This window comes from Rhopalosiphum padi, chromosome 3, assembly GCF_020882245.1.
Source record: "Rhopalosiphum padi isolate XX-2018 chromosome 3, ASM2088224v1, whole genome shotgun sequence".
Classification (NCBI taxonomy): domain Eukaryota; kingdom Metazoa; phylum Arthropoda; class Insecta; order Hemiptera; family Aphididae; genus Rhopalosiphum; species Rhopalosiphum padi.
The window spans coordinates 74,604,935-74,749,113 of NC_083599.1; the positions used below are offsets into that span (position 1 = coordinate 74,604,935).

At 30.6% G+C, this 144,179-nt stretch overlaps 7 protein-coding genes across 9 annotated transcripts; 3 read left to right on the top strand and 4 right to left on the bottom strand.

The window, feature by feature from the left end:
• Positions 1-14,307: 14,307 nt before the first annotated feature.
• LOC132925660 (SCAN domain-containing protein 3-like) lies at positions 14,308-14,658 on the bottom strand. The gene has a single exon (XM_060990034.1). It carries the CDS (start codon positions 14,656-14,658, stop codon positions 14,308-14,310), a length of 351 nt encoding a protein of 116 aa, XP_060846017.1.
• A 1,902-nt stretch (positions 14,659-16,560) lies between these two features.
• On the bottom strand, positions 16,561-85,961 carry LOC132926378 (paired box protein Pax-6-like). The gene is made up of 4 exons (XM_060990730.1): positions 85,184-85,961; positions 33,434-34,178; positions 31,932-31,977; positions 16,561-21,303 (listed from the first exon to the last, which is right to left on the bottom strand). The coding sequence occupies exons 1-4, from the start codon at positions 85,425-85,427 to the stop codon at positions 19,990-19,992; spliced, it is 2,349 nt and encodes a 782-aa protein (XP_060846713.1). The 5' UTR covers positions 85,428-85,961; the 3' UTR covers positions 16,561-19,989.
• A 20,427-nt stretch (positions 85,962-106,388) lies between these two features.
• Positions 106,389-110,649, bottom strand: LOC132926819 (uncharacterized). Of its 2 annotated transcripts, none has more exons than XR_009661539.1 (3): positions 110,445-110,641; positions 107,738-107,795; positions 106,389-107,606 (listed from the first exon to the last, which is right to left on the bottom strand). XR_009661539.1 is itself a non-coding variant. In XM_060991222.1 (3 exons), exons 1-3 carry the CDS (start codon positions 110,576-110,578, stop codon positions 107,150-107,152), a joined length of 576 nt encoding a protein of 191 aa, XP_060847205.1. In that variant the 5' UTR covers positions 110,579-110,649; the 3' UTR covers positions 106,389-107,149. The 2 variants fall into 2 exon arrangements, 1 of the variants encoding a protein (XP_060847205.1); XM_060991222.1 differs by having other exon boundaries at positions 110,518-110,649.
• A 255-nt stretch (positions 110,650-110,904) lies between these two features.
• LOC132927379 (uncharacterized) lies at positions 110,905-111,532 on the top strand. The gene is made up of 2 exons (XM_060991896.1): positions 110,905-111,216; positions 111,350-111,532. Exons 1-2 carry the CDS (start codon positions 111,003-111,005, stop codon positions 111,475-111,477), a joined length of 342 nt encoding a protein of 113 aa, XP_060847879.1. The 5' UTR covers positions 110,905-111,002; the 3' UTR covers positions 111,478-111,532.
• Positions 111,533-112,109: 577 nt separating this feature from the next.
• LOC132928028 (E3 SUMO-protein ligase ZBED1-like) lies at positions 112,110-114,816 on the top strand. The gene is made up of 4 exons (XM_060992585.1): positions 112,110-112,340; positions 112,523-113,349; positions 113,432-113,686; positions 114,003-114,816. The coding sequence occupies exons 1-4, from the start codon at positions 112,261-112,263 to the stop codon at positions 114,362-114,364; spliced, it is 1,524 nt and encodes a 507-aa protein (XP_060848568.1). The 5' UTR covers positions 112,110-112,260; the 3' UTR covers positions 114,365-114,816.
• Positions 114,817-130,136: 15,320 nt separating this feature from the next.
• Positions 130,137-131,911, top strand: LOC132927832 (uncharacterized). 2 transcript variants are annotated; one of them, XM_060992421.1, is made up of 3 exons: positions 130,137-130,718; positions 130,780-131,542; positions 131,623-131,911. In XM_060992421.1, exons 2-3 carry the CDS (start codon positions 131,300-131,302, stop codon positions 131,866-131,868), a joined length of 489 nt encoding a protein of 162 aa, XP_060848404.1. In that variant the 5' UTR covers positions 130,137-130,718; positions 130,780-131,299; the 3' UTR covers positions 131,869-131,911. Both variants share the same exon structure in this region; 1 of them encodes a protein (XP_060848404.1).
• A 219-nt stretch (positions 131,912-132,130) lies between these two features.
• On the bottom strand, positions 132,131-133,375 carry LOC132925662 (uncharacterized). Its single transcript, XM_060990035.1, has one exon. The coding sequence runs from the start codon at positions 133,373-133,375 to the stop codon at positions 132,131-132,133; it is 1,245 nt and encodes a 414-aa protein (XP_060846018.1).
• Between the last annotated feature and the right edge of the window lie 10,804 nt (positions 133,376-144,179).

A 144,179-nucleotide genomic window follows, 5' to 3' on the forward strand; every position in this document is an offset into this window, starting at 1 on the left:
ATTCGCATTTTTTTTATGAATGTTCAGTTAAATCTAGGTTTAATTATAAGAAACTAAAATATGTTCTCTGAATCAGAAATCATAAGACAGCTAAGATTTAATAATTTAAATACATACTTAAAATATATTACGTACATGTTTATTGTTTATAATTAAGATTAATGAACACAATTTTGTATATAATTTAATAAAGCGAGTATAGGCACCCATTGAAAACATAAAATATACTAGTCACCTGTTGGCTATTTATCTAATTAATAAATTTCAAAGATTTATTTGTGTTATAACTTGTAATACTGTAATAGAGTTAAACTATCTAGAGTTCAGACAATCTAAACTGTTTAATGTTAATACTTAATATATAATATCCGGGATCGTGAACTCACCTGTCAAGTATCATATATAAAATATTAAAAAATAAATATTATTTAAAAGTATAATATCACTGACCTGTACAGTATAACTTTTTTATTTCGTTTGCGAGAGCAGTTAATTGCAAAAATGTAAACACGTTTTAACTTTTCTTTATAGGTATGTGATTTTAGTTTTAATTCAATTATATAAGTACCTGTACAAATGTAAAATATATAAAACCATCATATGCAACTGAGACGCGATGTATTTTCATTGCCGTATAGTATACACAATATAATAATGATAAATGTTAATATTTACTAATTATCGATTAGAAAATATTATGCTAGTCGTGATATTACACGTAATCTACATTATATTTTCAAAAAAGAAATCATTGAACAACATTTGACGTGGCTATCGTTTAAATTAAAAACAAGAAAAAGTATTATGAGTAATTAGTAAAAACATCATATAATATTGATGAGAGTATTAAGCCTCCTTAGGACCTGTAAATGCTCTAAGGAATAAGTCCCTAGGCCTTATATACTATCATCGTCCATCTGGTGACCGATCTTATCAATATCGCCAAACTACATAACGGCATAACGTATTTTTCTATTACTTTTATTTAGCACCACTGTATTGTTGCCAATAACCTAGAAGTGGTCATCATATATGTTTTTATATGAATATAATAGGTACTTTATTATTTATTACCTAAATAACATTTGAAAGCATATTCTAGCGATTTCAAGAAATCTTCTGAAGCGAGCAACATTCTCATATCGTAAAATGTTAATAGTTGTGCCATAAATAATTAAATCGAAGGACTTCCTACATCGACACATTTTTGCTTCTTTTGATCCACCACTTAATGTCTCTGCCGCGCGTATCCGTCCAGCCGAAACTCAGTATACCAGAACAGACAGGTCTTGATATAGTGTTCGGGCGTACGGCCAAAATTAGTCTAATCTACAATCTACCAACTTACCAGACTTAGTCAAGTTGTTGGGCCGTCCCCTAATTTTACCGCTTGTTATTTGCAGAGTTATTTCACTCGTCTGTTCATAAATTGTACAAGTATTTCGATCTGATGTCACTACATTGGTAACGGTAAGCATTGCCTATAAAAAAAAAATCAGTAAAAGCATTTAATCATAAATTAATTATGAATCAGAAAAACGTATGTAATTAAATTAAATCGATGACAATAACACATGCGTAGATTGTAAGCAATTTAATGGTTAGTTAGTCAATACTGTATATTTTATATAGATATAGCATGTAATACTACAGTATGTACGTATATCTATTATAATATATAGCAAGGTAATGCCACTAAGTATTATCATTTCATTTTCATTAGTAGGACTATTTATATGGTAATATTACTAATATTATAATTTATAATCACATGCAATCAGTGGTCCGATTAAGGCGTTTAGGTAGATATATAGGAAGGTATACCTATTAATTATTAGGTATTTGAATTTATTTACCTAACTAAAATAACTAATTAAGAAGTATATCAAGTTAATACGTTTATGTATAGGTACTTACTTAAATGGAACAACTATTAACATCAATGTAATTAACGATTAAACTACGCCTACATTTTCTTTAAAAATAATCAGCCATTTTCTAATTTATTAACATTAAAAATAAACCTACACATTGTGATTACATTTACTGATCAATGTGATATTAAAAAAATACAAGTTATAAAAGACTTCGACTTTCATTAACTCTAGCAGCAACAATGAATGACTCATATGTGTAATACTATATCCGATGATCCACATTAAACCATAAATATGCACATTTCGATCTATTTTAAATGTTGTAATATTATTTCCTGGACTATACCTTTGTACTATTAGCATTTTTAAAATTTTTAAATGTATGTTTAAGTTAGCAAACCGTAGAACAGTCTATAATTATGCAACACGTGTGCATTTATTTTAGTAAAATACTCGTACCTATATTTTCATAATAATTCAAAAAAGCACATTAAAGTATAAATCATACGGTAACAAAAAATATTGTTGTTAATATGTATGCATTTTATATGCATTTCCATTTAAAGCAAAAATAAACTACAATTAATAATTATGATAATCAACTGTGTAATAAATAATAATATTATAAATAAAACTGCAGCTATGCATTTGAAATTCCATAAAACTAAAAAAGTTATAATAAGGGCTAACAGGTGACCTATATACACCTTCATAGTTCACGGATACGTGTTTCAGATCACTGAAATAAACATATTATTATACCTTTACCGTCATGATAAATCATTAAAATAATACATTTTTATGTACAAAACATGTTGAATTTTAAAGATTTGTTGTACACAATGTATATATAGAATAATATCATAATATATTTGTTAATATAATTATAGTGGTTATATAGTAGGTATTACAAGCAATTATAATAAAGTGCGCATTGTTTTTCAGGGCATAAATGGATGTGTACACGAGTATCAACGGCAATCTGATAATATACTATACACACTGCGATATTAAAACGACGAAGGACGGGAAAAATGATCGATTTAAATTTTTTTCTTAAATCCATTGTGTAGTCGAGTCATCGCAACGCGCAAGTTTATGACGCGGGGAGAGGAGTGGTGCGGGCAATATCGTAGTACAGTATTATACATACCTATCCGAGAATACGGAATATACATATATGGGTAGTCCTGCAACAATATACGCTCGGCGGAGGAAGTACAGTGATGATGTGGGTGGGAGAAACAAAGACGAACAATGACGTCAACGAGACGTGATAGATATAATGTAATTAATTTAAATTCTAGATGGTAATTAATTTAATTTAAAAAAAAAAAAATGTTTAATTTTGCTGGTATCATTATTATTGTAATATAGCGTGCAAACTGTATTCCTGCAGTACGCTCGCGCGTTTGTGTGTGTGCACTCGGTTAGGGAAATTATCCGACGAAGGCGAGGCGAGGCGACGCATCGCGGCGTCATTGTGGAGCGCTCAAGGCCGCCGCCGAAACGTCGTCGGGTATTTTTTTTTCATCACTATATATACATTATATTCTCCGGTCGGACGAAAATCGTAATTAATTAATTGACTAATTACTATCCGACTGTACGGAACTGCCGACGACGACGACGACGACGACGACAGCGAAGACGACGGTCAATATTGTTACAGCGATCGTATACGATTTTCAAGGATTCCCGTCCTGCGTGCATCCAATACCTATATATCGTGCCGGAAGTCCGTCAGATTTGGAACAGTTTTTCCGACTGGACGCGTCGAACAAGGTCGATTACTTAGATGTATAATGTACTACATTATACTGCTGTTGTATTGCTGTATCACAACATTTTACCGACCGACCGGGCGATATTTCCCCGCCGTCGAGCAGCAGAGTACATATATAGTACGCCGGCCAGAATCTCGTGATGGTAAATCGTTTCTGATGAATAGAAAATTAATCAAGTATACACAGACAGAGCACACGCGTACGCTTATCCATATAAGATGGACTTAATCGAGGTACCTATTTATCTAACCTATAAAAGGCACCGCCGCACGTGTGTGATGCACAAGTCTGTGTATAAGTGTAGGTAGGTACTGTGTACACACAAGAAATTAATCGAGTGTTATAATATCTCTTGTACGATATAAAATATTAATAGTGAATTATGTCCATCCGACCATCTGTGGTGTATACCTATATTATATTGAATTTATATATAAATTAAATATTATCGTTGTACATTTTTAACGAGCTCCAAAGGTCTGGCGCAATCCCCAGTGACTGGCCAGTGTATAGACATATAAATATTCTCAATCTTGTATTCAACTAATAACACGAAAATAATCATTATACAACAGTTTACTACAAAATTAAAATAAATTTGAAGTAATATTACAGAGTTTATTACCTAATCGGCTTAATCTTTATTATAATATTTTCTAACATATTTATTATCTGATTGACAGGCGGCTAAATCGCCAAGATCATTATTAATTATTTATAAATAATATAATAAAATTGATAACTTTTTGTCATATTACGTTCTTACAGTGTTATTATTTTATTAATATTCTTAATGCGTATGTATTATTGAAATATATATATATATATATCGTATGACAAGTTATAGAGCAACACGCCAACACAACAGATTACAGAGAATAAAATTAAACGTGAAATAAATATTAATAAGAAATTAAACAAAATTAAATAACACAAAATAAAATGTATTGAATGAACATTAGAAAAATTAAGTAAGTAGACAATGAGGATAATATTTTAAGACTAAGCATGATCTATATATGGTAATTATTACAGTTCGGAGATAATTGGAACTATAAATTAATGCCCCGCAGGTTTTTTATCTAAATAAACCCGTCGTAGCACAAGCCACAACCCGAAAATCAAAATATGAGTATTATATAGCTCAGGGGAGTGTGGATCTTCAGTCCTATAACGTGTTGCACTGCGTATATAAAATATGTTCACAAACAATAATCATCGTTATGAAAACACACTAGAGTCCTCGCCGGTACATTTTAATGATACTCATATATATTTTTTAGATTTGTAATTGAAAAACCAAATAGTCGTACAACGAAAACCATATTATATCTACCGTATGTCCGTAAGAGTAAAAAGAAACAAAAATCAAGTATCTTAAACCGTACAATAATAGTTCAACTCGTATACGAGTTGGGATAACATTTCGCGTGGTCGACAAATTCACCCTGTACAATAAAAGTAGTGTATAATATAACGAAATAACGATATATAGGTATATTTTTATTATTCGAAAAATGAGAAACGAACTGGAGTAGCGGATGAGTGCGCCGCAACTACCGGCGGCGTAGTCGGTCGGATGTGCAGTGCACTGGCAGACGTGTACCTAACGCGTACCTACACGTAACGCGGAGAAAAATAATAATAATAATAATAATAATAATAATAATATTAATAATAAAAATAAAAAATAATTATAATTATATTAAAATACGCGATAATAACACGGTAAATTTAATTAAAACAACCCGACCGACGACGGCGCGCGGCGTGCGCACATAATCTCATCGGGCCCGTCGTATTCTAACGATATTGCCTACGTGTACATATATTATAAAAAAAAAATATTTAATACACAGGCAGGCAAGTAGGTAGGGTATATCGCAGCAGTGTCCGTGGTACGGGCACAGCGATTATTACAATATTATGGTAAATTTAATTAAACTATATTATAAGTTATAACCCGCGTGCGCCCGGCGTAATCTCTCACGCCAACGCCGATGATTTTTTATTTTTATTTTTAATTGACTTTATCTCGTCGTCGTATACGCGTACACACACACACACACAATATGGGTATATATATATATATTATATATTTATATACATACAAACTTAGTCATATCTCTTCGTATCGTCGTAACGATATTATTATTATTATTATTTTAATAACGTGTTCGACGCGTACGGAAATAACGTTTTTACATATTTCTATATCATATACAATTAATATATATTACGTATAATACCTACACATAGATATGTATATTATATATATAATATTACATCTACGGACTGTGCGGCAATAGTGTTATTATATCATATGGCGGAGGGGGCGCCTCGTCATCGTCCACATACTCGCCCCGCGTTTTTACATCATCCCGCGTTGACTACGGGTTAAAATAATAATATAATTTACGTTACCCCTTACCCGTAATATTAATATTATTATGCGCGTATGTATGATATGGTCTGAGGTCTCGGACACCCATCGTATATAGACGGTATACGCACCCAATTAACGACCGGCGAAGGCGCATTTTTTAACGTTTTGTCTGCGAATCTCCCCCAACGGGCGGAAACTATACGCGCTACATATTATATATACATTTATATTATTATTAATCGTTATTAAAATTATTTACGGACAGGACTGATGAGAGCCAGCTGTCTTGCGCACGTAACACTCGACGCGTTGTGTATACGTCGTGTAAACTTCAACGACGACCGGTACCGATATATATAGGTTATAATATTATAGACGCATCGATACGTATATCCGGCTGACCATTAACGATTATAATATTATATACGGTATACACCTAGCTAATAATACGACGACGATATACAATAATTAGTAGGCGTACATTTCGTGTCACGAAAATTGTGAAAATATAAATTGAACGAATAGACAGAATAAAAAAAAAAATAGATTTTTTTTCTCACTTTACTTTGTAAATAATATTGTCAATTGTGGAATTTTTCTTTTTACAAAATAACAAAACGAGGTAGGTATAGTGTACTTATTTATTAATGAATGATTTCTTCATCACGACACTCGGAGCATTAACGTATTATTTATATTATATGCTATGTATATATATATATCTAATATAAAAAAAGATGTAGTGATAGTGATTTTTTCAAATTATATAAAACTAAAATAATACGACACATGAGAGGAGTATACGGTATGACTCATGTTATAAAATACGCATACAATATGCCAGATCGTTCTACCATTCATAAATAGTTATAACGATAATCATACCCGACACCCGCTATGGCCGTTATTGACACGAGATAGTTGTTCTTGCTAATCAGAAAAGGTGTGTCTGCACTTTGCATAAATATGCATATAATATTATTATAGTGTGTATATAAACTTGGTTAATAAGAACTGATCTACCGACACAAGCTTTAGGTAATAGAGGGCACTGCAACATTGATTACTATATTTATGTATATTTATTTGAAAAATGTATTGATATTTTTATTTTTGCAATAAAATTATAATAATACGAGTAATTATACTATAACAAAAAAAGAAAGAAAAATATATATGCCTGTATTATTAATAAATAAATAAATTGATGTGCTTTTTAAATCCACGCCAAAAAACTCAGTACATAGATTAAATAATTTAATATCAAATTAATGTTCATACTTCATTAAAATAATAATATATACTACCGGCAAATTAAATATGAATAAATATATACTGCATACTATGGCACGATATCTCCATACAATGTGGTTAGACTTCAGTACTATATACATTGAGGTCCTTCAGTTTGGCACTTTAAATAGAAAATTTCAACTTCAAACCGTGTATTGGAAAATTAAATTATAGTAATTGATTTGTAATAATTTGTAACAGTATAACTAAAATTTGTAACCTAAGTCTAACACCATAAGTGATATTCTTATCCAGAGATGAATAAGGTGACTGACATCGGTCTGAGTCAATCCGATATCGCATCTTATCGTACGCGATCGAAATTTAACGATTTAACTCATTTAAGTTTATTATATAATTAAAACGACGTTTCTTTCTCCGACCTCCAATTTGTATTGCAATAAAAATGTAAATCATAGCAAATTTACATTCAAAAAGCCTTATTTAGGTTTGTTAGTTTTAATATATTATGGAAGTATATTTACCTATATTATAGAACTCATTATATCAGCATATTCTATGTTTTGTTGGCACTTGGTATTGTTTTTTCGATGTTTTAATTTTGAAGCACCTTATGGACATTTATAAAGTGTAATATTGTTTACGCTTTAATCATGTACTCCTTCAATCATCGAAATTTTACTAATAATAATATTTCAACATATTATGAATTATCTAAATAAGATATAATATATTATATTGGGTTAGAATATATTTTACATTTTAAATAATTCGCACGACTTACACCTATCGTAAATTCGTAATTGACAGATTATAGATTGATACAATATATTGATTAGCGATGTCGATTTACTATAATGAAATCCATTAAACCTAGATGAAAGTTTTTAGACATAGACGTTCTAATTATCAAATATGTATTAGATCAAAATTATTTTTGGTTATTAATTCAAGATATAATAATAATGACAATAATAATATTGATTTATTTGCCGATAATCTCATTTTGTACATAAGTAATGTATACTATAATTTATAGTACATAAACAGATATAGTAAAAAGAATATACCTAATATTAAGTATATAATAGAAAATTATTATATATGTACAGATAGAAAAATAAGTAATTAAGTACCTAATTATAATATTTGCAACCCTCCTAATATAAGATATAGTAGATATACTACGGAAAACCCATGAAAATGTAAAAAATCTAATATTTAACCAATATAATATATTGTATTATATAGTGATGGGACGTAAATACATAATTAATTTATATCTAGTTTAGGGGGCGCGATGAGGTTCCCCGACTAGAAAAACACTTATTCAGCCATTTCAGACTGAAGGACCTCATTATTGCTAGTGTCATAAAGTATCTGATAATTTCTGCAGAATAATATTCTATATAGGCGTGCGCACGGGGGCAGCAGAGGCAGCACATGCTGCCCCTGGTCTTTCTTTGGGGCTACCGGGACCGGCAAATATTAAATAATGGGTCTCGGCAAAATTATTTACCTGTACTATTGGCTTAGTACCTTACTGTACAAATTTTTATCCAAAAAACAAATAACCAATACAATTTTAATTTTGATACCCAAACCCAATACTCAATAGTAAAAAAAAGTACAACTTAGGGCCGGTTTTAATGGTGAATTTGAAGAACTAATCTCTTGCTGCCCCTGAAACCGAAGACTGCGCACGCCTATTATGCTGCAGATTGTAATATACGTATATAATATAGTGTATGTATATTATACGCAGTGATAAATGATAATTGCAGATATCGTCAAAATGTATTTTATCAATTATTATATCATATAGGTAATATTATTATGTGACGGCCGTCCCGAAATTTTACCAATCCGAGACGCTCCGGGACAAATTCTCCCTTTGCGCTTCTCCCCTATATCTTATACACTATCTTTTTAACACGGCTTTTAGCCTGCAGCAGTCGCACACAAATTTTAAATTACATATTGGATATTTGCCTCCATCACGGACACCTTCTCAGGTCTTTTCAGCATAATATATATGATAATATTATCTGCCGGTTCAATCCAGGCCCGGGTTCCCGCAGGTGTAAAAAGTGTGTACAATAATAATAATAATAATAATATATCTATCGCAGTTCCGCCGCACCGGAAAAATAAATTGAAACAGCAGACAAACTCGCAAACGAAGCTACACTTCACCACAATACTCCAAAACTAAACCTAACCACCTCCTCAGAGTCACTCAACATCATTAACCTCAAAATATTAGAGACATGGCAGAAAAACTGGTCCAACGTTTCCCCCATCAAATAAGTCAAGGAACATCAAGCCCCACATTAAAAAATGGAATTTTTCCGGTATCCTAAAAAGAAGAGACGAGGTCATTATTACCCGATCCAGAATAGGCCACACACACCTCACCCACTGATTCCTCATCACCAAGGAACCTGCTCCAATATGCACTGCATGTAACGTGATTCTATCGATCGAACGCATTGTAATAAGATGCCCAAAATACACCGAAGCACGGAAAACTCCCAAAACCCATCATCCCTCCGACTCACCCTCAGTGAAGAAAACACCGAAGCAATCTACACATTTTTTTATTATATCCATCTTGCAGACCATAAATTGTAAATATCTGTAAATATTATCTAGCCTTTATCTTAAATAAAAAAAGTAATAATAATTATTATTATTATTTACGCCAATTACCTAACCTTATACCGTTGTTGTTATTATGGTCTCTGTCCTAAACAGCCAGACGCGGCGGCGCGGCGGTGGCGACCCGTGTCCGCAACACCGACCCAGTCCGAGGCAGGGCGGGCGCATATATTATTATTATTATATCGGACGATGATGACGAAATTAAAAAATACGTTCGCGGACGTCGTCTGTTCTCGGAATCGCCGCGCGCCGTTCAAATAAAATTCCCTTCGCGGAACCGTTCGTTTTGCGGTTTGTTTATTTATTTTTTATTTTTATTTTTTACGAGCCCGAACGTCGCTGTCCCCGAGGTAGGCACAGTCCCGGGCACAGCAATAATAACAATATTATAATAATATAATATAATATTTATTATAATAATACCCATCATAACTCCGAATCGGTTTTTTCGCCGGAATACAATATAATTATTAATAATAATATATCATGCGCAGCGGACAGCGGACAACGGATGCGACGGCGGCGGCGGACCGGGTCGCCCGCCCGCCAGCCCGCCGACAGATTTATGTGGCCGACGACGATGGCGATGAGGAGACGAGGCGGCGGGACCTCGTCTCCGCCGGCCGCCGATGTTTGTTTTTACACAAATACAATTATAAGAATAGTAATAATATTTACACACACACCCGCCGCGCGCGTCGAACAAACACAATTATAATAAATATTATAAAAATATATTATTCATAAACGCTGCGGCGGCGGCGGCGGTGGTTACACCGCGTAGGTATATATACTATACACACCCGCAGCGCTCGTAATATTATTATACGTACAGTACCTATATATGTAGTATAATATAATATGCACACGAGAATACAATAATTATTATTATAACCCACGTCGCGGTCGTCTCTCTACAAACGACTCGGTCGGCCGCCGAATATTTATTACAATAATTTACTGCGCGCGAGTCCAACTCGAAGCTCACCCCCACCCCCGCAACCGACCAAACACCTGTTCGTCTAATAACAATGTTATAATAATATAACAAATATTACAATATCATTATATTTTTAGACATTACGCGAGTAGTGCGCGTCATGTGAGACGGTAATATAATAATAATTTATTATTGTATCGAATATCGACCAACGCGCGACCACCGGCATAGGATCTAGTTTCATTTTTTTTTAATTTTTTTTATTGAAAGGTAGTCTGAAAGTGTTTTAATCGTAAAAAAATTCACATGTCCACTCTACTAGGTTTTTTTTAAAGATTTCCATTACTAGAGTTAAACTCCAAAAGGCAAAAATAAACCAACTTATTTATAAAAAATAACAAATCTTTCTGATATTACAAACTAATTTAAAATAATATTCGTCAAACATGAACATTTTTTTTTTTTGTATAGCGGTTGCGACCCCTAATGGGGAAATATGATTAATATGATAAGAAATTCTGAACATTTTTTTTATGTTATTTGAATTCATTAGTTGTTAGTAAATACCTAATCGAGTTTCCAATAAATTTCCGTAGTGTCTATATCAGGGGTGTGCTACCTTTTTATGGAGTGGGCTTCGTATTATTTTTTTTTAAATCTTACATTCATTCGTAGTAAATCATGCATTTTATATTTTTATACAAAAAAAAAAAAAATAGAAAAGATACATGCTAAATTCCAAATGTGATCGCGGTCATTATGACAAGGAGAGCTGTGGATTGAAGACCCTGCATATACTAATATACATATACTCTTTTGCGCATGAATTTTAAATATTTGTAAGTAATTAACACTTATACTTGTTCAAAATTTTCGATTTACAGTGTTCTCAACAATATTCTGCTCGAGAGTATAATATGAAATAATAAACGTATGTCGTCGTGTAAACAAAAAAATAAAAAGAATAACGACAAAGATAAAATGCATATAGCTAATTCTGCTCGCGTTTTTCAAAAGTCTCGCTCGCCAAATCGTATGTAATATCGTATATAGACTCGAAATAATGTAAAAAGGACATTTTTAAATCGTCGACGCTTTTACGAGTGTCTACTGTTATTGACAACGGTCGTCGTCGTCCAGCACACCTATTGCCCGTCACAATGCAATATTATAATGGGCACCGATTCACACGGGTGGTGCGCGGCGAGGACTTTTCCGTGAGCCCGGCGCTGCCAATTAAACCGCACCGCGAGAGCTGCGGAGACGCGCGGCCGCGCCGACAAAAAAACCGATACGATGCCGCGCGGGCTCGCTCATAAAACACACACACACACACACACACACACACACACACACACTGATATTGCCGATGTAATTTATCGTCTCGGTATATTACCTGTGCACATTGTTACGTACGTAAACATTATCGTTACGTTGTAATAATACGATAATAACATTACCGGTAAAACGCGTCATAATATTATTATAATATAATATTATTACGCCACGCGGGGGGGCGGTCAGCGGCGGCGGCGGGCCGAGAAAGCCAATTAGCCGCGCGCCGTACGACAAAACAAACGGACGGACAGACGGACGGGCAATAAATTAAAAATTAATCCCACATTTACATATATATATATATATATACCATTATATATATGTGAGTGCGCGCACGACGTATCGAAAAAAGAAATGTATTTTTGTTTTAATTTATCGGAATGAGGAAAACGACGATGAGACGAGCGAGGTAAACGCAATAAATAAAAATCCGAAACCGCGGCCAGCCGACGACGACGACGACGACGATAATTTTATTATTATAACGACGACGACTGCGCACGGATTGCTGCGACGACTTTTTGAGACGCACTCGGCGGTGGCGCCCGCTTTCCGCTTTGTACGCCGCCCGACGACTGGAAAACGCACGCGCGCCGCGGCTGCTGCTGCCGCCGGCGATTCCGTTCGGCCGACGACGATACGACTCCATCAGACGACTCGTCGTCGTGCAGATGACGTGACGTTGTACAACAACGATAATATAATATATTTCAGTCTGTCCGCTCCGCCGCCGCCGTGTGGGAAAAACGCGTTTGGACGTTTGTGATGTTCTTTTTTTTTCTCATTTCGTTATTATTGATACGGGTGAGTCGTAATGCCGATGACGTTGGGTGGGCCGCGCGCGATGATGTCGTTCGTTCGTTCGTGCGATCCGGTCCAGACGCCGTTCGATCGCGCGCGTTTCTTCGCCGCGTTTACTTTATACCGTTTCTCGCGCGATCACCTCTCTATCCCGCGACCACACATATTATACCTATATGACCAATGTAGTGTGTAATGACCAGGGCTCAGGGCTTATAGCACTTAAAACCATTAAAAAAAGCGGTTAAAAACATCATTATAACCACTCAAATAAGCATTTAAAAAACTTAAATTTGAGCAAAAATATTTAATCAAAAAAAAAACTTTTTTGTTTTACACGATAAAGTAGGTATTCTAAAGACATAATTTGTAACTGTGCTAAAAATAATATAATTAAATATTACAAAAAATATTGAAACAAAATGATAAGAAAAAGTTTCTAACTAAAAAATCAAAAAAAAATCTTTATAATATAAAAAAAATCAAACTTCACTTTCACAATATTTTGCCTTATTGTTTATAGATTTTCTGAAAAAACTATAAAAAGTAACAAAAAACCGGTCAAAAAGTAAAAATAATCAGAAAAACTGGAAATAAGCATCTTTTTAAAAAATCGTTGAAAAAAGTAAAAAAAGCACTTTCAAATTTCATAATTTTAAGTCAATCCATATAAAAATATAGGCAAATGCTTTAAGTCGAGCCCTGGTAATAACTATAGGGGCTATAGGCGTCTGTGCTCTCGAGTCTCGACTGAAAATCTCAATGAACGTTGTTGTGATGACTACTGACTAGTTATCTATTTGAGATTTGACTGCTATGGTTTGAAAGTAATTTTTACTAATTACGTATATCATTAATTGTAGTATTATATTTATTTATTTTTCAATAAATAACAAAATATTTATTAAGCCCGTCAACAATTATGTCAAATAAGTAGGTATAAGAATTATAACTTAGACAAGTTTTATCACACGTTCGTTCTGTATCTGCAGTAGCGTAGCCGGGGGGTGGCTGATGGGGCTGCAGCCCCACCTGAAATTTTAAGAAAATTTAAAAATTATTTAAATTTTTTAATGGTCTATACCAGGGTGGTCCAACCTTTTGTAGTTGGCGGGCCAATTTACACTTTCATAAAAACACCGGGGGCCGCCAGATGAAAAAAATTATATTATTACCTATTTATATTTTATTTTATATAATACACAAATAATTAATTATTATTAAAAAATTACAATAATACATTACAAAAAAAATAAACTATTAATGTGATGATTGGCATTGTTTTTCAGTAGCCAATTTATCAATTTCAATTGAACACCCTGTGGTGGCTAATCTGATGCACGATTCTAAAGACGAATCGTGAATACGGTTTCTTGATTTTGACTTTATTAAATTCATTGTAGAAAATGCCGATTCACAAATATACGTACTGCTTAATAATGACAAAATTTCAAGAGAAAAATTCCGTAATGTTGGGAATTTTTCTTGTGAACACAGTTTCCAAAACTCTTCAGGAGGCAGATTTACTTTTGATTGAAGAAAACAGTCTGATTGTAAATCACATAACTCCATTTGAAAATCGGGAGGTTGTACTGAGATATCAACTGTCATTGGGTTGTTAAATAATTCAAATTTAGGTTTCAATATATAAAAATCTTTAAATCTTTAAATAACGATTGTCGATTACTGATTAGATTTAGTTTAGAGAAATATTTAATGCTCGCAATTGTGCGATTGTGAATAGTATTCACGTCGTCCATCACGTTTTATCGCGATATGACCGACTCCCGGGAACTCCCGCCGTATAACAATTCGTAAATAATTCGTATAAATTCGCAATAAGATCGTATAAATTTTATACCTTTTTATTACGATTTTTTTATAATATTATTGTGATTTAAAATCTAAATTTTAAATTGTCGGAGGGGCCACAAAAAAAAGCTTCGCGGGCCGCGGGTTGGACCACCCTGGTCTATACAAATCGCAATAAAAATCTTAAGTTGTATTTTACAAAAATTGATCAAGGTCCCCCTGAAAAAGATATATCTTAATTATTCGTGTTGCTAATGATACAATTTAAGGTACTTATTATATAGTAAATAATTTCTCAAATTCATGTTACATTTTAGATATGAATTTAACCTCGACATTGATGTCAATTCAACTACAAGACAGCCTTAGCTCAAAATCGACGTTCGAATGTGTATAACATTGACAATCGTTGTAGTTAAAACAACTCCAAATTTCTATGCGTGAAATTATACTTAAAAAACGGGTGTATATTTTGTATCGATGAAATTCTTCATGAGCCTATATAGTCTATACCATAATACTACCATCATTTCTCAGCTGCAGTTGCGATGACTGTATTCTTTCATGTATATAAAATAAAATTGATTTTAAATAAATTCATCGCAAAAATAGGCAATACTATGTATTATTAATTAGTCTACATATTACATATAAATAAATATTGTATCAATCGAAATAACCGACACCATAAATTACTATGGATGTTGGTACAATTATTATATTAGTTTACAAATTTAATACATTTAAATACACATATTAATTTCTAAAGCATTGGGCAACCCATAGTTAAATATTTATATTTATATATATGTTATAGTTAAATATTTTGGTGCCGCAACTGTTAATTACATATACATCCATTTTTTAGTTATAAATTATAACTTATAACTTATGATAATACAGTAAAATTCCATTACATCGAACTCCAGGGGACAGAATTTTTTTTTCGTTATAACGGAAATTTTGTTGTAACGAAAATTCGAATAAGCTCTTTATAAGCCCTGCTTTTCGACAGGGGACTTCTATATATGACTTTCGTTGTAACGGGAATTTACTGTATATATTATTCATAATACGCAGTTATTACGCACACGCTGTATTTAATCTTATATTATAATATATATATATAGTTATACTTGTTTTGATTAAAGACGTACTTTTGTCAACGAAAGACGGCGGTGCAGTAGCTGCAGTATCTATAGCTAGGGCACATGATGGCTGTCGATTTGCGTATTTTTGACCTCAAGTCACTGTATATATAACTATTGCTGTACTTATGTAGAGTAGCTATATATTGCAGGAATCCCTTGAGGCTACAATTATTATGCGTATATACACTATCCACGATTAATATAAATATAATATTTACGCCATGGTATATTATATATTAATATGCATCAGTGTTATACCACTGCACTGTTATATAGTGTATACAAACAAATTTAAAAATCGATATAGTATATATTCACCATCGTTGCCCATGTTGGGTTTAAATTGAGATTTGTTCTTGTAGATTTTTTACTGCAACAGTGTAATGACTATTGAGTATAACGACGCTGATATTTACCTATTATTAAAGGCACATGGTAATATCATGTGTATCATGTCATCTGTGTCACACACCGACACCCGCGCTGTTGTTATGTAGCATGATGGTTGTCGTGGAAAGGAAAAAAGATAGAAATAAATAAAAACATAATATTCACAGTAAAAATATATGCGTCGTTTACAACGCGCGCACCTTATGTATATTATTATTGTTGTTTTTTTAAAACCAAAAAAAAAAAATATATATATATACACAAAATAATAGGTATGATGATGATAATAATAATAATAATAATAATAATAATAATAAAAATATTATAATATTTGGCGAGCACGCAAAACAATCGTGCGCACCTGCCGTAAACAATCATACACGTCGTTAAAGTCGCCAGCTTGTTGCAAGGCATAGATTATATATATAATGCTATAATATAGTATTATATAGTAAATATACATTATACGCTTGTTTATTGAATGTTAATAATTAACACATTTACGCAAAATTGTTCACGCGGCTCTGTTATAATATTTGTATATACATTCATGTATATATAGGTATGTTTGAAATGTACAATTTATATGATATAAAAAAATATAATAAAGTATAAAATGTAAATATATGAATTCGATTAATACAATCATCATAATCGTAACAAGATTTACAATGTAATAATTATTACAAAATGTTTTTATCGTATAATTACACTGTTGTTCACTTATACATAAAACGTGTATTATATATTATATTCACGCGTAACAATAAATAGGATTAAGTATACATATAAGATATATAAAATAAAATAATACGAATTAACAATACACTTAACTTACAATAAACTTATGCTCGTACCGCATAAGAAACGTATACATTCGTCGTGGGCGTAATATTGTACGCAGGTACGTCGTTTACAATAATGCACGTACAATATTCGCGAAGACGACTACCGCGGAGCTTTGGCAAGTCATATTCGAAACGTACCGCGGTCATGATGTTATGTGCCTATATAATAATAATATGTACAACTAACAGTTTGAGAAACAAAACGAATAGTATTTTATGCGAGCACACGCGATTGATTACACGTGTCATATTTTGTGCTCGAGACGACGATAATTGGATCACTGGGCTCGCCTAAATATAATATAATATATGCATATTTTCCCCTTAACCCATAATACCATATATATTATCATACATTACACGTTTACAGCAGATACGACGTGCACGTGTGCAGCGTTATACATCGTCCCCGCGTATAATAGCTGTAATATAGCGATGTATATAATATTATACCTACATACAGTCATACTATTATTACCACGGCCGCGGCGCGTATCCGTGAAAACATATAGTATATATATATATATATATATATATATATAGCTGCGGCAACTACTTGATTTGTACAATTTTTTATTTAATTTCGCGTTGCACAAACATACCGTGTATATACGGACTACAGTAAAATGTATAATTATATTACAGGTATATACATATTAATCGCGAAAATACGATAGTAAGATAATTACATTACGATTATTACTATACTATACTATACACTATATATATATACGACTACTACCTACTAGTTACAGACCCTATACGTATAAACACGATAATATGATGGTCGCCGTCGTCGTCGTCGTCGTCGTCGCCGTCGGTTTACCGTGTAATTACAAGAAGTTTCGATTAGCGCGAGCTAACCTAATAGCTGCAGAGATACCACTGCTTACTAGGTATAATAATTTTCGAAAAAAAAAAAAAAATTGAAAACGTATATAATATACGATTCGTACGCACAACCGTCGAATTTTACCGACTTTCGCTGTTAAGCGGCGCTCACGTCGCACCACGTTGCCTATAATAGTCCGGTGTCCTGTGAATTCGTATAGAGATATCCGCGAGGGTGTCGGTGACGGTTTGACTTTAAACAGTGCGTATACAACTATGACATTAGCATTATATAATACACTGTTTTATAATAATTGCGTTAGGTCACTCGATAACCGACGCGTAATGTCGGAAAATCATTGCGTGGTATATGTGTGTGTACGATAATGTACGCGTTAGGTCACGATAAGAAGTCGACCCAGATATTACGTCGTTCTGTTTTCACGCGTCATCGTTTTCCGCGTGTAAATTAATATTGATAACAAAAATGTTTCTTTTAATTAGTTACGCGCGCGCACACACACACACACATGCACATGTATTATATAATATATACGCACTGTGCCCATGTAAATACGATATTATAATATTATATTATATGTTCGGTACGCACGCGGCCCATGTGCACCCGCTCGAAATGTATTTCTCTGTGCGTTATTTTTCGAAATTTCCATCACGACGTTTTTGATGGCAAAACGACGATCGCGATACTGCAACGATACAGATTTCCTACGACAGCGTGCCCTACAATGTATAATACGGTTTACTCGACCGCCGACGTCACACGGCAGCTTGTACACACATAGTGGATTCGTGTGGGCGGTGATGGTTTTTTTTAAAGCAGATGGGATTCGTTTATGGTTTTTAATTCGATTTCGTTTTCGATTCGTTTTGCGCCGCCGCGCGTCGCGCTCGCTTTTGAGCAACGTCACGTTCGGTTCGTTAAAATACCAATTACCTGTCTCGTCGTCATTACATTATATTATTATGTTTCGGGAAAACGCGCGTTGTTATTAGTATATATCATCATCATCGTGTATCCCGTGCGTGTACACCCGGGTATATTATATATTATTATTATTATATCGCGTAGACCGCCGTCGTCGTCGCGGTCTTCACCGAGTGGTTTTATTATCGATCTGTCGACGACGACGACTACTGCGTACGGCAGAAACCTTCCGTCGGCGGCCCGTCGTACGGATTGTGCCACCGTTGTGACCGGCGCGGTCGGGGAGGGGAGGCGTGAAAATCTGACTTTACACGACTGCGGCGGGAGGCGCAGCGGACGGGGCCGATTTCTCCGCCTCCCGATTCATCGTCGTATAACACGGAACGAAAGAAATGAAAAACCGACCTAATCGTTATTAGATTTAATTATTTTATACGGGAGCGATTCGTGTATGATACTCTCCGTACGCGGGTAATAATAATATTATCAACGCATCATACGACCGCGTATATACCTATTATTACATCGCCGTGTTATTGGCTGATGATGGCCACCGCCGGCGGCCCGCACCAGAACGGTATAAAAATTATATTGTAATAGAAATATGATGAAAATACGTCGACGGCCCGCAGTAGCACATACCTACTTATACACAGTCGCTACAAATTATATGGCCGCGTACTTGCGCACAGCACACACACACACACTTTTAAACAGAAATATTTAACGCGTAACACTTATTTACAACAATAATATATATGTCCGCGGATTTGAACATTAAACATCATCACCGTCGGCGACAGACACTTGTAGGATTGAATATAATATATTAATATTATACATTTTTTTTTCATTTTTATTATTTATATAATGACATGATATTATGTGTGTACCGCGGAGAGTACATCGGATACGCTCGGGTGACGGCCGACGGGGAGGTTTTTTTGGGGAGGGGGAGCGATTACGACGAGGTGGACGACGAAAGCGACGACGACGAAGAACAACGGCCGCCGTTGGCGGTCGCCGCGTCGTCGCCGGCGTTGCTACCGCCGCGCAAGCGGATCTCGTCCCGGTGACGTCTGGCCTTCATGCGGAGCGCCGCGATGCTGGACGACCGGCGGTTCAGTTCGGCGGCCGCGGCTGCGGCCAGCGGGTCCGCCGGGGACGCGTCGCCGTCCGACCCGGCCGGGCTGCTCCTGTCGCTGCAGCTCCGACTGCCGCCTCCGCGGACCACAGCGGCCGCCGGCGGCGACGTGGTCGACGTGTCGGATCGCGCGGGCGGCGGCGGTACGGCGAGCAGACCGGGTGGCGGCGGCGGGGGTGGCGGGTGCAGTACGGCCGACGGCGTCGGCTGCGTCAGCGAAAGCGGTGGCGACCGAGCGCCGCCGCCGCCGACACCGGCGGACGGTCGCATGGCGGCCGCGGCCATGGCCATGTTGGCCAGCAGGCTGTTGAAGTGTTGTTGCTGCTGTTGCTGTTGGTGGTGATGTTGGTATCCCTGGCCGCCGACGCCACCGCGGAGGTGTTGATGATAAGCGGCGGCGTAGGGGTGGTGGTGGTGCAGATGGTGCGGAGACGGCACGGCCGGCGGCGCGGCCTGCACCGGCGCCGGGTGGTAGAGCGTCGGCTGCAGCGGAATTGTGGGCGGCGGCGGCGACGAGTTGCTGTTCGGTGCCGGCGGAGTGGTCGGGGCGCTGTCGTTGCCGGGCGGCGATCTCTGCTGCTGCAGCTGAGACGGATAACCGCGGAAGGTGGCTGCAGCCGCTGCGACAGCGGCCGCGGCCGCGGCGGCCCCGTTGCTCCGTTGGTGCTGTTGCTGTTGCTGGAGTTGCAGTTCCATGGCGGCCGCGGCGACGGTCGACAGGGCTTGCGAAGTCGGCGGCAGTGGCGACGACCTGCCCGCCGCGCCGTTGCCCGAGTGATGGTGCTGGTGGTGGTGGCCGCGCAGCGCGGCGGCCATGGCAGCCGCGGCCTGCAGTTGCTGCTGGTGATGGTGATGATGGTGGTGGCCGGCGTGCAGTAAATGGTGACTGCCCAGACCGATGTTGCCCATTCCCAACGGGCCACCGCCGCCCAAGCCCATGCCGCCGGTCATCATGAACGGCGGGTTGGCCGGCAGCGGGCTAAGCGCGGCCCCGGACGGGCTGTGGCGGCCGGCCGACATGGAATTCGGCACGCCCAAGTACGGATTGCCGCCGCCGCCGCTGTACGGGTGAGCCTGCGGACCGACTTTCTCCTGTTTGCGCCATTTCGCCCGTCGGTTTTGGAACCATACCTGCAACACGGCGTGGAAAATAAAATTTAGATAACCGTATATAGAAATATATATCGCGTTAAACTACTATACTCGTTTGCTTAAAAAAATATGTACATTTTTAAAATAATTTCTGACTGATACGCATCACACTGCATGTATATATGATTCATACGAGAAGTTATAATTCGTATGCCCTTCATAGAAATTGTATACTTTATATACAGAGGTTCTTAATTGAAAAATGAGTTTGTTTTGCAAGTATATATTTGAAAATATTTATGTCGCTAAACTATTAACAATATACCACAATTTTATTAGTTAATGCATTATAAGAGGATAGAGTAAGGGATGCTGTTGTTTGCTGTTTAATCGTCTTGTATAATATATTATGATATAAATAAATAACAAAAATAACTCGCATCTCCAAGAAAAATGAACGCGTTCCGCGTTACACGGTTGTTCGCTCTCTCAGTGTCACGCAGTATCAGGGGCGTATTTAAAGGAGGGGCGTAAACCGTAAAAGCTCTTGATCCGCCATTTGTTATATTTGTATATGTATAACTACAATAAATCCACGAGTTATTCTATTTCGCCTTACCACTAATACCAAAACTATTTATTTTGAGATAAACTTTTTTTGTAGCTATATATATAAATTGATATTTTGTAATTGATGATTGTGACTAAAATATTAATATTCTGTTATAGTGTCCTCCTCCATCCTCCATTAAGTATTTTTAATTCAACCTCTACACAGGCATCAGTATAATAAATAATAAGCGTCTACATATTTAACTCACTTTAACCCATGCGCAACATATAAATAGATCGAATTTTTTGTCGTTATTGCTATCACGCATAATAATATAAATATTAACCTGCTATTATATCAAACTTGAGGTAAGAATATTGTCCAGTGCAAATCATGTAAATATGTAGTCACTTTATTGCAGATATTTTAATTTTAAAACGCGTTTTAAAACTTTAATATTTTACATAGTTGCATACTTGCATATAAAAAACTTATAAATTACAAGATATCAATAAAATCCTAAAAAATAATACTGTTTTCTAGGCGATTACATTCTTATCACATAAAGTCATAACATATAGCTTAAAAGTCGATTAATTCTTTTATATATCGAATGGCAACAATACAAAAACAAAATTGGATCTGTTGAACGCGAATTCACAGTCATGTTATAGTGCGCGGGTCAGAGAGAGAGAAAACAATAAAATGGTGCGCTGACATCCTCTCTATATGCAGTCTATAATATATATAGACATACACACTACACAGATACCTATAATATAATAACGCGCATTATTGTCGTCGCCACGTTGTTAATTAAACCGGCGCGTGGAAATCTCACGCTTATTAACAACGCGCGTACCTAATAATGACGATAATAATAATAATATTAAATATATAATATTTAATATATCATAGGCGTATTACTACAGGTTGGGTATAATAATGCGTAACACAGAAAATCGTCGCATCATCGCCTGTTATGTAATATAACGGTGGTGGTACACAGCAGCAGCAGCACGGCAATACACCACGTCTAATCTAATCTAATCTAATATAGGAACACGTAAGGTTAGACGATGCGTATATATATATTATGATATAAATTTTGTATTGTCTCGGCGGAAAAAAATGTGCGCGTACACCACTCATGCACACAGGAGCGCTGTTGACTACAACACACATAAACTTGTTATAATATATATATATTGATATCATCGTTACGCCGGGTTAACCGCGGCGATATTTAATAACAATAATAATATAATAAATAACATTAATACAAAATATCGGCCGGCGCGGTGTGAGAATGTAGAAAAAAAAAATTAAAAAAATAGATAAAAACGCCCAGTCATCGGTAACCAATTTAAACGAGGCCTCTCCAGCGCGGTGCAGTAGGTATATAATATAATAATAATACCTAACATTATAATAACGTAATATATATTATAAATCGTATTAACGTATCGCAATGACGACGACGACGACGACGACGACGACTACGACCGACGACGATAATACATTATGAAATGCGCGTGCGTGTGTTAAAAACCGTGGAAAGATTTATAATAATAATATAATACATACACGATACACACATACATACACACACACACACTAGCGATATGTGTCGAGTACTATATTACATTATAACAATATAACACGGTATATTAAAAAATATAAAAAAATTTAATGCGGTGTGTTAAAAAAAAAAATAATAATAATAATAATAATACGAGGTGTACGATATTTATAATATGACGTATAGGCGGTACGCGTTATTATTATTATTTATTATAATATAATATCGTGATGTGTCGTCAATGGACAATGGACTGCGGCGGCCATATTATATTATATTATATTATATTATTATATTGTAAGACTCACGTGTGTGAGATGAATTCGCGAACGAGTACCGTTTAACGCGCGTTATACATACACGTATACGCGATAATAAAATGCCAACACAATATTATAATATATCTACGGTTGTTTAGGCGCGACGACGCGGTTTTTGTGCTGCCGTTCGCGTTAGTATACTATAGTATGATGATGATGATGATGATAATAATAATAATAATATATTGGCCGAATAATAGAGCATAATGCGTTATGACGATAATGTGTATATAACATGTGTGAAAATTTTCACACTCACACACACACACACATCACGCGCGCGTCAATAAATATTTCGTCCGTATAATTAAATAGATGACCGCGATGTTTTTTGATATATACAATTTGTATGCCAAATTGAGAGAGAGAGAGAGTACGCTGAAGGAGGCTCGACGACGGATAACATTATAACATTATACAGTGATATTTGTACGTGTTATAACGAATTTATTGAATTTAGATGATAAACAAATTGTATATACGCGCAGCAATATTTCTGTAAGCGTTTTCCCGCAGGAATTCAGGATCGTCGTATTTGGACGACGTGTCATCAGAACCGGTCGAGGAGTTTATGAGGATATACTATATTACTATTATAATATCGCGATGGATATGTGCATAAATTATTTTGATATTGCAAATCAATAATAAATGTCAAACGGTCAAAATCTAATTAGTAAAATTATAAACAAGTCGCACTCGCTAACCAAAAAACCAACACAAATATAATACGTATATTATTTGACAGGGTCGCCGAGTACACAGGGGGGCTCGGGGGGCTGCAGCTCTCCATGAGCTCAATAAGGCAAAGCTCAGCCCCCTAAAATTGAAATTGCTAATATACTATTAAAATGTTATAATGTACAAAACAACAAATAACTATATTTTAATAATTGTTTAACGATTAGTTTAGTAATATTTAGTAATTATTTAGGTAAAACTGTACATGTGTTTATAAAATAGTGAGCCTCCATGGCATTTTTAAAAAAATTTTTAATCAATTCCTCACATTGAGTATGCGGTTTTTATATTTATAATTTTTGTTTGAAAATTAGACAATTATACAATACAATTATAATTATTGAAATATAAAATATTAATTTAAAATATTAACACCCACCTAGACCTAGGTTAGGTTAATGTAAATTTATACACTCAATGACAAAGCTGATTTCCTAATTAATTGTCATAGGTAAATATATATTTTGGAGCCACTGCTAGTATGTGATACGGAATACACTACCGAAATACAACTATTCTTCGCGAAATACAATAAATAATAATAATATTGTGAATTATTATATTTTTATCATACCTATACATATATACTGTGGTATTGTGCATGATATTATATTGTGGTTGGAACCTTGGAAGTAGTGTATTTATTTCATGATTTGGATTTAAAACCGTGACTACAAAATAATGAAACCTAAATAAGCAAATTAAATTCATTTAAAATTTAAAAAAAAATTCTATTTCAGATTCTTAAATTTATTACATTTTGAGTAGGTACCTACTTGGAGAATTCATTTTATTATTATTATTTTTTTTAATGAAACATGCAGTTATTCAAAAATCTACTTCTACGCAAAATATATGATGGCAACGAGTTCAAATATCCCACAGAATTAAAATCCAATTATTTTAGTAATTTTGTCAAACATGTTTTTATACGTTAATCGTTAAAACAAAATATTTAATTTAACACAATGACATGTTGTGCATACGCTCTATCATATAATATGAGGGTGGTTTTGGAGACATGCATAGGGAAACTATCGTAACATACGATAGTTACAAGTGACAATTATTCTCTACCGAAGTAACGAACATACTAAATGTAACAGGTAAGTACATATATATACTACTAAATTATATATAAAGAGAGATTATAGATCATAATATGTAGGTAGACTGTACATAGATGATAAATGGGAATAATAAATATAATTTGTATTTCCAATCACAAAATACTTAAAATGTAATCGAAACAATCGAGACTATTCAGAATATAGAATTTACGCAATTTGAAAGGCCTAATACAAATGTATATATTATTATAGTACCTATACTATATAATATATATATATATATAGGTACAGGTGCATAATATGGATTACTCATTACGCTCGGTCACGATTAGTACATTATTATAGGCGCACTATATACTGCACCATCAGGTCTTATACTTGCATAGTTGCATCGTGTACCACCGCATTACACAGTAATTTCTAATTATATGTAACCATCAGCTGTATAATATATATATTATATTATACACGATATAAACATAGTACACATACACAATACACTGCACGAACATATATTATATATTATGAAGTTGCAAATATTATAATACAATATTACAGGTAGAAAAATATAAAGACGTCTCTCGAGTGCGTGTAATGATGTATATAATGTATCATACTCGTATTTATACAAAACCTAACCGAGAGTATAACGCGATCAATTTTGGCTCACGAGCATGTCCCATCATTCGTCTACAATATAATAATAGATTGGAAAGCGCAAATGGACGTCACTCTAAATATATTATTATATATACATCAAGAACATTTTTAAGAATTCTCGGAAGTTTTCGGTTAATAATACGCCTTGTTCTGCGGGTGACTTGTTAAATTATGTATATATTATTTTACACGATGCGAAAACGGCTTCTCTCCCGCGAATGAGTCGTCATGTTCCATGAATGGGGCTATTATACGAAAATCGATTTCCCGTCGACAGTATATCAAATAATAATATATAACATAATATAATATGCTATTATAATATTTGATGATATTTTTATAATTGCATTGGAATCAATGATAATAAACTAATAGGCAATTTATACGCCAGTACAGTATATTATATAGGTACATACTGCGTAGACGATAGACGTGCTGCACTGCTGTCAGTTGAAACGGCACTTATTGTGATTTCTCATGAAAAATGTTTTACAACGTGATCGTCCAATCTCGTCTACAACGAGTTTACGATCGAAAATACTACAGCGCTCCAGTATTTCAAAAAAACGAATCCTTCAGAATACAATTTAGGATTTAGATTTTAGATATTAAGATTACATAACATTGTAGGTATACATAATTTATTTCTATTAGAGGTTTTACGATGTTGCTCAAAAAAGTATTCACAAGCGAAATATTAATATTGTTTTCTGTGCTAAGAATCTAATAATATATGATTGAAAATCAAAACGGGAAACCTTGATTTCAAATTTCAAATATATTATACAAACATTGCAAAATCGCACGTTTGCGCAAAACTTGGGAAGGCGTCAAAATATAGGGATAGTGTGTTGTGTATAGATATAATATAACTAGATAGGAAGGTACTATTATATAGGTATACCTATACTTGAGAATGTAATACGTTAAGTATTAACACCGATCTACACGTTTGCGGTATGGATATGTTTTTAATTTATTTTTAAAATTAGTTTATATTGTACTTTACACTCGTATTATAGTTATTTCGGAAATGAGTAAATTGAATTATGAATATGATAAACCTATACCTATAAATATGTATATATATATATTACAAACATGGTTGATTTTTCTTATTTCGATTACATAATATTCATCAAGGTCTATAATTTATAGATTATCTATGACCCCCTTGAATGTGCACACATGCACATTATGTTTTGTATGCGATGGTACAATGAAAGGTGGAAAGAATTATAGTGGGATAAAAACCTAATTTATGAACGAAATATAGGTGTAATTTGAAGTATTTATGAAACCCCGAAGAAACGAAAAAAAAATAATTTTAGGTCAAAATGAATTCCCACCTCCTCAAATTCAAAATTCAATACTCATTTACATAAGTATTTATTTAAAGAAATTAAAGGCAAAATTACGAAATCGTATCAATTTAATAAAAAATCTTATTTAGTTCACCGTAAAAATAAATAGTTTCTGGTCTATGGGACAGATAAAGATCCACAGACCTTATAATAATTAATGTACAGTTTATGTTTATTTTTCCGATGTCATTCTTTACTAAACTGCACTAAAATATTATAGTAGTATTATTATAATTTGTCTCGTAGTGGAACAGATGTTTTCACAGTAATTTAATTTTTAACGAGTTATGAATATTTTAAATCGCAGTATTTTATATACTTATAACACGAAAAAACTGACACAGAATATAATGTTATTAGGTACCTTAGAGTTCGATGATTTTAAATTCGGTCAATTCATTCTAATATTATAAAGCCTATGACAATACAACATCGGTTCATGCTGAACTCTGAACATAAATTTTCTATATGTATTATGTGGGTGACGGCGTCCTCGATATAATAATTTTGAATTTATTATATACTTCCGTCGATTTTTTGTTTCATGACTAGTTACAATTAATATGTATATATTGTGGATTTTGCCAAGAGGAGAAAATTTTTTTATCGTTAGTGCTGTTGATACATGTGTATATCTAGTAAGATTTATTTAGTAGATACATCTGTATCAATTATTATTAGATATAAAAGTAGTTATAAGTTATAAGTTTATAACTAATTAATCAATCATTCGATTTCCGTGTAATTGTATTATTATAATATTATTTCGTATGCACGCGGTGACCAATTAATATTATGATTTATTATGTAGGACGTAGGTATTATAGTGGTATTATACTGATAGTAGTTTCATAAAATGGGTGTTTCTGACGGCGATTAAAAATTAAAAATTAAAATTTCATCGAGTATATCGTAATTGGTAATATAGGTATATTTGGTATTTATTTAATAAATAAACTACTTATCAATGATCTCAAATTAAAATCATCAATGTGTAATACTAACAAGTTCTATAAAACGTCTCATCAATTCAAACCCCAATCAAACACACTAATCAAACACCAATTTCCTTATATATCTCAGCTATACGTACCTATAGTTTACACTTCCGGAACATGTATCTCAAACATAGCTGACTCATGCAGTGACATACTTAGTGTGCACAACTTAAATATAAATAACTTAAACCAAGTGATGTGAAGATATGAGTATAACTCGGCAGTCTTCTTACAAGACACAAATTATAGGTATCACAGTTTTATTTTAAAAATATAAATTATAAATATTTAACAAATATATTTTCTAAAAAAAAGTAGTTATCGAAAATTATATTGAAAGGCAAAGAAACACAAAAAATTTTAAATGTTCGTACAGTTGTCACGAGGTGCAATGTTTGCATACTTCCATAGATATTATACTGTGTTGACGTGTTGTACAACTATTAAATGAAAATCCTTTGCAAAGAGAACATGGGCGCCCGCAGAAAATTTATCAGGGAGGTGCATAATAAAATCAAACACCAAAAAATACACTAAAAAAAGTTTATTCCTTGTAAACTACAAAATGTGTTAGAATTTTATGAAATACCAACCTCACACACTAAAGTAAAAATATCGATGAAATGTTTATTAATCAAAATAAAAGTTAAAATGATCAACATTCTATTTGAATTCCAGGGGGGGGGGCAAATGCCCCGTCTTGCCCCCCTCCGGGCGCCCACGAAAGAGAAGACATTTTAAACCATCATATTTCCCTTGATTCGTTAAAACGAAATAAAATGATGCTTTCTGCGTATACCGGCAATACTTCTAAGAAATACGTGTACCTCGTGTATTAAAAATCACCAATAGTAAATAAACCATTTTTCATTTTCGTAAGGCGCTATGGGATAAGCTTTAAATCAACCCATCCGTTAATGAGCTTAAGATCAACCTTCTGACACACACGCTCACATATGCAACACGAGTCGGATACACATGCACCGAGTAGTCTATACTGGTGTGTACACATTGTTAATATTCTTATAATAATAATATGTAAATAACGACGTCGGCCGCTCGTTATCTCGTTATTATTAATAAAATATCCAGCGGCGGCTCGTTAGCGCTATATAAATGTTTTAATATCATTGACGACTGTACGATGCAATAATAATAATATTATATAGGATAATCCGTTTAATATACGACAACGCGCGCGTATAGAATATAAAACATTATAATAATAATAATAATAATATTATGTACCATAATATACTAAATGTAATATAGTCGCGACGGGACGCCGGCGATGTTGCCCCGCAGCCGCCGCCGGCTTTTCAATAATATATTATTATAATATAAATAATAATAAATACCGGCGCGCGGTCAATATACGTGCACACTATATTAACATAATGCTGTACTATACAGAGTGAATTTTTCGTTTTGCCGCGGTGTACACCTCAACGAAATTTGGCTCTTAACTTTTAAAACGGCGTGTAAATATCTGCGAAAAACCGTAAAGCAGTAAATAAATATAATATTATTTATATAGTGCGCATTACCACCACGCCCCCTCCCCCTCAAAAGAGTAAATCGGCAAAATACCATAAAGTATAACATTATAATCGATCACGAGATGCCGGGGGATGTGACGCATTGCTCGGATCACGATGTATAAAAAAAAAAATATCACCATCACTTTGTATGATATAAATCATACGTGCGCTGCCGTCGGGTTGTGAGTCGGCGCGGCGCATCAACCGCGCGCGCCGTGGTTAATTTAAAATAATATTAAAAACAAATAAACGACGACGAAATAATAAATACAAATAAATTACCGTCGACGGCGATGATAGTATTAATAATAATAATAATAATAATAATATTATAATTGGAAACGTTAAAAAAACAAACGGCCCGCGGCTTTCCGGCGCTATGATGTATATACCTACATGTATGTCGTTTCTATATCATATTATGTTTTTTACAATACAATATTACGATGATAATATGCACGCGTGTAATATAATTACATTACGCGTGTAGACGGTTCGGGTATTGGTATACTACTGAAAGCCCAGAAAAAAAAACATTTATTGACGATAGACGCGCACACGACTTCAACCCTAGAAAGAAAAAACGATCTATTAGGTACCAAAAACTGTTGTCAAATTATTGACACGTGACGATGATAGAATTCAGACGCGGGAAATAGCTATTATAAAAACGAATTAAAAAAAGTATATACATTTTCAAGCTTCCCAGAATATCTGACTTCCTTATGATTCGTTCTGACGCCATTACATACATGAACACACAGGCATATTATGTATCAAACGAAACTCTTTCAATTTCAATCTGATCTTAAAAACCATATTTTATCAACGAGAACAACTTTTTTATAAATGCTTCCAAGCAAAACTTAATTCAAATTCCCAATTAATTCATCTTATAACTAACCTGGAACACGCTTCCGGGGAATCCCACTCAGACAACTCAAACGGAACTGGTACCGGTATCAATAAAACTAAATTATTAGCCATAAGAGTATCAACTATGATGATAATCAACTTTCATGTCATTCGTCACAACGGTATTTTTGAATAAATAAACATATTTTAGTGCTGTATTCGTATAGATTGTATAATGTTTTTAAATCAGTATATTTTTTTGAAGATTAAAATGCCATATCTTTACAGTTTGAACACATTTTAAATATTTCAAAGTATATACAAGATTAAATCTTGAAAATATTATCCCATTATCAACAGTATTAAAAATAATAAAATCAATAAAAATGTTTGAAGTATAATGATTGAAAAAGCTTGCCTTACTATATGAATATAAGTATATTAAACGATTACAATGGATTATATAGCCATATTTTATTCAAAACTTTACATTCAAAAAAAAAAAAATAATAAATTAAACAATATATATATATCCATATCTTTTCCTAAAAATATCCTAAGAATACTCAAAGACAATGACTTCCTCTAAAGTGATTCCATAAAAATATCCATATGTCACAATGTTGTATTTTTGCCTTTCCGTTCAAGAATTTAAGTTAATTTTCAATTGTTATGTCATCCCTAGATCTTAAAGTCATCTAATTGTCTTACTATACTTTTGAATAAATTGTAAATACATTTTCAAATAAAAAAAATTATTTTATCTAAAAATACCAACATAAATATTTATAAATGTTGAAAGTCTATATCTAACATTTAAATCATATTATATAGATGTTCCCATGTTAATATCATATAATAATATTTTTTTATTAAATAATATGAATAATATATGTATTAACATACTATATTATGTTATTATGTATAATGTAAATTAACTATATTTGCTAAAATACTAAATGGTAATACATAATATAAGTTACCTGTATTCTGGCTTCGGTCAGTCCTATTTTCGACGCCAGTTCCTCTCTGAAACAGACGTACAAGCTCGTTAAAAAATGAATGTTACATTCAACTTTCAATATGTAAATAGATATGTGTGGGTATATCTAAGGTACTCAAGCCGCGGTGTTCGTTTTTCAAACCCCGATACGTATACGTAAATATTGTTGTTTCTTTATTTTATTTATGATGAAATTAAATTAAATTTTAGTTGAGACAGATAAAATCATTGAGCAAAACAAAAAAAATAAATCCAAATAAGTTTTTTCAAAGAAGGGCATGGAATTTTAGAGAAAACAAATCTTCCAAAATTGATGATAGAAAATAAATAAAAAATAAATATTCAAGTAAATAGGATTTGCAATAAACTAAATTCAGCAGTGAAAAAAAATTGAAATAAATAAACATTCTTGTGTTTATATATAATGTACATAGTATGACAGAAATGATATGATAAATAGTATCCAATTCATCGGAAAACACATTACACATAAGCGAACACAGTGTATGTATATAATAATATATATTATATTAATATACTCCTTAACTTATGGGTCACTATATATAACGTATAATTTTTTATAATTATTGCTAATATTGTTAGATTTATACATTTATGTACCGACAAACAAACTTGAAAATATATTACGAGTAGTAAGTTAGGTATAAAACTATCCAAGGACGTATATAAGAGATAAAGAGGTAGGTACCTACCTATACACACGATTTTAAATGCATAAATAAATATAATCGAATATCTCCGCCCATATCTTAACCTAATAATCCTGATTACTCTGCATTCTGTATATACTGACTGACATATACTGTCATTTGGAATTTGCAAGTACATATATATATTGCAATTTAATACATCGTAAATATAATAATAATTAGGGTTTAGATGTTTATGAAATAGTATATTTTTTCAATAGTAATCCGATTTAATGATAACCTAGATACGATATTATATATACAAATTCCATTCATGCTCTACTGAATTAAATGTAACGATTTTTTTTTTACTTCACATATCAATACGCATATTTTATGGGTTTGTGATGTGTTTTTGCGTTATTTTTGAAATTAATACAAACGAAACGTTAAGCTTCAAGTATAGGTTAGGCGTATGCGGACCAATATATTTTTTACTGCGTTTATTTTCTTTATTGCGGGTACATAATAAGAATTAAAAAACCTAAACGTTTAAAACCATAACTGTATTATATTAGATTTCTACTTATACTAGTTATACTAAATATTTTACCAAAACGCTAACAGGACACGCTTTATTTATAAAACTGATACACAGTGATGCATACACAGTGGAACATCGATAACTCGAACCTCTATAAGTCGAATTTTATTTTCGCACCCAACCGATTCGAGTTATCGAGGTTCCACTGTATCGGATATATGTAATATATGTTTACAGATCAATGGGCCGTTTTAAGGCACGTATATCGAGTATATTGTGAACACTCACCTGGTGAACACGTCCGGGTAGTGAGTCCGGCCGAACGCCTTCTCCAGCTCGTCCAGCTGGTAACTGGTGAACGTGGTCCGGTACCGGCGCTGTTTCCTCTTGTTGGTGCCGCCCGCAGACGGCGGCCCGCCGTAGCAGTCGTCATCGTTGTCCGCCGAAGCGTCGTGACCGCCACCGGCACCGCTCATGTCCACGATCCCGTCTCTGCCGTCGCCGTCGTGGTCGTCGCATCCGCCGTTTTCCACGTCGTCGTCCGCGCCGTTATCGTCGTCCACGGCGCCGCCGCCGCCGTAGTAACCGGGCGGCGGGGACGAATAGTAATCGTAACCGGGACCGCGGCCACCGCTGCCGGCCATTAAAGACCTACAGTGTTGCTGTTGTTGCTGCTGCTGCTGCTGTTGCATTTGGTGGTGTTGCTGCTGCTGTTGTTGTTGTTGTTGTTGTTGTTGTTGTTGCTGTTGCTGGAGCTGCTTGTGTTGTTGTTGTTGGACCGCCATCGCCGCCGCCACGACGGCTGACCTCTCTCGCATCATGGTCGCGGCTGCAGCCATGGCCACCGCGGTGGCCGCGGCCGTGCGTCGCTGATCGTCGAACGGCACCGCCGCGTGCGTCAGCGCACACTCTCCCGACTGCGAATGATCGTCTTTCTGAAGTCCATGGCTTTCGTCGGCCGACGCTACTGCGGCCACTGCAGATACTCCCGACGCCGATATCGCTACCGCCGATACTGCGGCCGCCGCTGCTGCTGTAGAAACATAACATACACACGAAATCAGTATAATACGGAAATGGCAAACTTTTATCTCTATCGTAAGTTATATATTTATAAACGCGACGAGGCCTGAGACGAGTGTGATGTGGTAAAACGTATAGTTTGAAAAAATTACTATTTAGTTACACTATCTATTCGGTCGACGCGAACTTGTTTCAATTATATATTACATATTGTCTGTTGTGATGGCAGCTTTGTGGTGTAGCGTGAAATTTGACAAACTCATTATAATATATATATATATATACTATGTAGACGTACAAAGACATCCACAATGAATGAATCGCCATCGTTTTAATTATATTATCATTTACAATGCGAATTATATTATATGTATATAGGTAACGGTGGAACGGTGTTGACATCACTTTTAAAAAGGTCCATTCTGATAATTAGAATTTATTATTTTTAAGAGTTGTGTGAAAAGTGAAATTGATCCTTTTAAACCTAAGCCACAGCTCTTATAATATATAAGCAATCTCTGAAGTGTTATACATCACTATATATATATACTCGAATAGCTATATAAAAATATAGTTTATTGAGTTATTAAATAAACAATAGTCGAGAACCTGCAGTGATATATTTTGTAGTGTTAAACAAGTCAATAATGGAAATAAAATCCAATCGAGATTTTTTAATTTATATAGATCTATCCAAGAAGATTTTTACGCAGTATTCGCAAGGCGTATTACACAAGAGAGGTTTTGAGTCAGATAGAAATAAAAGGAGAGGGTGGCATTGAGATTACGTATTATTTATTATTTATTATTTATTATACATATACATTATCCGACGTAAGAGGGGGGCGTTTATTTTAAGTCGATATATCAATATCAATTAAAAAGATGGCGGTCGATACATGCATAGACACAAGTTCGGTATTGGGCTTTTAGACGTTAAGGGTAGGAAAACGCAATCAAGTGATCGGCTTGAGAATCGCTAAGATTTATATATAATTTATAAAAGTTGCGTACACACACACACATAAATATATATATTATAATCACGAGGGAAGGACTTTGAATGTGTATATTTATTATATAATAATAATATATATTATAATATATTATTATCGTGTACCTTCATATAAATTGGTACCGCCGGGACGTCTGTTAATTAAAATAAATAAATAAATATATGATGATATGTTACACGACGAGGTAAAAATATGTATGTATTGAACTATACTCGTGAAGGTAAATCGTCGGTGCAGTGGAGCAGTGTGTAATAATTAGTGTAATAATATTGCGCGTGCATAATATAGGACAAGTGCAGTGTTGTGCAGCGCGTATCTATAACACATCATATACTGCAGCAGTATATTCTGCCATGGTGTTATTACATTATTAATTTACCTATATATAATATATATTTATAACGCCAGATCCTATACACGTATAGGTGCACGTCTATATATAGGAATAGGATATACATCGCGCGGGTATAATTGATATAATACAATCTAATAACCGACGTACCAATACGAATCGTATATTGTTATAATAATACATTATCCGCGTAAATATTTGTGGTGGATATGTACACGCGTATTATCGTTGTTCAGTGCAGCGTGCATGTATATTGTACATAATAAAATAGTGTATAATATACAATGCGCTCGCATTATAATTATTATACATAAATTTAACGACGACGCGAGTTGTTGTTTATTAGCGTCCGTGTACATTACACGATAAAATGCGATTATTTTTTCGACATATATATATACCTACCTATTTAGGTATGTGCCGCGTACGTGCAAATATCGGTACCAATATATATATATATATATATATATATATATATATATATGGATATTATATCTCTGCCCTATATTATCCTATACGTTATATATTATACATACACGAGATATAATGGGCACCTTATATTGTACCTATATATTAAAATATATATGTTATAACAATAATAATATAATTTCGATCGATCAGCGAGCGCACTGCACGCATATCATTATTTATTATATCGTCGATCGACGACGGTATACGACTACCCATTTTAATTTACCGACATGACGTACATGCGTGCATATTATTATATTATTATTATGTGCACAACACGATACACTGCACGCGCGCATGCGTATACACACGAAAGCGGTCCGGGTACGCGATCATCCCGATCGTATACCTGAAATGTATCACATTATATATACGTGTATTACCATCGCAGTGTACGGATATAGATAATAAGATAAAATAATTTATTGGCCGACAAAACATTTAAATCCATCACGTATTTTTTATATTCAATAATAGATTGTAATTTCACTGTTATTACGGTTCGGCCGCGATGGCGGCCGCCATCATTATCATATTATTATTATTTTTTTCTATATTGTCCTCGTCGTCTAGACGCGCACGCAAACGCGGCGGCGGCGCTGGGAGACACGCCACTCTCGACGCGGAGACCGCGCGCGTCCCCACCGCGACCGCGACCGCGTATTGTAGCGCGGCGGACGGGTGCGTACGACTTTCCCCCGACGACGAAAAGCCCGCCTATATTATCATCCGCAGATCTATAATGATACATCATAATATTTCTCGTTATTCATCTGCCCCGTGACCGCGTGTATTACGACATCCACGCGCGCGCGGCTAAGCTGTATAACAGTGTATAATAATATATACAGGCGTAATAGGCATAATAGTACACATATACGTATATTATCGTGTACATATTAAACGATTTAGAATTGTCCAGGATTAGCATTTTTTAAACGTTACCGCAAACCATCTATAGTCTGCGACCTTCGGCTAATTAAACGCTCCATCGCGGAATGTCTGCTGCGCAGTCGTTCCATTATTTATCATTCTACATTATATAATTATATATATACCCATACGGCACTGTAGTTTTATTTACTTACACAGTCTAATATGCACTACTTATGTCTTATATTATTGCAGTTATTATATATACCTAAGCATACCTGTCAATCATACCCATATACATACTTATATATATTTATACATAATTAAACGTATATAAACACTGGTTGGCGTTTATTCTAATAAATAAAAATAAATATTGGGCTTGAATATAGGTACTTTATTGGCCAAGGTTTTCGCTTCACGGCCATAATTTTAAATCATTTATTTTTATTTTTTTATTTACAGTTTTCGATACTCATATAAATATATATTAATATAAGAATTTTACTAATTATCTGCAAGTACAACGTATACTCTTTATAAATAAAAAAAATTAAAATTTATACGCTAAAAAAAAACTTGATATTATTTCATAGAACTTGAAGGTCGTATGCACTGTTATATATAGCTTAGGTACTTCACAATAAATCGAATATGTAAAAAAAAACGCATAAGGAAATTAATGCAACAATATAAAGTCCGTTCCTATAATTTTAACTATATTATACTTGCGCGTAAGTATACTATTTCTCTCCCTGCCAACCATGAGATAAATATATTTACTTCAGAGAAACGAAAGTCGCATCTGCAGTGAAAACGGTTCTTAAGTATATACATATAGAGGGTACCTAACTGCAGGTTTATGGTTTCAAAAATGAAGTAAATATCGTATCGCGAATACTAATAATAATTATATCGATCATATATTATAATAAAATTTCCAAAATAGTTTGTTAAGAAGGAATATTAAGGACTTTATTCATTTTTAAAAGTTTCTACACCTATACTGTTAAAAATCCAAACTTTCAACTTTCTCTATCGTCGTATAATATTGTTCATATAGGTATAGAAACACATAAGCTATAATATACCATAATGGGTGTATGCCTATTATTTTGTCGCGAATACCTGTACATTGTTGGAACGCGCGCGTGACCATTTCCATAGCGATCAATCGATCATCCGCGACGTAGGTACATAACATAAACAGCATTATAACATGATAATACAGATAATACAAATTACATTCGTCAAAATATGATAGACGCATTTATGGGTTAGGGCGTAACGGAGTATTAGCGCGCGATTTAAAAGCACCGTAACCGGATGGCGCGGAAATCCAAACCCGCGGATGACGACAGCTCGGCGAAAGACCTACGCGAACCGGAAGACGAAACCGCGGCGGCGCTGATCACGGCCATACTGTTGGAACACTTTGGTGACGGCCTTCCGGTGCACGCGGACGTGGTCATGGACACGGTACAGTACAGGCTGGCAGGAGACGAGACGATGGCCGCGCGGGTCCGGCGGGAAGGGTGCTACTGCGTGTGGGCGGACCGCCGGGCGTCGCGAGCGTACCGCCGGTGTCTGGTGCGGTTGGTCCAGTCCGGTCGGATCCGCGTGGTGTATGACTGCGGCTGCGGATGTGGCGGGTGTCTGGAGGACGGCAACGGCGGCTTTGAATACGGGTGCGCCGGAGGAGGGGCTCAAAAGCCGACGATAATATCGGCTACAGTATTATGAAGCCACCGCCGTCGTATAAATCGATTTTTATTTTATACATTAGCATATACCTACACAGAACACGTTGAATAAAACACCTACACGCAATGTAATATGATATTATATATATTATATTACAAATGTATAACACTCAAAAGATAACGTTTGCCTTTACGTAAAGTCAAAGCACAGTGTAGAAATATGTCGAAATGTCAAATCCACTAGTATAATATGTCAAAAAAATCATCCCCAAAATGCGGGATTAACGCACACTCATGCAAGTCCTGTCTGTCTGTGTGCTATTCGGGGCTGGGCAGTATTAAAATTACAATTGTATCTTGTATCTTGTATCTTGTATCATGATACATTGTACCTATACTAGTATCATGTATCTTATTTTTCCAAAAGACACACAAGATACTTTTAATGTAAACACTTGTATTACTTGTATTGAATAGTACCAAACAATTTGAATCCGATTTGCAGGACACTCAAAAATTAAAATTAATATAACAATTGTGGTAATTCTTTTTGTGTGTATAATATTAATATTGTATTATAAATAATTTCACCACAGATACCTGAACTAAATATTTGTACGAAAAATTGTCCAGGTACAATCAAGACGAAATTAACAATAACAATATTACCTATACCACACAATCTTATAATTTGAAAAACATAAAAATTACATTATGGTGTTCATATGTCCGTTATCTACGTATACCAATCTACACTTCTACTGTTATACAGATAGCACTAAACTGGAATTTTCGTTCTCATAAAATATGAATCCGTTATCTATAGATATGAGTGTAACCGTGTAGGCCTTTACTGCACATAAAATTGAAAATAAAATCAAAAGTAGGTACAGATAAGCAATTACAATAATTACATTATATACTATGTATTCTGTGTAATAGTTTAGTACATAGAAACGTCTAATAAAATTCAATTAGAAATATAAAAGTATCATGTATCTTGTATATTTTCTACATTCACAATGTATATCTTGATCTAGATACACTAAATGCATGTATCATGATCCTTTTTTTTAAGTATCTTGCTCAACCCTGCGTGTATTATAATATTTATAAATAATTACTTCCTGCGACTTAAAAACTATCATCATTCCATAATCGAATACATTTAAGAACTTATAATGAAAATAAATTATTCGACTCTTAATTATTGTTAGATTTCAAGATTACACAAAAACGACGATTTTAATTTTTATATTTTCGAGTTTCGATAAACCAGAAAATTAAAATGTATTATGCAATTATACGTAATTTAAAAATACTTCTTATTAATAAATGTCATTGCTTATCAACACGAAACGGTGTTATGCGAGTATACGTCGAAAAAATATTTTTTAACAGGATTTCTGGTATACGCTGGTACAATTACTGCCAATCATTTTAGAGTTCAGGTATAATAATACGCGCATATACATTATTTAAAAATAAAATTTTCAAAAATTCATAATATAATATGAATGTAACTTTTTATTTGTCAGATAATACGCGTGACCAATTTCTAATACAATTTATTATTTATTATGATGTGTTTATTTATTATTTAAAATAACAAGAAATCAATGATTTTTTTACTGATGACAATATTTTTTAGTTAAGTTACCAAACACCGGTGTACGTATATAACGTATTACAGTAACGCGTTATAGTATTATCTCAATATAGAACGGATATAGCGGCAGTATTGAACGGAAATCCGTCTATTGAACGGAAATGATCTATTTTATGGTCGCGCGGGCAAAAGAATTGGCTTTAGACGAAACGAAAGAGAAGAAACAGATAATAAGATAATAATTAATAATATAAAAATAATGATATAAAAAAAAATTCTGTCTGCCACGGATTTCGACTGCGTAATGTACCAAAATATTATACCTCCCTCTGTTCTGGTCCCTAGCTGGCTGCTTACGGTACGCGGCTGTGGCTGTAGTAATTGCGTTATTCAAATTAATAAGTCTATTCCAACTCGTGGATACTTCACAGCCTCCGGTTCTACGACTCTGAACACTGGGTAGGTCTATGGAGATATGCTTATATAGCAATAACGGTCTCGCTGGATATATAAAATAAGTGTCAAACCGATTGAAAGAAATCCTGTTATTCATTAAACGAATTTTCTCGTGTATATAAATAACGATGTACCTATGCATGTATGTTTGTATTATTATAATATATAATAGTAATGTCATACACACGGTGGACACAACAGTCTGACGAGACGTCGAGAAGAGAATAATACACGGTATGTATTTCTCAATTAATAACAAATAAATAGATCATACAACTATAATTTAATATATACGAATACAATAATATTATAGTAAAACGACGAAAAGTTGTTATGACGAGCCTCTACCAAAAGAACATAAAATGTCTGGAACCATTACTAAAAATGTAATATATTCACTTGCTACAATGATGACGTTTTTGGGAACCCATGGCAAATGAATAACTACGCTTCTCAAGATACACGTAAATAATTTAGTAAACCGAGTTTGTTGAAATTAATATTTTATACAATTTAATTAATTGTTTTTAATAAATGCAATTGTATTTTATCGCACTTCGTTTGTCAGAAAAATATCTATTTTCGTCTATTTTAAGCGACAATTTGTTATTGTTTTAATTATTAATATTATATAATTATATAAAAAAATATATGTAGTGGTAACGCTGGCCAAAAAGAAAACAATCAATATTTTTTTATACCACATATAGATATAAAAAATATTGCCATTCTTAACCTGTAAACACACTAACACGACGTATTGTATTTACTTCCATATCAATACATCATAATATCTTTAAACGATATTATGAACCAATATCCTTTGAGTTTGTGCGATCTCTACACAAGTACCGTTTGTGATGGGTTTTCTTATATTTTTTTTTATTAGCTTAAAATTTCTGAGAATAGGTGTATTTTATTAAACGTCTTGGCCATCTACTAACGTACATAACACACAATGACGCGTATAATATACTTACATTTGTTTTTTTCTTTCATTCGTATATACATAATATATAATATATATAGTTCGTACCACACTAATATATCAAACGCCCATTGCACACGTGTATGGGACTAGCCATGTAACATCGATTTAAAATAAAAATCAATGTTGGGAATTATATAGTGTCCGACAAAATATGTGAGAAAAATAATGCGGTTTTTTGCCAATTCCCGAAATTATATTATGTATAATATAACGTATGACCTACGTTGTCCTACACGTGTGCGCGCCGTCATACGTACCTAATATACGAATCCCGTATGGTATAGAATATAATATGTAACAAATGTAAACCATTTCTATCGAGGCAATAAATTTACCAATTGGCGTACAAGCACTTAAAACCACCATAAATCCAATTACAAGGCGGCAGCCGTATATTTAAATATTTTATAGGTCTGTCGGATTGTGATGCAGTAGAGAAATACTAATGATTTTACTGTTGGGTATACAATAATAAAATATTTTCAATGAATTAAATATTAAATGTTTTTTTTTAATATATATAATTATAGGATTAGGAGATTTACGATATACACTAAATACCTACATAGAGTAAAAATATAGATAATTAAAATTTTCAAATCAGTTATCTAAATTGTGTAGTAAGAATTTATACTTTTTGTACTTCTTGTACTTCTGAAAAAGTGTCCTCTTAGCTTTCGTACTACCAGTGAAATTATTATCGGCACGCGCTATATGTCAGTAAAATTTGACTGATAATAAATTATCTCAAAGCGCCGCGGCCAACGGGGCCAAGACACGCGTGGGCTATACTCATAAAGTGTTTAAGCGCATTAATATATTGACGCTCGACTACATATTATTATATACGTATTAATCTCTATTTAAAAAAGTAAAAACACAACAAATGAGTGACATCGCGGGCGTAATGACGATTTTATTGTCAGTTAAATACGCCTGTCAAAGCGCGAGGAGATGGCGTTTCGAAAAAACATTCCTAAACCCGAAGCGGATTATAACTAATAGGATCAGGAGCCAGGAGAGTGTTTTATTAAATAAACCGAATGGAACAACGGCTAGGTCGGAGTCGTCGACATAATAAAAGATATCGAGTGTTTCCTTTCATACCGAGTACGGTCGTGTATTATGTTATTGTTATACATTATAATAATAATATACACTTGTATAGGTATATATGGGCGCGGTATAATACGTCTGCATCGGCGCGACAATTATATTACAATTATTGTTGTCTACGAGGCAACATGTATATGACATTTAATTAACACAATCGGCGCCGGGCTAATATACACACGCATATAGGTGCATTTATATGCATTATACGTGTATATACTAATACCATACCTGTACCGGTCGGTCGTGTCTTTACTGCAGTGTGTGTGTGTGTGTGTGTGTGTGTGTGTGTGTGTGAGTGTATAACATTAAGTACGACTGGCGCCATACCGGCGCGGTTACCAAAAACAACACGTGCAACGTTATCGACACGACGCGAAAATATAAATATTTTATTGTTTTGACGACAAATCTACGCGTACCATATAATAATACGGTCGTCCCGTGCAAAGGACACCATTGCAAACGCCCGACCCGACTCTTGGGCCTGCAGAGACTCCGTTGTCGGACGGGAAAGCGAAACAGAATACCGTCTAAACGACGCATGTGCAGCGTTTATGACACGGCAGAGAGTAATAGTTTACCATCGTCGACATCACAGTCGTCGTCCTACACCAACACACATATATATATATATATATATATGTATATATAATTACCTACATTACGATTATATTGTATACCTACCATCGTTGCGGAGGATACCGGGTATATGACGTCCTAACCGTCCAATTTACAGCCCCCTCGACCGTCATCCCCGACGAGACCGTATACGTACGCGAGATGACGACTCTGTAGATATGGGTGTGGAAACGTAGTGACAGCTCGAGGGGCACTGTCATTTCGTCGTTTACACACACACACACACGCGGTGTACGTATCCGCTATATAGTTGCCATCACTGCACCGATGTATCGTATCCCGACAACATATTATACTCGACGACTTTACACCGTGACGACCCGCAACGGAACCGGAAACAATGCGCGCTACACATACACGAGGGCGAATCGTATGTAATAACGCTAATACGCCTAACATAATTCCGACGGCAGAGTTTGGGTGTGAGAGGAGCCGAGCAGGTGACCGTAATTATTGGCTAGCTCATAATTTCCCGTCTGCGATGTCAAGTCGTCGTCGCCGCACAGCAGTTAACGTGGTCATTGCGCGATACGAAACGTAAAAAGTATATTAGTGAACACGAGTGTGGTACGCACATACATACATATCATAAAGTTACATATGTTACAAAAATTTGGTTCTCTGCAGTATGATAGTGCCTGCTATATAATATACACGTCAACAAAAAACGGTTCCGTACAAAACACACCGCGCCTCCGAACACAAGTGAGTATAAGTACACAGCGGGCCGTTATTATTTTTCTTTTCGTTATTCAATGTACTTACATAATGCAATTTGCAGCGAAGGTACTGTAACACAACGGTCGACTGATAAATGTCTGTCACTGTATATCTAATAAAAGCTGTAGAAAAATCAATTTGTTGCGACAATTGCGCAGCTTTATTGATTTTGGACTTTCGTGTATTACTCATTATAAGTCATAACTCATAATGTATCATTATGTAGAATTATTGAATTCCTTCATGTAATTCGTAATTAATACAGACAAGCCAACAACAATATAATATCGTCCATACTATGGATGATATTCATAAATAACTTATTAGAGATTTACCGCGATACCACTAACACATATTAGTATATTACCGTATAGTACCTTGTTAGTATGTACAATAATATTATATTATGTTATTATTACGGTTGGAGCTGCTGTTAAATTGGTTTGATACAAAACCGTTGTTGTTTATCTGCATCACTCGCAGCATCACGCAGTAAACACTTTAAAGTCAATTTAAAAATAATCACCATTGTATGTCTATAAAATTAAAACTGTTAAAAAAAATGTTGAAACGATTCTTAATTAAATCGATTTATCGGTTCCGTATTAAAAAAAAAAAAACAAGCGTATGTACTATATAATATGTAATAGTTTTACGATTATTATATAAAACAAATATAGGTAGTATATAAAATAAAAATTGACAAGGTCTTCACGTATGCATTATCCATAAAATATTAATATTAAAGTTTATTATTATATCAATATGTATCTATAGCGTTTGATCGTTGTTAACAGTATAGATTTTGGCTTTCTTCGTAATGTTCTATCATCAGAAAAATTATATCACAATCTGCATAATAAAGCTGCAAATGGATCTGTTAACCCAGCTCCGTCACCATAGTAAACAAAATATTATTAATATTACACGTTTTAAAACGCGAAAATTATTTTATTCTATAATAAACTGTAAAGTAAAAAGAAAATTTTATTTCAATGTCACCATTACGACTAATTCAATAATTTACTCCAACATTGCGTTAGTTGTATTTTATTTTAGGTCTATTAAAAATAGTGGCGTAGTCAAGGGTATGCTTGCCATCCATTTCCTTTTATTCAATTATTTAATAAAGATATTGAAACAACTCAGTGTATACCTACAAATGTCTCATTGTTACCAGTGTTCAAATTGTTAGTCAATTAAAAAAAAAATCCAGAATTACAAAATAATTGATGTTCTACTAGTTGTACAATTTATTATACGTATAAAATACAAAGAAAGTATATTATGATACTTATAAATAGATTTTAAAATAACCATTTAGTTTTTTTTTATATATATATTTTTAAGACATATAAGTGATATGACTAATCATGTGAAAAACCTTATTTTGGTCAGACGGGACGAAATTAGACACAGAAAAACGCCAAAGTAGCATTTAAAATTAAAACTATAATTTTTTTTTAATGTGTCTCAACCAGACCACCAAAACATAAATTGTATACCTAGTTTCATATTTTCTAAATTATTGTTTTTTAATAACCGTATAATAAATGAGATAATGTGTGGATATTTAGTAGCCCGATAAAGTAGTGTTATTTGGTTTATTTGACCATTAGGCTACTGGCTAGGACCGTTAGGAGTACAGATATAATATGGTGGTTATCACATACCTAATACAGAAAGTACCTACACATTAAATATATGTGTATTATTAATTTGTACCTACAATTTAATACTAAAGTATTAAAAAAAACTTACGTTTATAGGTAACATCACAAATATTATTCTCATATTTATCAACAAGGCAACGAAATTCAATATTGATATAGAGACATTGCGCGATATTATATATTTATTTATTTATTTATATTTATATTTATTATATATATTATATATATTTATACATTTACTTATATATTATGAAAATGTAGGTCCACGATCATCGATATTATAAACTATAAAGTATCATCTCTAAGTGTTTCTAATTCATTAAATTTTAGTTTTAAAAACTACAATAGAAAAATATTTATGAGTTTATGACATATTCTGTCAATAAAAAGAAAACAAAAAGAATGTTTTTTATTTTGGTAATTATTAAGATATATACCCAAATGTATAAATCGTAACTAGATTACTAGTTCAAACGGATGTGGGAGACTGAAGTTCAAACATATTTAAACCATTATAAAGTACTTATATAATAACAATTTGAGTTATTTTGTGATCATTCAAAAAATATTCATAGTAGAAACTTAAAACATTTCGCAAATATTTAAATTATAACTTTCTGTATTATACAGGAAATACAATGAAATTTTCAAAACATTAAAATTAAATTAATTTATATGCTACTTTTTGGCATTTCAAATGATTGAATAGTTTTTAAGCATTAATAAAAATGTTTATCTATCCCAATCAAAAACCTTAAAAATATAATAAAAAATTCCTACATACAATAATTTTATAGTTATTTAAATATATCAAAAATATAAACACAATTTCGTATAAACATTAAACATTTGAAGTTCAAATTTTGACAAAATCACGAAAATTTATTGTAATTAATGCGATATTTTCGGCAAAAATGAATTCGATCTATCGTATATTACTAATAGCAATATGAATATATAATAAAATATGCTTAATAATATAGACTGACACAGACATAGTATGTGCTCAGAATTGGTTTTTATATGCAATGCTTTATCATTTAATTCAACAAATTTAACACATCCATTACAGTGACCTACTCAATGAGAAGGTACACTATACATTTAACAACTAATACACACATATATATATACATACATATATTTATTTTTATTTTTTATTTATACAGCAGAGCGAGTTCCCAAACTTTTTTTAAACATGTATTACTATTTTATGTAAATTTAAAATAAATAAAATATTCTGAAGACATTTTTATATATAATATAAAGTTCATCATTAATGACACACGAAAAAAAAAATTAGGAAAAAAAACACATATCATCGTTGTACCAAACACTGAAACCCACAGGGAAATTTCTCGATTCGCTCAGAAATCAGAATCTATAAAATATATCCATGCTTATAATTAAGATTTGTATTACACAGATATGGATTATAAATTATCATATAAACAGGACGTAATATATCTACTATTTAATATTTTATTGAAGTTGATTATTAACGGTTAAATTTTGTAATATTACTAATCAGTGGAGGATAATTATTAATTACCATAAAACCGATAAAATGTAATAAACAGGAAATATATATATAATATCACAATAGCAACGTGTTACAGCATTATTTTATTATGAACACAATATAATATTATGTAATCCAATTTGCGGTAATCAGTTTTCAGTGTTATTACTATTTAAAATTTTAATTATTTTAATAATTAATAATTAATATATAATAATCACAACACTGTAAAATATATATCAATGCCATCCCAAATAGTACAAAATTATTAAGAATAAAAAATGACTGCATAAATCTTTGGATTTTAATATCTTTATTATTATTTATCTGCCTTTATTATTTCAACATTTAAAATCTAACACTCCAACTTCGGCTAATGAATATTTTAGTTGAAATCACTTTTCAACTATGATAATAAAAAAAAATGTAGATAATATAATGAATTATAATAAACAAAATATACAGAGTACTGAGGATATGAACCGTTTGTGGGATATGCATTAAAAATATATTAATTTATCATATTATTAAAAAAAAGTTGCCTAAAATATCCACTTATTTTAACTTTTATATGTACATGGAACAACGGATATTATATCGAGTTGTGAGCTTATTGTGCAGGTATTTCTGCGGCCTTCGTTCGGGTTATTATTATTTATATGATGACTTGTATATAATCTGATTAATCTGCAGGTATAATAGACATCAGGATGAATGTGTTTACAAGTGTATTTTTTAAGAAGAATAAATTACAAACAAGTAGTTTAATCGTTCATATAATAATATAGGTATTTTTTATATATGATTAATTTTTTTTATAAGTTATTTAATTGTTATTCATAAGTATTAATGAATAGTGTTATAAAATATATCATAATACAATTTGACCGAGCACATTATTGATTAAAATGTTTTATAAGTATACCCTATATACAAGTATTTTGCATAGCTAATTCTATAGTAGTTGTATTTTTAATGAAAATAATTTTAGAATACTTATAAATTAGTTATAATATAGTAAATAATTCATTCATAAACCAATTAAACCTATTAGATTTATTAAAAGCTATTTAATTGATTGATTTTTCAACTTACACTCAATATTTACAAAACACGTTCAATTTGTTAAATGTGTAATATATACATCTCTGGGTAAACCCGAACGAGTATATATTTTATAGAGTACTCAAAACATTTAAAATAGTATTTTTGTAAAAACTGAAACATCGATTTTTTTGTTTCTGAAAAGTTTCAATTGGAATAATTCTTTTTTTAAGCACAATAATACGAGAACAACCATGTGACGTATAATTTATGACATTATACTGTCTCTGAGCTACTAAAAATATCTCCGACATGAATCTTAAATTTTTGTTTTAATAAAACGGAACAGATACATTGTATTTGTACACGTAGTATTATAAAATATTACTATCGTTTAACATAAAATGTTAGTTGCTTGAGTACTTGAAACCTAGTGCACGGTGGATTACGTTTCACATAAACCATAAATGTCTTATAAGCTGTGATTTAATTATTTGAAATCTGCTAAAATTCCATTACATAATATATGCGTCAAATTTCCAAATAAAAAAAATAATACTTATATAATTAATAAGGTGTTGATACGTAATGTACATATTATTAACATCGAAATTTGTCCAAAAAAATCCATTGAAAGGTATCAACAAGTAATATATTGTCGAAAAGTTTTAATATATTGTATTTATAATAATATATAATCAATATTCAACAGCAATATGTATAAAAGGTTTTAAATCTAGTTATACGAGTTAATATACTCGTATATGTCTCTCGACGAGTGCACAGCTAAAAATTTTTTTTTTCTGGACTCTGTAGCATCTCATTATTATATACGAAGAATAACATAAGATATCGCATAAGGCGTTGGACGGGTATATAAATAAAATTATCTCTTCTTTTTGATATAGGCTGGCCTTGCCATGACTTAGCAAAAGTCGAAAAATAATATGTAATTATATAGTATAACGTCTCAATTGTTATACTGAAGCAATAAAAGTATAACACTACTATTGAGGCAGCGATGGGCAAATTTAACGAATATTATACCGTGTGTTTTCGTGTGCTAGGAGAAGCGCCGTATTGTTTAAATACGATGTTTGTTTTTAAGTGCAAACACTTGTCGTTGTCCACCGCCGACTGAACCATTACTATAGCATAGGACTATATATATATATGTATAAGTACCGCCAACTATATATGTATAGAATGACACCACTATGTGTACAGAACTGCGGACCGCCGTGTGTGCAGTTGTTACCGTTTAATATATTGTAATTATCGTCGTCGGGTAAAGTGTATCGTCGTGTACCTAACGCTATTATTTTACATATTAATTATTACAAGGCAATTGCATAATTAAAAAAAAAAAAAAAAACCAAGACAAAAACAAAGAAAAAGTCGCATACTGTTGTATATTAGATATAAGTGTAAACCCTTAATATATACAGAGTGAACCGTAAATAATACGAAGTTTTTTTTTACCTATATCACGCTATATATTAAACGGATATCCCATTAAGGGAAACCCAGTATACTAGCAGTCACCAATTAGCTTTTTTGAACGGTTACATTGATAATACGAGAAGTTCTCGGGACTATAAAAATGCAAATAAAATAAACACAAAATCAAAAAATCAAATTGAAACCAAATAGCGGTCCGCTGTATAGTGACCTCTGCTGAATATACGGTATAAGACGATAATCGGGTCTGCTTCGTATTTGTGTGCGTGCATACGTGAATCACGTCGCAGACATAGTATTATGGCACGACGCAGTGGCATATCTGACGACTGATTGGAGATAGAGGAAGGTGATCCTGACTCGGCGACATTAATTACAAATGTAATAATTATTAAAAAATAAGAATATGTTTTAAAAATAAGTTACTTAATTGTTTTCGATATCATTGAAAATGTTAAAACATTTTTAATATTATTATTATACATGAAAAATAAAATTTTTTTCGTGAAAGACATAGTGATATTTCTTGTAATGGTCTTGGAATTTCGACCCCCATATACACAGTGCATGCACTAGATATACACTAATTACAACGACGCACTCAACGTGTACACGACACGACACCGGATATAATATGTGTATTTAGCGCGGTGTTATTATACAACGTAAACTGCGATTAAGTAAGTTATACTCATCGGTATAATCGAATTAATTAATAACGACGACGGGAAGTGTAATTTACTTAAGTGTATTTTTAATACACATATGTACAACTTACGTACACATACCACTTATATGAGTGTGCGTAATTATAAGCGCACAGGTGTGCAGTGCCGTGTGCGCTCCGTTGCTACATGCACCGGAAGACAGACCACGACGACGACGACGACGACGATGACGACTACTTCGAATATTGTTATTATTATTTAATATTTTTATTATCATTATAATTACTATTATGACAAACGCGGACATTTCACACGGTAAGAAATTCGCACGATGGTAAATAATAATATTATATTGTGAATCAAATCCAAACCGAGAGATAAAAGCGCGCCCGGGCACTAATCGGCGTATGCATATTATATTAGGTACCTCTTAGTAACGCGCAACCTTTTTTGAACCGTGACAACCAGATTTGTACATTTCGAAGAGAGAATCAAAATTAATATTATAATATATGCATTGAACATGTGTTGTTTAATTCGTGCGAGCATAAACTTATAGTAAACCCACAAGTCAAAATGTAATATTTAATTAAATTCATCACGACAACAAATAGGTATTAACTTCTATAGGTCGTAATACAATTTACATATAAAATATTTAAATTTAAAATAAAACAAAACACAATGTTGAATGATACGCCGATTTAAATTTTAAAAGTAAGAAAATGATGATAAACTTATTATTTATTTTGTTCATATTTGATGCGAACGACTTGCGCTTGTATCTTAAACATTATATTGTTTTAATGTAATAGGATTTATATTTTAGACTGCGTATCTGCGTATATATCTATATACATTTAACCTGAATCGATATTGTTTTTTATGAGTTATAATTTTATAACCAATAGAGCTGAAAATGCTCTTTCGAGCAGATAAATTGACATGCAAGGATTCGCAAGTCATCAACTCTGTTCGTTTTGATTATTCTGATTATTCAGATTAGAAATGAAATTCTAAGTACATTAATGTTATTTTGTGAATTTATATCTATATTCTATAATCAATAAAATTATAGCCATTCATTAAATTTATCTTTAAACTTAATTTCATCGACATTGGAAAAAACGATTTCTTAACTATATCCGTCTGCGGTGTACACGCCAAAATCAATAATCCAAGCAGCTCTAACACAGTGTGTACTGCAATGAAAAAAAAACCGAGTGTAATACTATATACAGCGTTATACGCGCTTACATGGTAACTACCTGGTTATGATATTCAAACCATATGACGTATAAATGTATAATAACAATCATATTATAACTGCAGTGAGTTTCGTGGAGCTCAAAAAAAAAGTTCACGGTCGTCGCGGCCGCGGAGAGAATTTCGTTAATCTAATAACGAAAGAACAAAATAAAATAATAACGTAATAATCATTCTCGCGATCTCCGTCGTCGCTCGCGGGAATTTATTTTTAATCTAATAACAAAAAATAATAGTTATACCTTCGTACACCACCCCTTGACCGCCATCCCTCCCCCCAACCATAACTCGACGCATACTCGCACGTACATTACCTACACACACACACATATAAATATATACATATAATATATACACACACACACATATTATATTAAATATATTATACACGTTTTGAAATTACTTTTTGCGGTTTACTACGGCGGTGGAACGATTACGACACGTTTATTACACTGCAGCGCTCACACACACACAAATTTGGTCCACGACGCCTCGCCGCTCGTATTATAATACACTTTCGATGCTGCCCCAGATCGTATGATATTATTATTATTATTATTATTATTATCATTATTATTGTATATATAATTTCCTATACGTGTAATTTTTTTTATTGTAACAGTCGTGGTATAATCACGTAATCGGAATAATGATATAGTCGGGCGCGCATGTATAATGCGTACACGTCCGCGGCAGTCGTGTATAATAATATGTATAATATAGTAATAGACATTAGAGACGTCTTTGGATGAACCAAACGGAACGGAAACGGCGGGAAAAAAAATATGTGTATAAAATAAAAATAAAAATAAAATCACATATTAGAGCCTGGCGGCCGCTGCCACCGACCCAGTCATTCGTCGGTCGCGTACCCCCAACCGCGCCGCAGTCATTATACATATAATACGCCGTGTAATATAATAATAACAATAATAATATAATGTGCGTGTGTGTGTGTGTGTAAATAGGAGGTGCAGGCACCTAAACATTATATAGGTATACTACGTAGTATAGACATTATATACCTGTATGAGCTGTGCAGAGAGTTAATCGAATTACGGCGACGCGTATACGACTACAGAGGATGAGAGAAGACCAAAGTGGGTTATACCAACGGATGTGGGAGGGATCCGGCACAACCCAGTGGTGGTTTACCCTCTATACCACTAATTGTGCGTCGGCTATATATTACCAACAAATTGCGTTGTACAGGGTGGGTCGCCAAGTTGTTTTTATCATTCTTTTCCATTCGTTTTATACGCGCTCGGATCACGGGGTCACATCACATTGGGCGCAGAACACCGCCAAACGCGCTGTATATATTAATACCTGATGTACAAATTAAGGGTATATCATGATAAAAACGTAGTCATCATTTCGACGGCGGGACGTTATTCCAATGTGTAGACAATATATATATATAGCCACCACTTTATACTAATTATTGTCGTAATTTGACCTCCGTTCAATCCTATATCTTACAATATATCTCGTGACCCAACGTCGATATATTATGCGCGGCGTGACTATATTATTGTGCACCAAAGTCATCGACGAGGATGACACACGCACACGTGTACCTATACACTATACTTCACTTCCAAGCCCCTATTATAATATTATGTTTATTTATTACACATATTACTATTATTCTTAAAATTATCGATTTAATATGTAAAAAATACGTTCCCTAATATACGACCTATACGTCTTATACATTACGTGACGAACATACTGGTTTCTATGCGGATAAAATACAACAATTTATATCGATCTAACCATGTCAGTTTTTTTTTAAATAGTTTTTAATGTTGAAACGATTTAGCTCAGCAATTATCTGAAAATGTTCAAATTAAACGAATAACGAAGCAGCTCTGATCATGAGTGTATATAAAAAAAAATACAATAATGATTATTAGAGATGAATAAATGAGAGCAATGGCGTTAAGAACGGCGTCAAATTCTTGATGAAGGTCGTAATAAGGTTTGAGTAATGAGTTCAAACCGATTAAAAATCGATGAAAAAAATAAAAAAATACATTAAACATTAAATGTTATTGCACCTAATTCAATTTGTATTTGAATTTAAGATATAGGAATTTATAAATCAATTTTTTTTCCTACAACAATTATTCTATTAGTTATTTGTATCCTTCTATAACAGTATTTATTATTCATGAAATATCTATTCTGTATATTTAAATTTTTTTCACTATCCGCATTAGATTTTACTGTTCGGTTTAGTTTTTAATACTCGAATGCCGTCTACTTTTTTTTATTATTTGATTCAATTTGTCTTAAAAACACTGGTACTCGGGCACCATATAAAAATCAGATGTGCAGTTAAACTAAACCACCTATACTTACTGAAGCATAATACATAATAAAATATATACATAACAGGATTATTATTCACGCAGAAAATTTAAATTTTAGGCCACGGAATCATGGATAAAGTTTATATTTTAGTGATGTTATTGCAGTTTTATAATTTAGATTTCACCACCATGAACTACGAAAAAAAGACATCTGATGCGTTAGTTATTTTGTATCACTTGCATACAGATCGTTAAGTCATTAATGGCAATATGTTTAAGGGTTGGTCTTGTAAAAAAAAAACATATACAATAGCCATATAGGTATACACAGGAATATACATAAAAGGTACAGAAACTGCAATGCTATACTAAAATATGTATACTTTTTAAGATACACCGTGGGCGATATATACTACTCTTTAATACCAATTTTTTAATACGGTCATTTATAATACTTTATATTAGTTATGTCATATCTATGCTGTATAACATAACATATAGGTATGAATGCATTATATATATACATTGAGATCGTACACGCGATAACGTCTAAGTGGTCTAACTAAAATAATAAATAATGTAAACATTTAGTATACGTAGGAGAGCAAGACTACATAGCCAATAGAAGTATTTTAGCAATAGTTATATATTTATATTAAGATACACTACAATAGAAAATAAAATTATTTTTGATAGTAATATAGGACCTGATCGCATGATAAAACACGTTTATAGAACTGCTTAATTCTTCAATTTGTTTATAGATAATCTAAAAAAGAATATGTATATGCAATCATAGGTACGCAATAAGTTATACACTCGCGAGTAGATCAGTTATGCATAACTCATGAGTTAATTAAGCGAATGTTAGATGTTAACTTATGTACAATATCATTAGAATAATTTGTCCAAATACATTTTTTCAATTTTTTTGTGTTATAATAATTAAAAAAAATTATCAGTTTGATTAATATAAATTTACTCTGTAATAAGTATTAAGATAACCTTATAGGTACTTTATATTATGATTCAAATTTCAAACCACGGGTTTGGGTTATGAAGGAGAGATACTATGGCAATATTCAGCTCAACATTAACCTAATATAATATAATATTTAATATTAACGTTAAATTATTATAGGGGTGTTTTCGCGCTTCAAACTTGGAAAACGTCTTATCGTTTCTTAAATTACATTTTGGATCTGTGTATGTTTTTCATTTGCTAAACAAATAGATTGTCGTCATGTTATATTATATTAATAATACGATATTAACGCGCACTGCTCGACAGTGTAATACAGCAATAACATCTACGAAACAAAATTTGAATGCCCGTTGCTCTCCAACTCTCTAAAAATGTGAATTTATAATATAATTACGAGATTTTGTAGGTCCTGCCAACATAATATTATGTATAGGCAATTATTTCGAAGGGATTTTCCATGAATATTTTCAAAATTACCTTTTAAACTTTATACTGTTTACTATATTATGCTACGGCCACGTTTGTTTATTGCGTTTATGTTTGTGTGTGTTTTACTAGTCGTGTTGTTTTATTAAAGGGCGCGCCGCGCCGACAGTGGCGGCGCCAACACGACAATCACAGCCGTCGCCGACCACCCTTGTCGACGAAGCAAAGACAAAGCGGTGCGGCGACGTTACAATATACTATACTTAGTTATATCATAATATACCTAATATGCATTAGTGTAGTATTTCTGGTTGTTTGAGGTATATCGCGGTAATTACCAGTACTGGATGATGAAATACTTACATTTTTTTCAATAATTACGTCGCGATATTTTTTTGTTGATGTATACAGTATACTGAAATCAATGAATACACTATTTATTTATATTTACACTTTACAGCAATCTCATGGGATGTACAACTTATCTACCTATACTATAAAATAAAATAAATGTCCTGTAATCAATTATCATGTTTATCACCGATAGTCATAATAAAATGTTCGGTACGTTATTTTATTACATAATGGACCATAATAATTATTATATACATCGTGTATTGTAGCTGTTTATAGTACACTAAATGTTACGTATACAGACATACAGTATAGTATGAGCCTACTGCGTATGTTATATTATGTATTACACTTGTAAAACTTAAATTTAAACGTTTGGTGTACAAAAATGTTATGATATGCATGATAGAACCACTTAACTGCAACTATACGAACTCATTGATCTCAAATCGCAATAGATACTGATACAGAATACACTAATTAAAAAATTTTGATTAATTAATATTTTTATCGTCTTTCATTTATCATCTTACCAACTATATGTTAAAGGAAAAATTTGATGATTAAAAAATGATATAAATAATACAATTAATTAAAATTATTTAAAATTTGAATTAAAACAAATCCTAAGGGTGTTTAGTTTCTACTGTTTCTAGTCGAATTCTTGTTAGACAAATTTTTAATTTAAATATATCATAGTAAATTTTGTTTTAAATATTATGCATATTATTATATTTTCAGCGTTGTACTAGGAATATTTTGATTATTTTTTTAATCCTAACGTCCAATTAAAATAAACTATAAGAGGAACTATAATAAGAACTAATAAATAATTAGTCAGAATTATTATCTACAAGTTAGGTTAATTTTCTGATATTTAAGGTTTAAAAATAAAAATAATTAGTCATAAGTTACAATTTATAATTAATAATTATAATATTAATTTACATTTACTTTTTACGAAAAATTAACATTTTGAATACCTACTATACCCATAAAATAATAATGTTTATAATTCTGATGAGTTTTCCATAAAGTATAAAGTATAATAATAGTATAATAAGTTTTTCTTACCATACATATCTTTTTTAATTATTAGTTATTATGATTACTTATTACTATTGTTACCCCTCTCCCTGAATTTAGTTAATTGCACAAGTTAATTATAGAGTAGACCCACGAAACACCTTGCACTAAAGAAATGATAACATTTGTTCGCAGACTATACTACCATAGACCATAGTCATTATTTCATCAATGTTTGGTGGCTGCAGCCTACAGTGTATAAATTAAATATAAAATTATTGGAAAATAGTAAGTACTGTTTCATTAATAAGTTATGATTATCTGATTCTCGACAGAATTTATCCTGGAGCGTATCTACCTGTGGATGTTTTTATTTCATACAAAAAATAACATGATCAAATATTATAAAAAAAAACCTTATACAGAATAATATGTCCGTTTTCTTTAATCCATTCTAATTTTACGGATATTTATTAAAAAATGATTTTGTCGCCTACATTATATTTAAGATATACTTCATTGAACAATCATAGAAAAACTAAATTTGGAGTCTACACTTCTTCAAGTTCACCAAACCCTGGACATTTGTGTTTATGTGACCCGTGATTACAATTCATATTGAATATTAATGTACTTAAATTATTAAACAAATCGCAATAAAAATACACAACTGATATTTCGAGTATAGAATGTCGAAAAAATATTTAGGTAGATAAATTAAATTTACGGTAGAGTATACATTTTTAAATTAATTTTCAGTTGGACATCTTTTTCGAGTATAATCTTTATTTAATATTTTTATTTAAATGTTTCATCAAGATCAAATGTACAAGTTTTATAACTTATAACATAATACAATATCTTATAATTAGTATATTAATATCAACAGAACAAAAGTATAATATATTGTAACTATAATATTTTTATACAAGAACTAAGTAGGTATTCAAATTTGAGTTTGAATGACTGTTCATTCGCTACGATTAGATAACTAGTTTGGAAAAAAATTGTTCGTTGCAAATCGGAAACGAAATGTAAAAGACGAGCTATCAGGTCGCGGGAAAATCGCAAGACACGGTCATAAAATGGGGCGGCGCGCGGTGATGACGGCAACAGCAGTGCGAACGAGGCGGCGACCCGCGAAATTGGCAAGCGGGAAAAAAATTGAGGGAAAAAAGGCGCGCGTGTGGCGTGTACCCTATCATTATAAGTTATAACCTACGCCGCCGACGTTATTTAATTATATTATCGCACTACAATACATACGTGTGTGAGCACATAGTATATGACTGCAGTTTTACGGAGTACTACCTATATGTCCTATGTATAGGGAAATAAACAAAAAAAAACCCGAAAATATTATTTCGAATTGTTGTGTTGTGTGCAATTATTACTACAACAGCCTATGTGCACTACAATAATTCGTATCTACTGTTGTTAGTGCTCGCGAGTCTGTTTCCGGTGTATATGTCGGTCGGAGTTTTTATATAATAATAATATGAGTATATTACCAAGTCGGCGCTGTTGGTGGACGCAGGCTGGTGGGGTAATAGCTACACACACACACCAATACGTATAGTTATAAAAATAATAATAATATAATCGCCTCTATCGTTGTTTTTGTGTATAGTTGTTTCAGTGTTGTGCTGTAGTCTTGTACATAACCTAATTATATTTACGGCCACCGCCACCGCCCTTCCTTTCGTCAAACCCGCGTACCACCCCGCCCAACAGTAATATAATTATATTAAATCGCATTACGCCGCCGCCGCCGGCCCCTCTCCGCTATCCACCACCACCGTATGTATGTAGTATGTACAATACATGTAATACCTCCTCACCATGTTCTTCCAAATTAAAAAATTATTACAAAAAAAAAAAAAAATTATAACATTATTATCGCTATATTATTATTGTTATTATTACCAACTAGAACAACTGTACGCCTAACCACTATTATACGTTACCTATAATGCTGACGCCGATGGGCGATAATCGGACGCGCACACAGGAAACAAATATATTATATTATTATCGTACCTGTATAATAATTGCAGCGGCTGCGTCCCCTGTTATTATCATATCGTGGTGCGAAGGCCAATGCAATGACAATAACACGAAAGTGCAAAGGATATGGAATAAAACACGACAGTTCGACGGCAGTAATTGATACACACTCGTTCAATACATTGCGGCGTTAGCACGATATGATGATAATTAATAATTAAGTAATAGTTACAACATACTACCCGGAGAACACCGGGACCGGCGCGGCACTTTCAAGTAAATAGACACCCTCCCTACACCAACATTTTTCATACTCGAACCGCTTCTTTTACGGTTCCGTCGACTATCGTGACCAACCGTAGCAAGCAGATTGTAAATGATTATTACCGCGATAATCACAACGCTACAGAGCGCCAAGACCGTTTTCGCTCCATGTCCTTTATTGGTAAAGGCATTTCTCGAGATTTATTTTCTGGTCCATCACACGCCCCATCGACTCCCAATAATATTGAACATCATATGTCATTATTGAAAAATTGATAATTGAGTAGGTATTTATTATGCATTTACGCCAATGACAAATCTGTTATATAAATTATAAAGACCTCTAATCGAATTTATCTTGGAAAATTTGCGTTGAAATGACGAAACAACAGTAAAACTGACGTCTCGCCGTTTTATACACAAAATGACAAATGGATAGATGGATAATACAACTGAGACAAAAACAACCAATTTGCCATTCTTTCGCCCTCTTGACCGCATATTATAATTTCTGGCAGCAACCGTACGTTAAAAAGAATGTAGTTTTCGTTTATCTCTCATTTTAAAGTGACTGCTATTATAATAATAATAAAATTTGTCTCAACTCACTGCTATATAATTTTAACAATAATAATCAAAATAATATTATATTTGGAATCAACCTACTCGTGCTGACTAACCGGACTAGGTACTATATAACTACAGGTTACACGTCTTGTTAGTTATTAGTTGTTAGTTTGTTACGATTATAACAACACAACTGCCGCAAACGCGTGAAATCGCCCGATTCATATACATTATACATAAATACAGATATACACTCTATAGTCATATGACTCATATAATATAGACACTTGTCTAATTTGATTAGGTACATTACACACGTATTATCGCTACTCCTTATTTTACTGCTTACAGCGTTTACTGCAATTACTTGTAGATTAGTGAATTACATTAGTGAATTACACACACATTTATATAAAAACGTTAAAAAAAAAAACCATAAAAATATAAACACACTGACATGTCTGGAATTTGATCATAACCCGGTAGTATAATTTATATAAATCTAAAATATATTTAGAAAAAACTATTTTTTAAAAGTTTAAAAAACACTAATGAAATCTTTTTACCTACTATATAATTTATTTTTATGGTGACATTGACTATAACAAATAGCAATGATTAACAATACAGCAATTTTACTATTTTTCCAAATTAAATCTAAATAATCATTATTCAATTTAATGTTATTGAATTAGTTTGATTGACACTTCTTGTTGTTAAAATAATAAAACATATCATATAATTTGCATGTTCATATAGTTTTTATTTTATTAATTAGGCTGTATATAATAAAATATATATAATATGATTAATATAAATAATACGTATATGGTATATGTATATATTTTAAATGGAAACACTGCCTAATTGAATCAGTTAACTTATAATTATTTCAAAATATAAAATAAATATTCAGACATACAAATCAATTATTATGATTATAAATACATATTATTGCAACAATTATCTATTCTATTAGTTTTATTAGGTCAGCATTCCATGAAATTACTTTGTACGTTTAATATGAATAATACGTATGTGTGATGTGTATAGTTAAAAACTTAATATATATTTTTATTTTTTGCATATTATATTAATTTCATATTTAAAAAAATAAATTTGAAGGCAATTATATCTATTTGAAAGAATTCAATAATTCAGATTATATTTTTATAAGTATACATCATATTATAATGAAATAATCATGAACAACTTTACAACTATATGACTACATAATACATTCACTTATTCATTGATGGTGATCGATTGTAAATGTTAAAAAATATTTGTATAAGAATAATTATTTTTATGTCAACATGTCTTTAATGATATAGTTGGAAACAACAAAATGTACCTAGTGTGAACGGCTAGGTCACTAGGGTAGGGAGAGAGCTTCAGTACTTACCCGAACAAGTAATTTGAGAGACCTAAACATATAGTGGAGGATATATTATTTTTATCTAGCTATAAATTTAAATATTAATACCTATCATGATTATTTTGGTGAATAATAAAAAAATATTAATAATATATTTTATTTAGTTATATGATAAAAATATAATGTTAAAAAAATGTAAATTTTAGCCAAACCCAACGGTTGTGACTGATTCTATCTCGGTAATACACATTTGTTAGATTCAACACCGGTATATCTAGTATTCTACTCGGCAAGTGATCCGACAATTGGAGTACTCCGAGTACGGACAAATTGAAAATTATTACTTTCGGTGATGGTGCGTTTGAATTGGGTTTTCTCCGAAACTTTTCGGTCGTAAATGCACGGGTTAGAAATTTCGGTGGTGCGTAGCATTTTAAATTTTACAATTTAATAATAAGTACATTGTAAATTATTATAATATATTATCGTCGTCACCATGAATTCGTAGTGACGATGTGCATACTCATGTGGTTGTGTAATTGTCGACGGTCTCGGTCGGAACGACTCCTCTCTATATTATAATCACACTAATAATTATAGCAGCCGTACCTACAATATAATGTAGTATTATTTAAATTATAATGTGCACTCAAACGTCGTCTTCATTGCGATGTTAATAAAATTACCAAGGAATATTATCATACGAGTATCATGGGCTCAAAAATAACGGCATATCTGTATAATAATATACCCAAAAAGATTCTATCCATTCGTGACAGTCAACTAATTGTTATATAGTCCTAATTAGGATTAACTTCAATATTTATTATTTACATTTTAGAATCTGAACGGAGCGATATACTTATATATTGGCTTAATGGCTTAACAGCGATTTATAATATTTGTTTACACAAGATTTTTTTTATATTTGTCATTAACTTTTATAACAAAAATAATGCTTTAATATTCAGTTATGAAGAATATTAGAGAAACTGAAATTTATAGATCTATGAAATTATAAACTTTTTTATTTTTTCTATTTATGTATAATACAATTTTTGTTTTAGAGCAAAAAAATCATTAAAATGTAATACAAGGTTCTTCATAAATTGTATACCTAACCAATACAAAATATATACAATTTTCAAGTTCAAAAGTTGACAAAACTTAAATTTTAACAAAAAAGAAGGATTTTAGTTATTTTATTGTAATCCAAAATGTATTATTCATGGGGACATTTTGTTACTTCATAAATAGTTTAATATTTGTTATACACGATGATTTTCTTTTAAATATTTAGATTCAAATAACTTATAAGCTATTTTTACCAAGAATTAATTCACAACGTTCTACGTTATCCTACTTGTATTGTAACAATAATGTATAATATTAATATAGTAGGTATGTATTATATTAAATTAATAGATAAATATAATATTTGCGATGTTAATGACAAAAATTTGACCAACATACTATAATATAGGTAGTAGGTACTAATAGAAAAATAAATTAATAATAGTAATATCATTATTATAATATATAGGTTAAAAGACAGTCTCCGGTTAGAATAGTTTTTCATTTATCATTAAACTCAAATTTAGCGTATTCTATAACAGTGAGTTACTAAAATACGAAATACACTCGAGTAATCGAAATAATATATAATACTACAAGTATACAGAATACCTACGTATTTTCATTTTTTACGAACAATTTTGACAATAGTTTTTTTTGATTAAAAAGAGTATAAGTTTCTTGGAAGCTCTTATGTAGTAATTTAAAAATATCAAAAATATTTTGAGTATAACAAGAAAAAAATAATATACTAAGTTAAATATGACTAAATATTAAGCGTGATAAAGTACTTTATATGTTCCAAACGTCAATCACAACTTAATATTTTTCTAAATATATTATATCATAACAATATTATACAAAAAGAAAAAAAAATGAAGAACTATAGTCAAATATTACTGAGTAAACGGTTATTAATTATTATATTAACATTATAATATTTTAAATATCTTAAAAAGATCGGTATGGAATGTAATTTTATACAAGGTATAACAGGTGTTGTAGCTGTTAAACCGAAAATCATTTTTCAATTGTTTATTATGGTTTTGTATTTTTTGTATTAATGTGTATACCTAAAAGTAAGTACTATAGGTACTTGTAAGTCAATCATGCTGACATTTTAAAATCAACTTTCAAAATAAAAACATACTTACAATTTCAGATAAGTACTATATTTTAAAAATAGCAAAAAGGAAGATTTGTATCCTAATCTATAAACATTTACCACTTCCACTAACAATATTCTAACTCCTAAGTGTTTTTATAAAGATAATATCCATATTGTAAAATACTACAGTATTTTTTTTCAAATTAATATAATAAAGGCTGAAACAATAGAATAATCCCAATTTTATATCAACTTTGAGACAATATTTTTTTCTAAAATCGAAATAAACTACGAATTAAATATTTAATACGATAGTGGTATCAATGTATTAAACATGTGGCTCGCGTGCTCGTACGGCCGGCAAACGCTTTCAGTGTAATTCACAGTTTTTTTCGAAACTAGAAAAAATATTAAAAATCAGGAGATTAATAAAATTAAAATGTTGAAATGTCAATGTTTTCAGAAAAATGAACTCTACAAAATTTTTTTTGAAAATAATTAAATAAAAATATATATTTTTTAACTTTTTTAACAAAACATAAAATAAATTATAACATGTAATATTTGTAGTTATTGTCCCTGTGAAACTTATTAAAAAATCAAAATCATGATATCTCTTTTATTTTGGGAGATATCGCAATAGGTAAATCCTCACGAAATACTCTGTATACATTATTATTATTTATTATATTCTGCACGCTCGAGTACTATTACAATAAAATGACATTATTACGATGTACAATAAATTCCTATTATATTGTTGGTATTATTACTATTATAAATTATAAATTATTTTTGTTATTATTATCATCATTATGAAAAAATAGCCACTAGGCAATACTCTAGCTGCAATTAGTCGTGTCTACTCATTAAGTAGGTGGTCACTGTTTCGAACAGTTTACACATCAACTGTCACTCATATATCATGTACACTCTAGGAGGGGAACCCACTATATTGTATTAATGTTTTCAATTATTTGAAAGTAATGACAACCATCACATAGTTAAAACTCGGTAGTCTAATTTACTATGTTTTTTTTTATAACCCGGACCGCTCATAACCTCAACCAATTGCTTTTGGAGAACAAAATAGACTACAATTACGTTGTTTAAAGTAATTATAATAACATATTTTAGAGAAAATCTAATATTTTCAAATTATAATTCTTAATGGACTATATTATTCACATTATGTCTCATCACTTTTATATAAGATATAATCATTGATTATATAATATAATATAGTATATTTTAAAATCAATGATATTATGAACTATCAATGTTTTAATACTATTGCTTAAAATGTTATTATAAAGTCTATCATTGAACTCTTTCAAATAATTAGTCGTATTTCCATATTCCATGCATGTATATTATTTATAATTTTATACCTATAGTATATTATATGTTTAATATAATACAAACAATTTATTTTTAATTTTTATCTTAATTGAAAAATAAGTCTGTAGTGTATATTTTTACTTCTATTTGACAAGTTCTAACAAAACATAACAAACAAAAATTACTTAAACTATTGATATAAACAATCAATGCTTAAACATATTGTAGTTATAAACTCATATCCTAATTATTACAGAAATGTGTAGGGTAATACAACTGTCTAATAACAATATATTAAATTAATACTAAAAATAGTATTAATCAAATACATATAATAATGTGCATAAAGCTGAAATTATATTTATAATTTAAAAATAGATTTATTTCACTTATTATTCGATCAAAAAAATTTTTATAAATACTATTGTCTATTTATATACAGTTACGACACTTAAGTGTTTAGAACAACTACTGATAAGTGATTTATAAATGTATAGTATTGTTTTGTTAAGACTATGTACTATGCAGAATATAATATTATGTTACCACATAAACATCGAAAGGAATGTGCTGAATTTAATTGTCGATACGACCACGGTTAATGGTGTATTGGTGTACGACGCAACAGTCAACAGTGCAACACCTTCTTAGATTTGATAAGGACCCATTACCTCATTGCTATAAGGAGCCATTTATTCAAAAATAAATTGTTTTCTTAAACTGTGTTCGAAAAATTTCGTGCGGAGTGATTTGATTTGTTTTGAACCGTAATGTCCAAGTCCATTGTCCATAACAGAAGTAATAGGTACTTATTTTTTACCTTTCGACAGCTTGCTAGCCGAGCTTGATCCCACCAGATCAATGCATTATAGAATATTATAAACTAGGACCGTGCAATGGTATAATATTATCTGATTATCATGTTCGAGTTTTATAATCCATTTGTAAAAGTATAGTAAGTAGTGCTCAAACGACGATTAGCGGTTCATCTGCACGGAACGACTTTGGATAGAAAAAAAAAACAGTTTACACGGTCATCTCTGCGGCTTAACCCTAAAGTCACAGTCGCATCATTATAATATAATATCGTGTTTCGGTTTGTTGTGGGTATAAATAATAACCAGTACCGAACACGCGCGCGCGGTTACAATAAAAACGATATTACACATTCCATACGTGCACACTGCACACACACACACACCCATTATGATATATAATAATAAATATTATAATATCCACGTACCCCGGGGCATTGTATTATTGTTATTATTATAATACAGACGACGGCGGCAGTAGTGGTGGTGGCGGCGGTGGTGTGCCCCTTTTAAGCCGCAATTAGTCGTGTTTGTTTGCGTTCGCGCTAGGTGGCGGCGGCGGTGCGGCGGCGATACACAGCACGAGCTCCTCGTCATCGCCGTTTACCGCACCGGTCGACGGGGCCGTTCTTCGCGATGTGGCGGGCGGGCGAAGGCGGCGGCGGTGGTGGTCTTGTTGGTTTTTTCGGTTTTCCGGATTATTATTATCATCGTAATGACGAACGCGGCGGCGGAAAACCGCGACGATTATTATTATCGCCGTCGTAACAGCTACGACGGTAATTGGTTATTATTGCCAGCAATCGTCGTCGCTGTCGTTTGTATTTATCTACGTGTTTTATTTTATTTCGCATCCAACCGCGACCGACCTAACCTCCAATCTAATTATTATTATAATATTATATACATTTTTATTTTGGTTCACCACCGTACGTTATTGTTACACTATAATAAGTCGTTTGTATAATATAATATGTATCATCATTATTATCATCATAAACCCATACAGAACGAGTCCACGTCAACGATCGATATCGTCGTATCGACAAATAATATGATAGGGTAATACTATTATTGGGACGTAATGTGGGGAAAAAGCTACTACTCGACAAGACCCATGTGTATACAGTTATCGTTGGTAAATAAACATGTCTATCTTGCGCATAGTATAATATTATTATTATTATGGCATGGCAGACGAATCTTACTGTCATTATTTAGTTACGTTGTTAGTACCTAAGTGGAACAAAATAATAAGTAAAAACACTAATAAAGTAATTGACTGAAAAAAAACTTATCTGTATTCTTTCTGTATATATACGAAAGATACCTAACCTAACCTCGATCATCAAATACGCAGATTTATAGAACACATAGTTTTATTTTACGTAGGTATACAACATATTAATTACGGTTATGATTTTCCTGTCCAATCGTAAATACTTTTTTAAAAATATTGTGATCTATCGTACCTATTTTCAATTATTAAATTATTATGATTAAATTAATTTTACTTTAATATTATTTAATATAATATGAATAAGTAGTATTGTTTTTATAAAATTTGAATACTGCGTTAATTTTTTGTCAAATATATAAGTAAGAATCTATTAATGTTGTACATCATATAATATTATAACATCATTACATCAAACATGTAGATATTAACAAAAGAGGAGTTACATATTTGTAGAGTGTAGACTATTTGTCTATTTATGATAAAATAATAATAATAAAATTAAAAAATATAAAATAAAATCATGGCGTGATGTGTGAAATACCGTAATGAGTAATGACTACCGTGATGATATTTCTATACCATGATAATATTATTGATGATTAAATAATTATAGTGGTCAATATACTTCTATGGTATCAATGTTATAATACTTATAACTAAAAAGTAAAATTGCGGTAAAAAGAAGATATTGATGTAGAGAAAAAGTTTTCTACATCGTGACTAAAACCCTGGACCATAGATAATACAATTTTGTTCTAATCATAAAAAAAATTAATATTTGCAATTTTCGTGAATGTGGGATTTTAATAAAAGTGAGACGCGAATCCTTCAATGTGAGACGTTTGGACCGTTTGGTCACACTAAATATATTACACACGAAAACAGCAAGCCCGGATTAAAGGGAGATGATGACCCTTGGTCTACAAAGCTTGAGATTTTTTCGAATCTCTAATATTACATCATACATTCATATTTCATAATGTTATAATTATTACTTTTAAATATTGCTACGTGTAACAGAAAATACCAAATACTTGTAGTTCTAAATAATATACATAAAAATACTTATTTAAAAAAAAAAAATTTAGATTTTGAAAATAGAACACTTGATACTTTTACAATTTTTTTCTTGCGGTTTAATATTATTGCCAATCTAATGAGGAACTTATATGATATGGTACAGTAATTAGCTTTGGAGAAAGATAGAACAAATTTTAATCTAATATTTATACGTGTTATATTTTATGTTTTATGAAATAAAAAATACAATTATAGACAATTTTATTTTATTTCGTATTGAGGTCTCAAAATAATTCTTAATCCGGGCTTGACGTAAAGGTACAGAAATTAAGTCGGTCGTTGCTTATACTAAATAATATCATATTGTACATAATCGGAGGCGTATACATCTCAAAATAATGATATGTACGGGGCCGCTTGTCGTCAATAATATTTTACAATAATAATATTATAATAGGCGTATACATTGTTATAATGGGTGCAAACTGTCTTGTCGTCGGCGACAGATTTCCAAACCACAGCGACGATTACACCGCACACACCGCACGTGCGTCTCCAACACACGAGGATACCACCTCGACGTCCCGCAGACCATAACACGTCACGGGCACACAATCCCATTTTTTTCCTCCAATCTTCTCCTTCTCACTCTCTTTCTCTCTCTCTCTCTCTCTGCGTCTGACTGACTGACTATCTCTCCGTCCGTCGTCGTCGGGTGGTTATTAGCTTAATAATAATAATATACGCCATACACGATACAGAGAAAACAATGACACTCGTCGACGTCGATTATTACACACACGATCGCGGACCACTAATTCGTCGGGAGGTGTACGCGGCGCATCGTGGTGCCCGAACGTGTTCATTATTATTTACTACGAGACTTCGGAACGTACAATGTGCTGTGTGCCCGTACGCAACAATGATATTATAATATATCATTACATCCGATAACGCGAGCTAGAGACCTCCGGTTTATAATTTACCGGGTACATAATATCATATCATTGTGGTGTGCATGGCGTCGTGATCGCGCGGTCATTATTATCGTGTGTATATTTGTTTTTCTGATTTCCGATGACGAGAAGAAACGAGAAACACGAGATCGTTATTATAATAACGACGGCTCTATGGGACGGCGACCGCGATAATGACACCTATAACCCGTGATCGGTACCTATGCCAGCGCGCGTGTGTGTTTAACGGCGCAGCTTAAATGGAAATCGTTCGCCAAGACGGTGTCGCTGCGGTCGAGAGTGTTTGTTTTTGGTCGGAAAACACGTAGTCCACGACACGGCCATTAGGGGCGACGGTCCGTTCTAGTGCGCACCTACACCTAACTATATATCTGCGTATATTAATATAATATTATAGCCCGTAGGAATAACCGCAATCGGTCGCTGCCTCGGGTCGACATCGCGCCGGGATTATAATAATATCATAAGTGCGCGTGGTGCGTATATTATACGGTACGACCGACGGCCGCAGCACGACCGACGCCGCCGCCGCACGATTATTAATGTTTAGCGGAGATGTACGATTTTTATTTTTTGGGCGTCTCGCGCGGACACGATCCGTGCGCAGGCCGCGGTTAAGACGGACAACGCCCGGCGCGGAAGAAAAACACGTCACTCTTATTATCGTTATTACGTGTGTGTAATGTGTGAGTATTGCATGCGGGCGTACCACGACAAGTTCTCGTATATACATAATAATAATATTATGTATATCTGACCCTCTGTTTGACCTGTACTGTGGGCCAGAGCGGACGGGTATAGGACAGGTCGTGATTCCCGAATATGTATATATAGTTAAACGCCGCGCGATAATGCGCCTGAACCGATAGGAGCACTGAAACATTCATTGGATTTTGAGTGAAGTCATTGTGTTTGATGGTTTGGCAAGACATGGCGATTCATATTTTTATCTACGAGTACATCAAATTTGTGTTTTATTACTTTTATTATTACAATCAGAAATACCAGGACTATAACCATTGATTAAACGCTTTTATACGTTTTAGTTTGGACTTGGGTATAGCATGTAGAACGTGGTGGTATTTTTGTTACATCGTTATTGTATATTTAAATATTTTTCAATTACGAAAAAAGTACGGATTCGTTCAGTTCAATAAAAAGATATTTTAATTCGATAAATAGTATCTACGGTACATTTTCACACTAATCACACTCGACGACAATCCGTGGCCAAAACTATGCCGTCCGTCGATAAGCGAAACTTAGTAAACTTATTTAGAGAGGCTGAAGCCTTTATATCTTATTTTCTTATTATGACATGATTAAATTGTAACATTAGTATAAAAAACATGATGTAATTTCGTAGATAAAATTGTAAAAACATGTATTAGAATTTATTCAAGTTCAAAATGTACACCTTTAATTCTGGTCAACAAAATATTTACGTGGAACAATACAGTATTGTAGCTTTGGTTTATGAGAAAAATTGTAGCCCCCAACTTTTTCAATGGATTTCCGCCTATGTCAATACTCCGTATCATATACATTAAAGTTCAAATCACAGACATTCCGTAAAACGACATTGATTTATCTACAGTCTATAATGACTTTCAAATGATCGAAAGAGGGTGGTAAATATAATTTTTTATTAGCTTGATAAGTAAATTTGTACATAAACTCTAAACATATCACAACTTTCCCCGTATTCACAACAAGCATAGCTCCATCAAGCCCTACATCCTGTTCGTGTACATAATAAAATATTTCATGTCATTGCGGATTACACTCGACGCACGAAGAAAGCTTAACCAGTGACGAAAACGCAACTAGAGGGTGAAAAAAACGTCTTTAGCACCCTCGAGTTTAAATTTGGCACCTCTTGTTTTTTATACCTAACTGTTATTATTTTAGTGAAATACCGTCAATTGTTAAACTATCAACAGTTTTAGAGGTCTAGTTGCGCTTGACACGGGGGCACACCGTAATTGATCGGTTGATAACATATTATAAATATATTATTATTTCCAATCTGTCGATTTTATCATCAATATGGTGCCGAAGAAACGAACAGAAACGGGGCTTCGGCGGAGTTCCAGAGTTGTACGTAATACCTACGATATTATTGTCGTGCGCTATTATTAATAGGCGTAACGACGTCGCCGCGTTGTGTGTATCGACGAATCTAATAATAACAACAACACTGATCGGCGGCGTAACGAGGATTTCCTGCGCGCACCGAGCGCCGACGACGTCTGTGTACGATAATAACAATAAAATGGTGAAAAAAAAACGCGGCGCGACGAGCGACGGAGCGCAAACCCTGCGGCGGCGGCGGCGGCAGGTGTGCGACGAAATTATATTATTAAATATAGGAAATGAGTAGCGTCACTCAGTCAGTCAGTCGGCGGCGGCGTGTATCGCGCGCCCGTGTGCGTGTGTTGCGCCGAACGACAATAATTACATATTTTACGCTTGGCGCGCGCGCGCGCGACCGCCCGCCCGGTTTACACACCAAACGCACGCACACCACGACGCGACGGTGTATATTTATTATTAAACCGGTGCACAGCAGAGTCCGCCGCGGTTCATCGGCTCGGCGCGCCGGCTATGTAGTTGCACGTTGTCTATGTATACATATACAGTATAACAACGCAGTAGATTGTTATTAAAATATATTCGTATATACGTGTATACAATGCAGCTCCGTGAAACGACGGCGGCTGCGCGCTTGTCGCACACGCGCGCGCACGGGTTTTTCCCTAATGAACCGTGCCGCGGGTTTTCCGTCCGCCCGGTGGCCCGTTAAAGTTGGTTAGTGTACAGCGCGCGGGCGCACCGCGCCGACTCGCTGGGCCGGACGGGCGAGTGGTAATTACTTCCGCCTCCGCCGCCGATGGGAATACACGCGGATAATATTATGTATTACAGTGGGTATATATTGTGTGTGTGTGTGTGTGTGTGTACAATATACACGTATACACACACTTCCAGGCATTTCGTCGTCGCTAGCGATCCGGTTCGTTTGCTATTCGATTTCGATGGGATCGTCGGATCTCCGCCGACCGTCAGCGCGGCTGGCTGCTGCAGTCGTGTCGTCTCGTGTTGATAAACAATATTATAATCGTGTCCAACGACACGCTGCGGCTGTGTACACGCTAGCTATTGCACCGCGTACGACAGCCTCGACACAATATTACACCACGCTTTGTTTATCGGCAGGTATACGACGATTACTGGTTATTACCCGTCTGGTCAGAGTACAAACAGAATTCTGGTTTCGGCATACGCTGATTTGATATATCTAGGTACAAGAAGTCTGCAGAGGTGGGGGTATAGTATATTACTGGATAAAGTGGCCCGCTGGGGCTGCGCACCCCCGAATATAATATAGTACAGTGGTAGAGGTATAATGTTATGAAGCGATTAATGAACCATGAACCATCGTGGGAAATTATACACTCGTTGAATGAAAATCGCATGATAATGTATATTATTCAAAACTTTTAACAAAAACTAAAAAATAAACGCTTTGAGATCTTAGAGATTGTAGTAACAAGTATTTTTACTCGTTTTTTTGAGGGGGCTAAACCGCCCAAGTACCATCCGATTACCCCCGGTGGTTTCACAATTGTTTAGGCTAGTTTCATACTAGTTACTAGTTCCTAATATAGCTATTAAAAATATAATGTTACATACTAATAAGTAATAACTAACAAAATATACATTAATCCACTGCAAGAGAAAAATATTTTGATCAGTGATGACATACGTAAATTTGATCCAATGATCCCTTGACACTATGAACGGACTACGGAGTGCCGTTAATTTTTAAATCAAAACTATTGCATTTATGTATTTATGGAGTTTTTAATTTAATTAATTCTGTTTATTAAAAAAATGTGTTTATCAATTAGTAATTTTATATAGTAGTATACCATGAATAATTTATACAGTAGTATATTTATTATGCCCAAGTGTACGGTTGAGATTGTGAATTTAATTAAATACAACTTTACAAAATAAAATATATGCAATATGCATTAAGTATTAACGTGTAATTTTTGATAATAAAAACGGAGGTATCGCGCTGTTTAAAAATGCGCCAGTTGAATAGCTTAATTTTAATACAGATTCTGAACTGAACGAAGAATGCCAATATACTAATTTTGTGGTGTCTTTCCAAGTATTGAGATTTGGGCTAGTCCGAGATTAGTTTAGTCTGAAAGACTAATAATAGCGTACTCAGAACATGATTTGACCTGATTTTTAAAAATAAAATGTTCTATTCATTTTATTTATCGGGAATCGTTGAAGTTAGAAAAGTTAATAAATTTTATTTCCAACTCGGCGCAACTGTGTTGCACAAAGGTTCGGTTAAAAATATATTATTGTTTTATATAAAAGTTGTAACATGTACAGAAAAACAAAAGAGAAAAAGTCTGTTCATTTTACATTTCGACTTCGAAACGACGATGACGTCCGCTGCCGATGCCCACGTTAAAAACCACATAGGATAGTACATTATTTTTATAAAAATTATTAAATAACAACCATATTGTTTTGTCTTCATGAATCATAATATTTTATATTATTGTTATTATCATTTTTTTTTTTTGAAAGAAAGAAAGCCAAAATTTATTTTAATTTAGTACATGTCATCACTTTTATTGAATTAAGCCTCTTTCCGATCTTTTGTATGAAGTTAAGTTTGAATTTTGAAAAAAAATGTTTTGACCCCGGGTTGATTTTACCCATAGAGAGCCTACAATTACCTACTCATAGTCAACTGTTGGTGTCGACCGGAATATAAATCGCGTATTCAGTGCCACAGTTGATACTTGATAATAATAATGGCTAATGTATGACTAATCGTTGAACACTTCCTTTCATTTCCAATAATTTGGTTATTATAAAAAAACTGTATTCGCAAAACTATTCTCTTGTCGATGGCAAATAACTTGGCGCGACGGCGGCGGCTACGCGAACAACTAAAACCAGTGGTTCTCCGTATTCAATGTTATTTACAATTATTATTATTATTATTATTATTTACTAAATTTTAAAATCGGCGTTATGTCAATAATTATTTAAAATGGAAAAACGCCGCCGCTGCCGTTGTGCCAAGTTAACTGTAAACGTTTTCGTGGTAAAAACACTTCCGACGACTGTAGTTCGTCTTGTGTCATATCATTATAGGGTGTTCGTTTTTTTTTCACCGTTATCGTTTCCGAGGAGCACAATAATTATATTACAACGCGTGACATGGGCTTTTCGGTATCGTCGGCGTCCGGCGACCGGCGACCGGCTCGTAAGTAATAGCAGCATTCGTAGACTGATAAGGGCGGCGGCGGCGGCGACGGTGCGACCAGTTTTTTTTAAAAGTTTTTTATCGTACGCGACGTCCAAGATTGTCGCCGCCGGAGTTGTAGTACGGGCAACACGCGTGTGTACGTGCGTATACACCGTGGTAATGGATAAACTGGTTTCGCCGCCGAGAGCATTTTACTATAATAATATTAATATAATAATAATAATACGTGTAGTAGTAGTAGTAGTAGTAGTAGTAAGCAGTATTAGTATTTATTATTATTATTATTATTATTATTAGGAGTAGTAGTAGTAGTAGTAGTAGAAGTAGTAGTAGTGATAGCAGTACAACAAGTATACACGCTACATATTATATTATTATACCGTACTGTACCATATACGTATAAGCGACGCGACTGTATACGTATCACATTCGTATCGATTAATTGCCCGGGTCGTCTTATATGCGTTAACATCATTACACGCATTAAAACATACATTAATTTATATTTTTCGGGGTCGTCCTCGTCGTCGAATTACACGTACGGACATTAGTGAGATTACCTATACACAAACTGGCAGACACACGAACGCGCGCGCGTTAATAGATTACATTTTTTTCGGGTCGTCGCCGTCGTCGTTGTCGTCGTCCGTAGCGTACTCGACTGCAGTCGCTGTCTCAGTCTCTCTCTATCGCATGTGTTCGGGTATTACTATACATATTAACAATACTATTATACGTATATAATATACCTAATGTTTTTTTTTCTCTCCGAGTGTGATATATAATTATTATATTCGTCGTACGCGTCTGCTTGTAATACCTTTATATGTATATAATATATATTATAATGATATGTCGTGTGTGTGCTATTAGGTTCGCGACCGCACGCCCCAAACGTTAGTCGTCGTCATCTTTGTTGTACATAATATTATTATTATTATACGTTTTCGGTATATATGGACGACGGTATACGAATGTCGCTTTTGTCCGACATGTGAAAATAATAATAATTATTAATGTAAAAATGTAAATGTACCGACCGCCGATTATTGCAAGAATGACAGTTATACTCTACTTTACTTATTTACCAATAAATATATATATAGGAATTAGAGCAACAGGAATTTTAAAAGGGACTTATAAAGTTGTTATAAATGATAGTTCTGGATTATCGTGACCCGGCATCCGGTATTACGTAGACGTCGCGGTAGTCTACCAGTGAGATTATAACGATTATATAGATATAATAATATATACATATATTTGGATTGCATTGATATTTTGATGATCTAAAAGGTCCTTACCATGTTTAACGTTTTTAAGATCTTCAAACACATCTTCAACTACATTTCAAAAACCATACATTTTTTTTAAATTTTTAAGTAAAGTTCCTAGCAATTTATTTGACTTGCTGTTCTAATTCTTCGTTCTAAAACGTTCGACTATATACTATCTATATTATTATTTAAAAGTTATAAATTAAGATTTATACGAAAATAGTAAAATGTGCATTTTATTTTCTTAAAATATGCAATAAAAATATAATAAAATATACTTATATACAATGGCTTTACTAATAATTTGAAAGAAAAGTATCTTATAATTTCATAACAGATTAAATTAAGTTACTGTTTATTTAATCTTAATCATTATTTGGCTTCATATTAAAATAAATCTTAGAAAATACCTAAATTCATAAAATTTTAAATTTGTTTTCGTCAAAGACAACATCACTGATTTTATGAAAATGAAATAAGAAGTATAATATGAAACGTTATAATATCAATTTGTTAAAAGCTAATATCAATTTAAAATACAACGCGGTTTCTAGTCTCTAACACTAATTTCGTTTAAAACATGCATTTTTCGTGTTTATAGTTAAAATATGTAATATTTTACATTTATGCTAAATGTTACATGAAACAAAATATGCAAAATAAAAAAGGGGAAAGTAGGAAACTGCTTTGATCTACATTAGGTGTCAAATGAATACAAATCAAGAAGTAAGTAGGTACACTGTAATAAATCATTGTATACAAAAAGCGATTCTTAGCGAAGACGATTTATCAGCCTATATTACTAAGTTAATATTTATTTTATAAAAATTTTAAATTAAATTAAATTTTAACAACAAAATTATTTATAAATTTTAGTGATTTTGTACAAATCTAATAACCTCAAATGATTATAAATAAATTGGGACTATATATTTCTAATATTTTTAAATAGCTAAAATAACAATTTATAAAGAAAGTATTTAAAAAAAATATAAGTTGTACTGCGCACGCGCGTACTGAAAGGGTTAAAAAATTGAAATTTGTATGGAAATGTGTATTTTGGCACTCTCTTTCATTGCCCGAAAACATATGTTAAAATCATCCAAGATCCAACTGAAATATTTAATGGTACCTCTTACTTTTTAGCGTTAACGCCGTTAAAACACTGTACCTAAGTATATAAATATACCGTTAATAATTAATTTCCAAACTTCAGCCCTTCAAAATTCTACAGTAGTCAAAAAATGTCCTATAACAATCGATGGATAGGTTAATTATATGCCCCAGACCTGGATTAATTGTTGTGTTCATCATTAAACCGTCCAAGCACTTTTTATAATATGCACCTCACGTATAAAATACGTACAAATCGTACAGTAGGTACCTACAATATAACTGTTGACTAGCGATTGTCTTGCTGTCGAAGCAGCCTATGTGTATCGTATTTTACGATAGCTATAATAATAACAAATAATAAATTTATAATAATAATATATTGTTATGAATGTTATTATTGTTGTTTTATTATAGTTATTAGTGAATTTATAGTCGTCACCGCGATGGAATTCGGCGGCGGTCGACCACCCCAGATTACTAGGCGTCCGCCACCACGACGACCACAAAGGCGAGACTGTCGTATAATTTATAATATAATATATACATATACAATGAACGCACACATATACACGATATATACGTGTAATAGTAATTAAGATAACAAACGCTCGCACGAGCATTATTGGTCTGCCGACCGACGTCGCTCTGGTCATAACGTCATCGTCGTCATATTATATATTATATATATATATGTAGTGGCGAAGAACAGTCGATATAGGTATACAATACCTTCGAATATTTTGGTGATTTTATTCCGTACGTACACGAAATCGTGTCGGTGTCTCATTATACTCACATAAAAATATATACACCGGTTTTAATGTACTTAATACGTATATTAATGTACTCGTATTATTGTGTGTTATGTATATAGTTTAGTATTAAGTGTGCTAATATATACTAACAGTTATTACACTATATTCGTATGTTATATTTTATGGCTATTAGCAACACATTTGGATACAGGATACATAGTGAATTTACACGGAGCAAAATGGCAACCGTAGTTAGGTTGCAAATAATATGGTATCGATAAAAAATTAAAAAAATGTAGATAGTCTATCTACACATTGTGTTTTAAATCGCATTTAATGAAAACTCGTATTTACGTTCAGCACCACTGCAGGTGTTTAAAATTTTCTTTTATGTTCTGTGATTAGACAACAAAGTTCAACATAATTGTTATTATATTATTTTAGTGTTATACTAACTCCAAAAGAATAATTTGAAATTTTCAAATTTCACTATAGGGCTATAATAGGTATATGTATATACATAACAGGCTAAAATTAATAGCGCATACCATATGTATCGATATATGAGAACAAACAGCAGGGGACAAGCAGCTTTTTATTGACCATGGAAATAAGTAATAAGCAACTAATAATAAATCATTAATGATTGAAATTTTAGTCTTGTTCGTAAATATATAATATAAAAATAAGGTACTTAATAATTAGTATACAACAAATCACATTATTTTTAATATTGTAAATGCCACATGTTGCGGTCCGGGACGTCCGTTTCAGACTACTAATTTTCACTGCAGTAAGATAACACAATATGTGGATACATCATAACTTCGTAATGTACTAATCTTCAACTGCTGAAGTTTAATAAATCAGAAACTTAGATGCGTCAACAAAAAAATAATAATTCACTTAAAAATTAATAATAAAAAGAACGATTTTTAATAAATAAAATAAAAAATAAAATTTTATTAAGAAAAAAAGCAGAATTGGTTTTGCTGCATAGTAGGTTTTAAGTGTGTAGCTCCTCATTGTATAGGCTATAATGGATCGATTTAATTTGTGTTCAAAGCTTAATTGTATATATGAAAAATCTTACGGATGCAAAACGTGGTCGGTAACAAAAGGTGATATTACTGATATTATGGAGAAGCTAATGATCTTTGAAAAAGTACTCCACCGTATCTATGGCTCTATTGTTGAAAATGGAGAATACTGAACAAAAACAAATGAGGAAGTTTACCTGTATAGTTATTTCAAAAACACAACAAAAAGCATTTTACCAGTAACAAAAAGTAGAAAGGGCAACCCATTCATTTTATTATAAAGAATGATAGTATTAGAAAATAAGTAATGATACACAGTAAGTCTTGTAGTTTTGTAAATTTTTTCCCAGAAAACATTTATTTTAGGGTAAATTTATTTGTTTATAAAGTATTTATAGTAAGAAAGTATTACTATACGGTTATTAGTGCTCAAGGAAATGACAAATCGAAAACAAGATTAGAAATAATAATATTACGAACTATTAAGAAAATCGTTCGTCCAAACCGATGTAAAAAATAAGTGGACTGGGATATTAGTACTGTAATATTTTTTTTTACGCAGTTTAAACACCAATGTATTTCTTGTATAGTTTTATGTACAAATTAGCAAATGCGGAAAAATTGTTTTTTTCACAAAATTGACACAGACGTTGATCTGTGAACACATTTGAGCACAATAACATATTAAGTACTATCAACGCTGACGCAGCTATAATTTATATACATATATATTTAAACGGGCAAACGGCATTATATTTTATTTATGTCCATACTTCATAAATACTCTACTTCGAATATATAATATACCTATAATATAGACCAAGGTGCAGTAGCGTAGCAGAGGGGGAGTCCATGCGTGTATGCCCCCCTTGGAATTTTTTATTGGTGATGTTTTAATGACGGTTATAGCCTAATTCCTCACGATATTTTATAGTGTACAACAATCTAGCCCCCCTCCCTAGATTGAGCTCTAGCTACACTTCAGCCAGGGTGTCACCCAATAGCAACATTTATTTTTTTTTTTTGGCGAAGTTTTCATCAATTTTTATTTGATTTTGATGACTTCCTAAAATTCCCTAAGTTATTCAAATGGTCCTCCAATTCTATGACTTATTTGACATTTAAAAAAAAATTGTTTACCTATATCTATATCAAAAATACAGTAACGGAAAAATATAATTTTAAATAGGTATTTGTTTTCAATAATTTATATTGGGTTTTGTTTCAAAATTATAGGAACAAAATAACAATAATAATATACTTATTTAGTACTTGATGGAGACTTGATTTATGAGAAAGACCCCTTAATCTTACTTTAGTCCCCCCCCATTGTCGCCAATGTATTAATACGCAGGTATTCTTAAAAATTACAAAAAACAGAATACCTAAATACATTACTAAATAATAGAAGGAATAACGTTGTTGTAACTAGAAGGGCTATTTAATTGAATTATAGCCTATAGATGGAATATTTGAAATAACTAAATGACTGAATAATGTTCTAAATTAAAAAAAAAACATTGATATTACCCATAAATTGTTAAGTATGAAACATACATAGAAAACAATAGGTAAAGTAAGTACCTAGTACCTATATAAATTAACATTGATTATTAATACTCACCAATGATATTATTTTAATTTATTGAATATGTAATTATATTGTCTATTTGATTCAATTCATCACTTATAAAATTTAAATGAGCAAAAAAAGAAATTCATTCAGTAAGAAATAATGTTAAACAAGACTTAAGTTTCCACCAAATCGAATGACCTATAATTACGTCAATGGAAGTACACTAAAGCTATATTATACTTTAATATACTTTGTATGTATATACGTAATCTAAATAATTGTTTTTTTTTTATATAGATCATCAGTTTAATACATTTCTGTTTTGAAAATTTTGTAGATATCCTTATTCCTTAACTAACTAGAATTTATGGAACGAAATAATTAAAAATGATTTACGGCCATAAATCATTCTTTCCTACCATAATTACGCCACTGGTTAAAAACGGATGTTCTAACTAGAATACACAGAAATTATAGCTATCAGAATGAAACTTCGAACTTACATTTCAACATTTACATCTCCTTAATATTAAAAATGAAAATCACAAGACAAAATAAAAATTCTTTTTAAAATTTGAATAATCACATTTTAGCTAAAAATTAGGTGGTAGATTAAAATTGGCTGAGCAGCTATAATGGATTTTGCTTAAGACAAAGTGATGAATTAAATAAACAAATTATGTTTTTGAAAATCAAAGTTTCCTCGTATTTGAAAACAAATTTAATAGGTAGGTAGTCAGTGGCGTCATTTCAGTTTTTGTTTGACTAGAGCAACTACTAACTGATTTGCCGACTCAACATTTTTTCCACGCACTTCACATAGAATAATGCCATAGTTGGTGAGGGGGGGGGGGGGTAAATTTTTAGGTATATGAACGTCACACACAGGATTTTGAAGTATTAAATACAAACAATTTTGTCAAATATTTATTAGAATTAGGAAAGAATAGAATAATTGAATGATGTGTAAATAAATAATAAATAGGTAATAGGTACCTTTTAATACTGCAGATTTCGAGTAGTTAGTAGTATTTACAGTCACATAATGTAAATACTAAACATCTTACTTCTTTAAAAAATACAACAAAAAAATTAACGATAAATCTTTACATATAAAATATCAATATTCAATATTATGATTTATAACAATAGCCTTTAGTAGTTAAAAATAAGACTTCTTATAATTTTTAAATGTGCCGACTTAAGGTTGATGTAAATGTTAGACTAGGGCCAATTCCCAAGTTGCCCTCCCCCCCCCAAATGACACCACTGTAGGTAGTAGGTACCAATAAACGGGAAATGCTAATTATCGGAAAAGATTGATCAATATGATGGTACATTTATTAAAAAATCAAAAAGTATTAATAATTTCGCAAAACAAAAAAGCGAACAAACAAAATTACTACCAGATATTTACCCATGATATGTAAGTAATAGAAACCTAATTACCATTTTATTTTACATATAATTCAAATTTAAAAAAAAATAAAAGTAGATACTATAACTACTAATTTGCATAAGATTTTAATATTTTAGAAAATAAATTCATATTTATACAATTTTGTTATAAGTTTACCATTGTAAACGGGACTTTTATTTTCTTTTTCACAATGAATTATCTTGGGATAAACCTGCACTGCATTCGTAGTCAACGGTCAACGATTTGTATACCAATTGTTTATAAAATAAAAGAGACGTATACGAGTTAAGTCCAGAAGAAAAGTTAATTTTAAAAATAGTTTTATTTGAATTTTTGCTCAAAATGTAATTTTTTTTAAATTTAAATTTTTATTAGCTAATAATTATAAATATTAATATAATATATTATAATTATAAATATGACAAAACAACTTTAATTTTTATGTTAAATTTATGTAATATATAAAATACTATAAAGGTCAAATTTCTCGATTTCCGTTTATTGACACACAGCTTTTGGTAAACTTACCTTTTTATCTTGACACAATTTTCTAACACACAAAAATCCCGAGAGATACCATTCCGCGTTTGCAGTTACAATGTGAAATATATTCAATATACATGTAATTATTTTTAAATCGAGTATTGTATTATTATATTATTTATATTATTGTATCGCGTAGTGCGTACAAATGCAAGCGTTTAAGTCTTCTTTTTCTAATAAATAAAGCAGAGTACGTACTAAAGAATACAGCACTATAATAAATAGTTAACTTTCACAATATTATAATTGTGTATTTGTTATAATTTACAACATTCCTATTATATAATAAATCATCTATTTAATATTTATTTATTTATTAAATATATTTATATGATAATTTATAACTAACTTGACTACAACTATCTGTTAACTGCATGTAATATAAATACAAACATACATTAATATACAATACCTATTATTAAATGTTTCACATCAAATGTGTCGTTCCCCGCAGTACTAATAAAGCACACGCTCATAAAATCAGTTGGTATAGCAGAAAGTCTGTTTAACCGAGTGATGGTGGATGTAGTTTCATAACGGATAAAAACCAACGTGAATGCAAGTACTTAGGGGTTGTTGTGAAATTCGCTTTAACATCAATGATTACTATAAAATTTGATAATATTTTAATGTATATGAATACGAATCCTTATTTTATTGTAATAAACCCCTAATCATGGATAGATACGGGTCTATATATTATGCATAAAAACGCTCTGAAACAATAATCTTTCTTATATACCTATTTATAATTTAAGATTTTTTTTATGATCATTATTCATTGCTATTAGATGGCAGTGGTGTTCGACTAAAACTTGTTTTTAAAAATATATTTAGGGGTATAGGCGTATAGCATGATATGATTATTATTTATTATCGGTATAATTACGATGAATAAGCTTTGGTACAATTTAATCATTGATCAAAACAATTACAAAAATATACCAAAATTCAAAAATTATACTATCACAATATTATCTGCAGTTGCTCACTCATTGTTACGTATTTTTTTTTTCTATTTACATTTTCAGTTTTCTTTGTAACGTGTTTTACATAATGGGTTTTTACTCTTTTGTACAGAAATATTATAAGAAATGAACAAATTATTTGAAAATTTAAGAATTATTCCCCATTTGAAATAAGTAACATGAGATGTACAAACACTAAAGAAGACGTTGTTTGCAGAGGAAATAGAAATAAAACAATAACAAGAAAGGGAAAAACGAGATTTAGATGGAAAAATATAATATTTAATAACGACTAATAACGATGTATTAAAAAAGCTGCCAAATTATCGATCATTGCGCGCTGACAATAATTTTTCTCATTTTATATTTTGTCAAATATTACAGTACATAATCCTTCGCTAACCAAAATAGTTGAATTTATTTGATATTGAAGTTATTTTATTCCAGCTAGACAAACAAGTACTTGTGCCAGTTGTAGTATCCATATGGTGATTGGTGGTATACTGGTTTAATTTATGACGAGATTTGGCTGTTGATACATTTTGCAAAAAATATAAAATGGCAGGTCCTGGATTAATAGTATTTATTGACGAATCTTTATACCAGGAAAAACGAAGTATAATCGAGGACACTTACAATTTGGAAACAGAGTTCTAGAAAATGATAACAATACCAGAAATTATAGAAATTGTATTAAAGACCTATGGTTCATGGTTGTATTATAATAATTAATAAACATATCGACAAAAATCGATTTTTTTTGTTATACAAAAATAATTATAATAAACATTATTGTAGTTTATTTTAAAACGAATCTAATCTGCGTTCAACGATTATTGTCGTCCATAGGTTAGCGCGACTCAAGACGTCGTCGCTCGTCGGACACATATTATAATATACTGTAACGAGCAAGGGAGTAAGATAAGAACAGTCTCTATAATTATAGCGGTATCGACGGGCTCGTCCTAACTATGTACATGTTTGAAATGAAATAAAATTAATTCTAAAGTAAATTATGTTTTATTTTAAAATAAGCATTTCATACAATACTAATAAATTACAACAACGAAAATCTATCGGTTGAATCACGTAACAACAATTATACCGATATTATTATTAGCTATATTGATGTAATGATATATGTTTATACTCTTTAAAGTTTAATTAAAATATTACAAATTTATTGAATTCAAACACACATTGCATAAACCACGTATAGTTACCAATTTACCATCATAGATTATATGCACTATGCAGAGATACTAGTCGCCTATACATACAGAACCTTTATAGATTCATAGCACATAAAAACTATACAGAATAACCAAGATACATATGCATATTATAAACAGTTAACCGTATAACAAAAAAAATTTAATAATTTTCACTTATTTTGTTAATAATACAATTTTAATAGATAGGACTTAGGTATAATAGGTTATTATTTTGTTTGAAATTTTTATTTAGTAAAAATTAACCTTCAATTTTTTTAATTTTTTTTTCTAAATCGATCAAGATAAAAAAAATTATAAATAAAGAAGCATAATAACATATAACAATGATTTATACAATTATACCTCAATATTTTATATAGGTTTCACTAACAAACTGAATCAACCACGTGCGCACACATTTTATTTTTGTTGTCAATATACAACGTCTGCAGATGTTGTTAACACATTTTTTGGAGGTTTTCAATATATTTTTTTTTTTATAGGTTTATTTTATTAGCCTTCTCGATCAATCTCTCGTGCCCTTATCGTCGTAGCAGCAGCAGAAATTGCTGTTGCTGCCATATCACTACTTACGTTTTATATATATATACAAGAGATATGACCATTATTTATGCGAATTTTTTTCTTACATAATTAAAGAATATACCACCAGATTATTCAGTTAATCGATACACGCATTAATTATAATATAATGTACCTACAAACTGCATTATATATTTATCGAATTTATTCACACAGGCATACAGTATACACACACACACTAACACAGGTGTCATTATACTGTTGCATTTGTAACCTATGATATTAAACTTATAATTTATACACCCCTTATAGCTAATACTCTATGTAAAATACGTAAACGCCATTAATTTCGAAGCGAATAAGTTACGGGATTTTGGATGGCAATGGTTTATATAGGTATGCAAAAAAACATTCAACGAAATGATGTGAAATGACGCAGATACATATTGTATGAGGAAATCTATATAGGTAGTTTAATTGATACAAAATAATGAAGAATAAAAAATCACTTGCATACTCTTAGTCAGGATAAATTGGTCAATGAATGCAGTTTTATACGTATAGGTGTCATTTGGTATTTCCACTATTATGCCAACTATAATATTATACATATATATATATATATATATATATATATATATATATATATATATATATACCAACAGTTGACAGCGTACGTGAACATCACATAATATACAATATAAAGGTAGATGTATACATCACAGATATATCATTATATCAATTGAATATTGAAATAGGTATATACACTAACCATGATCGTCTCTGTCATCTTCATCGCCGCTGCCATCGACGTCCCGGTCGCAACGGCCGCGAACGGTGTCCTCGCCTACCAAACTCCTGATGGAAAACACCGACTTGGCCGGTCTACCGCCGCCGCTGCGCCGGCGACCGTGATTGCCGCCGTCGTTGGAATCGCCTCCACCGCCGGAACTGGCCCGCGTGCTCAAATCCATGACTACGGCGGCGCAATGGTTACGGGTCTCCGAAGCAATCATCGCGTTGACGGTGCTGATGGTGTGGACCCGGACGGTGCCGATGACATTTATGGCGGGCACGACACCGACACAAATAACGCACGCGATTGTATACAAAAACTGTTTTTGATATTTTTATTCGTATTCAATATATTAAAGGTATCGAGAGACGCAAACTGCGAAGAGATAATTACAAGTTTTTCTCTTCGGCGCTTTCGGCCGGCCGAAACTAAGATGATCGATGAGAATTTTTTTTTAAATTAAAATCGGACTTACGTAAAATCAATTAACTCGTGCGTGTACAAACTGTTTTATTCAAGTTATGAATAAATAACAATATAGTTATAATACGAACGTATAATGAAAATAATATAACATAACGCGATGTATTATCACAAAATCACTGTACGCCACGAGCGAGATACGCACACACTATCGCCGCCGTTGCTGCCGCTATACTGCACTACTGCGCGAGCAAGCACCGTGCACGAGCGCGTAATAATAATAGTAATAATAATAATAATAATAATAATTAGTATACACAACCACAGCAACCTGCTGCTGCCGGAGAAGGTATACAATTAATGGTACATGGTCACAACATGGTAGTTGCGCTGTTACATGGTTGTAGGCGGTAGTGGTGGTAGTGTCGACGTCTCGTAGCAGTGGCGGTAACCATGGTGTCTGTCTGGAGGAGGAGCGACGCCGACCGACCAATCGTTGGCGCCTACAAGATTCCTCCTATATAATAAATATTAATAATATTATAATTAGAGACCAGAATAATATTCTCTTAGAATAGCCAAAACAAAACGCTGATATTGTATTAAAGGATTGAAAATAATTTTCCAAGATTCTTTAATAATCGCAGTAAAATAAAAAAGAAATTAATACAAATAGGAATACAATTATACAATCCCGTTACAACCAACTCCAGGGGTCCGAATTTTTTTTCGTTGTATTGGTATTCGTTTGACGGGAATTTACTGTATAATAAAATGTCACTCGAAAAAAAACAGTTGTACCTACATTTTATTTAATTAAATTATATTTTAAAATAAATATAGAATATCAGGTAATATTTATATAAATGTACTTGGACATGGTGCGGAGCTTTTATAAATACTTTTTTTATATTACTAACTAATTTATTTACGTCTGGATAATACATTTTTCTGACCTCTGCGATGCTGTTAAAGATGATATATGAACTACGCGGTAAGTCAGTAACGTGAATTAAATTGGGATAAAAAAAACTTTTAATGTCTGCAGTCCAGTTTTCAACATATGTAGAGCAGCATCCGAAAGCATTATTAACAACACTTTTTCATCATTTTCACCCAAGTGCCTCGGTAATTTTAACCATTGATTATAATCACTATTTTAACCATCATTAACAAATCGAACCACTTCATACTTATAATTGTTAAGAGGAAATAACGAATCGGAGGATTCGACCAATAAATTCGCTACCTATCTATTGTCTCATTGATAGCAATCCACTATCCAGATATTATGATCGCTTATTTCATTTTTTTATATCAGATAAAATCTAATTAACAATAAAAGCGAAAGATAAATTTTCTTATAAACTGTCATTATTGTCATTATGTTTTTTTCTAAAAATACACTAAATTGTGCATTTTGCAATTTATGCCACGGTATATTAGTGGCAATAAAACTCTTACAAAAACCATTTAATATTGTTAACAATTTATATAGACAAAAACAAATGTAAAATATGGAAAAATATATTTGTATAATATTTAAAATATATGCAGCTTACAATTATTATATACCAGAAAACTGGTGAGAATATTTATATCTTATCTACTATAGTATTTTACTTTTTTACTTATCGACGATAAAATAATTTTTTCACATATTATTATGCAAGCTGTGAAATGATCAATCATATATATTATTTTATCTGTAATTTACCAACATATTTTACTGAAGTAATTAAAATGTTATTTAACGCTATAAATAAAAATAGACGATCGAATCATCAATGGTTTTGCCCATTGGGTAACTTTTTGTATTGTAAGTTTACGAAAATCACAAAACTGTTTTGATTATGAATCAAGATATTATTTTATGTATTGTGTCCCCTAAAATATTTTTAATCATATCTCTATCAAGAACGGTATAGTTATCTTTATTTTTATTATTTCGTGTAACTTTAGTACCTACTTTACTAAAAGCATTAATAAAGATACTAATATCAAATGTTAATAGCATAGTTATAATGTTATAATAATATTATTTTTTAAATAATATTTGTGTACTGCAATAATAATAATATTATATTATTATCATTATTCATTACACTGTGACCAAATAATTGAATTATTGAAAAACAAGAATAAATTGCTTTTTATTGAACTTAGCTATTAAGGACTAAGGTGTATACATATACCTACTTAATAATGAGTAATGACTGATTATTAATTTGAATTAAAATATATTTATGTTTTAGAAATGTAGTTACTATTAATTTAATCATATAATTAAGAAACTTATAATAATTGATATTTGTGGAGAAAATTGTCAATTATTTTTATATAGTAAATTAGTAAAGACAAGCGAATGTATGAAGAACAGTTAGAGAAATAATAAAATGTATTACTATTTATATAAAAGGATTAGAACATAAAAATAAAAGTTTAAATTGAATGTCTATTAGTTACAAAATATTTAAGGATATTTTCTGTGTATATTTAAAAATGTAATAAGATCAAACTTCAAGTTCAAGTTAGAACAGGTTAAATTCATCTGACTGATTCAATACTGTTAGCTATAATTATAAGTATTATAATTTTTAAATTAACTTTTAAATTATTTTAATAATTTAAAAGTGAAACCGTGAAACTAAACAAATTTTGAAATTTAAATAAAATTATGCCCTTTTTGATGGAAGTTACACTTGCGACCGGTTTAATCCATATTTCCCGGGCCGAAAAAAACTACCAATCCGCCCCTGCTGTCAAGAGAAACAAAATTTAATAACACACCAATAGTCAAAACAAATAATACGAGTACAACTGTACAAGAACGTATTTACATTTAAAAATTTAACAAATTTCTAATCCTTACCTATATATAGTTTTAAATATGATGTAACTGTGTAACAACAGTGTGCATACTGCCTATATCTATTGTTTTGTAGAAGTAATAACTCGATATAGTGTTATTACTGATAGAATTTTTCACGAAATAAATGATAAAAATGCATATTATTACATTATTACCTATTATATATAATATTAATTTAATATACATATCACTTACCATTGACGCGTTAATTGAATAATTTTTAACGGCATAAGAAATAAAAATAAAAAATCATAACCTCGAAAGGTATGTAATAAACTAATAAAACTGTATTATTACCTTTTGTTTATCAAAACATTGTCATGATAAATTACCAACAGACCCATTAATGCCATACGTATTATCATAGTATCGGACATATTATTGTTTGTGAATACTGTGTAGTGAACGGGTATATAGATTAAAATGGAGATCCGAGACATCGATTTGGGTATTATATTACATTATTGCCGAAATACCGAACCCTATCGGCTGGGTATAAGCACGCGTATACTGCGCGAATGCACTTCTAGACTTCTAGTAATACTAACCTGTAGTCTTGTAGATCTTATGAACCATAATGTAACGTATTACAAACAATATAACATTAATTATTAAACATTTCCAAAAAAAACATAGGTACAGCATATTATAACATAATAGATAATAGCTAGATGTAGTCGTACTTATACCTACATAATTTTTTTTTTTTTTACTCGACATATACGAGTGTTTATACTATAGGAGAATTTATAACCACTCATAAATCATCACAATCATAAGTTATAATAATTAATTGTTGACTAAATATTTATATCGTGTTATTTTTACTCCACGTTGATACAATTAATTGGATCAACTTCCTTGGCCGATCGCGTTGTAATCCGCATAATACCGCGGGCCGCGCTATATGTTATACGATTATAATTTACAATGTACTGCATCGTAACATATAGCAGCTATATTGTCCAGATTCTGCTAAATCTGACAAGGTTCTACAAGTTAGGCAAGCAATCTATTAAATTCGTCATGGTCACGGTGTACACAAGCTTAGATAATACTGCATAATATTATAATTTATAGGTTATCAGGTATACAGCATAAAGTAAATATATAGTGCGGCGTAACTGTATAATTTTGTCTTTATCTAATAAGTTATGTGCGTAATAACTAAAAACTAATAAGTATTATTAGTTAGTCTAACAAATCATTATATACTCAAATAACCAACACGGAAATACCTACGTATTATTATTTTATTATCAAACACGTAAACGAATTTTTTTTGTGTGGGAGCCAGCAGGAAGGGTTAAGATTTTATACTTCCATACTATTTAATGAAATTAACTGCAACAAAATTTCAAAAGCAGCCAACAATATTTACGAAATAGGTCAGATAAGACCATCATCATAGCTATTAGCTATAGACATTGACCATTATCCTTTATACTATCACCATTTACCTTGGTATTCGATCAAATTCAAAATAAAATATTACAATTTTTTTTTAATTTAAGGTCTGTTGCTATTAATATACTTACACTACCTATGTATAAGAGCTACAAGTTATTGTACACACATTAGAGATTAGACATCAACATTTTACAGTCTTACAGACTTCCGAACTTCAACGATTACGATACAGCAATCTACTACTGTACAACTTAAGTTACATAAGAATAGACGAAAACACACTTGGAAAAATGGCGAGACAATTTTTTTAAATTATATAGGCTGTTGGTTTACGGTGTATCGGGGCTAATGATGAGGATATTCTTTGTTGCAATAGTTATATTAACTATACTCGTGGATACATTTTTGTATCAAACTTTGTGGCGAGATTTTTTTTTTTAGTATTTCCCATAATTTAATACTTCTCATAAACACAAATACATTAAAAAATCAAGAGCCTGATGAAGACTCGTTGGAAATAAAAAAACTTCCAATCATAAAAAAATAAATAAAACAATATTTATCCAAATTTGTAGCATGAAATGGTTTAATACCATGAAAATTAAAAATATATATATATTTATATCAAATTTATTGATTAATATATTAATTTATGTATTGTATGTATATTTACTATATTTATGACTATAAATTATAATATTATATAATATTTTATATTTATAACGTTATATTAAACGGCAATAAAGTATAAACCATTATTATTATTAAATTGTTACTGATGGTTTTTTAAATAAGAACCATGTTGTAAAAGAGCTTTTATAGTTCATGTATTTCCATACATATTTAGGGAACAGAAGCTTCAATTAATAATTAGCTTGTAAACACGTAAGCAAGCGCGGGCTAAGCATATTCAAATTTCAAATTACGCAAGTGACATAAATACAAAATAGTCAACAGCATTGACGCGAAACGTAAACAAAAATAAAAATATATCCTTAGATTATTTTTGAGATAGTACCCGATCGCCTACAATAGATTAATTTAGAATTAAATAGATAAATTTAGAATTAAATAGATAAATTTTTCTAAAATATTATCTTATGCTACGACAAATGATCAAAAAATAATTTTGTAAAAAAAGTGTCACAGGCTCACTCGGAGCTAGCCCTTCCTGCCCCACCCTCTCGACGGCTCTGACAATTATCCTATAGCTAACATAAAACGAGTTAAGTTTACAAAATATACAACAGATAGTAAAATGCTCTATTTCGTTATTAAATATTTAACTTTTACCAACAAGTCTAACAACGACAATAACTATGAGTAATAATATTGTTACAAATAATTGAAATAACCAGCCTATAGCGGCTTAATACGCACATTAATTAATAATTACACGCACGCACCCACGCATGTGATTATTACACACACACCCGTCGCGTTTAGTAAAGACATTAATATAAATAATACCTATTAATAATATTATGCGTTCATATTAATGTAAACAAGCACGATTAATAACAATTATTAGCGGTTTTTTATACATTTTAATAGGCCGCGGTAGGGTTCAGTCGACGGGCCGATGGTTATAGTGGTTACAAGCGGTTCGATGGGAGAGCGGTGTTGGTTGTGTGTGTAATCATTAATAGGCTATCCGCATGGTAATCGTCGTTCACTCTTTCGGTCGCAGCGGGCGATCGCTGACCCGCAGTGATAAAAGATCTCGTGCCGCCGTCGTAATATTGAATTTTTATAACGACAAAATAGAGATCTGGTAAATTTATTTGTAATTGAAGTATTGAAATTGAACGAAGTGTACCTACGTGGCTACGTCACAGCAATATTAATTTCTAATTCCTTGTTGTTGAGTGCGGCGAAGGAAACATTTCGCCATATATACCATAGCCACAATTTACACAATTTACTGTTTGCGAATGTTTCGAAGTCGATTCCATTAAACGGCGAATAACAAAATATTATTTATTGTAATGTATATTGCGTATCTGTAACTCGTGTGAATTTTGTACAAAATTTTACAATAATTTAAAAATCAAAAGTAACCTTTTCTGGCTTTTCTATTTATTGTGTCTAAACCTAATAATATACTATAGTACAGTAACTTCCCTTACGAACATTTATAAAAACGGAGATTTTTTGAGAACAAGCTACAAACTTTCCACAAACTTGAACTCTGAATATTGAACAAAATTTCAGCGACATAGTATTCAGTATTTAGAGGTTTTATTAAATAATAATCAAAATTTTGTTTATTTATTGTAATTGTATGTTAGATATATAGTAAATTTTTAATTTGATAAATGAAAAAAAAATATAGAAATTTAATTAATACGTAATAAATATTTTTAGATTATATGCATAATATATTATAAAGTACACTATAATTGCACATTACTGTGAAAATATATTTTTCTATTGTCTATATTATAAATTTGTAAAGGTGGTATTTTGGAACTTATTGGCATCGTACACATTCCTAATAATAGTTAAGTCAATTGCTAACTTTACACTGTCTTATATCAGTTATAACTCTGCCGATGTCACAGTATATAATTATCATTATTTAAAAAAAAAAACCTATTAATTATTTCCCGCGGCTGTCAATCGTCTGTGTGTGTGGCGTATTTTTCTCACGTTACAATGATTCGAACAAACCCCGACCGTGGAACATATTAAAATTCATAGCAAAGCAAACTATTAAGAACAGGTAATAAGGCTTGTAATGAACAACTCGAGCGAAAAATCAAATTTAAATTTTTGTTGGTGAATGGGTATGGGTAGGTATGTGTTGCAGTGGTAACGTTGATGATATAATATTATTCTCCAAGGACATCAAATTTAATACTACTACAGTACTACACAGTACACACTAGTAAACTACTGAAATGCGCGCGCGCATGTACACACGTGTACATCACCCGTTATACGTTCCAGTGATTGTACCATGATATAATTTAAATTTTTATTTTAAAATCGTGTGTGAATCGCATATTAAAAGGTTGTTCGTTATGCTGTGAAACGTTGCCGTCGTACTAGTGATTATAACGTGACTTTTGCCTCGTATGATACCTACGATTGATACGATGGAAACAACAGTGAAATTGATTTTTTTCTGATCAACACGGCTATAGTCATTGTTTCGGTCAGGATATTGCTGTATATCAATGGTGATGTACTGATGTATGAGTATGACGGCTGCTGATTTGGGGAACGGCACGGTTAGCTCTATATCCAGTGGTGCAACTAGAGTTTAAATCTTGGGGATGATACAATAATTATGAATCGATTACTACAAAGTATTATTACATTCTTTAACACTTATAACTTATAAGTGGAGGAAAACATAATCCAGATTTTTAAATAACTTTCATGACTTGTATAGTCTTACTATTTTTTACATTATTATGGTATAGTATGTACTATTTAGGAAATTAAAAACCTACGGAAATAAATAATTTGCAAATGGTTAACACTGAACAGTATCGTTGATTTAGATTTAATTTCATATAAATTTAAAAATTAATTAATTGTACTAATTTTTGTATTAGTTATAAATACGAAAAGTGATACATGGAATAATACTCGTAGATACATACACAACCTGTTTAGTATAAGAGTGTACAAATTAACTATTTTTTTAACTTGTCAAATTAAATTAATAAAGAAAAGTCTAAGTTAAAATTACAATGTAATATTTAAAAAAGTTAAAAGTTAAAAATTAGTTATTTTTTTAATATAAAATTTAAAATTTAACCTTTTTAAAACCTAAGAAATAGTAATATAATATTAATATATTAAATTTAAATTTAACAATATTTATTATTTAAGTGAAAGTACATATATATTAAAATTAATTATTGAAGGTACTTAATAACGTGTCAAAAAAATTAATTAACCAATTACATTAGAAAACAATTCAACTTGTGAAGTTAGAAATTACTTCTAACTTCTAAGACAATAGTAAATTGTTATGTAACTTAATTTTAACTTTTTAACTCGTTAATATCTAGCCTTTCTTTTTGGTGTTGAAGGACACCTCATCTTTGTATGTTGGTCACCGTCTAGCAAATTTACAACATAACAATAACATATTAAATTTAAATTCATTATTCAACGGTTTTAATTTATGTTAGTTTGAATGTTTTACTGATTTTACCTATACCTGCAAAAGGTAAGAAAATTATCTGTTTTTTAAAAATATTTTTAATTTTAAGTTGTGAATTTACGATATTTCAAATAAACTTAATGGCTAATATGTAGTAAAGTTGTGTATATTGGACTATTAGAGTTGAAATAGAATATAAGGTACAACTTTAGCTTTATAATTCGTTATCGAAAAAATTAAAATTATATTGTTATTAAAAAAATATCGGTGAACAACACTCAAAAGTCAAAGGCTTATGGATAATAGACCTCTATAGAGGTAATTTATAAATGTATAAATATATACAAACCTAACTGTCCTAATTTATCTATAAAACTTGGATATTATCTACTTTTTTCGGTTTAAATCACCACAAGAAGGCCGGACTGTTTTTACCACAGATATATAAACTAACTAGACAGCCGACTACGGATTAATCTTTTAGTATATTATCATACCTATTGTCATTTGTCATTTTCAAATTTTCAAATTTCAACTTTATCAGCTAGAAATATGTATAGGGGATTTTTTATATGAAGATCGGCAATTTTCCTGACTTTAATATTCGACTTTGTTGTTATATGAAGTCGGCCATTATATATCTGTGGTTTTCACATTACTTGGAAATTTCACAATAAGAGGACGCCATACCCGCATGTGTTGTCTCTGTCTTACTAACGTATACATTAAAACAAATTTTCGTTCAGCAGAATACATTTTGTGATGTTAGCTTTAATATTAGAGTAAATTTACCTACTATCAAATTATAGGTAAGAATATTATCTAGGCAATGACATATGATTTTATTGATATTATCATTTTAAAGTGAGTTATGAACACTTTAAAGTTGTTATATTTTACATAGGTGTAACTCAATTTAAAATAATAATATCATTAAAAGCATATGTCATTGTCTAGAATTCTAGATAATATTCTTACCTTTAAATTTGATAATAGTTAAATTTACTTTATACTAAAACTAACATCACAAAATGTATTCTGCTGAACAAAAATTTGTTATGATGTACGTTAGTAAGACAGACAACGCATGGAGGTATGGCGTCCTCTTAAGAGGTCGTAACACCTGCATGTGTTGTCTCCATCTTACAAGCACGTAACATGGCAAATTTACGCTCAGCAGATCACGTTTAGCTCCGTCTGTTTAAAAATTAGGGTGAATCGACCTATTATGAAACTTGATGGTTAGAAAATTATCTGTGTCACACACATGCTGATGTGACGCCCTCTTAATTGAAGAATATTATCTACTTAACTACTCTATCTACTATCACAGAATATGACAATCAGAATGGATATTGATCAAACGTTACACAGCTGGTAGCAAAGACACGGCTATACAGAATAATTTTATGTATCTGTAATCTGTGGCATAAGATGAAACCTTGAGTCAAAGTGTCCAATCCTATGCAACTCATGAATTATCTATATAAAAACTGTAGTCGATATCACACTAAAAATCCGGATCTAGCGTTCTGCTGCGCTCTAGTGATTTAATATTAAAACCAACTCTCGCTTATTTATTTATTGTACTAAACTAAGCACATCAATTGTAATTCATATTATATTATAAATCATGGTCTTAAAATAGTAATAAATAATAGGGTACCTATGTAATGTAAATATAATAATATATAAATAATTTGTTTGTAGCTTATTATAGGTACATAATTTCTATTTAAATTATTTTTAAGTTTAATACTTACTAGTTACTAGTTACTAAATACTTTTGTATAATATAGATACAATTGTAAAATAAAAATTGTTATACCTAGCATGATATAGTTTTAAAATAAAACTAGTCTTATCAGAATTTACTAAGTACAAAATTTGGACATTTTTTTATTTTTAGCATTTGTTTTGATAGTTACCCGGTTTTCATTCCTTGACCACTGCTTCATTCGCATATTCAAATAATATTTTATTGAGAATGTAAGAATGTCATATTTATGCTCTGGACAAGGGAACTGAAATCTTTGATAATGATCGATTAAGTCATCTACTGTTTTTTCATATACCTACATCTGGGCTATTAATGTTGTTCATGAAACAATCTTCTACATCACTAATTAATTTATAAAATATCATGTTTGGGTATGTAAGTTTTCCTTTTGTTTTAATATTAATTAGATCAACTTCAGAATATTTTGCAGATGTCATACTTATAAATGCATTTTTACATATTTGACATTTTGTTTTTTTACTTTATTGATGACATAATCCTGCTATATAATATTTAAGATAATCAATTAAAGGTGTGTATGCATAATCATGTTCTACTATGTCAACAAATTCCCAACTTCCATCATCAATTAAATTATCTAATTTATTTTTTAAATTTTGTAGTGCATTTGGACTTTTTAATTCTGATTCTGAATATATTTGTTTAATATCTGATAATTTTATTAGATGACCTACTGGATCAGCTGAATTAACTGTGCAGTTGCCATATTTGGGTGGTTTTATAACTGCATATATTGAAAGTAATTTTTAAACTTGTAGAAAAGTTGGTGTTGCAGGATGGTCATTTGCACCAGAAGCCATCCGAACTGTTCCAAAAAATCTCTATAATTTAATGAAAAATAAGTTATATGTATATAATTTTTATAGAGCAAGTTAAAATTATTGTTATTGAAACTAAATACTAATAAATACCTCAAGTGCACCTTGATTTATTTTTCCAGTTAAGATATATTTAAATCCAAACTTTGTAATTAAATAGTTTGTCATAGTTATAGTAGAATTAAGAGTAACTCGCAAACCTTCTGCGATACTTTTTGTCAAGAATAATTTTTCTGTAACTTTTCCTGTTAAAATTTGACTTTCCAGCTATTAAGCCATTCCAATGAATTAATTAAAACCTAGATATTAATATTATAAATATATATATTATTATTATTATAGTATAAAAAATGATAATTTTGTATTGTTAATAATTAATATACATTTTAGGTTACCTAGTATTTAATTATTTAAAGTTTGAACACCCCAGGTTATAGTTATTATAATTTACAAAAGACTATATTATATTATTAATATAAACATTGATGAACAATATAACTAACTTAAATATAATAACATATCAAATCACAAAATCTAAAAAGGCAAACGTGCGCTATGCACATACAAAATATATGTACATATTTCTAACCTGAAAATTTTTTGATCCAGGTCGTACTCCTTCAAATGGAAATTTTGCATTTAAAGCATCAAACATATTGTTCATAATCATAGTAAACTTTATTGTAGCATCACAATGTTCTAGTCCAGGAATATAATGCCTCTGGTATAATTTTAGACAATCAGACATTGATTTACTTAATACTTTACAATCAACAGTAGGTATGTAAACCTCTTCAATATTTTAATAACTTACTTACTTGAACTGCAAGGCGAACACACATTTTCAAACATGTGTTTAACAGTTGTAAATGGTTTCTGTAATTTTAGGACATACTCTCAATTGACTGTCACAAATTTGTTTGTCTTGCTCATGAAGAATTTCGAAATGCTCCCATTTTATAGGCCATCATTTGGATCGACCTATAAAAAAATTTAAGTAAATATTTATTATATAATTAGGTACATAATGATTTTTAAACACTGTTTCTATAGGTTAATGTATACATTTAAATTGAATATTTACCAAATTCTCTTTTATTATGCAAGCGATTCCTCACGTTTTTAAACAAATGTGGTGTATCGGAAAATATAAAAAATTTTCTATTTTCATCTACAAAGTGCTCTATATGACTTATGAAATTGTTTAATTTTCCACTTATACCTAGTTCCACCCATATTTTTCTGTTTGTTTTTGCATCATCTGAAACCAGTTTATGAACTTTGGCACCAGCATTTACCAGCAAGACTACTGCTTTTATTACTAATTGTGCCAATGTTAAATTATTAACTGGTCCTTTAGAGGCAATTACAGCAATTGGTCATGTATACGAATCTGCTATAGGTTGAAACAAGAGTACTAAACCGTGAGTAGCTTTATCTTTTAAACATTTTGCTTTTGGTAAATCATTTAAGCCTTCTTCATCACCAAAATCTATTAAACCACTATATTTAAGTGTTGTAGTATTTACTGAAATACTTTCACGTAAAGAAATTTCATCAAAAATCAATAAACCATGTTTTTGGTTCTAAGTGTTTTGCAAAAAGATCAAAACATTTTTTGTCAAATCCACTTGACAATTTTATGATGGATAAATAATTTCTCATAGTTCTGGTACATGGCAATGGCAGTAATTGATTATCACGCATAAAAGAATAACTAGAAAGTGATCTAATATGGAGTAACATACAAAGTATTATCCATTCTTCCGTGTATCTGTTTTCATTTGGATTTTTTTTTTTGCAGCTGTCACTATTTCTTTGATTAATAATTGTTGATTAAATCGAATATTATATTGAATTAATTGTTGAGAAATTTAATCTTTTTGTAAATTTTTGAATTTATTTTATAATACTTGAAAGTTAGTTCTTAATTCTGACAATCTATTTTTAAGTTTTTTTTTTAACTGAACATTTTTTTGACTGTTTCTATAGTTGTTTTAGTTTGTCTAGTTTACTTGGTGTTACTTGTATGTTTAATCTATGCAATTTTTGCTGAGAATGTTTATACTTTTTATTTTGGATAATTTAAATTACTTTTGTGCAGTATTTACAACTTTTAATTTTTGGATTTTTTTTTTTGGTGAACTTTCGTAATTGTAAGCTAATGAACAGTTTATATGCCGGAAACGACCATCTACATCAAAGCAAGTAGTTTTAGTTTAGTATTTCCTGTGCTCTTTTGGTACACTTATTCCTTTACACATATCAATTGAATTAAACTTCTTAATAAGATTTTGAATTCCATCTAAACTTTTTGTAAAATTTGACTGCTTTAATAGTATTTCATTTTTAAATACCCTATTAAGATACATACATTCTATAACTAAATCTTTATCCACACTAATTGACCTTTCAAAGTAGGGAGACATTAACTCTTCATTTATTAATAATTGGCTAAAAATAACAATTTTTTTATTGGCAGGCAGTATTTTTGACCAATTTGGTGGCATAGCTACACTATTTTTATTATAATAAACTTGATCAAACACGTTTGTAGTTGGAGTTGGTACATTATTCTTATATACAGATAGAACATAATCTGAGGAGCAATTAGCTAACCTTATATTTGTGTATTGTTTCTAGAAAAAAAGTTAAATTACATGTTTTAAGTTAAAATTTTTCAAATACTACAAGCTACACTAGTAATAAGAGTCCTTAATAAAGTTAAATACTAAATTTCCTTCAATGCCTTTAAATTTAAGAACCAACATTATGAGCAGTCGAACATATTGAAAATAACCTGCTGAATTTAGTAATAAAGGTTTCAAACCGATCAGATTAATATTGAATGTTCTATATGTGTGATGTAAAGTTTGTACAACTACAATTATGAGTCAAATAGCCTATACATTGCGCCGCTTAAACTAGTAATTTTTACTTTTCAACATTAATAATTTCTTGAAAACGTACCTCAGTGTATCTAACACAAACACACACATATTCATACGTGCTCATACCGTAATAAATCCAAGTATTGTTTCCTATGTGAATTTGGATGGCTAAACATTTTTTAGTTAAATTGCCTATACTAAGCGCCGTATTATGGTTATTTTGACGTTAAAAAAATGATTTTAATAACTATCCGTCATTAAACCAACGCATCAAACATACACTGTTGAAAAGGAAAATGATCATTTCAAACGTGAATTTGGACTGCTGCGTCATTTTAACGTTTTATGTGTGTTATGATTCGTTCCAATAACCCATATTGTGTATTAGAGTATATGTTAGGTTTTATATTCATAATAATTCCAATTTGGATCAACTCAACATTATGAGCAGTTCTACTTACTGAAAATGAATACTGGATTTGGCAATAAATGTCTGTATTTTAATTATTAATCAAATAACCTGGCTTAAATATGTTCCAATTCCCTACAGACAGAATAATATTTGAAATCTGGTAATTGTACTTACTAGCTACTGTTCATTTAAAAATATTAAATTACTAAAATAGTTTGTGATTGCAGATAAAATATAACTTATACGACACCAACAATACCTACTGGCTAATTAATAAACAACATTTTACTCACCGAAAACTACTATTCTATTGGCTTACAGTGGCGGATTACATGTTTTTTTCAACACTGGGCAGTGTTTTAGCACCCCCTTCCTACCACAACATAAGTAGTCTGTATAAAATATTTCAACTTGAACTGGACAGATCGACAAACTTTTGACTGCAGTTGTGACCTATATTGATACTTTTTCTTAAAATTTTTTTCAAAAAATGAAGCTATATTATGTATTGAGCTCTGCTTCAATATGTAATATGGCGTAATCATTTAACAAATCTTCATTTAATACCATTGGATTATCTGTATATTATAAAATTAGTGGTTATAACAGTTTTAAGTATACCAGTAATCTATTAATCACATGGTATGTAAAATATTATTAGTGCAGAATAATTGGAATTTTGGTTAATTTGAATAATAATTATGTTGAAGAAAGTGCAAAGATGTATTATTAACACATAAACATAGTTTTTTAATCAAGTCAATTTGTTGAAATCTATTATAACTAATGCTGTTTTTAAAAGTTAAAGAACATTCATTTGCAGAAATAAACACAAAATATGGACATTGTCAAATTTCTTCAAATTGTATGTCTGAAATTAGATTAATTGCAGTGGATTATAAAGAATCATTCAGGAAGATCTACATAAGCTCGATGATATTGTCTGGTGATGTAATTTATAAAATCTTCAGTTTGTATATTATTTTTAAATCATTATTTATGCTTTAAAAACGGTTTTCAAGTAATTATTTTTAATAGTGTACATTTATTTTCAGTGGATTTGCAGTGAAAGCAGAAAATCTTATCAATTTAAATAGTTAAATGTGAATATGGCAGTTTGTTTTAATATTTTAATCGTGCTTAACCATACTATATTAGATATAAATATACAACTAAATGCTGTTTGGTTATTATTATTTAAATCATGAAGACAGTTTTATTTATATGCACACTAAAAAGTAAACATTGCCTGTTTTTTATATGGCATTATGGTGGCTAACTTTAATCAATATTACATATTACATATATAATATAAATATTACTATTTATGGCTTTAACTAATTAAGCATACATTTTTATACTCTGAAATAAATTATAATAAAATTGGGTGTTAAAATAATCAAATGTAAAATTATGGACTCATTAAATACTTAAATAGTTTAAAAATATTTTATTATCACTTATAAATTAGAATTTATTAAATAGATAAAATAAAACAAAATTTCAGATATAAGATATTGATTATAACGTGGTATGATAAATTATTAAATCAAAACTTAGTATACAATTAGAAAATGTTCAACTAGAAATAATAATAATATTTAAAGCAGACATAGATACTTTAAAATAAAAGAGGAAGTTTGTTTAATTTAGAAGCAAGACATTATTTGATATGACCTAAAAAATATGAAATTGACTAGCCAATATGTGTAATACACAGATGCAAACAGATCAAAAAAAAAATTAAGTTAATTATGTAAATTATGTTAAATATGTATGTAAAGAAAACAATACACAGAAATTAATAAATTAAAATTAACTTACACACAGAAAATCAAAGTGATCGTTTGGAACGTGAATTTGGCCTGCTTCATTTTTTTTTTTTTTATGTTTCATATGACGTGTTGTAATGCAAATTTTGTCCTATGACCCATACGTATCACAGTTTATGTGAGGTTTTCATTCTATAATGATTTAAATTTTTACAAACTCAACAAAATGTATATTCATAATTACTGAGACTTGCTGAATCTAATGGTATGGGTATCAAACTGATCAGATAAATAATGAATGTTCTATAGATGTGTTATGATGCAAATTTTGTCCAACTGTAAGCATGAGTAAAATTGCCTATACACCACGCCGCTTTATAAACATTTTTATTTTTTTATATTAAAAATGTTTTGAAAACGAACGTGTCCGTACCTCAGTGTATCTAATACACACACACTAACATGCTCATTCCGTAGGAAATCAAAGTGACTGTTTCTACCGTGAATTTGTATCGCTTAATACATTAGTCGAATTGCCTATACTAAGCGCCGTATTGAGATTATTTTGATGTTAGTAAAATGATTTGAATAAGTATCCGTCATTAGACAAACGCATCAAACACATACTCCCATACACTGTTGAAAAGGAAAGTAATCATTTCAACCGTGAATTTGGTCTGCTGTATCATTTTAACGTTTTATGTGTGTTATGATTCGTTCCAATAACCCATATTATGTATTAGAGTATATGTTAGGTTTTATATTCATAATAATTCCAATTTGGATCAACTCGACATAATGAGCAGTTCTACTTACTGAAAATTATACGGTCAATCTAGTGATATAGGTCTCAAAATCATCAGTTAAAAATTAAATGTTTTATGTGTGTTATGATGCACATTTTGTTCTACGGCCTACACGTATTACAGTATATGTGATGTTTTAAATTTATGAATATTCAAATTTCCTTAAACACAACATTATGTACAGTCATGCTTACTGAAAATTAATCGCTGAATCGCCTGAATCTAATGGTATTGGTATCAAACTAATCAGGCTACTATTGAATATTCTATGGATGTGTTATGATACAAATTTTGTCCAATTGCATGTATGAGTTAAATTGCCTATACAATACGCCGCTTTATAGAAATTTTAGATTCTGAGAGTGATGGACAATGTGTTTTTTTTTATTTTTGTGTCTATCATCACGTTTTGGAGTAGTAATTCGTCTATTGTCTATACAGAGCTTTGATTTTTGACATTAGCCCCTCTTTGAAAAGGAAAATGAATCTTGTTGGTACTTTCCAAGTAAGGTCAATAGTCATAAATGTTTAGTAGTTTTCAAAAGCGTCGAGAAAAACCCTAAAAAAGTATCGGAAAAACGGTAATTTTTACGCATAATCAGTTTTTGACAAAATCGGTTTTTTTATTTTGCTATAACTCAAAAACGAATACTTGTAAATACTTAAAATTTTAACCAAATGTTTGTTTAAGCATTATCTATTTATGATTAAACTTTTAAAATATTTTGACTTTTTTAAAGCAATTTATGGGCAATTTACATTTCCGATTTTTCCAAGTTTTTTTTTTTTTGAAATGCCGATAAAAAAATTTAGTAATCCAAAAATTTTTTTTAATTTAATACAAGGTTTATTATAAATTGTACTTATTGTAGTAAAAAATTAAAAATCGTTACTCACAATTTTTGTTTATAAACATTAAAAGTTCAAATGTTTATGAAATATGTGAAAATCGCGAAAATTTGCAAGGCATTTTAAGTTGAAAATTCATAACATATTTGTGATTTATACCTAGAAAAAACCCAACACAAGGTTCTCCATAATTTGTGCTTCATAAAACTGTAAAAAAAAATTCTCGCGTCAATAAATAAAAAATTTGATTAGCGTATGAACTTTAATTTATAACGAAATTTCGTAAAATAAGAATAACGATATACTCGTATTACAATTTAAGTATATAGCTAATATTCTAATAATATAATCCTACTCACTATCCTAGACTGACACAAAATCATCTCCGTTCAGAATCGTTTTTCGTATACAATATCCCACCGTGCAAAAAACAGTTACAATTATATAAAAGGAATATTCCAAATTCCAATGGAACTTTGAAACGTTCTAACAGAACTTCGGACTTCCATTAGAGTTCTAAAAACATTTCGATAACGTAATATGCCGTGTTGTTTGAAACAGTAAATAAAACATAAATGTAGTATACTAGTATGTACTGTATGTTACGTTTATATTCCATTTATGTTTTTTCTTAAACATAATTTTATTGTTTTTGTATGATATAACTGAATTGCAAGTTAAGTTTATATTCCATTTATAGTACTCTGGAATATAAAATTAATATTACTAAAAACCATCCCAGTTATGTTTTTATTATGTTCTAGTAAATATTATAATAAAATGTTATATTCCTTTCATTTTTTTTATAGTTTAATGGACATACCCATGAAACTGCATAGAACTTTATAAGAATTAATTAGAATACATATTTATTAATTTATATTCTACTCATCCTTGTAAATTCTATTCAACTAGGTATAGAAATAAATAAAAAATAAAATAAGATTTCCAAATAAGCAAATAAGCATAAATTTTATAACAAATGTGTAATATAATAATAAATAACAATAAAAAAAAAACACACACACATAAGGTTCTAAATGTATTAATTTGCAATAAAATAAAATATAAGAAATATAAGAGATAATATTAGTTTAATAAGATTAATAAAAAATAAAATAAAATAAAAATAAAACTAATGTTGATGACATAATGAAATAATAATTCCTTCATTTATCCATCAATTTAATATTGATAACAATTATTTCATAACGATCAGATACATCATGAGTATTAACAAAAAAAAAAATACTTAAGTTTACTTGGCACTGGTAATTTAAAGTTTAAACAAATCACTTATACTTATCTAATAACTTAGTTTTAATTAATAATTAATGGAGGCTACTGCTGATGACAAAGAAGCATTATTGACTGTTGAAGGTGTTTTCAATGGCCAACAACTCTTTAGGGAAAGTTCCTAACATTGATGAATGATGACCCTTGAATATTAGGTACCAGAATCAGAAGTGTAACCAGAATCTTTAAATTAAATCAAATACAATAACAGTTAGGTATGCTATAATATATGAAATACATGAAATAAAAATAAAACAAATAATAATATTTATACCTTAATTGTCACTGTCATTACTGTTAAAGGTATTTCAAAAGTAACGGATCATTTAAAACATTTACAGTATCAGTTGATTCCACTTCTACCAGTTTGTACCAAGCCTTATTGAAATCACCTAAAATGTATATTATATATAAAAGTAAAGTACCTACATACTAACAATAATATATTATGTTATTATTATTGTTGAGTATAAAAATGTGAAAGAAATCAGTAAAAAATTCTAATCAATTACAATTAATAATATTATATTAAAATTGAGTATTTATATTGAAGAAGCTATTCAATTAAAATTTTTTTAATTTTCATACTATAAGTCTTGTTAGTTTGTTACCACCAATGACTTTGATTGGATATTGATGCCACGATGATGACAAGTTATATCACCATTTGTTTATGTTACCAAGTTTCTTCTTCTCAAGGCATATAATGTGTTTGACCTGTATGCATTACAGTATATGTTAAGTTTTAAATTCATAATTCCAATTTGGACCAACTTGAAATTATGAGCAGTCCTACATACTGGAAATTGCATAGTCAATCTAGTAGTATAGATTTAAAAATCATTATAGATAAAAATTGAATTTTTTTATGTGTTGAAATTCAAATTCGATCCAACGTCCCATAAGTATCATAGTATATGTGAGGTTTTAAATTTATGATTATTCAAATTTTGACAAACTCAACTTTTTGTACACTCTTACTTACTTAAAAATACCTGCTATATTTGGTGGCATAAGTTTAACTGATTAGAAAAAAATTGAACACTTTATGGGTGCTATGATGAAAACTTTGTCTTATGAACCATATATATTACAGTATATCAGAGGTTTTAAATGTATAATTCAAATTTTGACAAACTCAGCATTATGTATAGTCTTATTACTTACTGAAAATTACTCGTTGAATTTAATGGTGTTGGTATCAAAGTGATCAGATAAAAATTCAATGTTTGATATAATGATACGTGATATGATGCAGATTTTCTCCAGGGATCAGTATGTATACAATATATTATGTGAATTTAAGATTTAAACAATTCAAATTTGGACCGACTCAACATTATGTACAATGTATAGAGTTATGCATACTGAAATTCACCTGCTTATGTTTATGGAATAGGTTTCAAACTGATCAAATGAAAAAACTGAAAATTTTATAATTATAATAATGCTCATTTTGTCCACTGGCTCATATGTATAAAAATATATGAGAGGTTTTTATTTATAAAATAATAAAATTTTTAACAAAATTTAATATAATGTACAAAATAGTAATTACAATATTCACAATACATTAATTATAATTACAAAAAAAGTTCACAAACATGTACATAATTATATATTATAGTCTTCCGAAATAGAACAGCAGATAAAATTTTTAACAAAATATCATATAAATTATATGATATAATCTATACATAATGCATATTAATAATGTTAAAGGTAAACAAACAAAGTTTAATATATTATACAAAATACAATATACACAATACATTAGTAAAGTTGTAATTACAAAAAAAGTTTACAAATATTTACATAACTATCTATATTAGAATCTTCTGGAACGGGACAACAGATAAAGAAATAATATGTAACATGATTCACTTTTTTTATAAACTTAATGTTGAGCATCACATCTTATAGTGATAACAACGACAGTAAATTCAATTTAAAAGCTTATGATGTGACAGAAAAAACAAACAAATTGTTATACTTTGCAGGAACATATTGTTACCATGAAACAAATGAGATGACGCTGAACCTTAATGAAACGCACAATTTAATATGCATAACAGACCATAAAATAATACATAGCCAATACATGATCCGGTAGCAGTCTAATTATATCAATAAATATATATATATTCAATCATATTATTGGTAAAAATGAGACAAATATAAGTTTATAAGACATGCAAAACAATTTTAAAATATTTAGTTTTTATTATAAACTTGTTTGGCACGCTTTGATTAATTGTATAAGGCCCATTTTTTTAATAATATTATTAAAAATACATTTTGTAATTATAACATCTGCTACCGGGTCATGACTATGTGTTATTTTGTGTTTTATATTCCATATTGCGTCATGGGTTTCCATCAAATTTAACATTCGCCCATTTTTTTCATGGTACCCAATGCTCGACGAATATAATAATTTATGTGTATTTTCTGTCATGTCAAATAATTTTAAATTAAATAACTATCATTGTTATCACTATAGGACGTGATATTTAATATTTTCTTCATATTTAATTTTAACCGATTTATTATTTCTTTATCCGTTGTGCCGTTCCATAATACAATAATAGGTTCTCTATTATCAGATTGCAAATAATTATTCATAAATGTAGGTGATAAATTAGACCCCTTCTTAATTTCTAAACTTAATTGAAGTTGCTCCAATATTGGATTTAAAATATTTGTTTTATTTTTAAAAATTTTTATTAACTGTTTTTTTAATGGAGCAACTTCATGATTTTTCAATATTTCAATTTTATTCTTTGTTAAAACTAGTGGCCTTCCTGCTAATTTTATTGGAATAAAATTCTCTTCGTTGTCTGCCATAGACCCCGATACTAGAAGTAGATCTATTCGATGTATCATTGTGAATTCAAAATCCACAATGATAAATTTAATCTTGTCACTGTAACATAAAATCATTGTGTTATTATCAAGTTTTATAATATTTATAATAATTTTCTATAATATAAAATAAATTCTAATTTACAATGGACCAATAATAGTAGAAAGAAAACAAATATAATTTATGCTTACAATATTGATTTGTTATTTATCCATTTTTTTGATTCTAAAAGATCTTCTGTGGGTGTATCTAGACAAATAAAAAAAAACGTATTAAAATAATATGACCACAAATGTCTATAAATTAAAATATAATCTTTATTGTAAAATTATTTAAATCAATGATTCATTATTAATATAATATGCATTAATATGCATAAAATCTTAAAATATGTAATATCATATATTGATAGCTTTAAAACTTATAATTTAATAACTAAAAAAAATGTTCAACTGTTTAAGATTTTTATTAAATTTATCAAAAAAAAAAAAAAAAATCAATGTATAAATATATTATTTTTAAAATAAAATGAAATTAATGAATAATAATTATTTTAATATTTATAAGTTATAACAGATAAACTGATATATGACCAGGCATTAAATTAACGACTTAGCTATCAAATTCAGTAATTTATTAATTTTTCACTATAAAAATTTTTACTAATGTTCATGATTTTTGTTTAATTTTTTTAAAAATCAATATATAAATGTTATGATAATAGATTAGTATCAGTATTATATATTATTATTATTATGTTTATGTGACATTTGTAGGTGGTCTATGCCTCGAAGTTAATTTATCAGAAAATTTAAAAACATTCAAACAAGAAATAAAAATATATTTGAGACAATAGAGTAGAATAAAAAAGATAAAGATGTACATGTAGCTGGTCTATTCAATTTAATGGGCTATGACAGATTAAAGCTGTACAATACGATTAAGAAATCTGAAGATGAATCAGCTGAGACAATATTAAAGACACTAGAAGAATAAAAAAAAAAACGAAGTTATGGAACATTTTAATTTCTTTAATCGTAATTAACATGAAGGAGAACAATTTGATGTATACCATAATTAATTAAAGGTTGTAATTTTTATGTAGTTGAAGACAAAATATTATGAACACAGAAAGTGTTAGGAATATTGGGCAAAGAAATCCAAACTAGATTGTTACAAGATGATGTGGCATTGACAAATGTAGTATCGTACTGCCAATCAATTGAAAACGTTAATTGATGGCAAAAATACAAATCAGAGTAAGCCAAAAAAAAAATGAACGAACCAAAAACAGTAAAATAGCAGTCAGTCAAATTATCAATTGGATGGTTAAGTATAGTAAAATCCCTGATAATATGATAAATTGTAATAGATATGGTTTAAAACACATGTATAAAAACTGTCTAGCATATGGAAAATACTGTAATAACTGAAGTGGATATCATCACTTTGCCCAAAGTGTGTAAAAAGAAAAAACAATATGATAATAAGTATGAAATTAAAAAAAGCACAAGAGGTAAAAATTTAATTTAGAGAAGAGGATAACACATTTTCATTGCAGTCTGTACAGAAGTTATGGTCTATACAAAGAATGAATGGTGTAAAACTTTTGAAATAAAAAATAAAAAAATTGAGTTTAAATTAGATAGTGGAGCACATTACAAACACATTATCAGAAGAAGATCGTAAATATTGGGTATGCACAATTTAATTAAAAATACAAAAGTTACATTAGAAGGGTTTGGTGGATTTAAAATGAAACCTATGGGACAAGTTAAAATTATATTAACGTTAGATAATAAAAGTATAGAAACACGAGTTTATTGTAATTGATGAGGCCATTGATTATAGAATAGACTATTTTATAATCAATGATGAGGCTTATAAAAGTAGATAAATTATAGGACTACCAATTCTCACATAATTTAAATTATTAAACAATGTAGATGAAATAACAATGAATTAGACAAAAACTTTTTCATTAAAAATAACTGTGATGTGTTTGAAGGTATAGATTGTTTACCTGATGTATGTATTCTTAAATTGAAAGAAGGAGTAACGCAAAAAGCTTGTGTAGTTAAGAGTTAACAATAAAAATTAAAGAAAAGTTGAAATTAAATCTAGAAGAGTTAGTGAAAAAAGAAATAATAACTCCAATGGATGTGTATTATTTAAAGATAATAAATGTTTTCTTTATAATTTATACTGTGTATTTAATATAATAATAATACCCAAGTATAATGGTGCAATCACAAGGATGAACTAGATTGATCAGATATTCAACGATAAAAACAATGGTATTGGAATATAGTAGACCCAAATGTTTTTTTCACTAACTTATAATAAATATTTTTATACATTTTTAAAGCCGTAACTTATGTGGTATTAGGCATTAAATTAATAATCCTTAGTCATTTTTTAATCTAATAATCCATTAATCTTTAACAAAAAAACGCTTGCAGTCAGAGATCAGCATGTAAGCTTTCTCGATTTTTTAATTTTTAGAAATTTATTAATTGTATGCAATATGTATGTATAATTTATTTTATTTTCATTGTGTGAGATAGACCTCCGAAACCAGAGAACGGATTTTGTTCTTTGGGGTCTTATAAGAACATAATAGTACATTATGTATAGAACACACGACCGCAGCGGTTGCTTTATGTGTTAATGAGGCCGAAAATGACACGCTATACACTGAATAAAAAGCCGGTATAAGACCAGAACGTGATCGCGCGGTGACTATAACGCACAAGTACGGGAGTTCGCACACTACAATAGTAACGAATATAATATTGTTTATACCCTATGTAGGCTTATGCGTAACTTCACACACACACACACACACACACACACACCATACACTTTCATATATGTATATTAGACAAAATATATTACATGAGAGACATTTATATAATATAATATAATATATTCTTTCAGCCGACAGTAAGATAATATAGCGGCGGCTTACGATGTTGACACGAACGACAAGACAAATAACACGGACTTGGCCCGAAAACACGCGGTTTCATACGGCAGATATGCCCACACCGGACAAAAAAGATACGGCGCGGCGGCGACAAGAGTACTGTAGAGTACGCACTTTCAACTGCACGACTACGACGCGACTAGTGGTGGGCACAACCGAGTGAAAACTATCGAAGTACTCGATAGTTTAAACTATCTAATTACTCGGTTGTTTTATAAAACTATCGAAAAACTATCGAACTATCGAACAATCGAAAAACTATCGGACTATCGAAACTATCGAACTATCGAACTATTGAAAACTAATCGAACTATCGACATTTTTACTTTAGATAGTACTATCTATACTCAATGGCATTATTTACTATTTAGCCATGATGTTATCACTTTATCAGTTTGTCACTTGTCATTCGAGAGATTCGACATTCGACTATCTAGGTTTATTTCATTTTTTATTTTTTATTTAATATGTCTATCCCAAAGGCAAATTGTTCCATCGTTTGGAACCATTTTGTAAAGGACCCAAATACCCCTGACACCGCTATATGTAAACACTGTAAAAAATCCTACAAACGGTCTAATGGTACAACTAATCTGTTGGACCATTTGAAGAGGAAACATTTTACAGTGTTAAATGGTAGTAATTTGCGACGACAGAATGAAAATGATACAAATCTACCAGGTAAGTCACACCTATTTAGATTTTAAAATGTCTCCTAAAAGTAAAAGATTCTAGTGGAATTAGTAATTAATAATTTTCTCCAAAATCTAATAAGTTAACTAAAATAATAATGTGATTTTGATTTTTTAAATAGGAACATCAGGGGAACAAGAACAACCGCAATCTGCAAGTGTTCTGCCTTATAGTAGTCCAGTAATTCCAGTAAGCGTAACCAATAATACTGGCAAGAGACACAAACAATTATTGTTGTCTAATAGGTAAGATTATAAACTATCATATTAATTTCTAATAATACATTTTCAGAAATAAGTTGAAGACAGAACTGTCATGTTTATAACAGTGTTAATTTGTATATTTGTTAATTTTATACTGTTAAAATTAAAACTAACTAGATTTCAGTATGTTTTCTAAATTTAATTTAACTGTATATGCTTACATTTATTTATATTTATAATTTATATGCTTGTACATATTTTATATGTACGTGCTTATCCTGTAGCCAGTAGTTCAGTAATACAAATTACTGCAATTGGATATTGTGTAGTTACTATTTGGTAATTATTTACAATTCTCATATTTTATTTTTTAGTTTTCAGGTTTAATTATTATCCAACTGGTTTGGAGTGCAATTATTATTTGTTAAGAAAAAACCGTTTTTTGTCTGCCATATAAGTAGGTACCATAATATTATAAAAACCAAAAATCCAAAGGTATGGTTTATCAGCAGCATAAATACAAAGTATTTCAAAATAAAAGGAAGTAACTTTGTTAATACTTATCTTAGTACCAACATTACCAAAACCTTTTCAATGGTTTAAATTTTATGTATATTATTAATTAGTAATTAGTATTATTGAAAATTATCATATTTAATTTTTGTAGTCTATTTTTCATACAATTTTTAAATTTTAAGTAATATTGATATTAAGTATTTAATTTAGCATTTTCAAGATTTATCAGTAGTACCTATTTTTTTTATTTTTTTTAAGATTTGGTACTCCTTCGGAAAGCCAAGTTAGTGCATTCCATGAAGCTATTGTTAAAATGGTAGCTGAAGATCTTCAGCCCCTTTCCATAGTTGAAAACTCAGGATTTCGTAACATGATACAGCTCTTGGACTCCAGGTAATAATTAAATATTAAATTAAAACTTTTAATATTTCAATTTTTTTTTAATGTAGAAATGTTATATGCTATATGATATATATATATTATAACCACTTTGACTAAATGCTTTTTGGCTTAATGGTCTTGATATTTTTTATTTTCTTTATCGTCACAAATACAACTAATTTAACTTTTTTTAGATATGAAATCCCTAGTAGGAGAACACTTGGAAGGACCATAATTCCAAGAATATTTTCAACTGTCGAAAATAAAGTTAAAACTTTGTTAAACCAGGCTAAACATGTAGCGATCACAACAGATATTTGGACGTCAATGAACACTGATTCTTATATTACTATGACCGTTCACTTTCTTTTTCAAACTCAATTGAAAACCTTAGTGTTGTGCACCAAAAAATTGGAATCCAGCCATACTAGTGTAAATCTAAGTGAAATAATGACTGAGGAATTAAACAGATGGGACATATTTGAAAAAGTTGTTGCAGTGGTCACTGATGGTGGATCCAATATAAAAGGTGCAGTCAGGCTCATGGATCTATCGCATTTGCCATGTATTGCACACAAACTTAATTTGGTTGTTCAAAATTCGCTCAAATTATCTGGCAATCAAGAGACTGCTCCCAGCGATGATACAGAGGAAAGTAACCTGAAGAAATTATTCAAAAAGTGTAGGAATATAGTTGGCTATTTTAGGCGTAGTGAAGTAGGAAACAGAATGTTGGTTGAAAAACAAAAACAGCTTGGATGTGAATCAGTGTTAAAACTAAAACAAGACATACATACTCGGTGGAACAGTACATATTTGATGATAGAGAGGCTTATACAACTGAAAGAACCACTAACAATTGTAATGATTACCATAACAGAAGCTCCTAGTAATCTTAGCTCTGATGAATGGAACAGCATTGAAGATATAATACCGTTATTAAGACCTTTTGATAAATTGACTACTGAGCTCTCTGGAGAACAATATCCAACACTTTCAACAATTATACCATTGATACGAGGTAATTAACTTGATGATTCTGTATACAGTTTAATTTTTGTGCTTTCTGTTAAATACTATAAAATGTTTTTAATTATTTATAGGTTTGCAAAGTTCATTAGTTTCTAAAACTCCAAAAACGCCACTGGGAATGTTCATAAAAAATAAACTAATAGAAAATACGAATAGGCGTTTCGATAGTATTGAAAAACAAACCATAACACCGCATTTTTCTCGGGCTACATTGTTGGACCCAAGGTGCAAGAAGGTTGCATTTGGGTCAGAACAAAATGCTAATGAAACTGAACGATATTTGGTCAATGAAACAGCTGCTTTAATTAGTAATGCTTCAAACACAGGTAAATAATAAATAATTGTTGCTAAATCTATAAAATATAGTTAAATAAAATTGGTTAACTCGCTTACATTAGTATGATAATACAACTTAATAATAGCTAAAAAAATAAATCACTTATAAATACACACCAAATGTGTCTTGTCATAATTTTATCATAGGTAATTTAAAATAATTATTATTTTTACAAAAATATTATTAATCTTAAATGTGATTTGATTAAACCTTTTTGTAGAAAAATTGTAATTAAAAATGTTGAGAATTCAATTCTAAAGACTCATATAATTAATAATAAATAATCAGATTTTTCTTAATTTCAGAACAACCTACATATCAAGAAAATCTGAATACTGATGATGACAATGTGTGGAATTTTCTTAACTCCAGAGTCACCAATGTCCAGTCGCAGACAACTACAACAAGTAGTGCTACATCCTTGATGAGACAGTACCTAAGTATGCCTCATCAAGACTTAAAATGCAATTTTGCTGTATTTTGGAACGACCACAAAACTGTATTATCACCACTTAGTGACATTGCATTGAAATACTGTATTATTCCAGCAACTTCAGTGCCGGCCGAGAGGATTTTTTCAAAAGCTGGGCAAATATTAAGCGCTCGGCGTAATAGGTTATTGCCTCAAAATGTAGATAAGTTAATTTTTTTAAACAAAAATATGTAAGTTTTTTTAATTTTAGGCACAAGTAAGTGACAAGGTAATACAAAAAGGTAATTATTTATTTTAGTATAGTAAAAATATAATTTATATTTCGAAATTAAAAACCAAAATAAATTTTGTTGTAGTTTAAAATATTATTTTTTTTATTTTGCAGATAATATTCAACTGGTTTGAATAAATACCTCTGGAAGGTCATATAAGGGTATATCCCTGGTTATAATTTTTATTTAAAAATATGTCGAACAAGATTTAAGTTGACATATAAATTTGCAATTTTAAGCTAATATATTTATAGCTGTGGTGAGTATGAAATACGGGGTGAACAATGACAGACTGCTTGCGGCCCATCCTGCATACAAGTTTTTTAACTTGTATCAATGTCATTAAACCTAGTACTGCACATATCTATTTTAATAATTGTAAGTTGTAACTTAAGAATCCCTTGAAACTTTGAAAATACAGTATTAAAAAAGTAAAATAAAAAAAATAAAAATAAAAATACTTATTTTGATTGTTTTTTTTTATACTCTAAATAGTAAAATATATCCAACTGGTTTGGATAAATCTAGTACAAATCATACATGGCGTATAAAATACTAAAATCCTCAGTATTTAGTATTTACTATTTTCCAAATAAGATTTACCTACCAAAAACATATCCTATAATTTATTATGATTTTCTTCTCATAATACAATTCTCATAGTTTTTAATACTTAGATTAATTAGATTCATAGGCGTAGGATGATGAATTTATAGGGGGGGGGCTATAGCCTATTATGTTTCTGGTACACAACATATATTCTAAAAATCTGACTAAAAAAATCCACGAAATGGGGGCCAAACAAAATTCTAGTGGGGCTATAGTCCCCTTAGACTACCCACCACCCCACCATTCGCCTATGATTAGATTGTATAATGTATTAATTAAAGCTAATAAATGAAAAACTTATACAAAAAGAATTACCATAAGTTATATGGATTTTGTATGTAAAACATCCCCGTTCCAGTATTTTAGGTGGTATATTCGCCTGGAAGACGTCAAGACAATTGGACATCTGATTAAATCATTTAAATCGTACCTGTTTTGATTAATTTTTAGGCCTACTTACGCAATGAAAATTTAAAAAGTGAAAATGAACAAGTAAATTCGGTCGATAATTTTTAAAAACAATCGATGAATAATAATATCTATTCAATTGAAAAATCACTCGGTAGTTTTTGAAACTATCGATAGGCAATCGATAGTTAAAACTAGTCGGTTGTGCCCATCACTAGACGCGACACATATGGACGATCCGACCGACCGGAACGGCGACGCAAGTCGGCGGCGATCACAGCATGACCACCAGGAAGGGGAAAAAATTACTTTAAAGCCCGGAGTCCGGACTGTCACTGGCGCAGTAGCGCCGCCGGGACCTTTGGTCCATTCGCAGCGCGCCGAGAGGATCCGTGTTCGAACAGTAACGGTACCGTCTGTTTGTTATTACATTTTCATTATTATCTTATAGTCGCAAATCGCCACATTTTTATAATATTTGTTTAGTGTTTTGTGTCTCGATTTGTATTATAGACTATACCTACTACTGTAGTCTATAGTCAATTTAGTCATAGTTAGGTAGCAGTAGTCATAGTTAGGTAGCAGTTGGCCAGCCGTGCACTGACAAAATTGTGTCCTTTTTTCAATTATTTATTTTATTATTTATATTACTGTTACTCAGTTACTGTATTTACTATTGGGCCAGAAAGGCCACATACCCTTTTATATACAGTTCTAATAGCTGATTATTATCATTTTTTTATATTATTATTTCAATTAAATTTATTATTATTCGTGCCGAACCGGCAACTTATTATATTATTTACATTTTTATTTGTTAGGCTAAAAGGGCCGTAAATTATTATTCACCATTAAAATAACATACAATAAGTTACCATTTTTATAAGAGTTACCTATTTGTCGATAGTTTTAATAAGCTTACATGTACACACAACATACACAGATCGGTCGGTGTGTAACGCAAAGAACCGAAGAAGTATTTTGGTGACTGGGCGCACGGCCTATCATTGTACGTTCCGGTCCGAACACTATTATTTCCTTGATTTGCAACTTCTGCTTGTCATGATAATATTATGTTTATTTTTGTAAATACATATTGCAGTTATTCTAAGAATAGCATTATATTGAAAATACTATTATTTATATTTAAAATATTATTACAATTTACTCTATGGAAATAAAAAATTTATGTGTACAATAACAGTATTTACATCATATTATCCTAGTGTACTCTTTTCATTTTTGCAGTATAGTTATTAATTTAAGACATTTAAGTACCAACACAACCACAACATACTCTTTTTGTACAAATGTAGTGTGATATTTATTTATTTTTTCTTATATAGGTACTAGGTAGTAGGTACCTATGCGCCTCTTAAGTGTTTTGTGCCTGGGTGTAATTCTGAGTTATGCAAATAAAATAAAATATAATAGAAACAGCAGGGAATAAAACTGCAGAAGACATGAGCTTAAAGTAAGAATAAATGCTAAAATGCATTATACCTATGTATATAATATGTGCCATACAAACTTTATTATGTTTGAGCCCTCATCGGGTAGTGAGCGCTCCAGGTGGCAGTTACAAGTGGTGTACTAAGGTACCTATATATCCATAGAGCATTGAGATGACGTGAGAGAGTGACTTTAAATAAGACGATACGTGTGAGATAATCAGATAAACATTAAACTAGTAACAACTATATTATTTTAGAAATACTAAGTTTTGTCAGTGATTTAACACAACAATGAAACTTGTTACCTATTTTATAAAATAATATTTTACCCACCGTAATAAATATTGTTCGTGGTTGACTACTGTGATTGTTGAACATTGAAGGAGATTTGCGGATCGTCATGTTCAAGCCCCCGTACGTATGAGTGGAATTAGTGAGTAAAACCATTTTGTTCGTTAATTAAGCCTGCTATAAAATCGAATTCAAATTAATTATGTTATGTTATTTTCTTTTCTTGATTCAACGGGTACAGTAAACCATATAAACTTTGACTGTAAACAAAATTATATATTATTAGAGTAATGTGAAAAAAATCATCCACCGAATAATTTAATTGTAATATTTATTTATTGTGACTTTTTAAATATGTGTACCTCCTTAATTCCAAATTAAAAACATCATACCTAAGTATGTAATTTATACTTTGTCTGAAATTTACTTTAAATGTGTGTCAAAAACATTTATAATGCTTAAATTACCTACTTACAATATTTTGTGTTATTATTTTATTGTGGAGCAGTCTTATCTTTGTTCTGGGTTTAGAGTAAAATTTGGTTTGAACTCAGGATATTTGTTGTTGACCAACTTTTTTTTTACTCTGTCCCTTGCAACTTGTCCTTTGTTGATGAATTTAAAATTGTTTCTGTTGTATGCTTTTTCTGATTTGAAAATAATACATATGCAAGTGTTTATACTTTATATGAATAACAAGGATTTGTTAGTAGATTAGTGTTAATAATGCAAATACTATTATTAAAAAAATATTATTTATCCGGTCAGCATTCACCAATTGCGTACATTCATAGTAATATATATTTTAAATTAATCAATGCATAAAATATATTTTAAATTATATCATATATTATTTCATTCTGTTTTTTTCTTTAGTTTGAATTATTAATATTATTTTATAATATGCATTTCTTAATTTTATTTTTTATAAATTTAACAGTTAGGTATATGCATTATAAAATATTATATTATGATACCTATGAAGAACATAACTACTTAATATTTTCGATTTTATTAATTAAATCAAATTATATAACTTGTTGTGTGCAAAATTATCTAGTGATAATACAGACTAAAATAGGTATGTAAAAAGATGATCGCGTCTACGATAGATATGTATATTATAATAATAAAATACAAACACTGTAATGGTGTTTCATACCATTATTCCTACATATATATATATATAAATATGTAATATATGTTAATATAGTGAAATATTACCTTTCCATCATAATCATTACCTGTTATTTATTATTATTATTATTTCAGTTTTGAAAATAGTGTAAAGTGGTATACTGTATGATCTCATCTAAAAGAATTGTAAGAATTTTATGGAGTGTTAACAAGAAAATTGTACGACTTAACATTGCTAAAATTTGTGACATACATGACAATTTGAGTAAAGAAATTTTAGAGGCATGAAATAATGAATAAATAGCAAAAGCATTGAAAATGGTCATTTGAATATGTAACTATTTATTGGTTTTAGTTATTATTTAATGTTTTTAATTTGTTTGTACATTGGTAATTTAGAAGCAAATCATATGTGATTTTTTAGATTTATAATAACTTAAATTTTAAGAAAATCGACACTGTGTACAGTTAAGCTTACTGAAAGTTACTCACTAATGTTAATAGAATAGGTTTCAATCTGATCAGATAAAAAGTAAAAGTTTTAAAATTATTATAGTACTCATTTTGTCCACCTGCTCATTAGTATAAAAGAATATGCGAGGTTTTAATTTATAAAATTATCAAATTTTTAACAAAATATCATATAATCTATACATTATGCATATTAATAATGTTAAAGGTAAACAAACAAAGTTTAATATATTATACAAAATACAATATACACAATACATTAGTAAAGTTATAATTACAAAAAAAGTTTACAAATATTTACATAACTATCTATATTAGAATCTTCTGGAACGGGACAACAGATAAAGAAATAATATGTAACATGATTCACTTTTTTTATATACTTAATGTTGAGCATCACATCTTATAGTGATAACAACGACAGTAAATTCAATTTAAAAGCTTATGATGTGACAGAAAAAACAAACAAATTGTTATACTTTGCAGGAACATATTGTTACCATGAAACAAATGAGATGACGCTGAACCTTAATGAAACGCACAATTTAATATGCATAACAGACCATAAAATAATACATAGCCAATACATAATCCGGTAGCAGTCTAATTATATCAATAAATATATATATATTCAATCATATTATTGGTAAAAATGAGACAAATATAAGTTTATAAGACATGCAAAACAATTTTAAAATATTTAGTTTTTATTATAAACTTGTTTGGCACGCTTTGATTAATTGTATAAGGCCCATTTTTTTAATAATATTATTATATAATATTATTATAATATTATTACTTTCATATCTATGACAAATCAAAAAATCAAAGCCACAATGGAATAGAGTTTCTGAAATATCAATAAAAAATAATGATGACATTATAAATCCAACATTCAACGGTTTCCAACTATTTCCGATAATTAAGTTTTCAAACAAAGTGATAACTTTCTCTAAAAAATCATATTTAGATTCTTTGTTATTTTTAGTTATTGATGTTTTCCTTAGTTTAGAGGCTGTCAAAGTAAACCATTCATCAATTATTCTAATAAAGTGTGCTGTTACTAATGCATCTTGAGGTAAAGTTCCTAACTTTACAGCTAATTCAAGCGCAGCTGCAGTCTTTAATGAAAAAAAATCTAATAGCGGCCCCAACGTTCATTTTTTGAAAATTATCTGGATAGATATCTTCACGTTTCAAGTGATGTAAAGTTCTGAGTTCTTTTCCTCCATTAATTTCTTCTGTCCACAGTTTAGTAACATAAGATCCTTTGATTATTTGAGAAGAAAGATTATTTATATCACAGTAAGTTGAGGGTAAAATTATATCCCCTTTTAGGGTGGCACTTTTTAAATTTTTTATTAAATGACATACATCAGGAGTAATGAAAATATAATGTCCATTGTAGAGGAACTTATTTTCTCGAATGCCTTCTTTTTTTATTTTTATACCCAATAATGTCCAAAGTGCTCGATTGCTATTGCCCATATCCGATGACAATGACAATACTTGAATACCACAACTTTCAACAAAAGTAATACACTCGAAAATGTAATTGTTAAAATATTCATTATTAACAGCACCATCTGTCATGAGCGCCTATGATTTGTTTCCAAGTGTGCTTTACACCTCGTATTAAGACCACAAGTAATTTGTTCCCTACTTTTGTCGAATTTCTAATTGTTATACTTCCAAACATTGCACGGCGATTTTTATCAAAACTTAATTGTGGGCTGATTTCCATTTAGTCCACTGACATACAATAAAATCTATCACTTTCTTCCATACAGCAAACTTTATGTTTGAGTGGATCAAGTAAATCAGTAAACACTCCGAAATTTAATTTAAACTGACGCAATCTTCTTGTCAATGTACTGTAAGCAGGTAAAGGATATTTTGTTTCTCTAAGATAATCATAACCGTTTACACCTAAGACTTTTAAACCCTTAACAATAGTCTTGTTCGACCACTTTCTAGGCGGTTTATTTAAAGCCAGAATCTGCTCATCACAAAGGAAACAATTTAATAATTCATAACCTTTTTGAACTTCAGTCTTTAGGTGTTCAACTTCCAGCTGAACTAACTTTTTTTGTTCTTCAATTTTTTCAATTTGTTGATTTTCTATTTTCATAAGGTCTAAGGAAAATGTTTTTTCCCAAATTCGTCGAAAATCTGGAGCAACTCCTACAGCCACCCAGTGTCTTACTGCTTTGAAAATAATTTCAGTTTCTCAATTTATTTCCGATGTTAAAAGAAGTAGTTATGTAACGGACAGTGATACTTACCTTATAGATTTCTTCCAGAATCCCAATTATGAGAGTATTCCTAGTACTATTAATAATTTTAGTGACATATTTACACATAATGCTAGTAATCTTCCTAGTGATGTATTTAAAACAGAAACTTTTAACCATATATTAACTTGCATTAGTAAAATTGATCTAAACAGTTTATACCACATAGCTGGAAGTACAACCAATATGCTGTTAAAACATTGTTGTAAAGAATGTGAGATAAAGTTACAGCAAAACGAGCCTAATGATGAACTATTAGAGAGTATTAAGATAAGGTGACCTTACGTCCCGTTTTTTGTATCTCTATCCCGTTGTCCCTAGAAGATTCCTTGGGACACTAAAATGTCCCGTTTTAATAAGATAGACAAATAAATAACAAAAATTCATTTTTGTGGACGAGTAATGTTTATGTTATCTTTAACTCGTAAATGAATATCAAGTAGTATATTGTACATAGACACATAGTCGATCGATTGTGATGACCTTAAACGGCGTTGGGCTAGGTTGTATAGCACACCGGGACAGATAATACAACAATAAAATATTAAAATAACTATTGCGGTGGTCGATGTTTTGATAAAAATTACCCAGTGTCCTAATCTAATGTACTATACCTATATATAGCTATGAAATCAACACAAAATTATCGAATTATTTTCTACGGATCATTATTACTGCATTTTAGTCATCGTCGACTGTTCTCAGTGTGTACACGTACTTTTTGCTATTAGTTTCCAAGATGCCGAAACGTAAGTGCGTTTTTAATGAAGCTCTCCAAGAAAAGTATCCATTCATTAAAGTAAGAGGTTTTCCATCTGACGTATTATGTGAAAAATGTACAACACAATTTTCTGTATCACATGGTGGTAGAAGTGATATTGAACAGCATTTAAGGTCTGAAAAACATAAAAATGCTGACCGTGTTGCAGCAACAAATTTTTCTCTCCAAAAATACTTTAAAAATACTAACATGCCAACTTCTAAAGACCTTGAAGTTGCTGCAGCTGAAGGAGTCTGGGCTTACCACACAGTTCAAGAAAATCATAGTTTTCGCTCTAACGATTGTGCATCAAAATTAATCCAATCATGTTTCGACTCGAAATTTAGATGTGCGCGTACTAAAACCGAGGCAATTATAAAAAAACGTATTTGCGCCGAAAGCAATTGCTGATTTGAATGAGCACCTTACTACAGCTACTTGGGTTTCTATTTCAACTGACGCATCAAATCATGGATCACAAAAAATATTTCCTATTCTTGTACGTTACTTTTTACCATATAAAGGCGTGCAAGTAAAACTCTTGGAGTTTAAAGAGTTACCTGGTGAAAACTCAGATATTATTGTATCTTATGTTGCCGATGTGCTGAGAGAACACAACATTTTACACAAAATAGTAGCGTTTTGTGGGGATAATACGAACTGCAACTTTGGTGGTTCTGAAAGAAGAGGAAAAAATAACGTGTTTGCCAAACTGAATCAAATTACGGGTAGATCTTTGGTAGGAATTGGATGCGTTGCTCACGTCATTCACAACGCCATCAAGTGTGCTACAGATTGCCTGCCCTTCGATATTGAATGTATAATTGTTAAAATTTACTCTTTTTTCTACATTTACACAGTGCGAGAAGAAGCCTTAAAACAATTTTGTGAAGCAGCTAGAACTGAGTACCAGAAATTACTAGGCTATAGCAAGACCAGATGGCTTGCACTAATGCCTGCTATTGAGAGAGTTTTGCAGTTATATGTACCACTAAAAGAGTATTTCTTGAGCATAAAAAAGTGTCCAACCGTTTTAAAGAATTTCTTCGAGAACCCATCTTCCGAAATGTGGCTTTTTTTCGTGCACAGTCAGTCGGGGACTTTTCATACAGCAATTATGATTAAGCACTATTAATTTTAATCTAATACTTACTTCACACAGCTCAGATGAATTTGTAGGCTGCCATTTGTCTCGGCGACAATTTTGTAACCAAATTGTTCGTCTTTTAGAGTCTCTTGGAAATCGAAAAAGACGAAAACCTTTACTACGTGTATTGGAACAGTTTACAGCAGTACAACCGCCCATCTTTGGTAGTATTGTAAGATTTTATAGTTTTAACTTAATATATTCACTTGAGATTTAAACACTTTATTATATTTCAGAGTTTAATAGCTTAAAGGTTAACTCTTATTTTATAGGTAGGTCTATAGTTGAAACCATATAGATTTTTTAGTTTTACTTAAAACGAAAACGTATCTATAATCTGTATTCTGTAATATCTGTATTCTCAACTATTCTGTATGTTTGAAACGGTGATAACCGGTAATCATTTGTCGCAAAATGGCGGATGATTATACCCACATTTATAGTGCCTTACTTACGGTACACCGGCAAGATTGCAAGCAGTGCTGCCAATTTCAGAATAACAAAGAGCATGATTTTAACTATTCTAAGGCGAACGAAATTATGTGCGACGTTGCCAGTGTTTTGTTTTGGTGTTGACCAATAGACGAAGACGATCGTCGGAACGGCACTAGAGCAACTGACAAATCGCGCATCTCTAGATCAGTCAATTTAGACATCCCTTAAGAACAACACGAACAAGGTTCACCAACACTTGTCGATATTCAATATAACATTATATTCATACAAAGATGGACGTAGTTGCGCATGACATAGCCAAGACTACTGGTGAGTAAAAAATACAATATATTTAAAGTTTTTTTTAAATAATATTCTCCTTCTTTCATAGTTAAAAAATGTAATTATTATTCGTAGTGACGATCATTTTTATTTAAAAAAAAAACATTTATACTTTACATTTTTTAAATAAATATTTCAAAAAAATAATTTCAAATATTTAGAAAGAAATTTTATAGTTAAAAATTTATTAGGTTATTCTTGTTGAAAAACTAAGTGTTTATAATTTAAAACTTGGTACTACATAAATTTTGTTTTAAAATATATGTATAAAAATATAAATAATTCGTGCATATCATTTGATTTTATATAATAATTATACTTTTATTTTTTTGTTAAAGATTAATAATTTATTAGATTTGAGTATGGCTAAGGATTATTAATTTATATATGGCCTAGTACCACATAAGTGTCGGTTTTAAAAATATATAAAAATATTTATTATGAGTAAGTGACATTTTATTTGAAAAAAAAAAAATTTGAATCTATTAAATTCCAATTCCATCGTTTTGATCGTTGAATATCTGATCAATCTAGTTCATCCTTGTGACTGTGCCAGGTTATACTTAGGTATTATTATTATATTAAATATACTAAGTATAATTTATAAAGAAAACATTTATTAATGTTTAAATAATACACGCATAATATGGAGCATGAGTCGATCTCATAATAAGCACCAAAAGCACATTAGTTTGAAAATAACCTACAAATTTCACATAAACGTAATAATAATAATAATATATATATATATATATATTATCATAACATTATCATTATCATTCCCCTTTGCTAATCACAATATTAAGTTATAAACACTTTTTTTTTTAAACAAATGGCAATAAAAATGAAATACAATTTTTATAACTTAACTAATAACTAATTTAAAATAAAATACATATCATATTCATTATACATTAACCTCTCAGGTTTTTTCCTGGTCCTCTCTGATTTCCTCCCTTCTTTACTCTTTACTTCTTCCTCATCAAACTAAACTTACCGTTTTCATTTTCCTAATAAATATTATATTTCTTCTCAACTCTCTTCCTTTCTAATCCTTTACTAAATAATATCTTAACCGTTTCAATTTATTCAATATTGTCGCCTCTCTCGATGTTTTTTTTTTAACCTATAACCATACCTTTTCTTTTTCCTCAAATACTATTTCTTTTATAGGTAGTCCCTTTATTGTCATAATATATTTTTTTTATGTTTAGCCAATTGTTTTGTTTTTTCCACACGATGACTTTCATGAATTCTCTTTAATATTTCATCTCTCAAAGCTCTTGGTATTTTTTCAATATATACTTATTCATCTTTAAGTACTAATTCTGACTTTATTTGATAAAAATGATTTTTATTTAATTTTCTTCCTTTATTTTGTTCGGCCATTTCAATATTAAATCTTTATTAGTTTCTGAATTCTGTCTTTCATTCACTCAGTTTTTCTACACTTTATTTTGTTTCAGCTATCTTAACTATGTGTATTAAATCCCTCAATGACTTGTCATCTTTTTCTTTTTAAATATAAAAATAATTATAATTCATTAATTTCATTTTATTTTAAAAATAATATATTTACACATTGATTTTTTTTTTTTTTTTTTTGTTAAATGTAATGAAAATCATGAACAGTTGAAGATTTTTCTTAGTTATTAAATTATAAGTTTTAAATCTATCAATATATAATGTTACATATTTTAAGATTTAATGCATATCAATGCATATTATATTAATAATGAATCATTGATTTAAATAATTTAACAATAAAGATTATATTTTAATTTATAGACATTTGTGGTCATATTATTTTAATACGTTTTTTTCATTTGTCTAGATACACCCACAGAAGATCTTTTAGAATCAAAAAAATGGATAAATAACAAATCAATATTGTAAGCATAAATTCTATTTGTTTTCTTTCGACTATTATTAGTCCATTGTAAATTAGAATTTTTTTTATATTATAGAAAATTATTATAAATATTATAAAACTTAATAACAACACAATGATTTTATGTTACAGTGACAAGATTAAATTTATCATTGTGGATTTTGAATTCACAATGATACATAGAATAGATCTACTTCTAGTATCGGGGTCTATGGCAGACAACGAAGAGAATTGTATACCAATAAAATTAGCAGGAAGACCACTAGTTTTAACAAAGAATAAAATTGAAATATTGAAAAATCATGAAGTTGCTCCACTAAAAACACATTTAAAAAAAATTTTTAAAAATAAAACAAATGTTTTAAATCCAATATTGGAGCAACTTCAATTAAGTTTAGAAATTAAGAAGGGGTCTAATTTATCACCTACATTTATAAATAATTATATGCAATCTGATAATAGAGAAGCTATTATTGTATTATGGAACGGCACAACGGATAAAGAAATAATAAATCGGTTAAAATTAAATATGAAGAAAATATTAAATATCACGTCCTATAGTGATAACAATGATAGTTATTTTAATTTAAAATTATTTGACATGACAGAAAATACACATAAATTATTATATTCGTCGAGCATTGGGTACCATGAAAAAAATGGGCGAATGTTAAATTTGATGGAAACTCATGACGCAATATGTAATATAAAACACAAAATAACACATAGTCATGACCCGGTAGCAGATGTTATAATTACAAAATGTATTTTTAATAATATTATTAAAAAAATGGGCCTTATACAATTAATCAAAGCGTGCCAAACAAGTTTATAATAAAAACTAAATATTTTAAAATTGTTTTGCATGTCTTATAAACTTATATTTGTCTCATTTTTACCAATAATATGATTGAATATATATATATTTATTGATATAATTAGACTGCTACCGGATCATGTATTGGCTATGTATTATTTTATGGTCTGTTATGCATATTAAATTGTGCGTTTCATTAAGGTTCAGCGTCATCTCATTTGTTTCATGGTAACAATATGTTCCTGCAAAGTATAACAATTTGTTTGTTTTTTCTGTCACATCATAAGCTTTTAAATTGAATTTACTGTCGTTGTTATCACTATAAGATGTGATGCTCAACATTAAGTATATAAAAAAAGTGAATCATGTTACATATTATTTCTTTATCTGTTGTCCCGTTCCAGAAGATTCTAATATAGATAGTTATGTAAATATTTGTAAACTTTTTTTGTAATTATAACTTTACTAATGTATTGTGTATATTGTATTTTGTATAATATATTAAACTTTGTTTGTTTACCTTTAACATTATTAATATGCATAATGTATAGATTATATGATATTTTGTTAAAAATTTGATAATTTTATAAATTAAAACCTCGCATATTCTTTTATACTAATGAGCAGGTGGACAAAATGAGTACTATAATAATATTAAAACTTTTACTTTTTATCTGATCAGATTGAAACCTATTCTATTAACATTAGTGAGTAACTTTCAGTAAGCTTAACTGTACACAGTGTCGATTTTCTTAAAATTTAAGTTATTATAAATCTAAAAAATCACATATGATTTGCTTCTAAATTACCAATGTACAAACAAATTAAAAACATTAAATAATAACTAAAACCAATAAATAGTTACATATTCAAATGACCATTTTCAATGCTTTTGCTATTTATTCATTATTTCATGCCTCTAAAATTTCTTTACTCAAATTGTCATGTATGTCACAAATTTTAGCAATGTTAAGTCGTACAATTTTCTTGTTAACACTCCATAAAATTCTTACAATTCTTTTAGATGAGATCATACAGTATACCACTTTACACTATTTTCAAAACTGAAATAATAATAATAATAAATAACAGGTAATGATTATGATGGAAAGGTAATATTTCACTATATTAACATATATTACATATTTATATATATATATATATATATATATATATATATATATATGTAGGAATAATGGTATGAAACACCATTACAGTGTTTGTATTTTATTATTATAATATACATATCTATCGTAGACGCGATCATCTTTTTACATACCTATTTTAGTCTGTATTATCACTAGATAATTTTGCACACAACAAGTTATATAATTTGATTTAATTAATAAAATCGAAAATATTAAGTAGTTATGTTCTTCATAGGTATCATAATATAATATTTTATAATGCATATACCTAACTGTTAAATTTATAAAAAATAAAATTAAGAAATGCATATTATAAAATAATATTAATAATTCAAACTAAAGAAAAAAACAGAATGAAATAATATATGATATAATTTAAAATATATTTTATGCATTGATTAATTTAAAATATATATTACTATGAATGTACGCAATTGGTGAATGCTGACCGTATAAATAATGTTTTTTTAATAATAGTATTTGCATTATTAACACTAATCACTAACAAATCCTTGTTATTCATATAAAGTATAAACACTTGCATATGTATTATTTTCAAATCAGAAAAAGTATACAACAGAAACAATTTTAAATTCATCAACAAAGGACAAGTTGCAAGGGACAGAGTAAAAAAAAAGTTGGTCAACAACAAATATCCTGAGTTCAAACCAAATTTTACTCTAAACCCAGAACAAAGATAAGACTGCTCCACAATAAAATAATAACACAAAATATTGTAAGTAGGTAATTTAAGCATTATAAATGTTTTTGACACACATTTAAAGTAAATTTCAGACAAAGTATAAATTACATACTTAGGTATGATGTTTTTAATTTGGAATTAAGGAGGTACACATATTTAAAAAGTCACAATAAATAAATATTACAATTAAATTATTCGGTGGATGATTTTTTTCACATTACTCTAATAATATATAATTTTGTTTACAGTCAAAGTTTATATGGTTCAAAATTCTATATAATATTATTATATTAATGAATTACAATTTACAAATATTATACCACAAAAAATTATTATTATACTACTATTATATTATTTTATGTACTACAAACGTATTACGTAGTTAATAGTTTTAACAATTTTCAATTTATTATATCGATTAGGAAGAAGTTATACGACTACGGAGAGCATACACCAATAAAATTATTTTAGTCTTTTTCTTTTTTTTTTGCTAGAAAACTGTAATATTCGCCGGTCTATTGTCATAATATAATATTGTTATCATTGACTCCTCATATAAATATTTTAATAATTTGTAATATTACGATATTTGGTACACTAAAACTACACTACCTACTACGGTATTACTATTACACTTTATACTAACGTCTAAAATGTTTTGTGCTCCATTTTCTTTAAATCTCACAAGTCACTTACGAATATATAATTTAATTTATAATATTCTTGTAGTAGTACATATTATATTAAAATAATTATTATAAATCATTATAACAGGAACAAGTAACTCAAAATGATAGTGTAGCAAAACAAATAATTTCTGTTGTGGTTCTTTAAATGCGGTTCTTAATATTATAAACTTTTCACTTCCGTCGCACGTAATGTTAAGGGAACTTAAATTGATAAGAATTGAGCAATGCAACGGTGTCAATATTCTGTCAACCAAATGTTTGCAGCAAGATCAGGATGTTAAGTTGACCAAGGAAAATATCAAAATTATTTTACGATTGAGGGATGCGAGGTGAAGAAGATATACAGAAGAAAATTATGCACGTCCGACCCGCTTCGTTGCTCCAGGTCTGTAAGATTTCAATGTTTCTTGGGAAAGAAATGCCGTTACCCAAAGACACAAACATAAACGATGTTGAAGATTATTTGGACCACATCGAGATAAAGAAATTGAAAGAACATATTCCAGTCGCAGATACTTGCTTAATAGCAGATTTGAAGATTAAAGCACTCAATCAATTGGCAAGAGGCTGGTTATCTTCTTCGTCCGAAACCGAGGTAATACGATTATATTTTTACATAATATTGTATACTAAAGCAAACATTTTTTTATAGTCTGAAGTCAACCGACCAAGGACAAGGGCATTCGTAGCGCGTGAAAGAGCAAGACGTAGATTAAGTTATCAGAAATAATTAAGTATGTAATATTTTATTTGTAATAGAATCAGAAAAAAATGCATTTATTCCACAGAAAATGTAAAGAATGTATTAGATTTAATGTATTGATACTTAATAGCATGAATATTATTTATAATGAACCAATTTAAGAGCCTGACCAAAAGAGCCGACAGCTCTTCAGTGTTTCTCCAGCCTTATAGTTCTTCGCACCACAACCGTTCTCGCGCTCCGTGTTTAAAACGTTTTTATTCAGTGTTCTTCATTTCTCGTATACTTTTAATCATGGTCGGTTCAATCGCTAACATGAAAAAACACTACAATCAGAAAAGTTTTACATATGTACCACCAACACCGCATGCAGGGCTCATCGACTGTGATAATTTCATACTCGACTTCGCTGATCGTAAGTTTTTAAATGTTGGATTTGATTCGGAAGACAAGTTCAATATTGTTATTCATATAATAACACTGTCACGCTATGTAAGCATATACGAGGGTTTTTTAAGACGAACATTCTCTCTGATGGGGAATATACTTATATACTGTCATTCATATTAGATGTTCCACAAAAAAAGTAGAAAACAGATTTTTTTGGAGGATGAATTTACTGTTGTATCGAACATGGTGTATCGAGGAGAAAATGTGCTAGTCGTAGAGTCGAAGAAAAAGGAAGGATGTTGTGTATTGCTCGATCGAAAAAACTTGTTGAAATTACAATATATAGAGGAGAGTATTTTCGAAACGTTCGCACGAAAGTCAACCATCATACTTCCAGTTGTATTAAGGCAATTTGAAATTATTGGAAATTATATAGACCGGGAATTTACCAATGTGCAATCGCCACTGAAAACAGTTGAAGAAATGATAATTTTTATTAAAAACCTTCAGACCGATCAAATCATCACGAATATCGATTTAAATTTTGTTAGTCAGCTGAAAATGTGTGCAGCACGAAAATTAGCTGAACAATGGTCTCAACGATGGAGCGGAGGAATGTCACCAGAGGTAATTAAATCTTAATACTAGCTCTATTAAAATATAGTTATTTAATTTTTATTATTTTTAGTTAATCGTTGACCCCATTTCGCCATTGTCGCCGATGACATCGTCATCGTATTCACCGTCCATGTCCAATCACATAATTATTGCTCCGAAAAAATATTCATCACCTAATATACCTATCGCCTATAGCTATAATAATGGTGTATTACCGAAACAGTCGTTCGAAAGACAACCGTCATACGACCAGTTGTCTTAAAACAGTTTGAGATTATTTGTAAATATTTGGACCAAGAATTTACCAATGTGATTTCACCACCTGTTAATGAAGAAATGATTATTTTTATCAAAAATTTAAGTGACGTTAAAATTATTGAATCCGCTCCCAAAGAAGATATGAATTTCATCAGTCAGCTCAAAATAAATTCAACTACTCAATTAGCAGATCATTGGGCGCGACGTTGAAGCGGGGGGATGTCACCAGAGATAATTAAATCTTAATACTAGCTCTATAAAATAGGTATTTAATTTTTATTATTTTTTATTATTTTTAGTTAATCGTTGACCCCATTTCGCCATTGTCGCCGATGACATCATCATCATCATATTCACTGTCCATGTCTAATCATATAATTATGGCTCCGATAAAAAAATATTCATCACCGTCCCCTCAATATGCTGATGACACCGATGCGCAGCCGCCAACGACCAAACCATGGGATATAACGCCGCGACAATTATTCTCACCGTCTTTTTTCGATGGTGAATGTTCACAGATAAATCTTACGCAGGCAACATATTGTGCACAAAATCGGGAATCCAAACCGAAAGTAATTATTATTTCGATATATATTGATAAAGTATTATTTTATTTCGATGATATATATTAATAAAGTATTATTTTGTTTAGCCTATCGATGAGAACGATGGACCCACATATCAGGGATTTAATTCAGACAATTGTGCACAGTACCATCAACGGTATACAGGACCCCGATATATCGAGCCTTCGTCAACGAGTCATGCAGTTGATGAGAACGACGGTCCAATACGTTTCAACAAACAACCATCATCTCCGCCATCTCTGTTTGACTATATGGACGATACCACAGAAATTTATACTCAGAAAAATGTAAAACGCAAACTCTTAAATTAATTTTGTATAATATAATGATTTATGCAAAAATTTTACTCAGATAAATGTAAAACACAATTTAATTTATATTTTATAATATAGTGATTTATGTAAAATAAAAACAAGCGTAATACTAAAAAAAAAAAGTTTTTTTATTTATTAATTATAAGGTAACAAATAAGAAAAAAAATATAAAAATTACAATTTTCTATCATAGATAGATTGAAAATAGTTTTTTATTTATATAAGGTGACAAAATAAGAAAAAATAATATAAAAATATTTTACAATTTTCTAACATCTCCACTAAACGGATTATAAATTATAATCTGGTCATGTAGTATTAAACAATAAGCTGCAGTCTTGTCCGGAATAAATGTATCTGTTTCAAATTCTATTCGTAAGTCTATGGTCGACGATTTAACGTTATCATTCTGATGTGATAAATCGACGACGACGATTGGAGTATAGGTTTGAAAAACATGTTTTGATAATAATGGCTCACAATAATCTCGCTCGTAGTATGATTTTTGAAAGTCTGTATAAGCTTTATACAATAAACTGGTAGTATTTTTTACAAAATCGGCTCGAAAGTCTTCATATGGAAACACTTCAGAATTTAAGTGTACCTTAAGATTTTTTAATTGACAGTGATCGAACCGTCCAGCGTCGTTTTCTAAATTTTTTTTTCGATCGGTTTGTAATCCAAACAAAATAAATCTAGGTTTTTCAAGCAAGCTGCTAGACTTTATCGTCCATGAATGTGAAGTATTTCGAGGGAGTACCGGATATTCACACAGATTCCAGGTTCTGAACGCACATGATAACGTTTTGCGCGAATCCAATACTTTCAACAGTTTTAATTTTTCTTTATCAGTGACTTTGATAATAGGCATCTTCCACGCCACCTTAGTCAGTTCAATCGTAATTTTTTTATTTTTCTCAACGTGTTCGGTGGCTCTGGCACCCACAACACGTATTGCATCCAAATCAGTAGACGAACGATTTAAAATTAGTTGTTGATTGCAATTGAGTAAAATTTTTTTATAATCTTCACAAAATCCGAATAAATGTTTTAGAGGAATGCATCCGGTAAACACATTGTCGGTCATGAAATTTGTATTATCTTCGCCGTCCATTGCCGAGTCCCAAGCACAGTTGTTTGTTTTCATTTCATTTGGAGTATAGGAGCAGAACGCTTTCAAGCAAGACGACACTCCGGGTGATTTTAATTTTTGTATCTCTATTCCATTTATTTCATATCGCATCTCAGAGAAAAAAAATGCCAATCCATTATTTGAAAAACGTACGTCTCCAGCAGCATCGGGAGGTTTTTGTACCTTTCTTTCAATGTAAATAAAACTCTCACACTGTAAAGTGTAAGAATCCATATTCTGGATATTTATTCTAATTTCATCGTTATATGAAAAAGCCGTGTTTGAATACGGTGTAAACGAATGATATTGCTTTTGTGTTATTTTACAATCATCGACATAGCCGGCAGTCACATCTAAATATGAGTCATCCATCATTGTAACGAACGAAGAAAATTTAAATTATTTTTCGTGAGTTTGGTTTCGTTTTTTTTCGATTTGGACGTAGACTTTTTCAGTGGTGGTTTAGATGTAGATTTCTTCACTTTCGGTACTACACTAACGGGTTTTTTGATGGTAGCAGTATTTATATTAAATTTGAGTGCCATATCACCGCGTTATTTGTAAACGAATTGTAATCGGTTCTCCCCTTAGATTTATTAGAAAATCGTTTTGATCTTTTAGTACGATATTTACATTACTTATTGAAGTTGTGTTGAGTCTGTTAAACACTGGGTGTCTAGGTACCTCAACGATCTTATATCCTGCAAGCACTGTCGGGTAAAGCTCATGTATGGTCTGACTCGGCGCTCCGTCAAAAAATGAACCAACAATCAAATTGCACTCTACTTTTATACAGTTTATTCTCATTATATTGACTGTATTTTCAGATTCGTGAGTAACACCAGTAGTGTATACGACGTTTCTAAAACCCAACAATTCAGCAACGCTGTTTTCGACTGAAAAGTCAATCTCATAGCTACAGGATATCATACGCTTTAATGTATTACTGTTTGCTTTTAATTTAAAATGGGTAACATCGTCGGGCATGAATTTGTTTATAACAGATTCTAAATCCTCCAACTCGTACGAACCAGTAGGTATAATTACGTTTTCATTTTGACCAATAAAATTACGAAAACCTATTGCGTTACAACCAGGTTCTATGTTTGGAATTGAATTATTCGTCTGTAAACTCAAAAGACAAATCACTAGATTCTCCGTTTAACGTTATCGTGTACATGATAAAAATTTTAAACACAAGTGCCCTCAGTTTGTAGTAATATATTTTTGTTCTCTGTTATAATTATAATTAATAGCGCATCCGTGAAAATATTTTTGTACCTCGAGCGGTGGTGATAAATTTCCAAAACTGTCGTAATATTCTACTTTTTTTCCGATTTTTTTATACGCTACCCAATGAGTTCCTGTACTATTCGCCGTATCCAAGTTGATAATCCCAGATTCCAAGTGCTTAGGACGAACTGGCAACATATCTCTGGTAAACACACCGATGAAATGAGGTATATCACGAGCGAATTTTAAAAGTTCGTATCGTACAACGCTCTACTGGGTAACGTGGCAATTAGTTTTTTGATTTTCTATATTGTTTCGCTTTTATAGCCCCACCACTTTTTTGTGGTGCTACACCAGATCCGATTTTGTATGAGTTGCCTTTATATGGAGTGAGATATAGTCTTTTGCCTAAATGCGATGGAGTGTTTCTATTAAATTCATTAACCATCTTAACAACGTTGGCTACGCCACCAGCACGGATATAGATACTATGGTTGCACGACGGCCCATATTGGATCACGGCATTGAGCGGCGCAGAATGTTCTTATCAAATCTGACAAAAAGTCGCGTACTATTAGTGCCCTCTACAGTCATTATTATAGAAATCTTGTACCATGTTACCACAGACTACATTTAGTTTGTGATGTTACCATAACTAATAACAATAATAGAGGCTATAGAGAGCGCTAGTATGACGCGACTTTCTATTCACCAGACGAACGGTCGTGTTTGTTGCTTACCGTATACGACATGTGTTCATGCCTTCCACACGCCAACGACTGATTTTTTGTTACCTTCTGCTTCATAAGTCGTTATTCTCGCCGCATTTCCGTCTTAAATTTAGTATTTCATGGCGTTGGATTCTACCCGGCTTATCAACATGTTCTATTTGATTCTTGTGAATGCTTGTTTATTTCATATATGTTAAATAGTATAAAAAATTATGATTATTTAGTACCATGGCGTCTTGTCTTATTGAAAGTCATTATGTTTATAGCCCTAAAAGTGGTGATAGTCATCTATAGACCTGCAATTTACAACCATCATCGACCTACCTGTATACAGTTGAAAATTATTATCATTTACATTGATTATATTTAGCACGATAAGTCAACTAGCTTTTAACGACAAGTAGATTTTTATAGTTCATAATCATCTGATTCATACAAATCAATTATATATTGTATGCAATACAGTGTCTTGACATTATGTTTATATCGTTTAACATTCATAAAATCTATAGGCTAAATTAGAATGTTTGATTATGAATTATTTTGGTACAAAATGTAATTTTGTTCATTTTTAAACCACAATTAATAATTCAAAATGTTTATTGTATTTAGGTACCTTCTGAACGAATAACATTAAAAGTTCTTGGACAAGACAATAGAATAATACAGTTTAAAATCAGAAAAATGACACAATTGGGTAAATTAATGAATACCTACTGTGAAAAAACTGTAAGTCTTAATATTTGTGTATGGGACATATTTCATCGAGAATTCACTAATATAATAATATTAAATGCAATAACTTGTTTAAAAAATAATTTTTTTTAAACTTCAATTTACCTTGTTTATTATGTATGTTTTTAACTTTTAACTTTTTATAGTTGATTATCATTGTAGTGCAGTAAGTTGACTGTTAACAACATTTATTTTTTATCATGCAGAACCAACGGAAAACTAATTCTTTCGATTTTGGTCATTTATTTTTCTAATCATATATCATAAATTCGGAATGCCGTTGGATTCCACCCGGCTTATCAACATGTTCTATTTGATTCTTGTGAATGCTTGTTTATTTCATATATGTTAAATAGTATAAAAAATTATGATTATTTAGTACCATGGCGTCTTGTCTTATTGAAAGTCATTATGTTTATAGCCCTAAAAGTGGTGATAGTCATCTATAGACCTGAAATTTACAACCATCATCGACCTACCTGTATACAGTTGAAAATTATTATCATTTACATTGATTATATTTAGCACGATAAGTCAACTAGCTTTTAACGACAAGTAGATTTTTATAGTTCATAATCATCTGATTCATACAAATCAATTATATATTGTATGCAATACAGTGTCTTGACATTATGTTTATATCGTTTAACATTCATAAAATCTATAGGCTAAATTAGAATGTTTGATTATGAATTATTTTGGTACAAAATGTAATTTTGTTCATTTTTAAACCACAATTAATAATTCAAAATGTTTATTGTATTTAGGTACCTTCTGAACGAATAACATTAAAAGTTCTTGGACAAGACAATAGAATAATACAGTTTAAAATCAGAAAAATGACACAATTGGGTAAATTAATGAATACCTACTGTGAAAAAACTGTAAGTCTTAATATTTGTGTATGGGACATATTTCATCGAGAATTCACTAATATAATAATATTAAATGCAATAACTTGTTTAAAAAATAATTTTTTTTAAACTTCAATTTACCTTGTTTATTATGTATGTTTTTAACTTTTAACTTTTTATAGTTGATTATCATTGTAGTGCAGTAAGTTGACTGTTAACAACATTTATTTTTTATCATGCAGAACCAACGGAAAACTAATTCTTTCGATTTTGGTCATTTATTTTTCTAATCATATATCATAAATTCGGAATGCCGTTGGATTCCACCCGGCTTATCAACATGTTCTATTTGATTCTTGTGAATGCTTGTTTATTTCATATATGTTAAATAGTATAAAAAATTATGATTATTTAGTACCATGGCGTCTTGTCTTATTGAAAGTCATTATGTTTATAGCCCTAAAAGTGGTGATAGTCATCTATAGACCTGAAATTTACAACCATCATCGACCTACCTGTATACAGTTGAAAATTATTATCATTTACATTGATTATATTTAGCACGATAAGTCAACTAGCTTTTAACGACAAGTAGATTTTTATAGTTCATAATCATCTGATTCATACAAATCAATTATATATTGTATGCAATACAGTGTCTTGACATTATGTTTATATCGTTTAACATTCATAAAATCTATAGGCTAAATTAGAATGTTTGATTATGAATTATTTTGGTACAAAATGTAATTTTGTTCATTTTTAAACCACAATTAATAATTCAAAATGTTTATTGTATTTAGGTACCTTCTGAACGAATAACATTAAAAGTTCTTGGACAAGACAATAGAATAATACAGTTTAAAATCAGAAAAATGACACAATTGGGTAAATTAATGAATACCTACTGTGAAAAAACTGTAAGTCTTAATATTTGTGTATGGGACATATTTCATCGAGAATTCACTAATATAATAATATTAAATGCAATAACTTGTTTAAAAAATAATTTTTTTTAAACTTCAATTTACCTTGTTTATTATGTATGTTTTTAACTTTTAACTTTTTATAGTTGATTATCATTGTAGTGCAGTAAGTTGACTGTTAACAACATTTATTTTTTATCATGCAGAACCAACGGAAAACTAATTCTTTCGATTTTGGTCATTTATTTTTCTAATCATATATCATAAATTCGGAATGCCGTTGGATTCCACCCGGCTTATCAACATGTTCTATTTGATTCTTGTGAATGCTTGTTTATTTCATATATGTTAAATAGTATAAAAAATTATGATTATTTAGTACCATGGCGTCTTGTCTTATTGAAAGTCATTATGTTTATAGCCCTAAAAGTGGTGATAGTCATCTATAGACCTGAAATTTACAACCATCATCGACCTACCTGTATACAGTTGAAAATTATTATCATTTACATTGATTATATTTAGCACGATAAGTCAACTAGCTTTTAACGACAAGTAGATTTTTATAGTTCATAATCATCTGATTCATACAAATCAATTATATATTGTATGCAATACAGTGTCTTGACATTATGTTTATATCGTTTAACATTCATAAAATCTATAGGCTAAATTAGAATGTTTGATTATGAATTATTTTGGTACAAAATGTAATTTTGTTCATTTTTAAACCACAATTAATAATTCAAAATGTTTATTGTATTTAGGTACCTTCTGAACGAATAACATTAAAAGTTCTTGGACAAGACAATAGAATAATACAGTTTAAAATCAGAAAAATGACACAATTGGGTAAATTAATGAATACCTACTGTGAAAAAACTGTAAGTCTTAATATTTGTGTATGGGACATATTTCATCGAGAATTCACTAATATAATAATATTAAATGCAATAACTTGTTTAAAAAATAATTTTTTTTAAACTTCAATTTACCTTGTTTATTATGTATGTTTTTAACTTTTAACTTTTTATAGTTGATTATCATTGTAGTGCAGTAAGTTGACTGTTAACAACATTTATTTTTTATCATGCAGAACCAACGGAAAACTAATTCTTTCGATTTTGGTCATTTATTTTTCTAATCATATATCATAAATTCGGAATGCCGTTGGATTCCACCCGGCTTATCAACATGTTCTATTTGATTCTTGTGAATGCTTGTTTATTTCATATATGTTAAATAGTATAAAAAATTATGATTATTTAGTACCATGGCGTCTTGTCTTATTGAAAGTCATTATGTTTATAGCCCTAAAAGTGGTGATAGTCATCTATAGACCTGAAATTTACAACCATCATCGACCTACCTGTATACAGTTGAAAATTATTATCATTTACATTGATTATATTTAGCACGATAAGTCAACTAGCTTTTAACGACAAGTAGATTTTTATAGTTCATAATCATCTGATTCATACAAATCAATTATATATTGTATGCAATACAGTGTCTTGACATTATGTTTATATCGTTTAACATTCATAAAATCTATAGGCTAAATTAGAATGTTTGATTATGAATTATTTTGGTACAAAATGTAATTTTGTTCATTTTTAAACCACAATTAATAATTCAAAATGTTTATTGTATTTAGGTACCTTCTGAACGAATAACATTAAAAGTTCTTGGACAAGACAATAGAATAATACAGTTTAAAATCAGAAAAATGACACAATTGGGTAAATTAATGAATACCTACTGTGAAAAAACTGTAAGTCTTAATATTTGTGTATGGGACATATTTCATCGAGAATTCACTAATATAATAATATTAAATGCAATAACTTGTTTAAAAAATAATTTTTTTTAAACTTCAATTTACCTTGTTTATTATGTATGTTTTTAACTTTTAACTTTTTATAGTTGATTATCATTGTAGTGCAGTAAGTTGACTGTTAACAACATTTATTTTTTATCATGCAGAACCAACGGAAAACTAATTCTTTCGATTTTGGTCATTTATTTTTCTAATCATATATCATAAATTCGGAATGCCGTTGGATTCCACCCGGCTTATCAACATGTTCTATTTGATTCTTGTGAATGCTTGTTTATTTCATATATGTTAAATAGTATAAAAAATTATGATTATTTAGTACCATGGCGTCTTGTCTTATTGAAAGTCATTATGTTTATAGCCCTAAAAGTGGTGATAGTCATCTATAGACCTGAAATTTACAACCATCATCGACCTACCTGTATACAGTTGAAAATTATTATCATTTACATTGATTATATTTAGCACGATAAGTCAACTAGCTTTTAACGACAAGTAGATTTTTATAGTTCATAATCATCTGATTCATACAAATCAATTATATATTGTATGCAATACAGTGTCTTGACATTATGTTTATATCGTTTAACATTCATAAAATCTATAGGCTAAATTAGAATGTTTGATTATGAATTATTTTGGTACAAAATGTAATTTTGTTCATTTTTAAACCACAATTAATAATTCAAAATGTTTATTGTATTTAGGTACCTTCTGAACGAATAACATTAAAAGTTCTTGGACAAGACAATAGAATAATACAGTTTAAAATCAGAAAAATGACACAATTGGGTAAATTAATGAATACCTACTGTGAAAAAACTGTAAGTCTTAATATTTGTGTATGGGACATATTTCATCGAGAATTCACTAATATAATAATATTAAATGCAATAACTTGTTTAAAAAATAATTTTTTTTAAACTTCAATTTACCTTGTTTATTATGTATGTTTTTAACTTTTAACTTTTTATAGTTGATTATCATTGTAGTGCAGTAAGTTGACTGTTAACAACATTTATTTTTTATCATGCAGAACCAACGGAAAACTAATTCTTTCGATTTTGGTCATTTATTTTTCTAATCATATATCATAAATTCGGAATGCCGTTGGATTCCACCCGGCTTATCAACATGTTCTATTTGATTCTTGTGAATGCTTGTTTATTTCATATATGTTAAATAGTATAAAAAATTATGATTATTTAGTACCATGGCGTCTTGTCTTATTGAAAGTCATTATGTTTATAGCCCTAAAAGTGGTGATAGTCATCTATAGACCTGAAATTTACAACCATCATCGACCTACCTGTATACAGTTGAAAATTATTATCATTTACATTGATTATATTTAGCACGATAAGTCAACTAGCTTTTAACGACAAGTAGATTTTTATAGTTCATAATCATCTGATTCATACAAATCAATTATATATTGTATGCAATACAGTGTCTTGACATTATGTTTATATCGTTTAACATTCATAAAATCTATAGGCTAAATTAGAATGTTTGATTATGAATTATTTTGGTACAAAATGTAATTTTGTTCATTTTTAAACCACAATTAATAATTCAAAATGTTTATTGTATTTAGGTACCTTCTGAACGAATAACATTAAAAGTTCTTGGACAAGACAATAGAATAATACAGTTTAAAATCAGAAAAATGACACAATTAGGTAAATTAATGAATACCTACTGTGAAAAAACTGTAAGTCTTAATATTTGTGTATGGGACATATTTCATCGAGAATTCACTAATATAATAATATTAAATGCAATAACTTGTTTAAAAAATAATTTTTTTTAAACTTCAATTTACCTTGTTTATTATGTATGTTTTTAACTTTTAACTTTTTATAGTTGATTATCATTGTAGTGCAGTAAGTTGACTGTTAACAACATTTATTTTTTATCATGCAGAACCAACGGAAAACTAATTCTTTCGATTTTGGTCATTTATTTTTCTAATCATATATCATAAATTCGGAATGCCGTTGGATTCCACCCGGCTTATCAACATGTTCTATTTGATTCTTGTGAATGCTTGTTTATTTCATATATGTTAAATAGTATAAAAAATTATGATTATTTAGTACCATGGCGTCTTGTCTTATTGAAAGTCATTATGTTTATAGCCCTAAAAGTGGTGATAGTCATCTATAGACCTGAAATTTACAACCATCATCGACCTACCTGTATACAGTTGAAAATTATTATCATTTACATTGATTATATTTAGCACGATAAGTCAACTAGCTTTTAACGACAAGTAGATTTTTATAGTTCATAATCATCTGATTCATACAAATCAATTATATATTGTATGCAATACAGTGTCTTGACATTATGTTTATATCGTTTAACATTCATAAAATCTATAGGCTAAATTAGAATGTTTGATTATGAATTATTTTGGTACAAAATGTAATTTTGTTCATTTTTAAACCACAATTAATAATTCAAAATGTTTATTGTATTTAGGTACCTTCTGAACGAATAACATTAAAAGTTCTTGGACAAGACAATAGAATAATACAGTTTAAAATCAGAAAAATGACACAATTAGGTAAATTAATGAATACCTACTGTGAAAAAACTGTAAGTCTTAATATTTGTGTATGGGACATATTTCATCGAGAATTCACTAATATAATAATATTAAATGCAATAACTTGTTTAAAAAATAATTTTTTTTAAACTTCAATTTACCTTGTTTATTATGTATGTTTTTAACTTTTAACTTTTTATAGTTAATTATCATTGTAGTGCAGTAAGTTGACTGTTAACAACATTTATTTTTTATCATGCAGAACCAACGGAAAACTAATTCTTTCGATTTTGGTCATTTATTTTTCTAATCATATATCATAAATTCGGAATGCCGTTGGATTCCACCCGGCTTATCAACATGTTCTATTTGATTCTTGTGAATGCTTGTTTATTTCATATATGTTAAATAGTATAAAAAATTATGATTATTTAGTACCATGGCGTCTTGTCTTATTGAAAGTCATTATGTTTATAGCCCTAAAAGTGGTGATAGTCATCTATAGACCTGAAATTTACAACCATCATCGACCTACCTGTATACAGTTGAAAATTATTATCATTTACATTGATTATATTTAGCACGATAAGTCAACTAGCTTTTAACGACAAGTAGATTTTTATAGTTCATAATCATCTGATTCATACAAATCAATTATATATTGTATGCAATACAGTGTCTTGACATTATGTTTATATCGTTTAACATTCATAAAATCTATAGGCTAAATTAGAATGTTTGATTATGAATTATTTTGGTACAAAATGTAATTTTGTTCATTTTTAAACCACAATTAATAATTCAAAATGTTTATTGTATTTAGGTACCTTCTGAACGAATAACATTAAAAGTTCTTGGACAAGACAATAGAATAATACAGTTTAAAATCAGAAAAATGACACAATTAGGTAAATTAATGAATACCTACTGTGAAAAAACTGTAAGTCTTAATATTATTAAAAAGTATTTTATTCCAATTGTAACAGTTATAGTTCCACTGACTAAATTTAAGATTAAATCACCTCAAAATATTTTAATTTAAAAGCTATTTGTGTATGGGATATATTTCATCGAGAATTCACTTAGGAATTATTCGAATAAAAAAAATATTTGACTAATTTTCAAACATAATTATTCAAATTATTTTCAGTTATTTTAACTTAGTTAACATATGGTTGGTATTTTGGAAATTAATACATTTACTTATTAAAAAACAATAGTTGGCATTGTATATTATATTAAGGTATTTCGTACTTGAAAAATACCTACGATTATTATTACGGGCGACGATAATAATATTAAATGCAATAACTTGTTAAAAAATTAATTTTTTTTAAACTTCAATTTACCTTGTTTATTATGTATGTTTTTAACTTTTAACTTTTTATAGTTAATTATCATTATAGTGCAGTAAGTTGACTGTTAACAATATTTATTTTTTATCATGCAAAACCAACGGAAAACTAATTCTTTCGATTTTGGTCATTTATTTTTCTAATCATATATCATAAATTCGTAACAATGTGATGTCGAAAATTATTTAGCATCCTGTCACGATCGCCTGTTGTTCATAGTTCAGAATTTCAGACTTATCATTTAACGAACATTGATCAATGTATTTCTGTATCCAAATATCACTAGTAATTAGTCGTAAATAACTTTCAGACTATCCGTACACATCAGTCATTACATGACGCGACTACCCGCCGGTGTGGTTGTTGAGATGAACCGCGGTGAGCCGGTTACAATGTATGAATGTATGATTGTAGTGTGTTGCGAAACAAAATATACAATGTCACAAGTTTATGTCCGACGTTTAAAACGTTAAAATGTACTTTATTTCAGTGGTAAAAAAGTTCACTAGAGAATAAAAACACGAAAAAGACGTAATTGTGTGTTCACGACGGATACCACCTACGTAACGCGAAAAACGACAAGTGCCGTGGTATGTAACAAAAACGAAGAAACCCAAGTTAACGGTGTCACAGTTGTCGCAAGTGTGCGAGATTGCCGGCGGCCGGTACTCATCCGGCCCGATTTGTCTTTCCGTTCCGCCTTATTCCTTTGTGGCGGTGGTGGGAGAGTCGACGGTGTTGCGTCCTTTCGCACGGCGGCGGTTGTGACAGCTGAGATCGGTCGCTGCAGTACCTGTACTTTGAACCGGCGACCGCTGCGTACACTGTACAGTGCCATACTCATTTATATAATTATTGTCATTAGAGTAGTAAGTTTTATGTAGTTTAAAATAATATTATATCTATACTTTAATATTTATTGTATGGGCGGGTTATTTTCACGAGTTT

What these genes read in the sequence shown, in the direction of transcription:
- LOC132925660 (XM_060990034.1), bottom strand. Translation starts at nt 14,658, where the DNA reads ATGACAGTTGATATCTCAGTACAACCTCCCGATTTTCAAATGGAGTTA.
- LOC132926378 (XM_060990730.1), bottom strand. Translation starts at nt 85,427, where the DNA reads ATGATTGCTTCGGAGACCCGTAACCATTGCGCCGCCGTAGTCATGGAT. An exon ending in AGATGACAGAGACGATCATG is followed by an intron (nt 34,179 to 85,183) that starts GTTAGTGTATAT and finishes ATGTTTCTACAG; the next exon opens with CAGCAGCGGCGGCCGCAGTA. An exon ending in TACCCGGACGTGTTCACCAG is followed by an intron (nt 31,978 to 33,433) that starts GTGAGTGTTCAC and finishes CGTCTGTTTCAG; the next exon opens with AGAGGAACTGGCGTCGAAAA.
- LOC132926819 (XM_060991222.1), bottom strand. Translation starts at nt 110,578, where the DNA reads ATGAAACCGCGTGTTTTCGGGCCAAGTCCGTGTTATTTGTCTTGTCGT. An exon ending in TTGTCGTTCGTGTCAACATC is followed by an intron (nt 107,796 to 110,517) that starts GTAAGCCGCCGC and finishes TTATTTGTCTAG; the next exon opens with ATACACCCACAGAAGATCTT. An exon ending in ATAAATAACAAATCAATATT is followed by an intron (nt 107,607 to 107,737) that starts GTAAGCATAAAT and finishes TTTATGTTACAG; the next exon opens with TGACAAGATTAAATTTATCA.
- LOC132927379 (XM_060991896.1), top strand. Translation starts at nt 111,003, where the DNA reads ATGTCTATCCCAAAGGCAAATTGTTCCATCGTTTGGAACCATTTTGTA. An exon ending in AAATGATACAAATCTACCAG is followed by an intron (nt 111,217 to 111,349) that starts GTAAGTCACACC and finishes TTTTTTAAATAG; the next exon opens with GAACATCAGGGGAACAAGAA.
- LOC132928028 (XM_060992585.1), top strand. Translation starts at nt 112,261, where the DNA reads ATGGTAGCTGAAGATCTTCAGCCCCTTTCCATAGTTGAAAACTCAGGA. An exon ending in AATTATACCATTGATACGAG is followed by an intron (nt 113,350 to 113,431) that starts GTAATTAACTTG and finishes AATTATTTATAG; the next exon opens with GTTTGCAAAGTTCATTAGTT. An exon ending in TAGTAATGCTTCAAACACAG is followed by an intron (nt 113,687 to 114,002) that starts GTAAATAATAAA and finishes TCTTAATTTCAG; the next exon opens with AACAACCTACATATCAAGAA.
- LOC132927832 (XM_060992421.1), top strand. Translation starts at nt 131,300, where the DNA reads ATGACATCATCATCATCATATTCACTGTCCATGTCTAATCATATAATT. An exon ending in ATCGGGAATCCAAACCGAAA is followed by an intron (nt 131,543 to 131,622) that starts GTAATTATTATT and finishes TATTTTGTTTAG; the next exon opens with CCTATCGATGAGAACGATGG.
- LOC132925662 (XM_060990035.1), bottom strand. Translation starts at nt 133,375, where the DNA reads ATGGATGACTCATATTTAGATGTGACTGCCGGCTATGTCGATGATTGT.